At 44.8% G+C, this 144,179-nt stretch overlaps 1 protein-coding gene across 3 annotated transcripts; it reads right to left on the reverse strand.

Annotated features, from left to right (window-relative positions):
- Positions 1-9,018: 9,018 nt before the first annotated feature.
- On the reverse strand, positions 9,019-99,411 carry TMEM184B (transmembrane protein 184B). Of its 3 annotated transcripts, XR_014454358.1 has the most exons (12): positions 99,168-99,411; positions 96,991-97,144; positions 73,707-73,940; positions 59,804-59,969; positions 50,392-50,482; positions 45,759-45,834; positions 24,621-24,712; positions 22,153-22,322; positions 20,706-20,900; positions 14,150-14,173; positions 11,556-12,121; positions 9,019-11,522 (listed from the first exon to the last, which is right to left on the reverse strand). XR_014454358.1 is itself a non-coding variant. In XM_083156477.1 (11 exons), exons 2-11 carry the CDS (start codon positions 97,039-97,041, stop codon positions 11,883-11,885), a joined length of 1,338 nt encoding a protein of 445 aa, XP_083012603.1. In that variant the 5' UTR covers positions 97,042-97,144; positions 99,168-99,411; the 3' UTR covers positions 9,019-11,882. The 3 variants fall into 3 exon arrangements, 2 of the variants coding, with proteins under 2 accessions (XP_083012603.1, XP_083012604.1); XM_083156477.1 differs by having other exon boundaries at positions 9,019-12,121; XM_083156478.1 differs by lacking the exon at positions 14,150-14,173 and having other exon boundaries at positions 9,019-12,121; positions 99,168-99,410.
- Between the last annotated feature and the right edge of the window lie 44,768 nt (positions 99,412-144,179).

Genomic DNA, 144,179 nt, shown 5'->3' on the forward strand with positions numbered 1-144,179 from the left:
CCATCATAATACAATTGATGGGAAGATTGCAAGATTTTGAACCAATCAGCACCTGAACAAAGCTATGTATAAATTTCTTTTGTGCACTATTGATTTCTATATGCTGTTATGCGATGGGAGGGGGTTTCTTCACAAGCATGTACATACGCCAGATGTGCAGCCACGATGAACAGTTTGCTGGGTGCACGCATCCAAGACTGCGGGCGGCAGATAGTTGCGCCCATGGGAATGTCCAGCGTTTCATGGGTGTTCCCATGAAAACGCTGTGTGTTCCAATTGCAATCGGCCCGTGATGTCGGTGCCGGGCAGCTGACCCACTTCCTTTTGAATGTGAATGCATAGCTAAGGTGACCTGAGAGTCACTTTCGATATGCGTGCACTCACCACATCATTCAATGGTCAGTGAACCACATAAACCTGGATGTTTATGTTCAGGGGCGTAACTAGAACTTTATGGGCCCCATTGAAAGGGGCCCCCCACCATTGCGGCTACAATGCACCTTTGGAGGAGAGAAGAAAGCGTCAGGGGAGTGAGTGTCAAAGGTCCTGATGGATTAAAGTACAAATACATTAAAAACCCCTAGCATTTCTAATTCACTAAAAACCCTCTGGTGGGGCTCCGCTGCGGAGGGTAATGCCAGCTGTAACTGGCATTACCCATAGAAGACTATGGCTTCTCCCTGCAGTGCTGGGTGAGGGATCTGACATGGATCCCTTTTAACATGCCCTGCAGCCACAGGCGTCTCTGCCCATGTGCAGACGGAGTCCTGGGTCACAGACCCTAAAGTTCAGACAGCTTCAGAGATCACAAAGGGCAGCTCTTACCGGTAGAGCTGCCCTTTGCATTGTTCATCACAAAGGGGAAGAGAGAAGGGGAGAGATAAAAAGGGATGGCTAGAAAGTAAAAGAGATCAGGGAGAAAAAGAGAAGGGATATAGAGGAGACAGAGAGGCGGAGTGAGACAGGGAAAAGGGGGAGAGAGAGGGAGTGAGACAGGGAAAATGGGGAGGGAGGGAGTTTAGATAGAAGAGCTGAGACAAAACAAGGGAAGAAGAGCAGATAGGAGAGGGGAAGAGGAGGAAAGAAGAAGGGGGTGAGAGGAGGAAAATGGGGACAGGAGGAGTAGGGGGGAGAGGGGGGGGGCAGAAGAGGAGGGAGGAGTAAGAGGGAGAGAGGTGGGGGGGGCAGGAAGAGCAGACGGAGGGGTGCGCAATGATTTGAAACTTGGAAGAGTGACAAGTGCAGTGTCTTGCTTCCTGGCATCAGCTCCAGCAATCGCGGGGGTGTACTGTGCCCCGGCAGATCTCGTGCACCAGTTGCAGCGGTCGGGGTGATGAGTGTCTTGCCCAGTGCTTGCTCCAGCAATGGCGGTGGTGGCGGGTGTGGTGTTCTGTGCCCCGGCAGGTCTATTGTGTGCTGGCTGCTTGTCATCTATGCTAATAGCCACTGAAGGAGTGGTGGGAGGGCACGGTTGTACTTTGGCCCTGTACACATGCATCGATTTTTCCCGATTTTCAAATCGATTTTGCTTATCGAAGCAAAATCGAATCCTAAACAAAATCGAATGGTTTTTGTGTCACTTTCGATCTACATTCGATTCGATGCACGCTCCAGTTTTCACAAAATCGAACAGAAAAATCTACTGTGCAGCCAAGGAAATATCGAATTCGATCTAGTAAATCAAATGTGTATAATGTACCATGAATGTATATCAAATTTGATATCTAATGCAAAAGTACAGATCTAATGCCAAATCGAATGGAAAGATCTGTGTGTACAGGGCTTTATTGGGGCTGCAATTTCCTGGGTACTGCTCGTTGCAAACAGTCATTAATTATTTGCAGGTTATTAGTTTGATTTGCGCTGTACTAGTGTTTGTATGTACGTACTACAGTATAAATACATGATGTACTCATATGCGCACAAACACAGGTACAGAGCAAAATACACACTTTTAATAACTTTAATATTAATAAAAGTACACAAAATGATACACTTTATAAAGATCTGCACAAAATATTATTAAAAAAAATAAACTTCCATGCACCTCCCTGGAGCAATGCATACCTTCCATCAGCTGCATCAGTGACTCAATGAAGTCTGGGCATGCTCCCTGCAGAGAATTACTTCTGGGCTGCACAGACAGCAGCCCATAGAAGCACTGTAGCTCTGGCGATTTGCACAGAATAGCTTCCTGTTGGAAGTAATTGCTGTCATCACTCCATAAACTTGCAGCCCAAGATGGGGAGGAGTTTCCAGCTCTGTGTATGATGAGCATTAGCAGCTTCTAATAGTAATCTACTACATGCTGAACTCCTCCCCACAGGGTTGGGCTGTTACTGTGTCTGTCCTGCTGCTTCATGGAGCCTGGTAAGAGGAGGTTACCAGTGTGTCAGAGACACAGCCAGCACCAGAGTTTCGGAGGTGTGTGTGTGTGTGTGTGTGTGTGTGTGTGGGGGGGGGGGGGGGTTCTGGTGCTGTCTGTCTGTGTCTCTGGTGGTGTGATTTTAACTGGGGGGGCTGCAGCCCTATAGCAGGAGCCGCCACTGCCTGTAACCCTTGACGTCCTCGAAGAAAGATTTAACAGGTAAGACATAAATCTCGTTTTATTCTTTGGGAGACATCTGGGGTTGCAGGGCTAACAGTGGGATGTTCTAACAGCCACCTGCAGCCAGAACACTCTAGCCAAATGCCGAGTCCTTGGAGGCAAATGTATAAAACGCGTAGAAGCACAGAAAGGTATTAACGGACGACCAAATCACCGACATGCCCCTAACAGCCCAAGACGCACCCACAGACCTCGTGGAATGAGCCCGAACCCCTGCAGGAACCGGGAGGGAGGCGCTCAAGTAAGCCTGCTTGATGACAGATCTAAGCAAACGGCAATTGTCTGTTTAGTAGAAGGCCAACCTGTCTTTTAAAAACCGTTAAGGACAAAAAGAGTCTGACTTCTAAAGAGCCTTAGTGCGATGCACATAGATGCGCAAAACACGGACCACTTCTAGGGAAGACTGTTCAGGAGAGGCATCTGGTCGCTGAAAGGCCGGGACCACAATCTCATGGTTGACATGAAATTTAGATACCATGTTGGGGAGGTGTGAAGGAACGGTTTGAAGAACCGGTTCCAGTTAGGATGGAGGATTAGGAAAGGTGACTGACAGGACAGAGCAGACAGGTCAGACACCCTCTGGGCCGAAGCAATTGCCAACAGGAAAACTGTTTTTCAGATAAGCCAACAAAGATCCACTGACCTTAGCGGTTCAAACGGGGCACCTTGAAGAGCCCTGAGGACCAGTGAAAGATCATACGGAGCAACCAGGGGAACAAATGGAGGTTGGACACACAGAACACCCTGCATGAAAGTGTGGACATCCTGCAATGCCAACCTCCTGCGGAACAGGATGGATAGAGCCAAAACTTGTACTTTCAAAGAAGAAAAGCACAGTCCAGCCTACAAACCCTTCTGCAAGAATGACAGAATCCTGGCTAAATGGTAAGTTATGGGATTGAAACGGCAAGTGCGACACCAGGAAAAGTAAATTTGCCAGATGCGATGGTAAGCACCAGCTGAAGAAGGCTTGCGGGCCTTGAGTATAGTTGATATGACCCTTGAGTTAAAGCCTTTAGCTTTTAAACAAGGTCTCAACAGCCACCCTATCAAAGCTAGACACTGCAGGTATGTATGTATACACAGACCTTGAGTGAGCAGGTCTGGACATAGAGGTAGACGGATCGGAGGGGCCAATGACAGGGCCTGCAGATCTGACAACCAGATCCTTCTGGGCCATTGTGGGGCAACCAGGATCAATGTGCCTCCTTCAACTTGCGAAGTACTCTGAGGAGGAGCGAGATGGGGGAAAGGCATACATTAGAGCAAATGGCCATGGGGCTGACTGGGCATCTACCATGCAAGCCCCCAGGTCGCGAGACCTGAACCCTTATATAGTGACCTGGTGATTGTGGCGTGATGCCATCAAGTCCACCTCGGATCTGCCCCAACATCTGGTATACCTCCGAATGGACCCATTCGACGGCATCCAGAGTCTGGTGGCTTAGAAAGTCTGCTTAAAAATTAAGGACCTCCGGGATAAAGATTGCGGGGATCTTCCCTTCTGACCACTGAAAAATGCGGGAGGCCTCTGCCATTCTTGTTGAGAATCTCTCGTTGGAGAGGGAGTGAGTGGAACGGAGCATACTTTGCTATGTCAAAAGCTGATACCATCAAGCCCAAGACCCTCATGTAGGCATGAACTGACAGTCACCTGAGAGAGAGGAGATGCCGGACACGGGACTGAAGAGTCTTGCGGCGTAACTCTGGCAAGTAAATACGCTGATGAACAGTATCCAACTGGGCCCCCAGATGGATCATGGACTGAGCTGGAATCCTAAAGGACTTGGGACAATTTATGATCCAGCCATGAAGTTGTAGGACCTCCAGCACCTTGGATAAGTGGGCCTGGAGAACCTCTGGCAACTGTGCCAGGATCAGCAGGTCTTCCAGATACAGAAGTATCCGGATACCCGGATTGCAAAGTCTGCTGCCCATCACCGCCATGACCTTCGTAAACAATCAGGGTGCAGCGGACAGGACGAAAGGCAGCGCTTTAAACTAGAAATGACGGTCCTGCAGTGCTGAAACCATCAATTTTCTTGTTTAATGGAGATATGCGGGTATGCGTCCTGGATGTCCAGGGATGCCATGTAGTAAGGCCAGAACTATGGATCGCAAGGTTTCCATCCTGAACTTTGGGACTCTGACAAAATTTGTTGAGCGGTTTAAAATTGAGGATGGGGAGGAATGACCCGTTGGGCTTCCGGACCAAGAAGAGGCTGGTGTAAAACCTGTGCCTCGCTGAGATGCAGGTACCAGAGCTATGACCCCAGACAACAGTAGTTTTTGGATGGCTTGCTCCACAGCTCTGCACTTTTCCAAGTTCCTTGGAGAACTTGTGAAAAAGAACAAGCTTGATGGACGCCGCAGAAAGGTTATGGAGTAGCCTTGGGAGACCACATCCCGGACCCATGCGTCTGTCATGGATTCCAGCCAGACGTCTGAAAACTGCAGCAGACCTCCTCCCACCCTGGAATCCCCCAGGAGGAGCGCTGCCCCGTCATGCAGAGGGCTTATCTGCTGGGGCGTTTACCCTTGACCTTGGAGGACTTTGCAGGCTGGGTTCTTGTAAAATGTCCCCGTCCCCTACCCTGGAAGCAAAAGGACTGGAAAGCAGCATGGGGACGTGGAGTAGGGGTGGACGTCAAGAAAGCTGCCTTGAAAGCAGCCACAATTTTGTCCAGTTCTGACCCAAATAATAGAGAAACCTCATAGGGAAGTGCTTCTAGGGTTTTCTTAGAATCAGAGTCAGTCTTCCAGGAGCGGAGCCACAGAGACAGACATGTCGCCAGAGCCGAAGCAGATACACAGGAGGTAAGGGTAGCTGCATCAAGTGCAACCTCCCCCAAATAGAGTGCGGCCTGGTGCATGATGTCAATAGTAGGCCATCTGCTACCCCCCCTCTGAAAAAGTACCACCATGGCCTTAGCCACCTAATTGGAAGCCAGGGTAGGCCAAGCCACCGAGCCGGATGTGGTATAAATGAGCTTAAGGAAATTCTCCAACTTCCGAGTCATCAAGTGACGCCGTTGGAATAGGGAGAGTAGAGGATCGCACAATCTTGGTGACATGTGCATCCACCCCTGGGGGTAAAGGGTGGCAAACTGTTTAGGAAGTGTAAATTTCTTATTTGGTATCGCCCAGGTCTCCAATAGGGTATCCTCTAAGTTCTTAGACTTAGGGAATATAGCCAGGGTCCGTTTGGGACATTTAAAAGTTGGTCCCGATGACCTGGGCGGCTCAGCAGGGTCCTGTAAATTTAAGATCTCTTTAACTGCTGTTACCAAGGCCACTACATCAATGCGTGATGAGGTGTCTCCCATTGGGGTGTCGTTTTTGGCAACCAGTTGTCCCTCCTCTGACAAATCAGTATCCTGATGGAAGAGGGGCAGAAGGGAAGAGGCCCCCTTGACTGGAGCCTTGCGACTACCAAACTTACCCTGTAAGGATTTTTGGATGCCCTGGACGGAGGCAGACAAAGCACGCACCCAAGGAGTTCCACCACAGGGGGGGGTTGTTTTAAACTCTGTAACCTTGTAGGAGAGGTACAGGGGGCACCTCATGTGGTGCCGGTAAAATGGCGGCGATCAGTCCGTCTGCTTGCTAGTGCAGCCCAGCGCCCCCCCCCCCCCCGGGCTGCTACAGCCGATTGAGCGTTACCTTATGTCTCGGGGCCAGGCACGTCGTGCACCCATGTGTGGTGTGCAGCTGCCGGGCCTGGGTGATGGAGGAGAAGCAGCTCAGGAGTCTGATAGACCCCCAACGCTGCTGAAGATACACCGTCAGTGTAAAAAATAAGATGAAAAAATAAAGTTTAAAAAAGAAGTAAGGCTGCTTAAAGCAGCCCCTCTCGGTAGGGGTGTGGATCGTATTGTCGACCCGACTTAGGTCGACAGGCAACTAGGTCAACATTAGACAAGGTTGACAAATGGGTTTAGGTCAACATGGGTTTTTTCACTGTTTTTTACCTGAATGTCGACACAGTCAACATGGACACAGTTGGAAGTCAACCGCAGCCCCTTCGCATCACTTGCTTTGCTCGCAATGCTTCAGGCACGGTGCCTCGCTGCGCTCGGCACACTATTTCATTCTCCCACCACGCCCTAGTGGATGGTTGGGCATTAAATACTGCCTGTTGGCACATGTCGGCTCAAAAAACTGTGACAAAACCCATGTCAACCTCATGACCTGTCGACTTAACCCATGCCGATCTAATGCATTTGTCGACCTTTGACACCTGTCTAGCTTCATCCATGTCGACCTAGAACCCTGTCGACAATACGACCGTAATCCCCTCTGTGGTGCATGTTGGCCCTGCTAAAGTGGATATTTTGCACATCTCTCACAGATGTTAGCACTCAAAGATTAAAGGGCCACTGCAAAAGGAACAACTCGATGTGCGTGCGCACAAAGCAGCAGTGGTCCCTTTTTGCAGTTTTGGAGTTCACCCATTAACTACATTGTGTGCTGTGTTTTCAATGTTTAAATGTTTAATATCAGTTTGAAGTAAAGTTAACACAAATGCTGAACATCATTTTCCAGTTATATATAAGTGACGCACAAAAATGTAAATTTCCTTCCAAAGTTGCCGCACACAGCCTTCGTAAAATTAGAGGGAACATTGGTGGTATGGCTGTAGGTCTTAGGATCTACAATCAAATAAAAAGGTCTTGATTTTCTGACAGCCATATCTTTATAGTTTTACAAATGTTTTGAACATACTTTTAACCATAATATTAAACGTCCTGGTATCTTTATCTCTCCAGATCCATACCTGGAAATGTCTATGCACCAGAAAAAACAGCACCTTCATACAGTAGTTAAAACCAGCATGAGATATTGACCTCTTATAACCCTGCAGTTCCAATGCAATAGATGAGGTTGACTAGACACAGCTGCAGCTTGTTCCTCAGTCATCACAGAAATTCAGAGAAAGGAACTACACATAAAAAGTAAAACAATAATTCCCTTAAAAAGGGGCTTACCTTGTCCTTCCTGCCTCAATCCAGCATTTTTTTTATGTCGGATTGAGATTGACAGAAACACAACCAAAACCTTTTGGTTTTGCTGTGTTTCCGTCAAAAGCGAGTGAATAAGCGGCTATTCCATCAATTCACCTGGTTTTCAGAAAATTTCGACCTGCCGGAAAAAAAAACAGCCAGCACTGAATAGGTCAGAATCCCTTCCGATCAATTCATGTCGAAAACTGCAGTCTTTTTGGCAAGACGGCAGTTGCGATAGTGATTGATATTACCAGTGTTCGAAAAAAATGTCAGGCAAGTGCTGATTGGCTGCCTGTTTATCACTCTACATTTTATCACTTTTGAAGCTTAGTGCATCTGGCCAATTGTCTGGTCTAAGCAGTGTTAAGCTGTGTACACACGGGGGTGAAATATTGCTTAGCACCTTAACCTTTGCAGATCCCCCACAAACTATTTCTGTTATAGTGGTGGAGCATGATACGGGTATATATGACAACATGCTTTCATGTTATGCCCGTAAATAGGTATACTGTATGTAAGAGACTGCAAGAGGCATGCAGCCGCATGAAGTAGTCAATTTAGCCGCTAGACTAGCAGTTTTTTAAAAGGCAAAGCCTTAGCTGAAATATGTCCCCCAAATGGCAATGTGTTTGCATCCTTTAAAAATGTAAAGGTAGAGGTGTCAAAACTATTGTAAAAGGAATTGTGGAGGGGTTTGCCTATAGCAACTGATAAGCTTCTAGCTATACCACAGATTCTCAAAGTCGGTCCTCAGGACCCCACACAGGGCATGAGGTGCAGGTCTCCTCACAGAATCAAGTGAAAAAATAGCTCCACCTGTGGATCTTTTAAAATGTGTCAGTCAGTAATTAGTGCACCTGTTGGGTGACCTGGAAAACATGAACCGTGTGGGGTCTTGAGGACCACTGAGCTATACCCTCAGACCATACTTGCCTACCTGACCCTCTCCATGCGGGAGAAAATGCTCTGCTCCTGGACTTCCCTGGTAATGTAGGATTGCCAGCACCTGTGGTAAAACACCTTTACCTAGCTCCCCACAGGTGATGGCAATCATACATTACCAGGGAAGCACAGGAACAGAGCATTTTCTCCCGCATGGAGAGGGTCAGGTAGGCAAGTATGCCTCAGCATTTATTCTTGTCAAATCATGCTTAGTTATACAATGTCTAAGAGCCTCCGCTCTCGTACAAAAACTGAATTATCACCCAATTCTGTATCCAACTCATAGCACACACTCTGTAATAATTACAATATATTCCAACGGAGAACGTCACATCATTTTTGATTCACTATACCCAGACATTCAATACATTTTATAGCCAGTCATTGAACACACTTCTGATACTATACTGGAAGACAGCGGCTTTACAATATTTATATTTGAAAGACAAAATGACATTTGGGTAATTTCAGGTTTTCTTTTTATTTATAAATACTTGCACAAACGCCTATCCTTAAGCAGGCTATTGTATCCAGCCCCTTTGTTTATGAATAAGTAAAGAATTAAACAATGTGAATAATGTTTATATCAAATAATTTACCACCACACATCTATTTCATTAATATTTTCAACTTTTTTTTTTTTTTTTTTTTTAAAGGCAACACAAGAAAAAAAAGAGAAGAAAAAAAAAAATCTCCAACATCTGATATTGCACCTAACTGGGATCTTATATGAACCGCTCCATCCAAACAGTTCCCACAATGCATCTACTTTAAAACATGTTCTCAGGCGGTCAAGAAAATGTCTTACGATAAAAAAAAATGAAATAAAAACAACCCGTGTAGTGCCGCACTACAATGCACCTTCCCATTGCCACAATGCAGCAGGGAAGGCTCTGAGCCACTGTAATCACACGCAGCGCCTACACGTGTTTCGGAAGAATAGATGTCTGTAGTGTTTACATATGACAAAACTTAGGACTAATCACTGCAACATGGTAGAGAAAAAAAATGTATCTACAAATATTTATAAAAATATAACTACTTTATTTAATCCCAACTGCCAAAACAGACTCCGTGTTCCAGTCTGCTTTGATAGTGCAAGTTAAATAGCGGGGAATAAGCGAAAGGGCATAATGGGTAATTTATGTCTGTTCGCCATTTTTCAATAAATATAAATATTTTCTAACACAGAAAAGCAAATGGAAGATCTAGGAAGACAGCCTGACTGCAGTCTATATATTGGTTAAGATCTAGATACAGACCTCTTGGGTGACCTCCATTGATGGAATATTTGTTGACCTTGAAGTTTGACCGCCCTATGGAGTCCATATACTGTATAAAGGGCATGTAGACCTAGTTTTAAATTTCCCAAGTGCCAATGTATGTGCTATCTGTGCTTTGTTCATTCATTGGTTAATGACCAAAACCAACTCTTTAACAACAAATCACAGAACCAATCAAGAATGCGATATTCATACACACTTGTTAGGTAAGGTGTGGCTACTGTACGGACTATAGCACATGTGATCAATGGTCTATCTAGTGATGTGTACATTCTCTGCATTCTTCAGTGTTTTATGGTCCTATAAAGTGTCTGTTATGCTACATCCACCAAGCCTGTGTACAGATCCAAGTCCGTTCTGTGCTGCTTTATGTCTGTGGCCTGGATTTATCAGGAGAAATCAGACACATGTACAATTGCATCTGCTGTCACAAACACATTAACAACTGCATAGTATAACATGTGGTCCTATATAAAATATAGTCTACTCTATAATGGTCCCAGAATAGGATCATGAATAATCATACTAATTAAGATGGTCTCCTTACACCAGCCTTATTCGCCACTATAGAACAAAACAATGGCCCAATCTGTGATTAAGGTGCTTGATGATGTTAACATATAACCCTAGTAAGTGTCCTTTAAAATTGTCAAAGAGAATATTTAATCCTTTTCTGCTGAAAGAATGTATTTGGTTTCTTTAAAAGCTTTCTAGACTATCTGCATGAGTAATTTCCCCTCAGAGGAATTGAAGTTGTTTCTTAATGACCCATCTCCCTCTATGGTATTTTGCACTCATGTAATAACAGACATGAGGCCACCTCCTCCTGGATGCTGGAAGCAGAGGGCTGAAGGGGCATAAAATCAGAGTTTACTCATAACCTTTAGAAAAAGATTTCATAAAACCACCTGTTTTGCGTCTAGTTTTCTAGGTACTAGACACAGATAAGGAGGCAGCTTTAGGAGACTAAAGTGTGCTTTTCTATCCAAAGCACTGGTGATATGTATGGTATTAGCTAATAAAGGGTGGCAGACGGACCAGTTGGGACTGCTAGCTGTCAGTGTTCACGATACTGCAAGCAATAGCTAGATAGTTTTGAAAAACATAAGAGAGTTTGCAATAACCAGCATTACAGGAATGTACAGCTGTTCTAGTGTTGAGGTGTGCTGCTATGCAGCGTGGAAATATCTTGGTGACAACAGATACAGATCAACTGTTCATTAGCAGATGAGGAAATGCAGCACAAAGCTGCAACAATAAGACTGTTGAATAATTATACAAAGTATATAGGTTTGTTGCAGGTTATGATTTGCATAGGCCAATGGTAACACTGTACCTAATTCATACTGGAAATTGGCAATTAAGGGGCAGATGTATTAAGCCTGACAAAGTGGTAGGTGATAACGCACCCGCCAATCAGCTGTGTTTTAAAAATTAAAGTTAGGAGTTGATTGGCTGGTGTGTTATCAACTTTCACTTTATCGGCTTACTACATATGTCCCCTTTCATTCTCTCAACTACACACAGGTGGTCAAACAGAAACATGCCACCAGAAGAGCCTTGGTGCACCGGGTTGGCATCAGTATTCCTGGGACCAGAATCTGACAGGCAGCATGCCAACAGCAGCATCCCTGAGGTCAAAACCTGTCAGTTTTTGGAAAATATTTTAATTGTAACCCATTCCTCTCGCAGCACAGCTGTATCCACAGTGCTTACCGCCGAGATCTGTCAGCATTGTGACCATCAAGATGCCACTGTCAGCCGGGATATTACCTTCATCCTGTTGCGACACATCTAACGTTCAGTGTACGATTGTATTACATAGACTTCAAATAAAGTCCAGCAACATTATGCAAATTGGCAGCAAGAATAATCACGTTTGAAGAATTTGTTCAGAATGTACACAAATCTGATCTCAACCTGCAGCAAACCTACATGACCAATGCATGTATAGGACTCAAGAAATGATAAGCTACAGCTGTTGGGCTGTATCCTCCTGCAGAAGTCCGTCTGTCTGTCAGTCAGGCTGTCTCTTCTTCCAGATCAGAACTCATCGTCAGAACTCAGGAGCAGCGTCTTCTCTGTATCACGAGCACCTGACAGACTGTGTGAGCGGGAGATGATCTGTCCATTGCGCCAGCTATTGTTCTGCTCTAGGGTGGATTGCTGGGTGTACTGCTGATAGGCTGGGGAGAAGTTATGGATGGCATCTTGCACAATGTCATGAGGATTCATAGTCTCCTTTAGGCTACTTGAGATGCTCTTCATAGGTGCACAACGACCTGCAAAAGTACAAAAAATGAATTTTAGAAATGGATGTCCGCTCTCAGCTGCCTCTCTCACTGTTTTTATCAGTATTTTAAAATGTGGCACTTTGTCAGCACTTCTGTACCCACTGCTTCTCACTTTGTACACCCTCCCCAATTAAAGGCTCTGCATATACCTGCCACAGATAGGGGGATCATTTCCAGCCTTTATCGTTCCCTTTTTGCTATGGATTCTCCTCATTTTCCCACATATGGTGGTCCTGTTGACACCTTTCTGGTCAATGGTCTCATTTGGTCGTATTTCCCAGCCAATATGCGCTTATGTGCCCCAGCCTTCCAGGCACCTAAACCTGTTGCCAAACTGGTCCAGCACATTGCTAATACTGCTGGAAATTGAATAGCTAAAGCCTGGAAACAGCCTGACCCTCCTACTAACCCAGAATTGCTGAATAGGATATGGTTTATATCTAAAATGGAGTACAGTACCAACCTTCAGAACAAAGTGGTAAAGTTTCAGGCTGTTTGGTCTTCTCAATACATATCCCAAAATGGAACCCTTCCTGGTCTTCTATGAATTTGACCACTTTGTTTTCAAAATCTAAATTTCTTTGCTCCCTACTACCTTACGCTCTCCTCACGCATTTCACTAATTAAATTTTTACCTTTATCTCTTCTTTCCCTTTTGCCCCAGACCTATTCTCTACTAATTCTATGTCTATTTCCCTTCTGTATTCCTCCCTAGCCCTTTTCAATTTCTCTTTTTTTTCCCATTACCTCCACCCACCTTTATGTTTCCTTCCGTTCTAATCAAAGTATATTTGGTTTTTCATATTTCTGATATCAAGCCCTATTATATGTTGATAGGTTATTTTTACAGTTTTTTTTATGTATTATTTCTATTACTGTCGATCTTACAGTGATTTGTTGGACAAATAAAGGAAAAGGATTTGGTTACCTTTTTTTAACAATAATATTGAAATACAATAACTGGACTATTCCTCTTATGTTTGCAATGGCCCATATACAGATGGAGTGCCGCTCGCTCTTGCAGGGGATGGCGGAAGAGTCACCAGCCGCCGCAAGGGGACGTGCCCGTCACCTTACAACGGGGCTCTCCCCGGGTCCCCGCCGCCTTGCCGTCCCCCCCCCTTAACCCTGTCCATCTCCCTGAAGCGGAGACGGACAGGGTTCCTGCCCCCCCCCCCCTCCCGCGCCGACGGGAAACTGAGACGTGCGTGTAAGACACACGTGCATCTCAGTCAAATGGGGCGCCTCGGCGCTGGTGAAGCAATAGTGAGAGGCGCTCCATCTGTACTATTCCCAGTTATGGTCAAAGTGGTCAGTAAGCTCATCACTGAGAATTACGCCCCAGCATTGTTACAGACTTCATATGTGCCTCTATTCGTCAATAAGAAAAATCTGTGATCCTAGGGGACAGAGACACAGGACGATATTCAATCCCGGCTGCTATTTCCGCCGGCAGACAGAGCGGCCATTGCCTCTTCAATGCTGAAGTTTTCGACTGCATTGAAGGCAGATTCCGACAAAACAGACCTGACTGTAAAACAAGTCTGATCTGTTTTTTCCAGAAACGGCACTGTATTGTTGAATTCACGGTCTTTTTCTCAACAATCTGCAGCTGTTTTTACCAACACAGACACTTTCCGACCCTCAACAGACAGAACATTGAATTCTGGCTGTTGATTTACAGTCAAGCTGAGAGAAAATGGCCCGGGATTCTGACCGTTGGGAAGTTTCGACTTCCCAGATTGAATATCCCCCACAGTTGGAGCACTATACCACTAACTGAATTGCTGAGTCGGAGTCATGCAAGTACAGTCTTCGGGGATTTACTGTATTTAGTGAGGGAGAGGGTGTTATCACATCTACATGCATTTTAGTATTCTTTTATGCAATAGTTTTAATGTATAAGGATTAATGTAAGAAGATTAGCAATAAGAGGGAAAAAGGAAAAGTAGAATATAAAATTGCAGAGTCAAACAGCTTGACAAAGGTAATGCAGACAGACAGGGGTTTACCTACCATAGGGACCGTACGTTGTAACAGCTGCAGCATATAACCAGTGCAAAAGCAAGGGAAACAAAAGAGAGAAAGGACAGAAAGAAATACGCAGAGGTTATACAGTGACCTGTAAGTGCAAACATTCAGTGATACCAGCTCTCAAACATCATATGATGCTCATATGTTGATGAGTCATACATGCAAAAAGGCTAGGCTCAATCACAAGGAGCACATGTTTACCCCCACCCAAACAGTGCCCTCTGTGCGATGACTCAGCACTATCGCTGCTACAAAAACAACGTAAGGTGTCATATGCTCACAGGACACATTCTATAATATAAATACCTTCCATATTCTCACGTAGCCAGCCGTTTCCAGGCAGCTGACACAAATACTACTACACTAACATTTAAAAATGTATTTCATGTTTATAGGCAGAACAAACAAGTTTGTTTCTTTCTTCAAATTTTTAATGATTTTAAAACATTATTTATGTGTGTCTAATTGTATGTATATATATATACACACACATATATATATATATATATATATATATATATATATATATATATATATACACACACACACACACACACACACACACATATATATATATATATATATATATATATATATATATATATCACACACACACACATACATACACACACACACACACACACACATAATAGAAGATATTGCCTATTTTTACCCTTGTGAGCGATATTGTTTAAGATCGACTTTGCCCAATGTGTACGATACGAAGGACAAATGAACCCCCCCCCCCCCCATCATATTCATCGTCTGTACATGTAGCTCAGGTTGACATATCATCAGTGACTGCATGTATGGAGCATGGACCAGATTACAATGACCGATATGCACTTAAAGACTCACATTAAGTGGTGGACTTTTAACATTCCCTACAGTCCATAGAAGCCAGCCTATGTAGCCCACCCACAGTATTTAAGCTCTGTCCCCACTCCAACCAGGGCTAAGCCCCTCACCCAGGTGACAGCCAACAATTACTGAAAGAGCAAGCATCCACTTCTTACATCACAATGGGATAAGCCTGCCTAGGTGGCTATTACAACATTAGATTTAAATCTAAGGCCTCTTGTGGCTTGGGCCTCCCTAATCTCCAATTATACTACATGGCCTCTCAGTTTGTGCATGTGTCAGGCTGGGCCTATGACAGTGGGGATCCGACTTTGGTGGAGTTTCTTGATGATTTGCCTTCACTCTACTATTGGTAGGACATTGATAAAGACTAGCTCCTATGGTTCAATGTTTCCTACTCGGAATTGTTAAAGCTCTCTTCTTTCGACGTCGGGTTAATGACTGTCGGGACCCAGTCCGGCACCCCAACTCTATAGCCATCAAATAATAATGAAGTCATAGCCCTTTGGTTTTATCTTAGTGGCTTTGAATGCAGCTGCTGTGCAAAAATATGCTAAGATCTTTCTGGGGAATACTGGTGAACAAGTGTATAATGGTGTGGGGGGGGGGGGGGGGGGAGAAAGGATGTACCAGTAATATGTAATTATTTATATTTATTTATTCATGGTTTAACATACTTTTATTCATTTTACTCTTTATGTTTATGTTACACAGGTTGCCAGGTAACGCTGGTGAAGCCGGGACGCAGTCGAGTGACGTAGGGCGCTGTTTAGCAGAGGGGAAGCGAGTTGGCTTGGATGCAGTAAGCGGAGGGGAGACGTACGAGCGCTACAATAGCGTAAGGCGTCATCCAGATGCGACGCACACAAGGGACTCGTGGACACATGCTGGCCGCCGTGGTTACTCGCAGGTGATACCGGTAAGACCAGGTGATGCCTGATTAATGTGGGGGCGGGATTTTGTCTGCTTTATATGTTGGGTTGTTTTTCATATGCACTTGTATGTCCTTGATAACGGGGTAACACCTGAAACGCCGTTGGAGTAAAGGCTATTTTATATCACTGAAACCAGCCTGGAGAGTGCTGCCTTCTTCACATTTGTATATTGGAGCAATTTGGTTTGTTACCTGGGAAGGCACCACAGCAATACCCCTGGATATCTACACGAGTGCCAGGCCAACTACCCGTTATACATATATATATATATATAATTTATTACCAGTTGTTTATATAGTGCACACATATTCCACAGCACTTTAGGAGAGAATATTTTAACATTTACACTGGTTCCTGCCCCACATATTACCTACCACATGTACACACAGACATTCTAGGGTTAATTTGTTGTGATTCAATAAACCTACCAGTATATTTTTGGAATGTAGGAGGAAACCCACACAAGCACGGGGAGAATATACAAACTCCGCACAGTTAGGGCCATGGTGGGAATTTAACCCATGACCTTATACAGTAGCTGTGAGGAAGTAATGCTAACCATTACACTGGCCATGCTGATTTAAACTCGCATCACACATATGACTGGGCACATGCAATGTCTACATGGAGTCTCTCTTTCCCATGGTAGGTAAATCGCTATTCATTGTTTTAACCACATGGCCAAGGTGTATGAGACATGTGCAATGAACTTTCAGTGTTTATTTTTGTAGGAAGGCATACACATCCCTAATGCTGTGTACACACAGTGAGATTCTGTGTTCAATTGGTCCATCCCTGGTTCCTTTCCTGGGGCCCAGTGTACCAGCAGTGTCCTGAAATACTGATTAAGACGACAAAACACAAAGATTGCACATAGAATTAAAGCTCTGCAATACGCATTAAAGCAACAGAATGTAAAAATGGTCTGTTAGGTCCTAAATATCAGACACAGGAGGGAACCAAGTGGGCTATCACAGACTCTCAAAAAACCAGATCAAAACTGCTTATACTGTATGATAAGTCACCAAAAGGGGTAATACTAAACTGACTTACTAAAAATGACAAGTTATATGCGTGACAGCCACAAGGTGGCAGAAATCCACCAAAAAACACTAGCATAATAATAGAATACTAAAGAAGTACACTGAAAAAAGATAATTTATACAGCACACACCTCTTTTTAAAAACATATGCCAAACACTGGAGACTCAAATACTGCGCCACTACAGTGCCCAACACTGGAGATGCATAAATACTGCTCCACTACAATGCCCAACACTGGAGATGCATAAATACTGTGCCACTACAGTGCCCAACACTGGAGATGCATAAATACTGTGCCACTACAGTGCCCAACACTGGAGCCTCAAAATACTGTGCCACTACAGTGCCCAACACTGGAAATGCATAAATACTGCGCCACTACAGTGCCCAACACTGGAGATGCATAAATACTGCTCCACTACAGTGCCCAACACTGGAGATGCATAAATACTGCGCCACTACAGTGCCCAACACTGGAGATGCATAAATACTGTGCCACTACAGTGCCCAACACTGGAGATGCATAAATACTGTGCCACTACAGAGCCCAACACTGGAGATGCATAAATACTGTGCCACTACAGTGCCGAACACTGGAGATGCATAAATACTGTGCCACTACAGTGCCCAACACTGGAGATGCATAAATACTGTGCCACTACAGTGCCCAACACTGGAGATGCATAAATACTGCGCCACTACAGTGCCCAACACTGGAGCCTCAAATACTGCGCCACTACAGTCCCCAACACTGGAGATGCATGAATACTGTGCCACTAGAGTGCCCAACACTGGAGATGCATAAATACTGCGCCACTACAGTGCCCAACACTGGAAATGCATGAATACTGTGCTGCTAAGGAGTCTGGGAAATATGAATACCACATTGCCTTTAGACCACTGCATTAGTTTTCTGGTGTGCTAGAGACCCTCAAGTATCTTTGATCTCTCTCCCTTCACCATGTAGTATGTTTATATCCCACTGTATTTCACCCACAACTATTGCTTGCAATACCATCAAATCAATATACAGCTACAGTATACACTGCCCAAATTTTGCCAGAAGACTTGCTACATGGTTTTTTATTGGAAACCACTTTTCCAACAAGACCATAGGCCATATTTCTGCTCTGCTGGAGCGGCCAGCCAGTTGTATGTGCTGTTATTAGTGGAGACCCCTAAGCAATAGCCCTGAAGGGGTAGGCCATACAAGATCACAGAATAGATCTACAGGGAGCTGAACAGCATTAAAGTTAAAAAAAAATAAAGTCTGTCCATGATTGCACCACTCACTACTGAGTTCAAAACTGCCTCTGCAAACAATGTCCGCACAAGCACAGTTTGGGCTTCACACTTTGGGCGGTATTCAATGAGAATACCTGCGAGGTGCAGCGAATCCTTTTTAGGATTCGCTGCACATTCGCCACGTTCCGGAGCCGGCGGGCTCCGGTATTCAACGTGTCAGGGGCTCGCTGCCCCTGACAGGCGAATATGAGCTCCTGCGGCGATTGCCGCAGGGAGTCTGAGGACGGTGCCAGGCAGAGAGATGGTAGTCTCTCTGCCTAGCCCAGAACGTTTGTGGGGGTTAGGTGGGCTCCCCGGGTGCCAGGCAGCACAGGCTGCCCCCCGGGGGTGCCAGCAGGGGAGCGTATATTCAATACACACGATCATAACGATCGGGTGCAGTGAATATATGAATATGTAATGAGCGGCTCGGCTCCGGCGCCCCCTGCTGGCTGCTGTGTAAAAAAAAAAAAAAATATTTTTTTTTTTAAATTAAATATATATTCATGTGCTTACAGCACATGAATAAAAATAGCATGCCCCTCCTCAGAATAAAATTCCTGATTTTTTGACACCAAATGTAAAAAACAAAAACACTTTATTTTAAAAGTTCACATTCCACTTCACCATAAAAAGATAGCGATTGCTACTCGGTGAATCATGGCGAAAAAAACCTTCAAATGTATTCTCCATGTGGTCATTGAATAGGGTGATTCACCGTTTTAGTCAAAAATTCGCCAAACAGCACAGATTCGCCATAAAAACATGGCGAATCAGGCTAATTGAATACCGCCCTTGAGTAATGACAAAAGTCAGCAGTCTTCATGATCTGTCAGCCTGGATAGAGGCTCCTGTCTTGTCAACCAATCAGCTCCTGTCTTGTTACATGCTGGGTTTGAAATGAGCTGCTTGATTGACACTTGTTATCTCTCTTCAAGATTTGCTCAATCTTGCCCATAGTGGGAACACAAGAGGAAAACATGACAGAGAGCACCCTGCCTGTGAGAATGCAGCAGTCCAAATTCCTGTAAGACAGAACCAGCCGGGCCAGTCCAACTAACAGGAAGGTGGGTTGCTGAGGTCATGGAGTCCTGGAGAATGTGATGGTAGAGGTATGGAGAATAGGCATATGTAGTAACCAGGCAGCAGATGGAGCTTCCACATTGCACAGTACCACAGCGCAGATACAATACTTCCACCATCATGCTGCGGAGAGCTATGGTAATTGCCCTTATGAATCTGCCCCTTGACATTAACGTTGTTAGCTGTGCTGATCTGAGTATATCTGGTCCAGACCAATATCATAAACACTACTTAAACTGAGAAATTATAAGCAATTATAAAGAAAGTAAAGTACAAAATGACAGCACAACACATGTATGTGTAGGGATAGAACCACTTTAATAAAACACATCAAAAATAGTTTTTCATTTTAATAAAACTCATGGCTTCTAACATGTGGCAGTAGCATTCCTACACAAACCTTGCTTAGAACGAGCCTGTGAATTGTTTTTGCACACCTGTGTATTTTAAGTGTCCATAGCAACACGTACTATAGAAACATAGGGGTACATTTAGTAAAGCTTCCAAAAATGAAGAGGAGATGTTGCCCATAGCAACCAATCAGATCGGGTCTATCATTTTGTTGAATGCAATAGAGCAGGGGTTCTCAAACTATTTGTTCTGGGACCCCGTCAGACAATAAATATTATTATAGGACCCCAGCAAGTTACCACAGAATGGCCGCAGCATGTATGGTCAGTAAAGTGAAGTGACCGCTTTTGTGACAGGGAGGCAGTAGGTAAAGAGGGAATGGAAAAGGGGGAAGGGGGATAGAAGAGGGAAGCAGAGGGCGTTTACTTAATGAGTTATCCCCTGTCTCCCCTCAACAAACACATTAGTCTGATGGTCAGCAACAAGGAGTCGTCACCCCATGCTGAGGTGGTCGGGACCAACAGTTTGAGAACCGCTGCAATAGAGAAATGATTGACAGAATCTGATCGGCCACCTCTTTTCATATTTAAAAGCTTTTGTAAATGTACCCCATAGAATTTGACCTACAACCACTGGATCCTTTTATTTTCCCTTTAGGGGACCCTCATCCTATTTGATCCTCAGGACTTTCCCTAAGACCGCCATAACAAAAATGGTCTGCTGCCTTCTGCTTTGTGAACGGGCCCAGTTTAGGCGCATAGAAAGCTTCAACCACAAACGATGACGGGTCAGCAAAATGTTGGACTCTCATACCAATAATTGGCAAGTTCATTGTTTAGGCCAATCAATCTGCTCAGCGAGAGAGAACCCTGGAATATGAGATTTATATATTTCTGATACATTTACACGTAACTAGAGGACCAGCGGGTAAGGACCAGGTTAATACATGATTGATGTAAGAGAAAAGCGTCTGCACTCACCTTGGGCATCCAGCCTTTTGTCTAAGTACACTCTGTAAGTAAATGCATAACGTAGTGCTATGGCTGCAAAGAACATCTCCACACAAATAATAAAATTCTGGTATCCAGCAGCTACTGTGCCCTCACCCACAGTAACCTCAGCAGAATGGATTTTCGGAATGGCTCCGCACTTTTCCAGTATGGCCAACAGCATCCCTATATCACACATACACAGAACAAAGTCAATTAAAAGCATATTAGACGTGTAAGATAAAATAGCATATTAGGTGGCTCCCCAACTAATCAGCGACTACATCAATAATTACTAATTGTCAGCTAGGACTTTCAGATTTTGTGTAGTACGCATTACATCTAGGTATCCAAGAACACCACCAGCACCTTAGGTGTAGATCACACATATTGTACATACATCTAAAATCACACACACATTATATAAAATTGCCGAAAACATCGGCATAAAACCCACACAGTAGAGGGAGATAATTCATGGGCTGAATCGATATTTGTTGATATAACGGATAAACTTTCTATGGCTCAGCCGCACCACTAATGCGCTTAACGACCGATAGTCATGTGGTATGACCAAACCAAAACCGCTCGAGGCAACTGGTTAATGCTGAATTTAAAGGCTGTATTCTTACATATTGGTTCTGTACAACAAAATTAATGTCACTAATGTATTAGGAATAGGTACTTGGTAAGAATAAACGGATCATCATGTATGCAATAATGATAAAATAAGCAACATAAAATCTGACCTTATAATTACAATAATGTTATACCCATTTCACACTGCACAAAAAACCCTATTCCCCCCTGGGTTGTTGCTGGGTCGACGCTGGTCACTGTGCAGTGTGAAAGTGCATTTTGAAAAATCTTGGGTCCAGAAAACTGGCAATCCGTCCCAGGTTAAAAAGAGGGTTTTATCCGGGTCATACCCGGGTTGATGGGCAGTGTGAACGGGTAACCCGGGTCGAGAGACCAGGATCCTGTTCGCACTACAGGGAGGCAGCAGCTCCAAGTGCTGCCTCCTTCCCCTCCCGTCCAAAGAACTGCCCCAGGTGACTTCAGCGACCCAGCTTATTGCTGGGTCACTGCGGGAGCTTCACCTCGCAAATGCCGGGTTGCTCCCGGGGTAGACCAGTGTACAAATCATCCATCCATCCATTCATAGTGTTTGGAGTTAAACAGAGCATGGTTTGTACATTTCTGTTTTGTTCAGAACAGAAAACCTGTCCTCTGAAATGTACTTTCTAGGGAATAAAAATAGATCTCCCGCCCATCCCCGCAGACTCTGCAGTGGTGTACTGGGAGTGCTGACAGTGCTCTCACACAACCATCTGTCAGTCATTATGACCCTCTGTTTATTCAACTGTACAATATCATACCAATAACAACATAACACTATTCCTCTGGACACAGCACATATCAGGATGGATAGTCTCACCTTGCCAGAAGGAAAGAAAAATGACTGACTTCACCATGAAGAATTTGAGCACAGGGCTGTAAGGACTGAGCAGCTCTCGTGTGGCGAAGTAGAAGAGAAACAGCGCATAGAGAGCTAGGCTGACTGAGATGTTGTATATAATAGCCACATAGAGGTAACCACTGGCCACACTGCAATGACAAAAACAACAAAATGTGACCCTGAACAGGCACTGGCTGGAACATAGACAGGAAGAACTTGCATTGGATCAGTGGTTCTCAAACTCAAACCTGACAAATTCATGACACTCCCCTCTCCTATTTTCCCAAGAGGTCATGTTCTGAGGATTTCAGTCTATAGAAACAGATGGGGTAATTACAGAATATGGTCAAAAGGTCTACAAGCATTCAGTCGACGCCACTAGATCAACATGGCTGAAAGTCGACATTGGTCCTTAGGTCAACATGGGAAAGGTCGACATGTGACGACAGGCGGTATTTCATGCCCTACCATCCACTAGGGCATGGAGGGAGAATAAAATAGTGTGGCAAGCGTAGGGAGGCACCGAGGCTTGGCGAGCGCAGTGAGCCATACGAGGGGATGCAGCACTACGTTTCAGTGTCCATGACGACTGTCGGGACAAATTTTTTTAAAAACACCATGTCCAGCTTTTGACTGGCGACCTTCCCCATGTCGACCTAATGCTTGTGTCAACCTAATGCTTGTGTCAACCTAATGCTTGTGTCAACCTTCCGGCATGTCAACCTTCCGGCATGTCAACCTAGTTGCTGTCTATCCATTGATCCATACCTGATAATTACTAACTTACATGACCTGTGTATGAGTAAAAATCTCAACAAAACACAACATGCTTTGGTAACTCAAGAACTGCAGAGGATAACCACTGCTTTGGACAATGCAATTCAATTGGATGTGACTAGTTTAACACAAGACATTAGTCAGATTACTATGGACTAATATACATGAGAAGTTTTACAGAGCTATAGAGTGCACCATATCTCCCCAAATGCTAATTGGTGCAATGCCCGACAGTGGCATTACCTTACTCTACAGTGGCATGAAATGGCTGGCTTAAGCCCCATACACACTAGGCGACATGGTTCACAATATCGCCAAGTGTGTGAAAAAGACTCCCTCCCTTGTCCAAGTATGTGCAGATGAGGGAGGTCATCGTTAATGGCCATGCTGCAGAATTGGCCATCGCTCCCACTGCCACCTCAGAGCAGGCATCAGCAAGTGTTAATGCACTTGCAGAGGTCTGCCCTCCCGCTGGGTTCCTGCTGCTGCCGCCAATATTGGTGGCGGAGGGCATTTGTTAGTGTGCACAGGCCTCTAGACTAATGGTTTAACAAAATAAAAACGAATGGCTATTATATGGAAAAAGTAGTGTTTTTGTTTAAAATGTTTAATGTCAGTGGCATGTCCAGTGCTCAGCTCCTCGTGTGTATTTCTGAAAAATGCTTTTGTAGAACTACTCAGATTTAATTGTAAGTAATAAGTAGGACTAATGCTTAACATTAACTTACTATTTTTAATTTCTTACATTATTTTGTAGGTTTTAATATGTTTAGCTATGTAAATATATTCAGATTAAAAAGCAGTTAAAAATATATTTTTCTATTGAAAAATGTTATATAAAGCGCATCAAATCCTAAAAACATTGTACTGCTAATGTAATGCTGGGTACACACAAGGTGATATTTTACACAAATAAGAACGGACCATTCGTTTAGACAAATCAGACTGGATCGCAAAGCTAATTTTTTTCTCTAATGGACAGGACCATGTTGCATTGCAGGTGGGGCAGATGTAACATGTGCAGAGAGTAGTGTTCGATTTGGGTGAGCTGTGTTCAAACTGAAATCTAAATTGCATTGTAAGAATAAAGCAGCCAGTATTTACTCTGAACAGAAACAAAATAACTCACCCCACTCTAACTCTCTCTGCACATGTTACATCTGCCCCACCTGCAGTGCACGTGATAATGTCCATTAGAGAAAAAATTTGCATTGCGATCAGGTCTGAATTGGGCCCTACATTGCTAGAGATGCGCAGACCGCAGCTTGCTAGAGACATCCTTGGTCGTCTGTACATGGATATCATCAACAACTACTAATCTCCTGAATGTGGCCGCTGACTATATCTTTTTGCAAAATTGCAGTGTGTATGCACTATATTTGCTCGGGAGTTCCAGGGAAATTAGCAGTGACATGATCCGTTGCACACGTCTAGTGTTTACCCAGCATTAGAAAACATTACAACATGGTTGAACAAGGTTTCTAAAACATAGCACTGTTTCACAGTATTACTAGAATAAGCAAAATTCCATTTTTCCCCATTAAAGCTTTTTTTTCCAACCCTGCATCCACGTAATGTATATTTGAGAGTGTTTAATCATCGTGCGCACTGGATGCAGGTCACAACAAGCACCTGTACACAACTGTGGATGTCAGGTATTCACAACTTACTTGAAATCACCATCTCGGTACTTGCCAAAGGCTTGCAGTATTACTGTGATTGCTGCCATGAGAGGTTTCACCACACAAAACTGCAGGGTAGCCTGAGAGGGTCAAAACAGATAATGTTAAGTGACAGCTTCCCCTGTAAGGCAGATCTCAGTAGCATAGGTAAGAAAGGAACAGCAACATTTTGTACATCTTATTGATAGGGGAACACAACAGCAGAAAGGATCATACCTAATCTACTCTATAGACCCTAATCTACTCCGCTGATGCACTTCCGACTGACACACATACAGTTGTGAACATAAGTTTACATACCCTAGTATAATTGGATTCAGTATTAAATCCTGGTGGTCGGGATCCCGGCGTTCAGAATCCCGACGCTGGAATCCCAATCGCCGAAATCCCGACAAGGGGGGGACGTGGATCGCCCCCCCTTGCGGGCTCGCTGCGCTCGCCATGCAGCGGGCCCGGTGCCTCGCTACGCTCGGCACACTAATTTATTCTCTATTGTTGTGGACACCCCCGGAGGAAGAAAGTGTCGGGATTTCGGCGATCGGGATTCCAGCGTCGGGATTCTGAACGCCGGGATCCCGACCGCCGGGATTTACACTGCATCCCGTATAATTAATGATTTTCTGGCCATTTGTCAGAGAATATGAACAAACTTTTTTCTTTCACTAATGACAACAGAAACTACCCAAATGACCCTGATTTAGGGACATGAGTGGACAGCAGACAGAGGCAGGCACTGGTTTTATCAATAGATATGAAAGGAAAGGAATCTCTTATATATTTAGCCAGATCTGTCACTCAACCTCTGTGGAGAACATTCCTGTGTAGGACAGTTTCACTTTCATGTGTCTGACGTTCCACCCCCTTGACATCACCTCCCCCCGCCCAGCCAGGGCTACAGTACACGCCCACCATCAACCATTACTCCACAGCCACCATCCACCATTACTCCTGCACATCCGTACCCTCTGCCAGGACCCCCGCGACCCCCCTCCCGCGATTCGCGGGACCCCCCGCGACCCCCCCTCCCGTGATTTGCGGGACCCCCCCGCGATTTGCGGGACCCCCCCGCGAACCCCCCTCCCGCGATTCGCGGGCCCCCCCTGACCCCCCCTCCCGCGAATCGCGGGACCCCCGCGACCCCCCTCCCGCGAATTGCGGGACCCCCGCGACCCCCCCTCCCGCGATTTGCGGAACCCCCGTGACCCCCCCTCCCGCCATTTGCAGGACCCCGCACCCCCCCTCCCGCGATTCGCGGGACCCCCGCTTTCCACCCTCCCGCGATTCGCGGGACCCCCGCGACCCCCCTCCCGCGATTCGCGGGACCCCCGCGACCACCCCGGTATCCGGACTATTGTTAGACAGCACTTACATCGACAGCCATTACATCGACACCATTAGTTCGACACCTCAATAGGTCGACATACCATTAGGTCGACATGTCAATATGTCGACATGTCAATATGTCGACAGCTCATTAGGTCGACTGCTCATTAGGTCGACATGTTTTTAGGTCGACACTGCCATTAGGTCGACAGTGTCTATGTCGACAGTCAAAAGGTCGACATGGGTTTTTTCACTGTTTATTGAGCCGACATGTGCCGACAGGCGGTATTTCATGCCCTACTATCCACTAGGGCGTGGTGGGAGAATAAAATAGTGTACCGAGCGCAGCGAGGCACCGTGCCCGAAGCATAGCGAGCGGCTGCGGTACACTTCAAACTGTGTCCATGTCGACTGTGTCGACATTTCGGCCAAAAAACAGTGAAAAAACCCATGTCGACCTTTTGACTGTCGACATAGACTCTGTCGACCTAATGGCAGTGTCGACCTAAAAACATGTCGACCTAATGAGCTGTCGACCTAATGAGCTGTCGACACAATGACATGTCGACCTAATGGTATGTCGGCCTAAAACCATGTCGACCTATTGAGCTGTCGAACTAATGGTGTCGATGTAATGGCTGTCGATGTAAGTGCTGTCTAATATCCGTCCCAGACCCGACCACCCCCTCCCGCGATTCGCTGGACCTCCGCAACCACCCCCTCCCGCGAAACGCGGGACCCCCGCGACCCTCCCGCAAATAGGCGGGACCCCAGCGACCCCTCCCTCCCGCGAGCCCCCTCCCGCGATTCACAGGACCCCTGCATCCTCACCTCCCGCGATTCGCGGGACCCCTGCGACCCCCCCTCCCGACATTAAATGGGCCCCCCGCGACCCCCCCTCCCGCGATTCACGGCACCCCCCCCCTACTGTGATTTGCGACCCCCCTCCCGCAATTCGCGCCGCCCCCTCCCGCGATTCACGGAACCCCCCGTAGCGCCCCCCTCCCGCGATTTGCGGGCCCCCTCGGCACTTCTCGCGATTTGCGACCGCCCCCTAATTCACACATTCGGGGACCCCACCTCCCGCGATTCATGCCCCCCTCACGCAATTCACGGCACCCCCCACACCCCCCTTCCTGCGATTCGCAACCCCCCACGACCCCCCCTCCCGCGATTCACGAAACCCCCGTAGCGCCCCCCTCCCGCGATTTGCGGGCCCCCTCGGCACCTCTCGCGATTTGCGACAGCCCCGTAATTCACACATTCGGGGACCCCCCCTCCCGCGATTCATGCCCCCCTCACGCAATTCACGGCACCCCCCATACCCCCCTTCCTGCGATTCGGAACCCCCCACGACCCCCCCTCCCGCGATTCATGCCCCCTCCCGCGATTCACGGACCCCCGCACCACCCCCCCTGCGCCCACCCTCCCTTGATTCACGCCCCCCTCATGCAATTCACGGCAACCCCCCACACCCCCCCTCCTGCGATTCATGACCCCTCCCGTGATTCACGGACCCCCGCACCACCCCCCCTTGACTCACGGCACCCCACGCGCCCCTCCCGCAATTCACGGACCTCCGCAACCCCCCCTCCCGCAATTCACTAACCCCGACAACCCCCCTCCCGCAATTTGCGGACCCCCCTTCCCACGATTCAAGCCCCCCCGCACCCCCGCCCACGATTTGCGGACCCCCGCCCCCTCCCGCTAACCGCGGATCCCCACACACCACCCACCCTCCCGCAATTTGCAGACCCCCCAGACCCCCTTCCGGCAATTCCACCCCCCAGCGGACCACCGCGGCCCCCGCTCCCGCATTTCACGTACCCCCGTGACAATGGGGGATCCTGTACCACCACAAGCAGGTACCGCCCCTAGGTGGGAAATCCGGCCCTGGCTGCCGCACTGCAGGTTTCCCCACTGCCCTCTGCACCAGCGCCACAACTTTTATCAATGTCTTACCCACATACCACTATTATACAGCCTCCTGCTCTCATGCACGCTCACTCCCTCCCAGTGGGAGGAGACGCTCACCCACTGCCGGGAGCTGCATACTGTCCCCCACCCTCCTCCAGTTCTAGGGATGCCCATCGACCATCAATGATTTTCAAATAATCGATGGTTTATGGCCGATGTTGAATACTTTTGCCATCAATGTGGGAGGACACTGCCCTGCCTCCTGTTCTCCTGCCCCGTAACTTCCGCCAGTGGAGACCCGCTCACCCTGTGTTGCCCACATTCCCCTATCATGCTTTACCGCCCAGCCTCCTGCTCTCATGCACCCTAACTCCCACCCAGTTGGAGGAGACACTGACTCCTGTATTTCTGTGCTGCCACGCTGGACCCTCACCCACTGGCAGAAGCTGCACAGTGTCCACCACCCTCTTTAGTCCCCCGTATGCCCACACACCCCTATCACTACCCAGCTTCCTGCTCTCCTGAACCGTAACTTCCACCACTGGGTAATCGCTGACGCTGTGTTGCCCACATACCCCTATCATGCCTCATATCCCAGCCTCCTGCTCTCATGCACCCTAACTCCCACCCAGTAGGAGGAGACACTGACTCAGGGCCACCGTCCGGTACTCCTGTGCTGCCATGCTGGACCCTCACGCACTGCCAGAAGCTGCAATACAGGGCATCTTTCATACAATTCTAACCATATTTCTCACAATACAAATGTTCACAAATTAAGGGGCGTAGCCCCTTACGCCGGTGTGAAGAGCGCCCGTAGGGCGCGATGAATCACCTAGTTATAGTATACATGTAATCACCTCTACAGGCCGATACAGCATTCACAACATTTGCTACAAGCTTTTTTTTTTTGCAACTACCAAAGTAAAAACTAGAGACCATGGAAAGTCAGACGGGGCTGGGAAAGCGCAACCAGGGGCAGATTGGCCACAGACCTTACTGGGAAGACTATGCACCTGTGAGGCCACCAGTCAGCCAATGTTTTCGAAGATGTGGCCCCATCGTCCTCCTGTCTCACATATAACCAACCTCTATTCACAGAGCAGGGCACCTGACACTACAAACACAAATTTAGGTCGGGCACTTATCTATATCCATTGTGACATCTGTTACAGGGTGAGTGTGGGTGCTATCTAGGGGTGTAACCATTTCTAGGGTGTTTCTGGGCTCCACTGATGGAGGGGTGGGCATATTAGTGATATTCTGGGGATGATGGTAATGAGTTTTTTGTCTGGTTGATGGATGGTTTGGGGTCTATGTTGAGTCTCATTGGTGGGGGGGGGGGGGGGGATATTATGTGAAATGTGGAGTGTTGTGGATTCTCACAGCAGCATAAAAGGTCTTGGGTAAACTAGACTCCCAAAGGCTTCCACACAGGTGTAGTGATGTATTTATCTATTTTGGTACTGGCTATGCCTACATTTGATTTGGTTCTGCCCATGTGAGGTCACTTCTAGAAATTTTTCCAGGGCCACTTTTGGTCCCCAATCTGCAATGCCATTCGGAAGTCTTGCCTATTCTACGCAATGACATCAAAGTGAGATTTACGAATTTTAAATCTCTTTCGTTTTACATTTTAATATTAATTATTAGGTATATTTTTGTTAAAGCATGTGATATTATTTGATACTTTGTACTATTAGTTTAATTAGTCCATTATTGTGAATACTCTCCAGGACATTATTAGATGTGCGGTCAATATTTGGGGGTTTTTAACAAACCTTTCTTTATTCTTATTATTTTATTCACTTACCATATGGACATTTTGAGATTTACAGCTCATTATTGAGTAACAATTTTCACCATCCTTTTATCCTTGATTGGCATTTAAGAGCAGCTTTATATTTGTAAGGCTGCCTTATACCAAGTGTTCCTTCCGGTCCCCACCCTATAATTATTTATTTAGGTTAGTTTGGTTGGGAAAACCTCACATTACCCGAGCTGTAGATGGTTACTCCTTCTCACTCACTGTATCCTAGGGATGCTGGGGTAAGACGTTCCTCACCCAGTAATTCGTGTTACACATGCGAAGATGCAGTTGAAGCACAACAGCATTGGTGTGAGGAAAAGCTGCGGCTGTTATTGAGCCCTTTTTACGCAGATTCAGACCTCTGATCTAGTTACGCTCACTTCCAGGAGATTCATTTATGAGAATAATAGTCACATTTATAGCAAAAAAGAAAAGCTCAGCGTTTCTAGGTGACCATGGTCACAAAATAAAAGAATAAATCTATATTAGAGGATCTCTCTTTTTAAAGGGCCTACACACGGGGAGATTTGATGAGCAAACAGCAAGATCGGTCAGTCAGCACACAGTGTTCTGTCCTGGCCCTGACTGACAATTAACTAGATTTATCCAGCATGCAGGAAATTAATCGCCAGGCAATAGTGACGCGTGGGGCAACGCAACGCTATTGCTATGGCCCCTACACAAGGAGCTATGTAGGGGCATTTTCTAAGCGATCTAGTTAGATCACTTAGAAAATACCCTGAAATTGCCCCATGTGTAGGCCCCATTAGCATTGTTCCCTAGATTGTATCTCCTAGCTTTCTGCATTATGTAACAAATGTAAATGTACAGTCTGAAATTTTCAGTATCTTTACTGGATAACCCCGGGCGAATCCATTAGCTGTGGGAATTTAGTGCAGCTATTTGGATATAGCCCAATGTCCTTTTTATTTTTTTTGATAGAATTACATGTGAAATATATAATATGCTGTGAACTTTAGTGATGTAGAAATGTACTTAGCGGGACATAAAAGTCTACTCCATAATGTAATAAGAATAAGAGAAACGGAAAAGTGGTGGTAAACTAGGACAATGAAAAATATTGCTTCCCTCAATATAAACTCGATTTGGCTGAATAGCCAACTGTGGATACAGAATCAGACATTTAAAATAATCTGATATCACTATAGAACAACTATCTATACCAGGCATGTCCAAACTATGGCCCTCCAGCTGTTGTGAGACTACAAGTTCCATCATGCCTTGCCACAGTTTTGCTATTAGGGAATGCTAAAACTATGGCAAGGCATGCTGGAATGTGTAGTTTCACAACAGCTGGAGGGCCACAGTTTGGACATGCCTGATCTATACAGATGGAGCCTTTTTCAGCTAGCCTTCTCTGGATAGCCCTGGTGAGCCAAAGGCCTATTGTTCTCAGCTGCAATACAATACATAGAACAATACAGTAGGGGATTAGAATAGGATTAAGTCTGACAGCTCTGGCTCACTTAATCCTATTAATGGGGCCAGATGAAGATGGCGCTATCTATATATGTCTAGTGTTTGTGTGTCTCTGAAACACTGCCATCTGTTGGCAGTGAGTGAATCTACATCTTTCTCTCTCACACATGCATAATCACAAGGTAACAGACCAGCTTTCGAAGCATTTGCTTTGAGCGGGTTTACTAGTATTACATATCTTATAGAAGTACATTTCTATAAACTACATTTCCTGCTAAACAATGTTTTACTATAATATAGAACGAACACAATACTCTGTTTTACAATGTGACCAGACCAAACGAATGCATGGAAGATCTATTCCAACTTAATCAAGTCTGTTAAAACCAGTATTGCAATGATATATATAATATGCTTTACTGAACACGTTTAAATTCACATTTCATTACCGAACGTGTATTTTAAGTGATATTCCAGCCCTAAATTTTGACTCTAGACAGATTTGTGCGAGACAAGTTTGGGAAAGCCAGGGACGGAAAAGTGATGGCTGTCACACTGCGGCTGCTATTTGTTCTAGCATGAATAAATCTGCCATGGGTTGACAAGTCTGAGAGGTCTTGAAATCATTCCTATTAAATGCTGAATGCAGCTGGGAATTCTGAAAGATCGGTTTCCACCCCTATTCAGGATATTACGGATGGTTCAAACAGATCAGATGCTACATTAAATTAGTTTAGAATGTTAAATAAATCCCAGTAATAAAATTTAGCGACTACTTAAATTCCTTATATATGTTGCACAATAATGATGGTATAAAACCACCATTAATATTTGTTCAGCTTGGTAGTAACAGGCAAAGGTGGTGGTATGGCAGGAAGTATATGCTACTGTGCATCACTGGGTTAAATATGGGGCTTTTTCAGATGACATAAAAACCCTTGATCATCAGAAGTTTCATTTTCAAAAGAATATGATCTTATAATTGCTTCTCATTTCAAGTACCAGACCTGGCATAATGAAACTATGCACAAATGCCAGTCACCAATGGTTTGCCTTAGAGCCCCCACACATTTTATCCACCAACAGCCACAATTTCCATACTTCTACTAGGTAGCGTTCCCCCACATTCCTTATATTTTAATCTCATTTGGGTCGTGCGATCAGCGTAATTTCATTGTACAGAGTTTTTTTTGATTAGTCCGATCAATGTACAGTTACATAATTCTTTGGGGTTATAGGATAGGAGACATTTGTAGTAAATAGAGTGCATCCTGTGGAAGGAAATGCTACGTGTGAAGTACCCTAGGGATCTGTGCTTGGACCAGTGCTTTCTAATATATATTTATTGGCCACATTGCAAAGGCCTTTGAAGGGAAAGTATGGCTTTTTGCAGATGACGCAAAAGATATGAAACATGGTAGACACACCAGGAGCGGTAAAACAAAGGATTGATGATCTAGGTAGACTATAGGAATATTCAAGAATGTGGCAGTTAGTTTCATACCAAGAAATACAAACCCAAGCAGTTGGGTCTAAAAAAAAAAAAAAATAGCTAAATACAGGGCTATCCAAAAAGAATGAACCGATTTCATGACACATTCAGTTCAGTTCTCAAGCATGGTCATGAAAGAAGTCACTGACCATTTCAAAGAGGTGGAGGGTTCTAAGTTTAAATGGCTGGCATAGGGGCACTGTAGCTGCATCGTTTAACATTTAGTTCTAGGTTTACCCTAGGAATGTCAAGTCCTCATCAAAAGATGTTCTGCATTTCCGAAAACAAATTTGTTTGTCATGGTGCATCATGCTTTTCAAAGGTGATTCAGCATTAATCTACCCTCTCCTAAGAAAATTTAACGGTGGTTTCGCCAGTTTTAAGATAGTGAAGTGGTTCCCAAACTTTTTTCAATCACGGCACCCCTAAGTATCAGAACATTTTTCACGGCACCCCTAGCCCAAACGTTTCTAATTGAGAAGATAAGAATTAATATTAAAGTAAGTAAATTGTGTTTATATCTAATCCTTAGTGTCAGTTATGTGATGGGGGACAGAATTTACTTCTGTTTGTCCACAATTTGCCTAATACATTGGTCAAAAAAATCATTTTAATGGGTCATGGACCACCAATCCAGGGCACCCCTGTAAGTCCACCAAGGCACCCCAGGGTGCCACGGCACACAGTTTGGGAACCACTGAGATAGTGGGTGTCCGTGTAGAAAAGTACAGAATGACCGGAGGTTTAGGGACATGTTGAGAAAATCTGTGCCGTGTTTAAATGGAGCCTGTGGAAATCCACAAATAGAGCTAGCCGAAAGCTTGCAATCCCTCAATTCACTATTTATTCACATGCTAAGAAGACTGCTACATTAGAAACCATACAAACTGCACCTCGCTCAGGTGCTTAAACAACAAAACATGAAATAAAAGCACTCAAGTCAGTGGATCAGGATATGCTGATACACATCTGGAAGGAATTCTCTCATCGCCTTGATGTTGCCTGTGCTGCAGGTGGGGGCCACATTGAACCATTTGTAAGACAGGAAATAAAACGTGATTATGAGTAAAGATTTGTGACTTGGCTGGAGTTTTGTATTAAATTTCCTTAAAAGTACGGATTATTACCTGTTAGTACGATTTCCTCTACTCCTCCATGGCAGCCAACCTCTGGGTTCTCTCCCTTTAGGTAGATATCTGGAAAGGAATAAAAAAGACACCTCCCCTATATAAGGACTGCCCCTTCCTAGGCTCAGTGTCTTTTAAATTATACAGCTTAAACATAACATACACATATAAATCATTATTTTTTTTTTAAATTACTCGAGGGCGGGAATAATGCTGCCATGGAGGAGTAGAGGAAATCGTACTAACAGGTAATAATCCGTACTTTCCTCTACCTCCCCATGGCAGCCAACCTCTGGGTAATACCCTAGCAGTTACATCACTGGGCGGGTTTCAACTTAAAGTTACCATTTAATGCAATATGTCCAAATAAGCAAATAAACCGGACACCAAATGAAAGAAAAAAGGATACGAGGTTCTCTTCACCTCCTCTTCCTTGTCATAACTTTCTTCTTTTTTTTTTTTTTTTTTTTTATAGCGCCACTGCGCTAAGAATCTTCCTCCCAAACTTCGCATCACTTGATGACCCTACATCCACTCTGTAGTGTTTGGTGAAGGTGTGTGCTGACGCCCAACATGCTGCTCTGCACAGTTCTTCCATTGAGGCCGCGCCTCTTTCTGCCCATGACGCCGCTACTGCCCTTGTAGAGTGCGCCTTGATTCCTTCAGGTGGATCTATCTCTTTAATCCTGTATGCCTCTGCTATGCATGACTTGATCCACCTGGCTATAGTTGTCTTGGTGGCTCCCAAGCCCTTGTTTTTTCCTTCTGATATTACAAAAAGTCTCTTGGTCTTCCTCCATGATTCCACCCTCTTCAGGTAAATCAGTATAGCCCGTTTGACATCCAATTTATGCAACCTATCCTCCTTTTCATTTGCCGGATTGTCGCAAAAGGTGGGGAGCACTATTTCCTGATTCACGTGGAATCGCCACACTACCTTTGGCAAGAAGTTGGGGTTCGTCCTTAAGACCACTTTGTTGCTGAATACATTCAGGAACGGCTCTTCAGCCCAAAGAGCCTGCAGTTCTGACACTCGCCTCGCAGATGTTATTGCCACCAAGAATGCCACTTTCAGCGATAACATTCTGGTGGACACTTGCTCCAGTGGCTCAAATGGTTCCTCTGTCAGGACATTCAACACCATGTTCAAGTCCCATGGCGCCATAGGGCTGTGAAATGAAGGCCTTATTCTCTTTGAGGCCTGTAGGAACCTCTGGACATATTTGTTATCTGCCAGTCTGATGTCCATCATAGCTCCTAAAGCCGCCACTTGCACCTTTAGAGAGCTCACCGAAAGGTTTCTTTCTAATCCTCTCTGCAGAAAGTCCAGCACCGAAGTGACCAGCTTATGGTCTTTACCTTCCCTTCTGCAGAGCTCTGTATATGCCTTCCATATCCGGTAATACGTTTTAGACGTAGTTTGTTTCCTAGCCTTCAGCAGGGTATCCACGACCTTTCTGGAAAACCCCTTTGCTACCAAGTTTCTTGTCTCAGCAGCCACGCCGTCAGATTCCAGTGGTCGGGCTGCCTCTGTACGTGAGGTCCTTGTCGTATCAGGTTTTCTATGTCCGGTAGTTCCCAAGGAGCATCCACCGCCATCCTGACCACCTTGGCAAACCAGGCTCGCCTCGGCCAGTAGGGCAGGACTGCTATGACCGTCATCCGTTCCTGTTGGATTTTGTTCAACAGTCTCGGTATCACTGGAAATGGGGGAAAGACGTAAGCCAGGCCCGTTCCCCAACTGGCGGTTAGGGCGTCCGCCTGCCATGCCCCTTGTTCCCAGTGCCTTGATATAAATTTTTTGGCCTTTGCATTGTACTTGGTGGCCATTAGGTCCACCTGCGGAACTCCCCAGTGGCTTGTCAGTATGTCGAATAATTGTGGGGACAGTTCCCACTCTCCTGGTCTTATTGCCCACCTGCTTAGGGCGTCTGCTCGCTGGTTTTCCTTCCCTGCGATGAACACTGCCGATAGGCTTAGGACATGTCCTTCTGCCCACTGGAGTATGTTTGCCGTCTCCATCAGTTCTCGGCTCCTTGTACCGCCTTGGCGGTTCACGTATGCCACTACAGCTCTGTTGTCTGATCTGATTACAACTTCCTTTTGCCACAGTTGTACCTGAAATGCCCGGCATGCCATAAGCACTGCCCTCATCTCTCTTACATTTGAGTGTGCCCTTGACTCGGCTTGTCTCCATTGACCTTGTGCTGTTCTTTTGCCGCACACAGCTCCCCATCCCGACTGACTGGCGTCGGTGGTGACTACTATCTGTTCCCTTTTTGCGAATGATCTTCCTTGCCTCAACCTGTTTGTGTCCATCCACCACCTTAGGTCTTCTTTTGCTTGCTTTAACAAGGAGATCCTTTGCATGGGATTCTTCCCGTCGCCATCCCATTGGGCTAGGAAGCACCCTTGTAGGTTTCTTGTATGAAATCAGGCCCATTTGATAGTGTCTAGTGCTGCCGACATGAGGCCTAACACCTTTAGACAGTCTCCTGCACATACTAGCCTTTTTCTCAGAAGCTTGATTACTTCTGACCTTAATTTCTCCTGCCTTTCTGGTGTCAATCTGACCCTCATGGCTTCTGTATCTATCACCACGCCCAGATACTTTGCGGCTCTTGTTGGTTCCAAGTGGCTTTTTTCCTTGTTTATAAGCCACCCGTGGTGCCTCAGATACTTCATCACCTTTTCTGTATGATCTCTCGCCATTCCTTCTGTCTTTGCCATAATCAGTAGGTCGTCCAAATATGGCCAAATTGTCACCCCCTCTTTTCTCAAGTTTGCTATGAGCACGACCAGAACCTTTGTGAAGGTTCTTGGGGATGTGGATAGGCCGAACGGCAGAGCCGTAAATTGGTAAGTAATTCCTTTGATTTTGAACCTTAGGTATTTTTGGTGCTGTTGACATATGGGAATATGTAAGTAAGCGTCTTTTAAGTCTATTGTTGTCAGAAAAGACCCCTGTTTGATGTCCGGGAGGATAGATCTTATCGACTCCATTTTGAAGTTTTGTGTCTTGACATATGTATTGAGTCTTCTCAAATCTAGAATGGTCCTGAAGCCCCCTGTCGCCTTTTTTACTACGAAAAATCTGGAGTGCCAGCCTTGGCCTTCTTGATCTTTGGGCACTATAACAACTACACCTTGAGAGATCATAGTCTGCAAGCTGCTCATTAGCGCCTCCCTTTCCTTCGGGCACCTTGGCACAGGGGATTCCTCCATCCAGTTCCCGGGCGTCATAATGAATTCTATTTTGTACCCGGTGGAGACCACTTCTTGGACCCACCGGTCCTCTGTAGATCGGAGCCAGGCCTGTTTGTACTCTAACAGCCTGCCCCCGACCCTGTCCCTGGCGTCATTGAGATGACTGCCTGAACGAGAACCTTCCTTCTTTGTTCCTTTGCCCTCGAAAGGAACTCCGATTTCCAAACCACGGCCGCCTATAGCTCCTTCCTGGCCTGTAAGTTCTCGCCTCTCTGAATTCCGATTGCTGGAACCTCTGAGACTTATTGAAGGGTTTCTTTGCACCCCTGTCTTGTGGAAGCCACACTGATTTTCCACCTGACACCTTCGTGATGATGTCGTCAAGCTTCTTTCCAAATAAATACTCCCCCTGAAATGGTAGGGATACAAGCTTATTCTTTGATTGGGCATCGGCTGCCCATGGTTTCAGCCACAGAGCCCTTCTCACTACCGCTGCGTTGGCGTTGACTCTTGCTGCCAGCCTGACTGCATCTAGTGAGGCGTCGCATACAAATTCTATGGCTACCTGCATATTCTGTACAATCTTCAGCAGGTCCGCTCTTTTGATGCCGTCTATCATATCCGACTCTAGGTCCTGACACCACGACCTGAGCACTCTAGAAGTAATTGCGATCGCTGAAGACGCTTTGATCGCCGCTCCTGATGTTACGTGTTGCTTACGCAACCCCATCTCCATTTTACGCTCCATGGAGTCCTTGAATATATTGGCGTCCTCCAATGGAAGCGTCGTTTTCCTAGATGTACGTGCGACAGCCGCGTCTACTTTAGGCGGTTCCTCCCACGTCTTAACTTCCTGAGGCTCGAAAGGGTACATTTTATTAACCCTTAGTGGTACCGCCACCTTTTTATCCGGGTGTGCCCACTCGTCCTCTACTACCTCTTTGAGTGTCAAGGACAGCGGGAATGTCTTAGTCTTTTTCTTTTTGTCTCTGAAGAGCAGATCTTGTAACTTGCCTTCCTCTTGTGCTACGTCTATATTAAGAGACTTGTTCACCAGTGTAAGCAGGTTATCCAGCAAGTCCGGATTAAACTCTAATTCTGCTTTTTCCTGCATCACTTCTCCTTCCTCAACTTCCTCCTCTATCGCAGGAGCCGGGCCTTCTTCTGAGTCCTCTGAGTTAGCAGAGTCAACCTCCCTAGGCCTTTTAGCCGACATTTTTGCCAGATCCTCCTTTGTCACGAAGGTATCTGCCAATGCTGTTCTAAGTTTTGCAACCAACTCTGTCATTTGTGAAGGTGCCAGTATCTGAGAACCTTTGCAATTATCACAAATAGACCCTGCACATTTGTCAGGAAGTGTTTTGTCACAGAGTGTGCATTTAGCCAGATGCATTTTTTTATGCTTGGCCTTTCCTTCTGCCTTTTCCTTGCTTGCTTCGGACCTGCCGAAGTACACACATTATGAATGCCTGACTATAACAACAACATTCCAAATAAATAAATAAAATAAATAAATAAAATAAATAAATCAATAAATAGATAAACTAACTGCCTTTCCTGCTTACCCTGACTTTGCAGGCTGCTTTCTTTCATCCTCCATATTATAGAGATTGCCTGAAAGTATCTGCACAAGGATACAATTCATTAAGTACAAGTATGCAGGCATATACACAGCCCTGGCCAAGCCTAGGGTCTTACCTTCACTCAATAGCCTCCTGCAGCTGCCTTCTGGAGAAGCAGTGGCGATATACACACAGTCCCCGGGTTCTTTCTCCTAATGCCGGCGTTTGCAAGAAACAATGGCGCCGTCCTGCGCCTGTGTGACGCTTAAATGGCGCTTGTCTATGACGCGAATCGCGTCCAGCACCATACAGGGGTTATTCCCCCATCATGCCCCCGCGCCATGACGCGCCACGCTCAGCCGCGTCGCGCCTACTGACGCGAGGTGACGCGCCCTCTGACGACGCGCCCTCTCTGGTGACGCGCTCGGCGTCCCCCAGCGTGGTAGGCTTTGCTCCCATCAGCGCCACCTGTGACCATTCCCGCGTCATGTGACACGGCCGTCGCCTCTGATGACGCGGCCGGCACCTCCGATACACGGAGCCTGACTCACCGCCTACAGCCGCCCGGCCATCCGACATTCATGTCCATGCCTGACAGGAACCACCTCCTGCGGCTCCTGAACCCGGGGTAAGTGCCCTAACTGCACCTGGCAGCAGGACGCTTGTATTGCAGTCTCCCCACCACGTTAGATGGCGGGAGAAGTTGCTCCTTAATAAGTCTCAGCCTGGACCACAATTGCACTGGGCAGAGGAGAAGGCAGCAGCCAGCCTCAGGGTAAGCATCTCTCATCTACCTGGAAAGGAAAAAAAAAGACACTGAGCCTAGGAAGGGGCAGTCCTTATATAGGGGAGGTGTCTTTTTTATTCCTTTCCAGATATCTACCTAAAGGGAGAGAACCCAGAGGTTGGCTGCCATGGGGAGGTAGAGGAAATATTGCTTCATAAAAACAGTTATTCTTTTTGAATAGCCCTGTATGGTATTAATGGCACTATAATGGGAACGACTGAGGAGGAAAGGGATCTAAGTGTCAGTATTGCAGGGGGCTTAAAGGCTGTTAAGCAATGTAACAAAAGCAATGATGAAGTCAGATGCTTGGTTGAATCTGTAGCAGGGAAAAAAAGAAAACCGTAATAATGGCACTGAAAAGGTCATTGGAGCATCCTAATCTACAGTGCTATGTTCAGTTCTGGAGGCCATATCTCCAGAAAGATATAAATACATTAGAGAGTGTACACAACTAAAATAGCGCTTGGCCTACAGTACAAAAAACTTACAAAGACTAAAAATCCATAATATTAGATAAGATTTGTCTCATAGGCATGTTGAATTGATGTTTGAGATTGTGGGAATGGGATGGGTATGAAATCCTGGCGTTCAAAATCCCGACCGTCAAAATCCCGACAAGAGGGCGGTGGATCGCCCCCCCCCCCCCCCCCCCCTTGCGGGCTTGCTGCGCTCGGCACACTAATTTATTCTCCCTCTATGGGTGTCGTGGACACCCACGGAGGGAGAAAGTGTCGAGATTTTGAACGCCGGGATTCCGACCGCTGGGATTTCAACTGCATCCCGTGGGAATGTCCCCTAGGATATTGGAGCAGAGGTGACAGTTATGCAAGAGATGACTGGCTGAGATGCCTATGATGATGCCAAGATGGCGGTGGAATGCAAATGCTGAATACAGGAAATAATAGATAGAGGAGAGCGCATGCTGGGGCAGACTGTGTGCCTGTCCATAGTTATGCCCCAACTAGAAGCAAGATGGCTGTGTACTCCATGACGGTGGTGCGCACATGCTAACATTGGATAACGGTTATTGAAGCCACGACCAGAAGTCGCAATGTGATGGCACACATGCATTCCACCGGAGTGGAACTCACGCGGAGACTGTATTATGTTTAAACACGAAGACTCCCTCTAGGTAACTTATAAGAAGTTGGTGTATTATTGGGACATATGTGCTAGAGTTTCATCTATTTGTGGGTTGCGTAGTGAGTCTCCTTATACACTTTTTATACCACTTCCTGCCTTGAATGGAGGATAAGTGAAACAGCTGGTTCCCTGGGTACATAAGGGCTTCTATGCTGTGCTGTGATAGATCCGCTGTATCTGACTGCTCCGATGCTTGACCTCGACAGAGAGCACACAGGTGCCCGAAACGTTGACATGGAAACCTGGTGAGTGCACTTTTATCAGCTACTATACTGTATATTTGGACCCGCTTCTATTAATGGATTGGGAAGCTGAGAAAGCACCCCCGTGGCTGACAAATGTGGATTGTGAGTACCACCTCTATGGCAGGTATTCAATGCTGTTTGCGAGTGGTGACAGCGAGCAGGGCTTCCTGCTCGCTGTCACCACTCACCCTGACAGCATTCAACACAGCCTCCGCATCCGCCAATTCCCCCTCGCTCCGTTTTTTGAGCGAGGGGGAATTGGCGGATGCGGCTCCAGAAGCAGCGAGACCCGCGGCTAAAAACTGCGAGTTTTCTGCAGCAGCCGCGGGTCTCGCTGTTTTGGGGAATTCTCGCCGTCCTGTGACGGCGAGGATTTCCCCAGTACGTTGAATAGAGCGAGCGGCCGGCGCGGGGGTTAAACAGCGAGGATCGCTGGTTTTCAGCAATCCTCGCTGTTTAACCCCCTTGCCGGCCGCTCGCTGCGGCATTGAATACCCCACTTTCTATCTATACACACACATACATACACTGGCTACCAGTTGACAGCTTGGGTTCGGTAGGATTTACCTACAAATCAAAATCCCGACGGTCAAAATACCGACAGCAATTGACAGACGGTCAAAATACCTACATCTAAAATATAGACAGGTCAAAAATTTGACAAATTTTTCATATTTTTTGGGGTCTATATGTTGACATGAACCCCGTGCTTCGGACACGGTGCCTCGCTGTACTCGGCACACTATTATATTCCCCCTCCATGTCCATGTACAAGTCGGTTTCAATGAATAAAAAACTTTTCGGTATTTTGACCTTGTCGGTCAATGGTTGTCGGTATTTTGACTGTAGGTAAATTGACCACATCCTGACAGTTTGGGGCCACCCAGACAATATCATGTTTTATATGAAAACTGACTTATTTATCAAATGAGTCGCAAATTTAATAGAGCATATAGTGAAGACATTGGCAAGGTTAGAAATTATGATTTTGTCCTTCAAACTTTGTTTTCGTCAAAGAATGCTGCTTTTGCAGCAACTACAGCATTACAGACTTTTGGCATTCTAGCTGTTAATTTGTTAAATAATCTGAAGAAATTTCACCCCACGCTTCCTGAAGCACCTCCCACAAGTTAGATTGGCTTGATGAGCACTTCTAGTGACTGCGCTGGCCACTCCATTACAGACAGAATACCAGCGGCCTGCTTCTTCCATAAATAGTTCTTGCATAATTTGAAGGTGTACTTTGAGTCACTGTCCTGTTGGAGGAGGAAATTGGCTCCAAATCAAGCGCTGTCCACAGGGTACGGCATTGCAAAATGGAGTGATAGCCTTCCTTATTCAAAATCCCTTTTACCTTGTAAAAATCTCCCATTTTATCAGCACCAAAGTAGCCCCAGACCATCACATTACCTCCATCATGCTTCACAGATGGCGTCAGACACTCTTCCCGCATCTTTTCACTTGTTCTGCATTTCACAAATGTTCTTCTGTGTGATCCAAAAACATCTGTCCATAACACTCTATTTCAAGTCTTCCTCTGTCCAATGTCTGTGTTTTTACACATCTTAATCTTTTCCTTTTATAGGCCAGTCTCAGATATGGCTTTTTTTTTTTGCAATTCTGTCTAGAAGGCCAGCATCACAGAGTTGCCTCTTCACTGTAGACATTGACACTATGGTTTTACGGGTACCATTTAATGAAGCTGCCAGCTGAGGACCTGTGTGAAGACTATTTCTCAAACTAAAGACTCTAATGTACCATTACTGTTCAGCACCGAGGCCTCCCACTTCTTTCTACTCTGGTTACAGCCTGTTTGTGCTGTTCTTTGAAGGGAGTAGTACACACTGGTAGAATATGTTCAGTTTCTTGGCAATTTCTCGCATGGAATAGCCTTCATTTTTAAGAACAACAGAATGTCGAGTTTCACATGAAAAAGTTCATTTTTCTGGCCATTTTAAGAGTATAATCGAACCCACAAATGTGATGCTTCAGATACTCAACTAGTGCAAAAGGAAGGCCATTTTTATAGCTTCTCTAATGAGCAAACCCATTTTCAGCTGTGCCAACATAATTACATAAGTGATTTCAAGGGTTTTCTAATAATCCATTAGTCTAACGCAAATAGCAAACACAATGTACCATTAGAACACCGGAGTGATGGTTGCTGGAAATGGGCCACTATACACTTATGTAACTATTCCTTTAAAAACAGATGCTTGTTTATGTGGTAAATGATTATACCAGCTGCAATGTATAGAGTATTTCTGATTAATTTAATGTTATCATGCAGAGCCTCACACAGGATCGCATCTTCATAGGGGCCAATAATATTGAGCCTCCGAGCCTTTGAGCCTTTATTGAGTATTCTTCTACTTAAACCTATTGCAGACCCTAAAGAGATCCATCCGAAAGTTTAAGACACCCAAATTTGCATGCTATACATTTGATTTTACATGAGAGCATAGCAAAAGGCAGTACAGGTACCACACTTATTAAACCTTGGTGCTCCTGGACGTTAATACTACTTTTTTGACGCTACAGCACTTGCTATTTTAATTCAATTCTACATCTTGAAAAAACCCTGATGAAGTCTCCCTGAGACGAAATGTATTGGGTTCTTTTACATATCAATGCTCAATTTCCTTATGTACAAGGGTGAAAGTTAAAGCTGGAAATGTACTGTATGAAATACTGCATTAACAACATCATATGAAACAGACTTTTAATAAATATTGCTTTTATGTGAACGTTTAATTCAGACACTAGCATTTTATACTAAGGCTTTATAGGTCAACCTACAGACCTCTATATAAGGTGCCAACCTACAATTCTTCTGTATACCATCTTTTTTCCTCCAAACAGGGAACTCTGTAGGTAAGGCAGCCTCATAATACAGGTTGAGTATCCCGTATCCAAAATGCTCGGGACCAGGAGAATTTTGGATAACGGATTATTCCGTATTTCGGAATATTTTAATATTTCAATGATGTATTTTGAAGTATCTTGCATTTATGCTGTATAAACACATAATATACACACAAATATATTTTATTACCACATAAAATACACACAAATATATTTTAATTGTTCAAAAAACAAGGTTTCAAAACGTGAAACAAAATGTGTGTACTATCTCAGCACTGAATTTGAATGCCAAGCAATCATTGTCTTGCACACATATAGTGCCAGCTACATATCATGTCCCCAGTGATGCTGTTACAAATGTCCCCAGTGAGTTTTTAGCAAAAAAAAATTTTTTTTTCACTTTCTGGAATGTCCGTATTTCGGAATAATTCGGATAACGGATATTCGGATACGGGATACTCGACCTGTACTATAATTGAAGCGAGAGACAGAGATATAGATATATATCAGTTTTGTTTGTTTTTCGTGTTTGCTGCATGCTTTTTGTTCTGTCAGTCGTCCTGATGAAGTGGCGCAGACCCCGCAACTGTTGACAATTCTGATTGTCACCTGTATGCTTTGTTTATACAAAAGGTTTTTTCACGAATGCCGCAGAGAGCCTGAGGACGGCAGCAGGCAGGGAGATGGAAGCCTCCCTGCCTGCCCCAGAACGTTTGTGGGGGGGGGGGGGGGCGGGGGGGAGTTGGGCTCCCCGGGTGCCAGGCAGCACAGGCTGCCCCCCGGGGGTGCCAGCAGGGGACCGGGTATATTCACTACACCCGATCATGCATATGTAATGATCGGGTGAAGTGAATATATGAATATCTAATGAGCGGCTCGGCTCCGGCCCCCTGCTGGCTGGTCTGTGTAAAAAAAATATATATATATATATATTTTTTAAAATTAAATATATATTCATGTGCTTACAGCACATGAATAAAAATAGCATGCCCCTCCTCAGAATAAAATTCCTGATTTTTGGACACCAAATGTAAAAAACAAAACACTTTATTTAAAAAGTTCACATTCCACTTCACCATAAAAAGATAGCGATTGCTACTCTGTGAATCATGGTGAAAAAAACCTTGAGATGTATTCGCCATCTGGTCATTGAATAGGGTGATTCACTGTTTTAGTAAAAAATTCGCCTTACAGCACAAATTCGCCATAAACACCTGGCGAATCAGCCTCATTGAATACCGCCCATTTAATCTCCAGGGGAGCACACCGGTGCATCATTTGTTCATCCAGAGTGCTGGACAGCTGCACGCTATCTATATAGATATATTGATATAGATAGATATGTCTATATTTTAGTCTTTCTGGGTCAGTTTTGTGAGAAGGGAAGAGAAAGGATCACGATAGAAACTTTTAAATATAAAAAAATATATTTTTTGTTTTATTTTGTTATTTAATAAAGGCCCAGGAGGGAAACATACCTCAAATGGAGGGTAGAACACAAGGATGTAAAATGAGCTAGGCTGTGGCATATGTGTGGCCCTCATTGAGAAAGACATGGAAATGTGAGTTCTACTGAATATGGCATGTTGCACATAGCAACCAATCAGGAGCATCCACCTATTTGGCACCTTCTAGAATATAAATCGGATTGATTTCCCATAGCAACATCCCATCTTTATAAATAAACCCCTGATTCTATAGGACTTCCATATCCAGTGTGAGCATGGAAATCATGTACAAGTGTCAACAAGACAATGTGCATCCTGAGTTTGTTAGTAGTTGGGCAGTTCATTTTTCCAATTAGAATAAAAAAAAAGGTATAAAACTATAGTATTATTTGTATCCCTGTAAATGGATTCTCTCACTAACCCATAACTTTCTCCACAGCAGTGCAGGGAACCAAATCCACTCCCAAGCCAGCTGGACCTCTGACCTAGCTTACTCATAACTCAAAATCCCTTTTATTGATTGGATCATAAATTCTATTTTCCCACCAGCGTAAGCAAAAAATCAGTCATATGTGCAGCACCAGCATTATTCTCTGAACCTGCATATTACAGAACTATTACTTGCATTATACTGGCAGAGTCAAAATAAAGGAATGAACACCCAGTCCACATTAAAGTAATAAAAAAAAAAGTGGTAAAATAAGCCTTATTTAAAAACAAACAAAAAAAACTTGTTACTAAGAGAAGCTTCTGGTAGACTTACCTGTTTACAAAAACGCAGGAAGCCTATAGAATAAGTCTTTCCCCATAGGCAGCATGTGCCATATATACAACTGGACCTACAAGAGGAGGAGAAAATAAAGTGAGGCTATGAAATAGATACCATGAGCACTTATACTATTGAGATGACTGTTTTGGGCAAAAGTCAAACAGGATCCAGAAAGGATTAGTATAGTACAGTGATGTCTAACCTTGACACTCCAGCTGCTGTTGAACTACATATCCCAGCATGCCGTGTATCAGTTTTAACATGGCCAAATAGTAAAACGGATGCAGGGCATGCTGGGATGTGTAGTTCAAAAACAGCTGGAGTGTCAAGGTTAGCCATCACTGGTATTGTAGATAGTGGTTTCAAGATAGGAGACTGAATAAAGCGGCCTACATAAGGGGAGATTTGCTAAGCATTCTTGGCGGTGCTAGATCGCTCAGAACCCTCAGCACACAGACATCCGTCAGGGCCAGCTTGCTGGATATTAATCACGGGCGATAGTGACGCACGGAGTTGCACATGGCTATTGCTATGGCCCTACACATGGAACGATGTAGGGGCATTTTCTAAGCAATCTAGTTAGATCACTTACAAAAGTCTATATGGGAACTCTTCTATTTTCCACTTGACGTCAAGAACTCATCAGTAAAGTGGAATATAGAAGAGTTCACATACAGACTTTTGTGAGCGCATCTTTTCATTCTGTATAACCCTGTTGTTGTAGGTCTTTTTAGCGTGTGGTGACATGCCATACATTGTGGAAAGTGCAGCTCATAGTGTGCACAAAAAATAGACCTTACCTTCTATTTGTAGTTTGATTGCTTAGACAATGCCCTGAAAATCGCTTAGACAATGCCCTGAAAATCGTCCTGTGTGTAGGCCCATAAGGAGAGAGACCCTCTCAATAGGTTACCAATATCTATTGGATATGGTAGTATCCTTTTAATTTGGCTCAAGACATTACATGGTGCACCCCAGAGTTATGTAATATACTGTACATAAGGTTAAACACACAGAGAAGTAAAGAAACTCAGGTGGGGCGCACTCTTATCCACAGAGACGGATTGTAAGTTCAGGTAAACTGATAAAACCATCATAAGTTACCTCATTGTTTTGGTCCTGCATCTCTGACATAGATTTCAACTATACGGCCAGTTTTTATTCTCGGTCATGTACACAAGGTCAGGAAATCATTGTTATTGCCGCAACTATTTAATGATTTATTAACTCATTCTTTCAATACATAGCAAAGGGAGGAATCTGGTGGACATATTTGACACAACCATACACATACGTTTAAACCAGCATCATTATATGATTATTATCTCCTGTATGTATAAATGACATATCATTAAATCATTTACTAACCCAAATTTATTGGTAACTGTACAAAGGAAATATGACTCACAATTTAAAGGTGACTACAGCAAGGGCATTTAAGATGGCTCTGCAACATTATTCAGCAATGTTATAGACCCTTATAGGCCTTTAACCACCTTCGGTGGTATGGCCTGGAAATTCTCAGGCTGAGCTGCAGGAGTAGTCTCTCCTGAGAAATTTCCAAGCATGCCACTGTAAAGAAAGATTTGCTGAGTCCCATGCAGAATTTAATGGCGTAGCGCTTTCGATTGTTAAGCTTCAACTGAGCCTGGAGACAGGGGTCCACTAAAACCACTATACGAACCACACGGAAACTCGTAGGCGACGGACGCTCGGTGTGTGTTGAAGCTGACTTTCCCCTCCATTGAACCCGCATGGAGAAGGCATGCTGTGACATACAGTCGCATTAGAAAAAAATAGGTCTCATTACTTTTTATACAAACCCTGTATGCATACAGCCATTGTGGGTGCCCAGGCTACCACCTACTTGCTTTCCATCTTACCAATGTTATTAACCCCTTCACGACATTGCCTTTTAAGGTAATTTTTTTTTTTTTTTTCCTCCTTGTGTTCAAATAAGCGTAACTTTTTTAATTTTCCGGCTATATAGACACATGAGGGCTTTTTTTTTGCGGGACAAGTTGTACTTTCTAATGGTACCATTTACTATACCGTATAATATTCTGGGGAATCAGGAAATAATTCAATGTGGGGTAAAAAAAAAAAAAAACGCAATTCCACAATTTTGCGCTGGTTACGTTTTTTTTGGAGTTCATAGTTCGTTTAAAATGATGGGTTATCTTTATTCTATGGGTCGTTACGATTCCGGTGATACCAAACTTATATAGTTTTCGTTACATTTTACCACTAAAAAAAAAAATAGAAAATGTTACGGTTTTTCGAATTTGCGTCGCGTCGCCATGTTCTGCGGCTTATAACTTTTTTATTTTTCCACCTACGGACCTGGGTGAGGGCTCATTTTTTGCGGGCTGAAGTGTACTTTTTAATTAATACCATTATGGGATATGGGCGACTTTCTGATCTCTTTTAGCTATTTTTTTTTGGGTAGGCGATGCGACCAAAAAGCGTAGTTTTGGCGTTGGGGATTATTTTCCGTTTACGCCTTTAACCGTGCGGGATAACTAATGTTATATTTTAATAGATCGGACTTTTAGGAACGCGGCGATACCAAATATGTTTATTTTTTTTATTATTTATTTATTTTTATTTGGGAAATGGGGAAAGGGGGGTGATTTGAACTTTTAATATTTTATTATTTTTTTTTTATTTTTAAACTTTATTTTTTTTTTTTTTTACTTTTACTACAAGGCCCCCTAGTGTACTTGACCACTAGGGGGCGCGATCGCCTGTACTAGGTTCAGCCATAGAGCTCTATGGCTGAACGTAGTGATTTTTTTCACTTCCTATTACATCCTGCCTGAGGCAGGATGTAATAGGTATGAATACACGGACAGCACAGGGGTCTACATTAGACCCCTGGCTACCATGGCAACCGATCGGCACCCTCCGATCGCGCTGCGGGGGGCCCCGATCGGCGCCGGAGGGGGGCGCCCCCCCTCCGATCAGCTATTTAAGCACTGCGGGCGCTTTGCCCGCGGTGCTTAAAGGGTTAAACGGCCGCGATCGGCGAACTCGCCGCTCGTGGCCGTGAGAGCAGGGACATGGCTGTAATATACAGCCATTACCTGCTCTCTTTCAAGCCAGCTCACTCCGTGAGCTGGCTTGATTCACCCCCAACCGACATATGACGTATATATACGTCATATGTCGTGAAGGGGTTAAAGAGTGCTGGACACCTGGCTTTAGAGGCTTAGGAGTTTATGTACTAAGCCCCAGAAAGATAAAGTGGCCAGAGATAAAGTACCAGCCAACCAACTTCAAACTGCCATGTTATAGGCCGTGTTTGAAAATGACAGGTAGGAGCCGATTGGCTGGCACTATCATGGGCCACTTTCTCTCTCTCCAAGGCTTAGTACATAGACCCCATTGTTATTAGCAATGAAGAATCCTTCAGATACAAGTAGAGGATCAGGACTGCAGCATGTAAACTGTACGGGTAGGATAGGGACAGGATTCATACATGTGAGAGCGGTCACAATAGGAGCTATACACATTCTCATGCTTTCTGTTTAGTTGTGTATGTTTACATAGAACTGCTTCTATTACTTTAGCATTGGATGGGTAATCATTCATTTGTAATGAAACCCCAGCCATTTATTAGTGATTTCATTCAAGACAATTGCATTATTCTGTACTGCACATGTCCTATCTTTATACCCACATAGACTTTAATACAGTTCTATTAAATGGTACTGAGAATTTATACAACCAACATGGAAAGCATTGGTCAGGAGATGGATCTATGAAAACAGAAGTGAGCCAGTGGAGAAGATGCCCATGGCAACCAATTAGTTGCCACCTATAACTTTATTGAATGCACTTGATAAATGTTACCGGATTGGATGCTATAGGCAAATGCTCCACTCTTTTCCTCGCTTCACACATCTCCCCCATGTGCTTAATTGGCTCTATGTTTGATATCTGCTCAATCACTATATAAGGGGAACAATTTGTAAACATGGAGAGGAAAGAGTTTAATACAAGCCATTTGATACAAGCTGAGGGGCACTTTGCAGGCGCCCCTCACAAATTAGATCTCAGCAGCATCTTTATTTGTGGGCGATAGAGTGTGCATACACAGAAAGCCACCTGACTTTCCGGTTTCTCCTAGGACAGGGCTGGTTCAAAAGTCTTCTTTTACAAATGGATGCGGCCGTAAAGACTGACTAGAGAGAAGACCCCCATTTATATGGGAGCATACAATGTAAATGGACTGCATGCAACACTGAATCAGGTGTGGCAGGTAGGTGGTTCATGCGTGTTTTTGTGGAGCTTGCCCTTAAATATTGGTAAAATGTGAACATATAATAAAAGATAAAAGGGGATGCAGTTGAAATCCCGGCATTCAAAATCCCGACCGCCGAAATCCCGACACTTTCTCCCTTCGTGGGTGTCCATGAGTGTCCACCCATAGAGGGAGAATAAATTAGCGTGCCGAGCATAGCGAGGCACCGAGCCCGCAAGAGGAGGCGATCCACGTCCCCCCCTTGTCGAGATTTCGGCGGCCGGGATTCCGGCGTCAGGATTTTGAATGCCGGGATTTTGTATATATTCCAATAAAAGCATTACAAACAGGTTTCCATGTACAATGTATGCAAGTACTCACTCAATGGATTTCCCTCGGATCTCACTCATGATATTGCTTTCTCCTCCAAGATATTCATAGCAAAGGCTTAGGAAGTTGTAGATAACAAAAGCTGTAAACAACAAGCTGTGTTACGTGTCTGTCCAAACCTACATAGGGGGGTAACTATGAATGGCACAGAAACAGTAGCTTTTTTTTTACAAATAAATTAACACATACTGTATCCCTCCATTACAGTTTTCAATGAAATATGAATATGTACTAAACAATTTCAGTAAAGATTCCACAGATGTGTGCAGCAATACACTTTCAGTAGGACTGACAGCCACATAAAAATCATAAAAAAAGCCCAGTGTCTCCTTTTCATCAGCGACCAGAGATGGTCGCTGATGAAAAGGAACCTCTGCTGGGGGAGCCGCAGAGGTAATTAGCTGGTCGCAGGAGCAAGCTCCTGCGACCAGCGATTGGAAAGGGGCTGAAAACAGGAGCACGCACCCGGCGATTTATCGCCGGGGCACACTCCCAATCACTGGCAATATGGTCGCCAGTGACCATATTTCCAGCGATTTCAGCCCCCATCGCCCCAGTGTGTACACAGCATAAGATTATGGAACCAAACAAGCAATATACATAGATTTGTTTTTCTATGTATTCAACAGATTTAGGGCGGTATTCAATCCCGGCCGCTCTTGTTCAATGCTGCTGTTACAGACAGCATTGAAGGCAGTTTCTGTCAAATAGATAGGACTTTAAAACAAGTCACGTCCATTTTTGACAATTGGTGGACTTTCTGACACAATGCAATATATTATATATATTTATACACAAGGAAATTGGTTTCTGAATGGACTGTACAATTGGCAAAAACAATCCACATTACCAAAAGGCCTTATTCTACAACAAACCTCCAAGGACTAGGACAAGGAATTTAAGGCAAATCCCAAGATTCAATAGTTTTCCCTCTGGCCTGTATCAGAGTGGAGATAAGTTGCTGAAACCTGGAGCAGACTTGGCTCATTCCATTCCCATTATTACAGTCTGAATACTGAAGTTACATATTAATAGCTCCCACCAACCGCAAAGGTTAACTGCAGTTAGTAAGTCTGTTCAAAAAGACTGAAGGCAAAATGAAGTGCAATTCAGTTCCCTACTCACCAGCCCATGCTAGCCTCTCCACTTATGGATAAGACACAAAGTCAGGTCCTACACACCCAGATCAGAATCTCCCCTTTTGAAAACATTCTTAACATTTACCAAAGAGAAAACAATAGCTAATTCCACCATTTTATGGTGCTTACAATAAACCGTTGGAAAAGTAATTAACATAATTAAGTAATTAACATAATCTGGTGTATCCAATTCTCCACAGCAAGTCTGGTATTCACAGTGCTGTAATATTTCATCTAGTGCTATGTAATTAGTAAATTACCCTGTACACAAGTAAATGGCCATATAGAGACTTTTCCATTTAAAAACAAAAAAGAAAAAAAAAAAAACAGACCAACAACCTCATGAGAATAGTGATACAGTATTTGCATATTAAGTTAGGGCAGACACTGTATTCATCTGTACACAGTGGGCAGACACACACACACATGCAAACAAGTATATACACAAGCTATGATGCACTTTCTGAGCCAGCTCACAGCATGTGATTTGTACAGACGCCGATATCAGTACAAGCTACCTTCACATATACCAAAGCCTTTTGGGGGGGGGGGGGGGGGGGGGGCTACGGGGGGGATGAAGCCATAAGCAATTTAAAAAGTTACAAATACATATACTAAGATATTAGGTATTGCCTATAGATTGTAAGCTTGTGAGCAGGGCCCTACTACCTCTATATCGATCTGTTACTACCCAGTTTATTTTATCACGGTTTCTATTTGTAAAGCGCAGTGAAATATGCGGTGCTATATAAGAAACTGTAAATAAATATTGTGACTGAAAGGACTTCTACATTAGTGTGCACACCTTATTATTTATTATTAACTGTCGCCTGCCGGACTTACAAGGACCCCTGTTGGATGGGGGAAAGGAGAATGTGGACTATGAACCTCCCTGGTAGATAAATATCAATATGAACAAAAGAACTGGGAGTGAAGTTCTTTTGTTCATATTGATAGATATATATCCCACACACTCACAGTCCAGGTACTAAGGATATCTGTATGCATGATAACATGTGGCTTATTCCCTCAGTCACTTTGATATACTGTGCAACGCGTGATGAAGCAGGGACATCCCCAATGTCTGCACATTGAGTCCGTCAGGGGGACTGTGTTTTGGAAAACTGCTTTAATACAATGAACTTATTGTATTTTTAGGCTTCTAGAGAAAGAAGAGAAAAGACTCTCTCTTTGTTGGGGCACTCTTGAATTGTTAAGATTTAAACAGTAATGATAATATCACATATGTAGGTATTGAGTGAACCACACAGACCACTTGCCAATGTAAAGCCCAGAAATGGAAAAAATATCCGGCTGAAAATGCTAGATAACAAAGTATTTAGGAGAACGGAGCTGCGGTACTCCGAGTCCTATTTGTGAGAATATTGCTAATATTAAAATATAGCTTTTAATGAGAACTCTTAAAATATACTAGACAAACATGTAGACAAGACAGGGACATGTATACATATAAACAAAAGTTTGTGCAGCAGGGTATTGCAGTGCAGCACAGTCAGATACCGCTATTGGTAACAATACACACTGTATACATATAAACAAAAGTTTGTGCAGCAGGGTATTGCAGTGCAGCACAGTCAGATACCGCTATTGGTAACAATACACACTGTATACATATAAACAAAAGTTTGTGCAGCAGGGTATTGCAGTGCAGCACAGTCAGATACCGCTATTGGTAACAATACACACTGTATACATATAAACAAAAGTTTGTGCAGCAGGGTATTGCAGTGCAGCACAGTCAGATACCGCTATTGGTAACAATACACACTTTAGCTCCTGTGTTGTGACTTTCTACATACGTGGTTAAGTTATTGCAACAAAATTGCTGTATGCAGTAGAGTCTGGATGGGTGGAAATGCACCCGTCACATTTGCACACAGGAAATGTTCCTTTACCTGAGTGATCGGTTACTGCCACAGATGGCCAATTCTGACACGCTGCAAAATTCAGGTATCAATATTTAGAACATACAACACATAACTGCCGCCAAGGGCCAATTTGTACACATTGCAGTATTCAGGTCTCAGTGTTTGGAACATTCGATAGTTATCATTAAGGTATCAGAACTTCTTTACACATTGTGGTCCTATTGCTGCCACGGCGGGCATAAAAATTCGCTAAAAATACGCTAAAAATACAATCTTCAATCCAGCAGAGCAGTCAGAATATGTAGCAATACGTGCATGCAGTACAGACTATTAACATTCAGACTTCACTGCCGCTGGTATACACTTCTAAACACCGGTAATGATAGTTAATACTATTGGTGTCGGCGGCTAGTATGTCGACAGGTTAGGCTGTGCTATTCAAGGCGACTTTCTGATTTGGTACATGCAGCAGGCCTATAAATATTCAATCAAGATAGGTGATTATATGCACGCTATTAACATTCAGACTTCACTGCCGCTGAGATACACTTCTAAACACCGGTAATGACAGTTAATACTGTTAATGTCAGCGGCTAGTATGTCGACAGGTTAGGCTGTGCTATTCAAGGCGACTTTCAGATTTGGTACATGCAACAAACCTATAGATATTCAATCAAGATGGGTAATTATATGCACGGACATCGTATTTCGCTCTACAGATGAGTGACGTTAAGTGTAGCAGGTACTCCCGCGGTGTAATTGGATGGGTATCGGGAATACGGGAATGGGGGACGGGGAAAGGTAAGGGGAAGGAGGAAAAGAGGAAAGAGAGGGGGAGGGAATGGGGAGGAAAAAAGAAAAGGAGGATGTAAATTAGGGGTCAGGGGTCTGACCGTAACCACACGTGTGTTGGTGATCCCACCGACTTTATATACCCATAGCAATGGCGGGATTGTCTGGTTAGAGGCTGGAAAGTCTCCTTTCTCTAGTAACCCATTTACTCTCCAGGGCGCACCTCCACCCGAAAAATTGTGAAAAATAGGGAGACTTACTATCCCCTCTAATCATTCTCGATTGTGGACCTTTCTCATTTCTTTCCATCAAAATTGAAATAAATTGTTATCTCTTGTGCACCGGTCACCACCCCTTCCCCTTTTCCCCTGAAGTATGTATTTTTAGGCTTGTCATCTATTTTTTCGCTACATTGGAACGTGAGAGAATAGCCACTAGATGGCGCATTTCCTTGTTTATTTTTTATCACAGCAGGAAGGTACTAGTGTTGTTAATATTATTGCAAAATATATAGCTAGCTACACTCTCATGTATACATTGTATAAAATACAAAAATATGTAATAAACTATAGGCGAGGTGTGGGGTCAGCCAAGAAACTAGTTTTGCTTATGCATTTAAGGGGAAAAAATATCTATAATTTTGACATTTAAATAGCAATATTCAAATGGGAGTTGACAGTAAGGTGACTTTAATTCAGCAACAATTTAAACCATTCTTACAGGCCATCCCCTGTCCTTCCTAAAGCCAAAATCCAATCTCCTCAAATTGCAGCACATGACAACCCTTGGTGACAACAATAACGTGTTGGGAAACTCATTTAGAAACCTGGATGAGGAGGGAAAGGGATTAGAAGGCTCTCCGTTATTAAACAAATCATTTATCAGACAAAACTGGACACAAAGGGCAGGGACAGAACACTAGAGAGCAAACACAGCAGCTAATAAGAGCTTTAAATGAACCAAAGTGTGATTCTGTCTGGTATAGGAGAGTAAAGGGGCTACACACTAGGACAGGCATTCCCAACCACGGTCCTCAAGGCACACCAACAGTGCAGGTTTTCTAGATATCCAGGCTTGAGCACAGGTGACTTAATTAGTAAGTGAGGGATTCTGATTAAACCATCTGTGCTGAAGCCTGGATATCACTAAAACCTGCCCTGTTGGTGTGCCTTGAGGACTGTGGTTGGGAATGCCTGTCCTAGTGTGTAGCCCCTTTACTCTCCTATACTAGATTTATCCACAATGCTGGATATTAATTGCCAGGCGACAGACGCACAGGGCCATGCATTGCTATGCCCTTACAAACGGAGCGATGTAGGGGCATTTTCTAAGCGATCCAGCAAGATTACTTAGAATATGGCCCTAAATCACTATGTGTGTAGGCCCCATAACAATAGTGAGAAAAGGGGAGGACAACATTGTGCTCTGTAAAGCGCTGCGGAATCTGTGTGCGCTATATAAGAAACTGTTAATAAATAAATAAATAAAACTAAAGGCTGGTCAGAATAGCCCTATACGTATAAAGTAACAGCTGTAAGAACATAAAGGTGCGTACACACGTACAGATTTTTCTGTCTGATCAATATGGTGGGAACAAAAACCTGGAAATGTGTGGGAGCAAATGACAATCAAAAAATTGTTCCCAAATGCTTGAAAACAGACAGTGATCAGTCAGACAAATTGTTTAAATCATTCTGATATAACAAATGTATCAAAGCATATATTTTTTCTGTTTTCCTGCATTTGGGTGGACATTTTTGAAGGTCATAGGCTCCCATACATTTCCAGGTTTTTGTTCCCACCAGATAGATAAGTCAGAAAAATCTGTACGTATGTACGCACCTTAACGCTGGCTACACACTGGACGATAGATTTTGCTGGTACTATCTAAAGCAGGCATGTCCAACGTTGGCCCTTTAGATGTTGTGAAACTACACATCCCAGCATGCTTTGCCACAGTTTTACTATTAGAGAATGCTAAAACTATTGCAAAGCATGCTGGAATGTGTAGTTTCACAACATCTGGAGGGCCAACGTTGGACATGCCTGATCTAAAGGATGACATATCACTTGCAAAGGACATCTTTTACAGACATATCACGATGCCCTTGCAGCACAGCCGATGTTTGCTATATATGAGTATCTGGCTGTGTGTATACGCGACCCGTCACCCACCTGTACACTTACTACAGAGACCACTCAATTTGAATGCCTGCCCAGTTGGGATGTCTGCACAGACATACTGAGGGGTAGATTTATTAAGCTCGGTGAAGTGATAAAGTGTCTGGTTTTTATCACTGGCCAATCAGCTCCTACCTGTCATTTTTCAAACCAAGCCTGTAACTTCACAGGTAGGAGCTGATTGGCCGGTGATAAAAACCAGACACTTTTATCACTTCAACGAGATGAATAAATCTGCCCCTGAGTGGCTTATCAGTAAGTGTGTATGAGTACTAAAATCACCTGGCAAATATTGCACGCTGCAGGCAGGTTGGGTAAGTATTTACTAAGCCTTGGAGAAGGCAACCAGTATAGATAGGAGAGTATTGCTAAGTACACAATAGACATTTCTGGTTGGAACAACAAAAGTCTAAATATCATCTAGTGCGGACACACTATGGGGGTTATTCAGTGTGGAATCCTGGGCAACTGGACAGGCAGAATTCAATGTTCAGCCTTCCGAGTGGCGAAAAGGGGCATGTCGGTGAAAATGGCAGTGGATTGTCAAGAAACGGCCGTGAATTCTGACAATCCAAGGCTGTTTCCGAAAAACAGATCCGACTGGGTTTAAAGTCTAATCTATTTTGTCAAAATCCGCCTTCAATGCGGTTGGAAACGGCAGTGTTAAATAGCACCTGGGAATGAATACAGCCCAAAGTTGCTGATGATGCACGCCGCCATGAGTCACCAGCAACATGCCTGCTGCATTCCCCCCAATCACCTTGCTGTTACGGCCAGCATTGGCAAGTGTGTAAGCTCCCCATCGCTCTGGGGATGTATCGTTTAGTGTGTACCTAGCATAAAGATACATTGTGGACATCAGACTATCAGCAATCCGTGAGGAAGGAATGGTCTACAAAGACAATCTGTGCACAAATGCATCTGCTGCAGTACCCCCATGGGAAGTGGCTGCCTGTATGTTGCTAGGAGACTGTACAGCAAAGTGTCCTTTCCAGTCGCTGACACCTAACACCTTTCAGACCTGTCATGACCACTTACAGAGAACACTGTCAAGCATCTAAAAATAAGTAACTTACAAAAGCCTCAGGGAAAAAATAAATAAAAAAAAAACAACAGTATTCAGACCTTATATATGGAAATACACTTAAAAAGTAGATCTACTACCGGAACCAGAAAGAACAATCTGTGAGTAGCTAGATTGTGGCAAAAATCAGAGTATGTTTTGCCACTGGGAGGTCTATAGATAGTGGTAAGCAGCACAAAATGCAGGGTAACCCTCTTAATAAATAGAATGAGCAGTAGGGATGCCAATCCCGGGGCATTTTTTCAATCCCGGGATTCGGGATTGAAAAATGCTCAATCCCGGGATTCCCGGGATTGGCTTCCCTAATAATAAAAAACACCCTGTCCGCCCGAGCGCTGGGTGGGTGGCAGGGACCGCTGGGTGGGAGGGCGGGTGGGTGGCAGGGACCGCTGGGTGGGAGGGAGGGTGGGTGGCAGGGACCGCTGGGTGGGAGGGCGGGTGGATGGCAGGGAGCGCTGGGTAAGAGGGCGGGTGTGTGGCAGGGACCGCTAGGTGGGCGGGTGGGTGGCAGGGACAGGGACCGCTGCCGCTGGGTCCCCGTGAGCGCTGAGTGGGTGAGCGGGCGGGTGTCCGGCCGTGAGTGCTGCCGGCCGTCAGCGCTGGGTGGGTGGGCGGGCAGGTGGCCGGGAGCGCTGGGCGGGCGGGCAGCCGTGGACGTGCGGCTGTGCCCTGCGCAGCGTGACCTCGTCACGCTGCGCACTGCGGGGTATGGGAGAAGCCGGGCAGCGTCTGAGTGCTCAGACGCTGCCCGGCATTAAACTGCGCATGCGCAGTTTAATCCCGAAATCCCGGGATTGGAAATTCCAATCCCGGGATTGAAATCCCGGCGTTTTGGGGGCCAAATCCCGGGATCCCGCCGATCCCGATCCCGGGATTGGCCACCCTAATGAGCAGTGACCAAGCCTGCTAGGTTATATAAACTTTATAGAAAGACTCCTTAATAAACCACACACTGACGATTGTTACACTGGCAAACTGGAATGCTGTATATTAGTTTTCGCACCCCTAATTTTGGCTAAGGTAAAATAAAAAAGCAGAGAAACAATGGGCCTTATTCTAGTTCACTTTTTCTGACAAAATCCTTCTTAGATGGACATAACCATGTGCACTGCAGGTGGGGCAGATGTTACTTGTGCAGAGAGAATTAGATTTGGGTGGGGTTTTACTTCAAAGTGAGATCTATGTTGCAGTGTAAAAATAAAGCAGCCAGTATTTACCCTGCACAGAAACAAAATAACTCCCCCAAACCTAATTCTCTCTGCACATTTTACATCTGCCACCTGCAGTGCACATGGTTTTGTCCATCTAAGAAGGATTTTGTCAGAAAGAGTGAACTAGAATAAGGCCCAATGTCTCTAGTTGGCAAGCTCTTTGACAAGCTATGCATTTAACACAATAGCACATAGGAGCAACAATGTTTTACTTGGCAAGGAGAGAAAGGGTCAGTAATAAACCTGTCACATGGCCTTCAATACCCTGGGTTATTACAAGTGAACACAGAGCCATGCAGGAAACTGTGCGGCGTGAAAGCAACCAGTTGCAATAAGCCAGGTCATATGGAATTTCAACTCCGGTAGCGAGCAGGATTGAATATGGGTTCAACCCAGCTCCAGGGACAGTGTGAAGGCGTAAGCAGAGTTGCAGTCAGCCAACTTGAGACCAATTGACGGCAACCCAGCAATAAACCGAAAGGGATATTTAACCATACAATAAAATGGCAGCCATATGCACAGTGCTGGCTCTGACCACCCATCCCCAATTCCAGGGCCACCCAACCATTCCCCCCCTCCCCATAACAAACAACCTGAATGCTAGAAGGGAGGAGAAATCCATTCTAAGGCTGTTACCTTGGAGTACACAGGAGCCAGAAGAGAGCAGGCAGTAGCTTTAAGATCAGCAGAGATCCCCCAGAGCCTGCAGCCTTGCAATACCCTCCGTAGAACCCAGGATTATACACAAATATGTAATTATAAGAATGTACTGTTTTGGGAAATAAATTTGACACATAATGCAAAATTATGAGCTTTTGGGCCACCTCACCTGACTACAGATATGTCCACATACACATTCCGCCTAATTAGCCGTACAATTTGATCTGCAACTGCCACTCCTCATGAAATTTTCTTAAAATATTCTACATTACACAAATTGTTTTGCGTTGGAATCCATCCAATCGGTACTCGTGGTGGGGCGTCTTAGCCATACTAGGCATTTCATAGATCAGATCATAAATGAAGCACAATGAGAAAGGTGTATGGAGGCACCACTCTGGGTGTGAGATGTAGGGGCGGGTGTTTAATATGTGCTGACAAACTTACCCTCATAGCAATCCCGGACTGTATCAAAGTACACATAGTACTGGTCATTGGTGAAGAAGAGGAGGCTAAGCCAAGAGTCAAAGGCGAATATTGGGACAATGAAGAGAATTCGCACAATGTGCCGCTGCTCATTAGGGCAGTTGTAGGAGCGTAGGTGCATGTAGATCTATGGAAATAAAATGCAGAGACAAATGAATGCTTATGCTACGTGAAGCAATCTCACAGTCATGATCTGATCTAGCTAACATGCGACCACAGTGGCTAGAACACGCACACTCGGTCCATTGAGAGACAGGATCAGTGTCCCATATGGTCACACAGAACAGGTTTATTCCTGCTGCACTGAAGTCTGGGAACGTCCACGTGCAAAAGCAGATTATGATACTTTAACTCCATTAAGCGACATGGATGGTAATGATCAGATTAGCAGCAGACTCCACATTATTACAATGAGACTACTCAATACCAACTACAATAACCAGCACGTGGTAAGCTATAGCCATCACAAGAAAACAATTATCTAAAAATAGGAGTGTATGTTCTGTTGCCACATTAATTCATACAATCGTATAAAGAAGGTTTTCATATATACACAAATATTAGTCTCATGGAAAATACAGTTATTAAATACAGTAGCTGCAGATCCGGAAACATTGTTGGTTATGGCTGCAATTTCCTATTCCGGAGGAGCATTGTCAGTATGTTCCACAAATAAAATTTTCCTCTTTGAAAGCTAATTTCTTATGGCAAATATTTACCACAATGCATCTTCTCATCTTCTGCAAGATACAAACAGTCTGCTCTCATTACGAGCAGTAAATCTTATTTGTTAATAAAGAGATCAAGTGACTCTGATCACATGGATTTTAATTAGAATCGTCCAAGCCTTGAAAAGACCGGAAAATACAAATTGTCTCCATCACAGATCAGCCACAAACAAAAATCAAACTGCTTATGTGGGGTGAAACGGTCTGACCGTAACTAAAACCTGTATCCTAAACACATTTTCCCCTAAAATATTTTAATTCTGATCATGGTTGGCAAAATGTACATTAATTCCCATTAAAAGTTTCATTATTTTCTTTATTTACATACAAAATTTAATTGAAACATTTATCAAACGGTGAAGAATGGAAGAGAAGACTTAGGGCAGGTTTCAATGGCGCTATTTCCCTTTCCCTCTATTCAATGCTGTCGGAAACAGGAGCATTTAAGGCTGATTTCGACGAAACAGATCAGACTTTAAAACGAGTCGGATCTGTTTTGTCGGAAACGGCGATGGATTGTCAAATTCATGTCCGTTTCTCGATAATCTGTAGCCATTTTTGCAGACACGCCCACTTTCCGACACCACTCGACAGTTGGAACACCACTCGACAGTTGGAACATTGAATTCCACCTATTAAGTTGCAGTTGTCCTAAAATGGCCCAGGATTCCTACTGTCTGGATGTTCTGACAGTTGGAATCCCACATTAAATATCCCCCTTATTGGTAAACTGCAAAAAAAAAAAAAAAACACACGCAAAAAAAATTAAAATATAAAAAATAAAGTAAAAACACGGAGAAACTAACCAGCCACAAGAACAGCAAAAAAATACTGTAGTCTACATTAGTGCTTCTCATATTTAGTCATCGGGACACAAACGGTGCATACTGTATTTTCCAGGTCACCTCACAGAATCACAAGTGAAGTAATTAAATCCTCCTGTGGATCTTATAAAATATATCAGTAATGAATACACCTGTGCTCCAAGCAAGGAGATACAGAAAATATTCACTACGATAGCCCTTTACACCAAAAAACCTGGGTCTGACTTGGGTGATTGGCCATGTCACAGCAACATGAAGCCCTATTCACACTGCAGGCTGGATCTAGGTTATTGCTGGCATCTTTCTGTGCCAGTACTTTGAGACAAAGGGATTGCTGATTAGGGCCGTTCTGCGGTATGAACACCTACGACCAGGATCGGATGAAAATACGAACGGAGATAATAGCAAATTTACTAAGCTGCCATATTCTCCCAATTCTTATTTTCCAATGGCAAAGTCATTTGTATTTGGCTGCCGAATTTGAACCCCTATAATGTTAGGGACCTGTCCGATGCGGTCACCTTGATCAGTGGTGAGCAGGCTCATACTATTGGCCAATACTATGCCAAGAACCTCATATATTACATATATACTAAGTCTCAGTTAGGTAGCCCCCCTCCTCCTGAATATAATGTGTACACATACACACCTGGAGGCCTGAGACTCCTTCAATCTGGATTAGCATCCCTCCCACCTGTCCTGATGTTTTTAAAGTAGGGACCTAGCATTTCAAGACTGTACAATGGTATAGCCAAACTACAGGTAAGATCCTTATTATATAGCAAGTCAGATGTGGGGTGAGCTTTTGGGGTTGGGGCACCCTGGATTGCTCTCTGGACCATTTTGGGGCACCACCATTTAACATTACAATCACTCTTTCTTTGTTTTTGTTTTTTATATATGTAACACGTTCACATAATCTTCTAAGTACTCAGTGTAACAGTAAATGCAAATAAAGTAAAAAACAAATGGATGACACAGGTATGTAGTGGTATGACAATGGTCTAGTAAAATGAATACTGCAAAACACACATGATTGATAGGTGCTTCTTATCTTTGGTAAAAAGTATTGCTAGCGTTAAGCGGCAGGGAGGTGTTTATTATGGTGTGCCTGAGCACACACAACTCAATGTGCACACACCTATGGCTACCTTCTTCCATCGCTCATTGGTCCAGGGCTGATGCGCACGTTCATTGTAGACACTTTCAGCATCGAACAGGGGACATTAAGCTGTTGTAATGCTCTGGTTCGCAGGACTTTCTATCATAGCTAGCATTATTTGTTTTACTTACTCTTTTGTGGGATCAAACTGGATAGGCTGGCTGCTCCCCCTATTGATGAACCTTGGGCTTCCGCGACCCTGCTGCTGGTTCATCGGTTGTCCTCCCTTTGACAACTTTCGTAGATAATAACTGCATATCAGGAACACCCCACAAGACCTGCCATTTTGGAGATGTTCTCACCCAGTCATACAGCCCTCATAATTTTACCCTGGTCAAAGTACCTCAGATACTTACCCTAAACTATTTGTCCTGCTTTCAACATACAGTATTAACTGCCTAATATATCCCATCTCTTGACAAGTGCCATTGTAATGAGAAGTTTATTCACTTCCTGTCTTTATGGTTAATCACAATTTGGACTTTACCCAGGGATGATCAGAGAAACCCTTTTTGCAATTCACTATGTGCTTTTACTGTCTGGCTTTTGCTTCCATTAGAGGAAGAAGTGTAATTGTATTCTGTGTGACAAACCGAACAGAGCTAAACCAATATGAACAGCCTATCCACAGTACCGGAAGTGCTTCTTCTCGCCGGGCATCTGATTCTATTACCTTCCGGCACTTTACTCATTTTAAATGCAGCCTATTTCCATTGGCTCCTTTAGCATGTATATCATTAAAACCTAAAATTTCAGCAAATAATAAATGATAAATAAATAAGATATAACCATAGTGCCAATTGGTAAGAACTGGGGCCATATAGAACTTAATGGAAAGAATACATATAGAGATGATCTTCCCATAAATAAATTCAAAGTCCATTAATCACTTCATAGACCAGGGCTAGGATTCAAAGAGGAAAGGATTCTTTATAAGCCAAAGTTACAGCACAATACTTTCACAATGGCTGACATTAATGGCTTCTATAGCCAGAATGAATTGAATTAATATGTTGTAACTTGGGTTACACGTTTTCTTTTTACATATTTGGATTCAACATCACGGGACAGGATTTACACCTGAACCTATGGGAAGTGGTTGATTTCTTTTATAATTTATCAATTACATTTAATGTCTTTTATCCACTTCCCCTAAACTATATAGCTTATCATTAGGATACCAGCAGAAAACATTTGCAGCTGTTTTTTATTTTAAACTTCTTTATATAATATAGTAATTTACTTAGCTGCCCATTGGCTACAGAGGGTAAAAAAGGGATTAAACACTGCTTAATGGGGCTAGGCTTATTACTGTAGCTGGGAATGCAAATGGGTGATTGGTGGATGGGATGGTGTTGAGTCAGAAGACCAACAGTAACATCCCGGTGGAGAAAATCCGGAGAGGAGTCCGATAAAAACACTTACCTTCTCCCCGCCCCCCTTAACCAATACGGTTAGTGCCTATCCCTCCTACACCGCACCATATCCCTTCCCCTCGTTCTGAGGGCCTAAAGCCCCTCACAGACTAAACCTAACCTCCCCACCCCTACACCCTAACCCGCGCAGTCATACTTATGATCCGGATCCCAGCACTCTGGATCCCGGCGATGACATCTTCAGCATTGTCAGTATTCTGTTGCCGGATTCTGTTTGCTGCAAGTTTAGTTTTTGCTGCAATTTAAAGCAGTTTTCATTCAAAAGTTTGCCAACTGGAAACACATGGTCAACACCATCTCCCAGTCCCTGGTATCAGGTTTGGCAGTGTTCCCCCTTACAAAAATCTGCACTCTCGCTGGCTGTCTGTGGCAACCTTACAGTCTATAGGGGATCTATGTACTAAGCTTTAAAGAGATATAATGTGCCAGCCAACCAGCTCATATCTAATTTTTTCAAACACAGCCTGCAACATGGCATTAAAGGAGGCGACTGGTTGGAACTTCATCCGTGTCCACTTTATTCCTCTCCAAGGATTAGTACATAGACGCCAAAGTAACTTATCTGTAAATGCGACTTGTGTTAAACTCCCGGGATCATCGATGTGGTTGACACATTTAAACAATTTATGGCAACTCAGGGGATCAGTACCTGCTCCATATATCCTTCACAGCATTCTACCAGTGTGTTCCAGCAGACCTGATTCAGTAGGTGCTTCACAGCTTTCCAATACAGTGTAATACAGCAAACTTGTTCCATTATTTCATCAAAAGTTTTTATCCCTGCTGCCTGACCCTTTAGAGTACCAGCATTCAGTTCCAGTGTTTCCTGGAGTCCATTTAATTTCTTCTCCAACACTCTGTTCCAGAGTAACAGGCGTTTGCCCCTAGATATCCTACATATGGCTACAGCCACAGGTCATCCTGCAACAGTTCTCAATATATCTGTTCTAATCATTCTGCAGCTTTAGTCTCCAGCTAATACCAGTGGCCTGCATGATGAATGGTATCCGGTCCACTGATCGACGATGTCTAGGTAGACAGTGTTATGGTCGACCACACTAAGGCAGTCAAACTCATCTAGTTAGACACCTAAAGATAATCGGCCACATCTAGACTGACAGTAACGGCAGTTTGACGCCAGTGTTAAGCTGGCCATACATCCGAAAGATCGATCTTAAGATCGATTGCGCTCATGATTGTGTACAATTTCCCTTGAAATCCCCGGCAGTCCTTGGTGGTTTTTGGACACACAATCTACACACAATCCATCATACAATCAGTCATACAATCCATCTGATGCATGATTGTGTACACAAGATGTGCACACAATCTGCATACAATCGATCATACAATCAGTCATACAATCCATCTGCTGATTGATTGTATGATTGTGTACATAAGATGTACACACAATCTGCATACAATCCATCTTACAATCAATTGAGATTGTATAATTGGGTACAATATCTTTCTGATGTATGGCCACCTTTAGAGCGACAGGAGCACAGTCACATGGTCTCATGCTTTTCACGTTTTTTTTGGTGACGAATGTCACAGGTCAACTTGGTTCATACTTTACTATCAAAGTGGACGTAGAATGAGATTATAATACTGTGTATAACACAGCACATATACAATGTCCACGGGGACCCCTGTGACATTGGGCACCCAAAACATTGTGAAAAACTCACCGTCGACCACGCTCCTGTCACTCTAACGCTAGTGTCTAACTGCCATTACTGTCGATCTAGGCGCGGTTGACTATCTTTAAGTGACTAACTAGACAGGTTCAACTAAGGCTGGTCGACCATAACATGGTCCATCTGCTATACGGGTTGGGATAATTTGGTCTACAGCATCATGGTCAACATGGGAAAAGGTCGACATGGGTCTACGTCGACAGGTCATTAGTTCGACAAGGTCTAGGTCGACAGTGAAAATGTCGACATTGGGTTTTTCACTGTTTGTTGACCTGAATGTCAACACAGTCGACATGGACACAGTTTAAAGTGCAATGCATCCCCTCGCATCGCTTGCGGTGCGTCGGGCATGGTGCCTCGCTACACTTGGCATACTATTTTATTCTCTCACCGTGCCCTAGTGGATGGTAAGGCATGAAATACCACCTGCCGGCACATGTTGGATAAAAAAAACAGTGAAAAACCCCATGTCGACCTTTTGACTGTCGACCTAGACAATGTCGACCTAGACCCCTGTCAACCTAGACCCCTGTCAACCTAGACCCCTGTCAACCTAGACCCCTGTCAACCTAGACCCCTGTCAACCTAGACCCCTGTCAACCTAGACCCCTGTCAACCTAGACCCCTGTCAACCTAGACCCATGTCAACCTAATGACTGTCTATCATAATGCTGCAGACTAAATGACCGCATCCCTGCTATACCATAACCATGATTAATAGCAATATTAGGCCATCCAGCGTCAAACACATACAGCTAGCTCAAGGGGCCCCAAGCCAAAATGTCAAACCCCTAGGGCCTTGACAGACATCACTAACAGGAGAGCCAACACCCAAGCTAGTACCTAGATTACAAAATGCAATACGTACGTATATTTTATAGTGCTAATTATGTGGAGGTTTCCTCTATTTTGCATCTACAGTACTACCAGGAATACCATTCTCTATGTGTAGCTATATGAAGCCTGCAAAAAGGGTTAACCAGCATCCTCTCCTGCACACCCTGTCTCCTGTTGCTGGGTGCCGATTATGTTGCTAAGGAGGCAGCAGTGTTATATGATCTATGATGCACCTGTCTAAAGAACAGGTGGATGGAGCAGCATTCACAGTGCTGGAAAATACAGACCGTATATATGCACGCACTGAATTATGTGGCATAAACTATTGATTAAGCACCGTCTTTATAAATACAACTAAGACCACACTTTTACTGCACCAGTCACTTATATATCCTATTGAACAGACACTCCATAAATATATTATTTAGATGCACTGTACTCCAAGGAGATCAACATCTATTGTTCTAATAAAAACTAACCGGTTGTAAAAACAGATGTCTAAACGATTGATACACAGCAGAGTAAAATGTCCCATGACGGCATAGGACATGGCTGGCCAAACCAGTCCTCGAGATCTACCAACGGTCCACATTTTCCAAATCACCTAGCTGGTGCACACACAGCTGTAGGCATTTTCAAACATGCTGCAGTAATTCCTACTATAGATCCACAGGTTGCCTGAAAAACATGAACTGTTGGTAGATCTTGAGGACAGGTTTGGCCACCCCTGGCATAGGAGGTAGATATAGGACCTGAAATATCTGAAGCTGTGAAGTGAACCTATGGCCACTAACTGATTTAAAAGTATTATTTTCACTGTGTTTAAAGTGCATTTTAACATCACAAATGTTCCATATAAACAAGATTCAGTAAAGCCATTGGGGCACAGTTGTATTATTATAGTCTGTCCACGTTATAATATGAGAACAGAGAAGAGACATGTGGTGGTGCATTAATCACTATAAACAAAAGCACATGGACTCCTCCTATCGCTTCCAGTTTGCAATGCCAGGTCAGATCCTCCTGTCATGCACAGGGTAACCTGGGTTTAATCCTTCTTAAATCCTGGGTCAAATTGCTGGGTTTGTGGCCCAGGTTATTAGGTTTGGTGCTTTCACACTGTACCTCAACCCGGCAATAACCCGGGTTTTCAGTGCAATCTGAAAGGGGTATTAAAGAGTCCGGTTTTACTCTCCACACCCCCACCAGCTCTGTATTGGCTTCAGTAAAGTATGTGTACATATTCTAGTGCTGCAGTGATCAAGGACCAGCTCCACCATTCTATCAAAGATAAATAAATGCCCATAATAGTGCCTTTTTACAGGCAATAGTCACTTTTTGTCGATTTTCGGTTGAATTTACATTCAACCTATTCAATTAAAGTGCTGATTTTTAGACTGTCCAAAAATACATGGATTTTCTGCTGATGCAGTTTTTACTTATTACAGAAGGGAATCTGCATTGGCGGAAAAGCTTTCCGAAAAAAAAAAAAAAAAATGAATAGGGAATGCCACCAATAGTCTGTATTCAAAACCTCTGAATACTGTAATGCACGCATGTGTATGACAATACTTGTTATGTGTTTGCACAATGGTTTTTGGGGTGTACCAAAATATCCACTCCAAAGCTGGGGGTGAATCAGCATGGGCGTCAACGGCCAACAATTGTTTGCTGCAATTTTGGCAATGCATGCAGTTTTCGCCGATGCTGGATTTTTTTCGCCCTGGCAAAAAATAAATAAATCAGCACTAGCATTAAATTGGGCAAATCAAATCCGCCCCCAAAATTAAAGAAATAAATGGACGAAAACTGCAGATTTTCCGTCTGGCGAAAATTTCATCCGGGATTGTATACGGGCCTCAGTCAGTAACAAGAGGGGTGATGTGCCTTTGCAATGGTGTGGAAACGCTGGCAACAGCACAACAATGCGTACTGGACTCGCACAATAAAATCAGCAAATTTGCATGTACTTGCTCCCGGCACAAGCAGAATTGCGGCTACTTTAGTTGATCCCACATTAGAGTCCCCAGTGCTGTGATTTATCGGCATGCTTGGCAGATAATTAGTGTTTCCTGAAGATGTGACAAGACAGAAGCAGCAGGGTGAATTCTGTAGTGTGTAGGGATATACTGTAGAGATGTGCGGATTCGGTTTTACCCACATTTACTCAGATCTTAAAGCAGGATCTTATTGGCTATCCTGTGACAGCTGATAGTCAATCATAAAAATTTGAACTTCCGCTAATTTTGGCTATAAGACCCAAGAAATCCCGAACCACTCTTCTCTAATAAACGGTCTGCCCAGATTCAGCCAAAAACAGCATAAAGTTGACTATCCAATGTCACTCAGTAAAAATGGACAATTATCCAAAACATACTGCGGAAGCAACCCAGAAGTTTTTTTAAAGCTCAGGAGTGGAATGTGGAAAGTTTTTTAACCCCTTCCTGACAGAGCCAGTTTTTGCGTTCCTGACAGAGCCCTTTTTTTCAAATCTGACAGGTATCACTTAAGTGGGGATAACTTTTTTTTGCTTTTACTTATCCCAGTGATTTTGAGATTGTTTTCTCGTGACACATTGTACTTCAAGTTAGTGGTAAATTTTCGTCGATACAGTCTGTGTTTTTTTGAGAAAAATACCAAAATGTCGGAAAAAAATGGAAAATTTAGCAATTTGCAAAATGTTAAATTTTCTGCTTGTGAGACAAATAATCATACCACTCAAAATAGTTAATAACTAACATAGACCATGGGTGAAATGTAATAGGATGAGAGATTCAGAAAGTGAGAGATTTGGTAAGAAATCTCCAGTTTTTTTAAAGTGGCAATCATTGACACAGCAAAATCACACTGGTTTTGCTGTGTCAATGATTGCCACTTTAAAAAAACTGGAGATTTCTTACCAAATCTCTCACTTTCTGAATCTCTCATCCTATTACATTTCACCCCATATGTCTACTTTATGTTTCCATCATTATTTCAACTTCCTTTTAATTTTTTTGGACACTAGGAGGCTTACAATATGAATAGCAAATTTTCAAATTTTCAAGAAAATTTCAAACACTGATTTTTTTAGGGACCAGTTCAGTTCTGATGTGACTTTGAGGGACTTGTATGTGAGACACCCCCATAAATGATGCCATTTCAAAAACTGCACCCCTCACAGTATTCAAAACAGCATTTTGGAAGTTTGTTAACCCTTTAGGTGTTTCACAGGAATTAAAACAAAGTGTAGGTGAAATTTCAAAATTTCATTTTTTTTGCAGATTTGCAATTTTAATACATTTTTCTAAGGAACACAGTACATTTTACTAGAGAAATGTGACTAAAAATTGATTCCCCCAATTCTTTTGTTTTCATAAATATCCTATATGTGGCCCTAGTGTGCACGTTGACCAAACCACAGGCTTCATAATAGGAGCACCTACTTGATTTTGGAGCCTCCTTTTTATGAGATTATTTTTTAGGCACCATGTAGGTTTCTAGGCACCATAAGATGCTAAAACTTAGGAACCTCCCCCACAAGTGACCCCATTTTGCAAACTACACCCTTCAGGGAATTCATCTAGGGGTATAGTGTACATTTCAAACCCCCAGGGGTTTCACCAATTTTGATACAACTGGGCTGTGAAAATGAAAAAATTTAATTTTTCATTTTCACAGCTCAGTTGTATCAAAATTGGTGAAACCCCTGGGGGTTTGAAATGTACACTATACCCCTAGATGAATTCCCTAAAGGGTGTAGTTTGCAAAATGGGGTCACTTGTGGGGGGGTTCCACTGTATGGGTGCTTCAGGGGTCATTCAACCAGAATCTGTGCTGCAAAATCCAAAAATCACTCCTTCCCTTCTGAGTCCTGCCATGCACCCAAATGGTATTTTTTGGTCACATGTGAGGCATTGCCGTACTCTGGAGAAATTGGGGCACAGATTTTGGGGTGCTTTGTCTCCTTCATTCCTTGTGAAAATGAAAAATTTGGAGCCAGAACTGCATTTTTGTGTAAAAAATTTAATTTTTCATTTTCACAGCTCAGTTGTATCAAAATTGGTGAAACCCCTGGGGGTTTGAAATGTACACTATACCCCTTGTTGAATTCCCTGAAGGGTGTAGTTTGCAAAATGGGGTCACTTGTGGGGGGGGTTCCACTGTATGGGTGCTTCAGGGGTCATTCAACCAGAATCTGTGCTGCAAAATCCAAATATCACTCCTTCCCTTCTGAGTCCTGCCATGCACCCAACTGATATTTTTTGGTCACATGTGAGGCATTGCCATACTCGGGAGAAATTGGGGCACAGATTTTGGGGTGCTTTGTCTCCTTCATTCCTTGTGAAAATGAAAAATTTTGAGCCAGAACTGCATTTTTGTGTAAAAAAATGTAATTTTTTACACAAAAATGCATTTCTGGCTCAAAATTTTTCATTTTCACAAGGAATGAAGGAGACAAAGCACCCCAAAATCTGTGCCCCAATTTCTCCCGAGTACGGCAATGCCTCACATGTGACCAAAAAATACCATTTGGGTGCATGGCAGGACTCAGAAGGGAAGGAGTGATATTTGGTGGTGGAATGAATGGTGGGTGCTATGTCGCATTAGCAAGACCCCCGAAGCACCAATACAGTGGAACCCCCCCCCATGTGACCCCATTTTGCTCACCAGCTTTGGGAGGGGGGCTGGCGCTGCGGCTGGTGGGGGGGTGGGAGGGGTGCTGGCACTGCGGCAGCCGGGTGGGTGGGAGGGGGGGGCTGCCGGGTGGGAGGGGGGGGGGGGGGGCTGGCGATCGGTGCTGTACTTAACAGCATCGATCACCACCGATCACTGTGTTACCGAGCGGCTTAGCCGCCGGTAACACAGAAAACGCTGTGATTGGCTGTTCACATTTGAACAGCCAATAACAGCGATCGCTGATTGGGAATCAGGGACAGCAGACATCTCCAAACTGTCACCGCGTCTATAGACGCGGTGACAGTTAAAACCATGACGTATATATACGTCTCCGGTCGGGAAGTACCTCCCGACCATGACGTATATATACGTCATATGTCGGGAATATCTTTCTATCTATCTGTCATATATATATATATATATATATACACATACATACATACATACATACATACATACATACATATATATATATATATATATATAAAATTCAGTGTGTCTTTTTTTTTTTTTTACTTTTACAGCAGCTCATGCTGCTGCTGCTGAGCCTGGCGGGGGGGGGGCGGGAGGGGGGAGCGCTGCGTGCGCTCAGCGCTTCCCCTAGTGAGGACCTGCCGGGCTGCCGGGCGAGTGGGTGGGGGGGCTCCTGCTCATCGGTGGTGATCGGTGCTGTATTTAACAGCACCGATCACCACCGTTTTCTGTGTTACCGAGCGGCTTAGCCGCCGGTAACACAGGAAACGCTGTGAATGGCTGTTCAGATTTGAACAGCCAATCACAGCGATCGCCGACCGGGGGGGGCATCCCTGCCCCCCCTGGGCGGCGAGGGGGGATGTCTGCTGTCAGGGACAGCAGACATCTCCAAACTGTCACCGCGTCTATAGACGCGGTGACAGTTAGAACTCATGACGTACATTTACGCCATGTGTCGGGAAGTCCTTCCCGACCATGACGTAAATGTACGTCAAATGTCGGGAAGGGGTTAAAGCATCAGTCGATCACCTGAGCATGTATTTCACTTACTGAGGAGGATGAAAGTCAGCATTTGGTAAACTCATGGGCCCCAAAGTTCAGGCAGTCATTGCTTGCACAGGATTCTCAACAAGTTTTTTTTTTTTCATATAGAAATTTACATTTTATTTATGATTAATTTAATGTGTCTAATTACATTGGAGTCCCTGATAATATGGGGGTTTTGTATAAAAATGGTTGTAATTTCTAAACATTTCATAAATTTTTTTGTTAAACCCCTTGAATTAAACCTGAAAGTAGCCAAAATTATGAAAATGTAAATATACACAGAGCAAGTGAGTGCTGGGTGCCACCTGTGTACGATGCTTAGTTATATATCACAAAAAGTGATAATCACTTTGTAAAAAAAAAAAAAAAAAAAAAAAAAAGGTAGAATTATGTATAAAAAGTAGGTTTCGGTGACTATATTTGCTATATACCATAGGAGGACAAGAGACATTAAATATATAAAAAATATATTTTATACAATTAATACGTAAACAGGGGAAGGGGATGGTTACATAATCGTAGTGAAAACAAGAATATGCAGGTTCATATAAAAATAGCGAAAGAAAAATAAAAAGCATAAAAAAATGAAGGTGGGTGGTGATTTTAGGCAGCGAGTTTCGTCATGTAGACTTCATCAAGGGGTATTCAATCTCCCACCGCTATTCCCAATGGGGGAAATAGAGGCAGGGCCCTATTCAATGCTATTTTCCCCGACAGCATTGAACAGGTATCGTGGCAAAACGTTCCCGACTTCGCAAGCAGTCAGGCACGTTCTTCCGAGAATGGCTGGAATTGTCGAGCTCCTGGCCGCAGCTCGACGATTTCCGACAGCATCTCATGGGCACACCCCCTTTTCGGCGCTCGTCAAGCGGAACATCGAATCCCGCCTGCCGAGCGGACATCGAGCCGGCTGAAAACGGGACCGGGTCATGGCTGCCGGGCCAGCCCGACAGTCGTGACACCGGATTGAAAATCACCCTATGACTCCTTGAACATAGTACAACAATATATAAATTCTGCATATCAGATTATAATATAAGCATAATTATTTATATAATTATTTTAGAAATATGTATCAGGTAAATTCTTACTATATAGCATGGCGGACCTTTGTGTATGTGTGGTAGTGGTGTACATATTGCTAGTGATCAGCTGCGAGTGACACAGTCAGCCATCATGTATGACTCCATAAAATGTGCAGTGTGTGACCAGTAGTGTAAGCGATAAAAAAAAAAGTTCATTTAACAACTGCCTCGAACAGGAGAGTCTGTACTCATGGATGTTAAAAGCAAGCGGAAATAAAAATACTCTAATTATATCAGGGGCTAAAATACCATATTTGCATAGTATTTTGGAGATGTAACGCAAATGTTCTAATCTCATGGTGGATAGTTAATAATTCAGAGCGCACTTGTAAAAGCACAGACAAAAATAAGCTTATCTGCACAACACCTGCCGAACAAGCCTGAATGTAATGAGGGAGGGGGCGGTAAGTTACCTGGTGACAAGTGATGAGTAGTGCAGTCCAAACAAAGAACCCCGAAATGGCCTGAGCGGTGGTCGTCATGAGGAACATGGGCTGCTCGATGGTGAAAGGTTGCTCTTCCAGCATCCTGGAGGAATTTGGACTTCCAGATGTTACTGTAGCAGGAATGCTAACTGCTGGCAACCCTGTGACCATACCTGTACCCTCTTGAGAGGGGTCACCTGCACTGGGTATCATCATTGTGTCCTGGAAGAAGGGGAAAAAAAAACAGACATTAGTAACCACAATAGATGGATACATTCAACTAGCTACATACTCCAATATGAGAACGCATAGCTCCCACTGCCTGGCATGAGCTGGCAGGTCCAGGGCAGTTCTGCTAAACTTGGGTGCTTTTTTTTTTTTGCCGAAAATGTGACCTAGTTCAAACACAATGAGACTACAATTCATGAGAAGACTATGAAGATAATTTGATATATGACACTTGTATATTGTATGTTAAAGTGTATAAAGAACAAAACTTGCATTGGAAAATGGCTGCTAAATTGTAGTGCTTTGTATAAAGATTCATATACAATATATTGTACACATACACACACACACACACAAGTGTTATATGAAATAAGCATCCTCCTTGTGCGTCCTAGTTACATTGTGCTGCGACTTCTAAGATAACATTGCAAATATAACAACCTTCAAAAACCTATGTAAGAATTGCATAAAGTGACAAAATAGTCCACAAATAAACAAAATAAAAAAATAGTGGTTCCTCCCGTGAATCCAATGCACCAAAGTAACAAAAAAAATGTATAGAGTCAGGAAATGAAACCTGAATTTTAATGATCTTCACCGTTATTAAATTGTATTTTTTAGAATTGCTTTCAGTTTGGAGCCAAAGACTTGGGGCATACTTTAACAGCCATGATTCTCGCAAATTTCCAGCTCAAAGGGCACATTTCTCACCAGCTTGAGGAAACGGCTGGGGAAAACAAAACTATAGTTTACAGTAGGTCAAGCTATAAAATTGCTACACTCAAAATCCCCTCATTGGTTATTCAATGCGTCTGTTTTTGGATGGCTTTTCTGCCGAGACAGGTTAGACTTTGTTTAAAGTCGATCTACATCTGCAGAAAATAGTTGAAAATGGACACATTTTTGACTAACACACATGGATCGGCAGGTAATTCGCTGACTGTTAACTGTAAATTTGACAGAAAATCATTGAGAAATTCATATTTTCTGTCTGTAGGAAAAGTATGCACTGAATCTGCTTTCATCTTTCTATTCTTTTCATTTGCATTTTTCTCAACCAATTATGTTTTTGGAAACACAAATAGAAACCACCATTGCTTACAGCAATCACTACTGAACAATATTTGGCCAAGCATTATTACAACTTTAACAGGGTAAGCATAATGTAACTAATACATACGTATACATTTCTGATTATCATAGCGTACACGAGAATTCTCTTTTATTAGCATATTAAAACACTATTGCAGCCCCCAAAATGGTTCCTGCAAGAGAGTGTACTTTAGAATTGCCACAACAAACTTAATCTATATACACTTACAATAATGCCTGCAGGCATGACATGATCTGTAATGGTTAGTTGGCTAGGACATATTTATATCATGCACTTAACAAAATGAAAGATGTATAAAATTACAAATTGTTACCTTAGCACTCCCACATAACCAATATTTAAGAGCAACAAAAGCGGTTCACATTTTCATAGGATTGCTTGAGGGATGGCTAATTTTGTCCCATTTAAGAAAAATCTGGTGGAATTTTTTTTTTATATAATAAATAAAAAGTTTTTTTTTAAAGTGTCAGGTAAAAAAAACTGCCTACCCAGGCCAAAACGGGAGCACCAGAAAAGGTTAATGTGTGGGATTGGACATTGGCATTGGGAGACCTGGGTCTGTCCACTGAATCTGTTAATAAACTTATGCTACCCATACACTTATGTGGTCTGATTCGATGAGACATCGAAGTGCAAAGTCCATCGAATCAGATTTCATCTTGTGGTGCAAAAAAGTACCACCTTTCAGCACCCGATGTTGCATGGCATCTAGAGATGGCACATCGGGTGCTGGAAGAGGGCAGCGGAGTAGCATAGCGCTAGAATTACTGTAGTAAGGTGGCAGGGGTCAGCGGTGGCAGCAGAATTGTTTAAAACACTGGGAAGTCCTCTGATTGTCTGAGAGAGCTCAGCATTTTTGTATTTATTAGTTTTGTAAGATACAGTGGCTGCCTGGGAATCCTTCAGTCCTGGATTTGTCTTTTATCATTGTATGACTTGCGGTCACAGGATTTTTCACACTCACTTGATATAAATGCAGAAGATCCACACAAATCTCTTTCAAGAGAGACCCAGACAAACTTATGATGCCTGTTTTCAGTATGACTAAGTCTGACAACATTTTTTCATAAATCATTTAAAATTGATTCTCAATGATTTTAACGTATACACAGCGGTACCCAAGTGCCAGCCTGGTACAATCAATACATTAACCAATCATTTACATAGAAGTCATCGGACTCATAGTTCTATGGTGACACCATTGTAAAGACTGATTAATAAAAAAACAGTGAACTGTAACCCTGTCTGACATTATGCAGTGTGCAAACAATGATGTTCTGCAGGATAAATTCTCTCACCGCCAATGTGAACTCAATGACTACATTTCTAGTAAAGACAAGTAAATGTGTACAAAACTATTGATTGAAAGAACAATTAATTTCTATTCAGTAAAATACTGGAGGCACAATTTCAATTCCAATGTCCTGCTAAGAGCTATGCTATGCTTACTATGCACACCACGCAGATATACACCTCTAGCACTTACAAATAAACAAATACAGCTGGCATCATTTAATGAAGATCACACTCGCCCCACATGCTCCCCCAGGAGACTCCGAATCACCTGCGATTATCGGTGATTCACCTTAGGAAAGGCTGCGAGATGCCACTTCCGAAAGCCAGCCAGCTTTCACTTAGTGCAAATAGAAGTAGGCAGCTGCCACACCTGCTTGCCCCCCGACGCCACCCCCACCAATACAAAAAAAATATGCTGCTAGTGCGATACCCCCGATCCGCTGGTGCTCCAAACCTCTCCTACAGCTTGGGATTGGATTTAATACATGGATTTTTATAGGATTATGGACAATATTTTATAAAACACAAAAACACAAAGATTTAGTGACAAGCTGATTTCTCTGGAATCAGTTTAAAGGCGGTATTCAATCAGTTACGGTATATTCCACAGGGGGAAAGATCGGTAATTGCCTATTCAATGCTGCTGTTTCCAGCAGTATTTAAGGCGGTCAGTTTCATCTTTTTTATATATATATTTTTTTTTTTTAAAGACAAAATGGTTTGATCAGAAACGGCCATGGATTGTTGAACATGCGGCTGTTTTCCAGCAATCCTCGAACGTTTTTCCGACACCCGACAGTGGTAACATTGAATTCCGACCGTCGAGTTAGTGTTGGAAGCTGGCGAAAACGTCCAGGATTCCTACTGTAGGGACATTCCGGCAGTCAGAATCCTGGAATGAATATCCTCTAATTCTTATAAAACTTTCCTTCCACAGTCTTGAGTCCTCCCCTGGTCTAATTACATAATTATCCATGCAAACAGTATGTACTGTATTAGTTTTGATCTGGAGTTTGACCTCTAGACCTTTCTTCTGCAAGTTTCTATACTCCCTTTTTACCCTAGCCTTTCAATCAACCCTCAGTTTCACTCTCCTTTTTCTTTCCCCCTCTTAATAAAGAAATAAAAAAAATAAAACATTGACAGAGTATTTATATTTGTCTCTTGACATACCGTATATACTAGAGTATAAGTCGACCCGAATATAAGCCGAGGCACCAAATTTTACAACAAAAAACTGGGAAAACTTATTGACTCAAGTGGGACCCTCACTCAAGTATAAGCCGAGGAGGGCTTTTTCAGCATAAAAAATGTTCTGAAAAAGTAGGCTTCGTATAACCATCATGACAGCCCTGCTTTTGGTGCCTCCTTGATGGTTAAGGTACGTCACTACCTTGAGTTTGTCTAAAAAGACTCTTAACTCTTAGAGACTCTTAGGAGGTGGCTGCCTCTTAACTGATCTTTGAAGTGACATATCGCACTCCAAAACAGCCATTGCTTCTCTCCCATTGGAGGCCATGCCGCTCTCCTCTTGAGACCACTTTCCTTGGGTAACTGCACCTGCTACGTGTGCCCCCCATCCATACATGCTCGGTCCCTTGGTAAGAACTAAAAACTTGTGTAATTCTAAGGATGTCACTCTTATATCCAGATATTGAGCCCACAAGCAATGGATTTTCTTGTTTTTGCACCTAGACTTACTCTTGTCAGTTTGTTCTTGGACATGTATGTATGTATGTATGTATGTATGTATGTATGTATGTAAGTAGACCCCACTACAGAGGCTTCATCTTCCACTGTGCCCAGGTAACTATGCCGATTGCTGAGGTCATAATTCCTAACAGCTGCAGGCCGTCCTCTATTAATATAGCTTGTCTCCTCATCATGCATTCTGCTAAGTCCTGTATCCTTAGACACCTTTTCTTGGACAAGGATATCTGGAACCGCACAGTGTCTATTTCCACTCCTAGAAATTGAATAATTTGGGTAGGAGGCATACGGCTCTTTTCGTTTATTATCCCTCCATGACCCTTCAGGTAATCAAGGGTAATACTTAAAGCGTCTTCCACATCTAATGCAGTCTCTCCTGCTATAAGGATATAATCCAAGTATGACAAGATCCCTTTTTCGCGGAGTCGGGCTATAAGAGTAATCAGTATCTTCGAAAAGACTCGCTTTGGAGATGTTAGACCGAACGGCAGGCATCTGAACTGGAAAGGTTTGCCAAACAGAAAAAATCTCAGAAACTTTCTGTGGCTTTGGTGTATTGGGATGTAGTAGGAGTCTTTTAAATCTAGCGAGACCAAGACTCTTTTTCTTGACTCCTGCTAGAATGGAGCTCAAAGTTTCCATGTTGAACTTTCTTTATCAGCAATACATTCAATCTTCTCAGATTGAGAATAGATCTGAATCCTCCTGTGCTCTTTACCACTAAAACCCCTTCTTGTGCTATAATGTTGGTACAAGTTCTATCGCTTTTGCTTCTGATAATTGTCCATCAGTGCCTCTTAAGTTGTGGCTTAATGACTTTGTTTGTTCTTTCTCTTTCTCTTATCACAGACAACACTCTCTTGTCCTCTATTTATTCTTCCCAGACCCTTCCGAAGGTCAATAATCTTGCTCCTATCTGGGAAAACAAGAGATAGTCACTGTCTTGTATACCCTCTTGTTGACGGATGAAAGGAGCTGCATGAGGTACCACCTCCCCTCCTATAATATGGGCGCCCTGATCTGTAACTCCTTGATTCCTTAAACTGTTGCTTAGGAGTATAAGGTACTGAGAGTGTATTATTTCTGTCTTGAGATAACCAAACAGACTTTCCTCCAGTTTTCTTGTGGATCATAGCATCCAGCTTGTGTCAAACAAAAAAGCACCTTCAAAAGGCAAAGAAGCAAGACTGTTCTTAGAATGTTAGTCAGTGCTCCAGTTTTTAAGCCATAAAGCCCTACTGGCCATGATACCTGTAGCCATAGATTTGGCGGAAAAAGACACGAAGTCTAAAGAGATTTCGCATTATAGCTGACTGCCTTCTGAATGATTTACAAGTTTCGTAAAAAGGTACTGTCTCGAAATCTCCTCAATATTCTTATACATTTCAGTACCCCATAATCTGAGAGCTCTTGCCACAGAAGCTACCGCCACACCAGCCTTCAGAGACGTTGCTGAAGAAATATGCACCTTCTTTAAAGAATTCTCTATTCTTCAATCAATAGAGTCCTTGAAGGAGGCTCCATCCTCTAAAGCAGGCATGTCCAAACTATGGCCCTCCAGCTGTTGTGAAACTACAAGTCCCATCATGCCTTGCCACAGTTTTGCTACTAGGGAATGCTAAACCTATGGCAAGGCATGCTGGTATGTGCAGTTTCACAACAGTTGGAGGGCCACAGTTTGGACAGGCCTGCTCTAAAGGAATCGTAGTTTTAGAGGTGAGTTTGGCCACTGCTGCCTCCACCTTACGCACTGAAAACCACAAAAGAAACTGTTAATCTTTAAATGGATACATACGTTCCCGTCTGGGAACTCAACCCAATCTCTTTTTCATAGTAAGCTACTCCTTAGAGATCAGATCCTTTATCATGTTGTGTACCGTAAAAAATCTTCCTCTTTTGGAATGATCTTCAAACAGCAAATATTGACCAATTTTTGCTGTTTGCTGTTCAACGATTAATTCCTTTTTAGTAACAAAGGATTTTTTTATCCGAGCCAGAAGTTCTTTTAACATATCTGGTTGGGTTGCCGCCACAGGCAGAACATTACTTTCCACAGATCACATAGATTTCTGAGGTTCTGTCACTTTATCTTCATCTTCACAATGTTTCTTCTTTGTGGGTCTCTTTTTTGTGGTGAAGAAGGCACACTAAGGGCATTCTCTGGTTTATGGGAGGAAGGCTCCATATTGCATCTGCGCGGCTATCTGTTTCAACTGAAATAGAAAACCCAGAGCAGCTCTGTATCTTTAGCCTCCCCCCCCCCCCACGACCGGAAGTTGCGACCCCGGAAGTGCAGTGGCCATCTTGACTCCATGAGCCGCTGTCCGCTATTCCTCTCTGCCACGGCTCTGAACGAGCTTCTGCGCTGCAACCATGCGCTGTCCTCTACCAGAGTACTCTGAGGCAGATAAATGGAGGCAAAGCCGACGAAATAAGGGAAGAGCAACAAATGCTATACAAAAGCTTACTTGATAGTGTCAGGTGGAAAGTTATTAAAAGGTCAACCTGCACCTCATTATCCTCAAGCCATGGTAAAAGAGGTAAGCCCCAATCCAAATAAAAGCTACCCTACCATGCCTAAACTTTTAGGAGACAAAAAAAACAAACACATCGGATTAGGGGAGGGGCGAAGTTATGTACCATAGATGGGCAGTCCTTAGGAAAGAAAATCATCCTGTCTAAACCTAGTAATGGCTGCCATGGGGATCGTAGAAGATATAACTTTAATTATATATACTATAAAAGTATATTGGTTTGCATATGTTTTGCTAGTTACACATTAATCACCAGCGCACCCGCGCAATGCATCTTTGGGACCGGGAATGCCGCTGGATAGGAATCCACTGGCCGCTGTGGACACTGGGGTACCAGGTGAGTATGTTATAAAAAAAAAATATAAAAAATATAAAAAGGATATTCCAAAATGCCGAATAAACCCTAATCCGAAATGCTTGTGGTCCTGAGCATTTGAGATAAGGGACACTCTACCTGTATATAGTATACAATGTGAAATAATAACAGATAAATTATGAAAACAGACATTTTATTCTGAGGTTAGATGTTGCCCAACAGCTGCTCTTTATTTGGCCTGATCGTATTTTCTCACCAGCCATTTCAGGCTCTTCATTCTACACTGGTTAATTATAGCCAAGAATCAAAACACATTCTTGTGACCAACCTATTCATAAAACCAGACTACTGTAATCCAGTAATGCAAGGCTCAGGAATCCTCACGCTAGGTTACTAGGCTCCATGTTACTGGTATAAAGGAGTTGCTGCACCTCGTGCTTCCCAGTGAATTCTAGATTGTTCAACCTCGCCAAGTCTTCATAATTCTGCCAACATTACTATGGATCTTCCAAGTAATTCTTCACAAGCATAAATACCAGAACACACCCTGCAGTGACACATTAGCTGTGATGTTTCCTGCTCATCTATGCACCGATACATTTCCTTTCACTACACAACACCCTTAACCTCTTGTCTCAGCTTGTGTTGCCTGTAGGGCTTGACAACAGATCAGTCAAATACAGTACATTGCATATTTGGCAGATAATGTTGCCAAACTGATTTGTCTTGAATACATTTGCTTAGTTAGTAGACTGTATGCAAATTAAAACATACAAGTGGTTTCCTTGTTACAACACCTATGACACAACATATCCGTCTTCTGCAAGATTCGAAAATGTCCACATGCACACGCATAGAGGTTAATCCTAATGCACTTCCATGTGTGTCGCCTCATACTGACTGCCATCTCCACTTGTGACCAGCCTAATGACCACTTGAAATAGGTTTCATTGAACCATGTGAGGAACTTGGCTATAGGACAGCACATGAGCACTGTGATTGAATGCTGCATACGTTATGGACACAAGAGAAGAAAAAGACTTGCTGTATTTTAATTTTCTTCTTTTACATACATACAATCACATATGAATAGTTTTATTTTTATCGATCACACACACACAATCTATATATCGATAATTACACACACTTAAGAATATAGTTTGCTTAATTACTGTAGACATTATAAAAGGAATACATTTCCCAACATTCTGGTTGGCGTTACAAATACCAGAATAACCACAAATGTCATGAGAACAGTGTAAGGGAAACCCTAACCTTATCTGCTTGTCCTTGGTTTTAAAAGATCTAGATCAGTGGCTCTCAACCCCAAGCCTCAGGACCCCCACACAGTGCACGGTTTCCAGGTCACCAGCAGCTGCCCTCTGTATCACCAACTGTCACATTTTGAAAACGCACAGGCGACCTGGAAAACATGAACTGTGTGGGGGTCCTGAGGACCAAGCTGGAGAACCACTGCTCTAGATGGTTATGGTATAAAGCACAGGTTCTCAAAGTTAGTCCTATGGACCACACACACACAGCACATGTGTTTTAGGTCTCCTCACAGAATCAAGTGAAATAATTAGCTCCATCTGTGGATCTTTTAGAATGTGTCAGGCAGTAATGAGTGCACCTGTCAGGTGACCTGGAAAATATGAACTGTGTGGGGTCCCGAGGATAGAGTTTGAGAACCACTGGTATAAAGGATCAACAGTCATTAGCTTGGAATATAGTTAGTGTACCAGGTGTCCACTCTGCACACATGGATGGTAAAGGACTTTTTCATGTGTCGACCATTGGCACTCCGATCTTTAGTTCTGTTGACAACATGGTATCAACCTATTGACTGTATCAATTCTAGATAAGGGCAATGTATGTTTTTACAATAATAGCAAAGTTAAAACAATTATCACATGATTTTAGATCATGGTTATAGGGGGGGGGGGAATATATGCTTAAGGGAAGTGTGGCTAACCCATTACGGAATGACAGCTTTCTGAGAGGTTATTATTGGCATTATTGGCCCTTACACAATTACACACCCTTACACAATTAAAACATGTTTGTTAAGAGGTTGCCAAAACACTAAAACATTTTTTAGAGGTGTATGTGGAAATGTCCTCTATGTATGAGGAGTGGGCGACCGCGATCACTCAAGGGTCCAATTAGAGGGAATCAAATGTAAATCAGTAAGTCCGGTCCAAGATAAACCCCTGACGCGTTTCGCTGCTTGGAAAGGTGCAGCTTTATCAAAGGGAATCATTTGATTCCCTCTAATTGGACCCTTGAGTGATCGCGGTCGCCCACTCCTCATACATAGAGGACATTTCCACATACACCTCTATTACTATTGGCTACCAGCTCACCACTCTGTTGGCCCATACCACTAGCAGGAATCGAGGTTAGACATCCTTGTTCTCCAACATTGAACACTTGGTCTCACAGACCCCGCCAACCTTAAGGACACCTGCTCAATATTTCCCAGAGATCGTAACCTCTAGCGACGCAAGACACCCGTGGCTTTATTAACATCCAGCCTACAACATCAATGGGTCCCACTTAAGTGGTCGTACAGTCGCATTCATCTGAGGACATCTCTACCAATAACTACACTCGGGATTGGACATTCCAAAATTACAAGTGGTAACTATCAGCCCAGTGGGCACCCGCACTTTATTTACCAGCTATACCCCTTATTTCATCATTATATATCATCCACTGGTCATATACATTTCAGCCTCCGGTCCAGATTTTTTCTTAAATCACCATTTTTATACATTTTTCATTTATTACTGTGTCATGTATGTCATGTTTTTAAATTGTTATTAAATATTATATGATCTTTCATCAAAACAGCGCCACTTTCTTTCTTTTCTTTTTTTAACTTGAAAGTCAGGAGCTGATTGGCCGGTGATAAAGTACCAGGCACTTTATCACTTCTCCTCTGTTATCACTGCTTCATACATCTACTCCTCAGTGAGAACATCTCATCTAGCACCAACCAGTGGAAAACAGAACACGGACTGACCTTTGGTTTAATGGTGTGTTCACACAGTAAGATTCAGACTAATGACCAATTTTAACTACCCGATTTTGGCTAACTGCACTTAAGATTTACACCATCTTGCTATTTGGCCCTAGGCCAAATACATTCTAGAAGGACATAGTCAAGATAGACATGCCTGCCCAGTCCATTTAGCCATGCAATACCGATGCCGCACACTGGGATCGCATGCAGCTGAACACTGCAATTTTGACTAACTTTCTATGCAATTTTGACTATATACTCAAAATTGCATAGCAAGTTAGTCAAAATAGGTAGACAGACAACATTGTACCGTGTGTACACAGCTTAACAGTTCTAGATTGTTTGTTAATAAAACAATAGTACTGTAACAAAAATAAAATTCGTTAGGTCAGGGGTTCCCAACCTGGGGTACTCCAGACCGCACACAGCCAGCAGCCAGGCACAGATGGAGCCGATTCCTGACCACACACTACTCCTCCGCTACTCCTAAATATAAGGACACGTATACTGCTCAATTCCACTTCACTCGTAAGTCCTGTGGATATTTCAAATTGAGAGGAGGGGTACTCATAAAGGAAAAGGCTAAGCAACAGGTACAGGAGAGGAGACAGGTTGGGAAGCACTGCATTAGGTTATAAACACTGCTGTTAAATGGAAAGGTGCAATAACAGCCAATAATTTTCAGGGAGGGAAGTTCTAAAAAAGCGATTCCCAAATGGTGTGCCTTGGCCTCAAGTTGGTGGTCCAGGACCAAATCAAGTTATTTATGGTGACTGATTGGAAACCACTAATGCTGGTTTTACCTTTCAAAGCATGTGAACGAAGATTAGAAGAAGGCGTATGGGGATTGTCTCCAGCCTGTGCCCCTTTACCCTGGTGGGACAGAGTCCATTCAAGCACTGTGACCTGCTTCCATAGAGTACACAGCATGAACAGCGGTTTTGCTCTCTGAGAGAGCACTTACCCTCACGCGGTCCAGCCATGCTGTCCTGGAAGGTACGGCGTCCAGCGGTGCTGCGCTGGGCCCTTCTTCCATCCATTCTGCCTGTGTACGCCCTGCAAGGTTACAGGAGGTAATGGACGCCGGCGGGGGTGATTGAGCGGTAGCGCTGTAGTTGCGCTGACTCCATCGCCACTCAGTAAAAAATAAAAAATGTAAATAAAAGTAAAAAGCTTACTAGCAATCCCAGTAGAGAAAAACTGGTGCACCTGCTTCCTGCAGGCACCAACAAAAAAACTGACTGTCCTAGCATGGAAGTGGGGTTATAGGGGAGAGTTGGTGCCCGGCCCTCTGGATCCACCTACAACCCTGATGTTATCCCTGTGGGACCCAGGGGTATCACCAGCAGATGAGCGAAGGGGTGGATGGCTTTCCATAGGGTTCTGCTATGGAAAGTCATCCACCCCATGGGGAAAATGGCTTAAAGTGGCAAAAATCACTCAGTGTATATGGACCTTTAGCCAGCTGTGTATGGACAAAACATTACCACCAATCCCACAGGTCCGGAGACCTTTCAGATAAGGACAATGGTACATTCAGCTGCTTAATGTATGTGGCAATTGCTGACCCATGCTAATGAAGACCTGTTTGACCCAGCCATTTAACATAAGTGTAAAAGAACCTGGAACTTTCCAATTTGGCCATGCTGCCGCTGATGTACAGCCATATTTATTTGATTTCCTATTACTTAGTAATAATCAAAACCTACACTTTAATATCATCTGGCATTTGACCCTTTCAGGTCCTGTGTGTCCTGGTAAGGATTACACATAATGTGGCTGAGCTCTTTCTTGCAGCACTACCTCCCCTATTTAGAACACACACACACACACACAGAGAACTGGGCCAGCTCTTAGCCCTCTGAATGAAACTCAGCATGAAGAGATTAAGCAGCAAAGGCCTGGCCTGTGTCAGGCTTCATCAGGTTTTGCAAGAGAATATGGGTCAAAACAACCAAATACAAAACAAAAAGGATTAGAGCAGAAACACAAAAGGATCAAGGAGTCGCTGGCTGCATAGAAATATTATTGTTGACATTTACTTGCTTAATAAAACCAATCTGAGCACACAGATATATAATAAACAGAATTATTACATCAAATATTCTATACAGAAACACAGAATGTGAAGGGAATTATCCGCACCTCTGCATCATCTGCATGTCCTTTTATTTGTGGAAGGATGACCAGATATTTTCTAAGCTTTATTAAAAAAGCAATATGTTTGCCCCATAAATTCCAGAATTATATTACACAATTCATCCTACTGAGACACTATTCCATGTCTTGTTACATCTCCTGCCAGCAGGTAGAATGCCAGCCTTTCCCCCACCCCAGACTACCGTTCCTCTGTCCACATCCAGGCATTCCATTGCTCTTTTGGATCAAAAATGTTCCTAGCACTAGAGGTGTAATCTTACCAGTGTCCTTTGCAGTGACTGTAAAGGCCCCCATACACTAGCCGATTTTGGTCAGATTTCAGCCAGATCAGTCGGATCTGGCCGAAATCGGACCAAAATCGGCTAGTTTTGATGTCCCCTCAGATCCGATGCGCGGTGCCGTGCGCATCGGATCTGCGTCGGGTGGTCGGACCTGCTGCACGTCCGACCACCCGACTTGGGACCTAGTGGGGCGGCGCGGCGGTAGAGGGAGCAGGGGGGGCTGGGGACGCTGCGGGGGACACAGGCGGCATAGAGCCGGGCAGGGGGAGCCGGCCGGGAGCTGTCAGTAATGAATAAAAAAAAAAGCCCATACAATGAATGGGCGGCCTGTGATTGGCTGAGCGCTCTCTCAGCCAGTCAGCAATTGGCTGAGAGAGCGCTCAGCCAATCACAGGCTGCCCATTCATTGTATAGGCTTTTTTTTTGCGCACTGACAGCTCCCGGCTCTATGCCGCCTGTGTCCCCCGCAGCGTCCCCAGCCCCCCCCAGCAGCCCTGCTCTGTAGCCCCCCCCCCTGCTCCCGGGTTTTTTACATGTGATAAATCGAGACGATTTATCACATGTAAAAAATGGCACATCAAGTGCTAATCTAATCAAGCTTCCCCGGGGAGCAGCCGGGGAAGCTCAGGGGGAAGTCGGGGGCGACTTGTCCTAAGGACAAGTCGCCCTAGTGTATGGGGGCCTTAAGTGTATCTCCATATCAGCTGATATATTGTTGATTTTTAAGCATGTCAAGCCAGTCCTCGGTGCAATGTGAAAGCTCCATAGTCAAAATACCGGGTCAAAAAACACAGTAATTTCAACCGTGTTAAAAGAAGGATCCTACACGGTTCAAAGCCAATCCATTTTGCAGTGTGAAAGCCTCAGACCCGATATTTTGAACACATGACTGTGCTACAGAAGGGGATAGGCTGTCTCCCTGCCTGATGACACAATCCTCAATCAGGAAACAAGAGAAATTGCATTGGAAGTAGTGGAGAAGCATTGCTGGCATATTTCTACACTACAGAGCATACAGTTATGGCAACATGGACTGATGAGGAGGGGAGGGAGGAGCTTAGAATAAAAGGGGAGGCAGACATTGCCAGGCAAATCACTGGCACTGCAAACGATTCTAATTCAGGTCAGTTTACCATGATCACTGAGGTAGGTGCATATGGTCAATAAAGCAAACTGATGGTCAGAGCCTCATTTGGCTTTGTAATTTCAGTTCAATAATTGTTGTGTGTGTATTGGGGGGCTAGTTGTTCTGGCTGTCTGATAACAGTTTGGACAGATTTAAATTTTAAGCATCTCTACCTGAGGTATTCCATAGAGGAACAACTTCCCACAGGCAGAGAAAGCTTCAAATGAACGCTGCTCAGAAAGTATTCCATTATTAGAATACTATTTGTACAGAATAGAATCATAAAACAGTAAGAACATATCATTTTGTATACAATGTAAATTGAACGATACTACCCATTAACAGACAAGTGTTTGCTTTCTTTAAGAAATGTACAAGTCCACTCTGTTCTTGTGTACAAGTCCAGTTCTGTTCTTGGTGTTTATCATCATGGCATACATAGATGCTGCCACCATCTGCACTCACACTGCTGCTGGACCTGAGCAGAGCCATTGATAGAGGGGGTATGCCAGGCACAGCACAGACCACACAAACTGCATCACAATGCTCCTTTACTGTCAGCAGAGGGGTTGGCCAGCAACCGTGTTAGTCTGCCATGCACAATGTGAGGCCCCACCCCTAAACCCCCCCTCTTCCATACATTGCCACAAGTATAGTGGCCCATACATCTGAGCAGCGGTTCCCTATGCTGTCCAACTGGAAAACATGACAAAAATACTGACCCTTATTTGTTGTGCACGGGAGATATCCAAAATGTTGTATTCCCCTGGCCCAATCAACGGCAAAATGTGGAAGTGCCCTGATACTTCCTGATTATTTGGGTTCCACCATGGCCCTAGCTGTGTGGAGTTTGTATATTCTCCCTGTGCTTGTGTGGGTTTACTCTGGTTTCCTCCCACAATGCAAAAATAAATATACTGGCAAGCTAATTGGCTCCCAACAAAATTAACCCTAGAATGTGTGTGTGTATATGTGTGTGTGCACATGTGGTAGGGAATATAATTGTAAGCTGCATTGGGGCAGAGAAGGATGTGACTGTTCAAATATTCTCTGAAAAGCGCTGCGGAATATGTACGTGCTATACAAATAACTTCATTAATAAATAAATGTGACACTAGAAGGGTGTACAGGTGTTTTATACCATTATCTTATACAATGTTGTTTGCCCATAGTGTATAGGACCACCAAACAACATTTCCAGATTTGAACCATAAACTTTATGTGTAAAGCTAATGTTACAGAAAACTCGATCATGCCTTCTATGTATGCAGAACAGCAGCACTCAAATTGAACACAATGGGGAGGCTTAATTACTAAATTCCATGGAGCGCAGTTAGATCAGCCGCTATTTGAAACCTTCATTCAGAGAGCGGCCACTTGTAGAGAAGGCAAAAAAGAATGAATCGTGAATCAGGAGATTTAAGTAATCTGAAATCTGCACAGCAGCATCCATTAGCCTGAGCTAATACACTATCGCCCCCATACACTAAGGCGATATACATGCAATTTGGGCATGATGGTAGACTGAGGTGCTGCCACTGAGCAGGGAGGGAGGTGCAGGAGGGGAGGCGGCTGGACTCGGAGGAGACCTTGCGGCGAAGATGCCTCGCGCAGCCAGCTGCAGAGGCCTTATGACCTGCTACGGATTTCACTGGCTGCAGGTGCGACGCAATGCGCATTGCATCACACCTCTTGTCATGTACATGCAATCTGAGCACTGTACATGCGATTTATCACCTGAAAATCGCATGTAAAATTGCCTAAAATGCATGTATATCGCCCTAGTGTATGGGGGCCTTAAGCCATACACACTGTAGTGACAAGGATTCGTTCCAATATCCCCATTAGCCCAGATCACCCGTAAACAATGGACCAATGTTAATGAAGGATGGAGCGATCACTATTTTGTCCTTTATTAACATACATTACTAGGTTTGATGTGCAGAACAAACCTAGGGTCACTGCAAGCACTTATCGCATATATACACCCTCAGCGATATGCTGATTCCAACTGCCACCATATCGCCCAGTGTGTATCTGTTTTTAAGCTAGAGTTTACAAATAATGACAACCTAATAGTAAGTGGGATTGTAACTCCATACACTGAAATCAACACTGTAATATATGTAGCATACTGAAGTCACACTCAAAGAAAATGCATGCAGTACTGTATGTTCCCATTGGAATAAACATGTGATCCCAGGGATTTGTCCACCTCTAGTTGCAGCTGTGTAGTAATCGCCAAAGAACACAGAATGATTCCGAAGCACCCCAGCAACACTGTAAAGGTCTAGGGGTTCTCTGCTACATCAAACAATTTGTTGCCAATTTAAAAAAAAAAAATCTATATTTACTTTATGCCATTTAAAACAGCTGCGCCATTTCTATGACTACATGTTCGAACAATGTATTTCTACATGTCAAATTATATTGGCTTTCAAAAGGTGTAGAACAAAAGCAGCAAAATGGCATAAAACCCATGGATGAAAGATATACAAACACAGAGCCTTAACTAAACAAAGAATCTCTTTCTAGTTCGGTCACAGCTGATTGCTCACTGCTTACACACACAGAAGTGTAACTTATCCAGACCTGTTGCATATTCCCTCCAAGGGAGCCAGGTAATAAAAGTTACAGGGAAGCAATTAGCTGAGAGGTGAGCTACAGCTCAGGAAACTCACACATGCAAGGGCTCCAGTTACAATCCGCTCCAGGCTGGCATTATACAGTGAACATGGCAACTTTTTACATTTTAACTTTCTGAAGACTCATAAAATTGTTGAAAGTTATGCAAATTCAATATTTCTTTTTTTTTTTTAAACTGACCTTTTTTGTCTAATTATTTATATAAATATTTAACTTGGCCAAAGTCTATTCTGCAAAGTATGATCTCAAATACACATACTATCGCTATGACATTCACCAGTAGCCAATAAGAATCCAGCATTGAAGCTGCAGCTATCAATCATAGCCAATATGAATTTGGCTGATTCTTATGCTGGATACATACTAACCGTTATATTGGGTGATCGATTGATTGATCAGCCAGTGTGTACAAGCAATATGTCAGAACAGTGCTCTTCACAGACATATCGTGTCGGCTGTGTGTATGAGCGATCCACCGAGCTTCTGCACCAGAAGCTGGCAGTGATCGACAGCTCAACTTAGTGCTTAGTGACGTCCGTTGCAAGGGATAGGATAGTGTATATGGAGAACGCATAAATATTAAATATGCTCGCATAGACATTGCTATGGGAACATGGCCGATTCTAGATATTTTATGCCATGCTCTGGTGTCGACGTGCCAGGCTTCCTTCAGGCAGATATCGTCATCATCAGGGCTGGATTAAGGGCCTATGTGGAGTTTGTATATTCTCCCCATGCTTGTGTGGGTTTCTTCTGGATACTCCAGTTTCCTCCCACAATCCAAAAATATACTGGTAGGCTAATTGGCTCCCAACAAATTAACACTATAGAATGAATGAGTGTGTGTACATGTGGTAGGATATACAGTGGAGGTATAGATTGTAAGCTCCACTGGGGCAGGGACTGATGTGAATGTTCAAATATTCTCTGTAAAGCAAAGGAATATGTGTGTGCTATGTAAAAAAACTGTAAAATAAAATCAGATACAGCACCTGACTTGTAAAACAAAGAATAGATGGATGTGCCCTCCAATGGTGAAAGAAAGAGGGTTTCAGGGTGCGGTTAGAAATTTATGAACCACTGTAGTCAAAAGAAATTTAATACATAGGGTCTAAAATATAACATAAAAGTTGCCCCTTTAGGCATATAAAAACAAATACACTTCACATATGCATATCCATATCCATAGTATGTCAATATGGAAATCACTTTGGTGGATTGGTGACAAGAATTTAATCTGTCGGTGTTAGGGGCCCAACGCTTTTCGTCAAAACATGACTTCCTCAGGGGCGAAAACCGATTCGTTTGACTGTGAATCATGATACATTACTGTGAGTACAATATCTTTGAACATTGGTACATTTGAAAACACAAAAATTGAAGAAAGCATATAGAACGTGAGTACGAACAGGTGAGAGGAGGAGAACGAAGAGAGGCAATACATTATTTGTCATCACTGAAATTTATACAAAGCACCCACATCCAATTAAGTGAGCATTTGACTAAGTCGATGAAGCAATTAAAGGCATTTATAAAAAAAGATTGGTACTTGTTTCCTAGCACGGCCACAATCTTGTGGATCGTGTACCTTTAAGTTAAGGTACACGATCCACACGATGGACCCGATTTCCTTTGAAATCAGGTCCATTTTGCCGGCAAAGGTACAAAATCGGGGGCATCGCGTCGGTCGGGACCATTAACATTGGTCCCGACGCGATGCCCCCGATTTCCCCATAGGCTTCAATGTTAAAATATTTTTTAACATTGAAATCGTGAGGATCGCGTCGGTCTTGTGCCATTATAATGGCACAAGATGAGATGGACTTGATTAAGTCCATCTCACCTTTAAAAAAATGTGAAAAATGTGAAATGGGCCAATATGACCCATTTAACATTATAGATGTCCCCGTCGTCACCCCACAATAGACGCCAACCCGAAGCGTGGCGAGCGCAGCGAGCCCGCGAGGGGCGGCGGTGCGCGTCCTCCGACCTTTTCATTCCCCTACTATCCACGTCGGCGTGGAGTTGAGAATAGAATAGTGTGGCGAGCGCAGCGAGCCACCGAGCCCGAAGCGTGGCGAGCCCCGCGAGGGGACGCGTATAACTTCACAGGTACACGCGTCCCCTCGCGGGGCTCGCCACGCTTCGGGCTCGGTGGCTCGCTGCGCTCGCCACACTATTCTATTCTCAACTCCACGCCGACGTGGATAGTAGGGGAATGAAAATGTCGGAGGACGCGCACCGCCGCCCCTCGTGGGCTCGCTGCGCTCGCCACGCTTCGGGTTGGCGTCTATCGTGGGGTGGGGTTTACGTCGTTAAATTTGGGGGTCTAGGGAATATTTTACATTGAATCCAATGTAAAAGGGACCCGATTTACATTTCATTCAATCAAAAAATCGGGTCGAAAATCGGGTCGGTCGCATCGCGTGCGACCAAATCGCATGCGATGCGATCGACCCGATTTTTCCGACACGACCACCCCGATGTAAATCGGGGTGGCCGTGCTAGGAAACAAGTACCAAAAGATTTATAAAAAGACATTTATAAACAAAGGGGAAGCATAACTAGATTCTAGATTTATTTATTTTTTGCGGGGGAGATTTTTTAAAAACCATGATGTAATATTAGCCCACAGCGGATGATTTATTCGGTACGGATTCTATACCGTTACCTAATATATATATATATATATATATATATATATATATATATATATATATATATATATATATATATATATATATATATATATATATATATATCCATCCCATTTGTTTTACTTACAGCTATTTATCTCAGATTATTCAAATATCCCATCTACTTTTATAATATTTATTGAAAAACATCACCTTCCTTATAGGACTTTAAATAAGGTGATAATACAGGATGGCATGTGGCGTGTGCCGTGGAATGCGCTCCTGACCCCCGATGCTGAGTTGCCCCATCTGCAGTCAGCTGCAGCAAATTTAGACCCCTGCTGTGGGTGTCGAATCCCGGCACCACAGCGTAGACCAGCGGCATCACCATCCACAAAGCTGCAATACTGGCAAGTCATTTATTACAAACTAGACTGAGTGAATTACCAGTCTCATGCACAAAATATATAATTACAAACAAAGTAACAATTGCTTTTAGTATTAAAAATATATATTTTTTAATACATTGTTGCATTCCACATTGTACTGTTTAGTATATTTTATGAAGTCAGTATGTAGGATGACCGTTCTTGTTATTAATTAACTGGTGGCCACCCAGTATTTTTTTTATAAAAAAAATACATTTTAAATATATTACAATAAAACTAAACAACTAACATTTATGTTGGTGCATGTGCTTTCATCCGTGGTGCAAATATTTTAAAGAAAAAGTTCAGTGCTTCCACTGCTTCTTTCTTTACAGATTTGCGATTTAACAATGCTAAAAATGTTCCAGGGCATTCTGGGTTATGTAGTTCAACAACAGCTGGAGGGCCAAAGGTTCCCCATCCCTGCATTAGCGGTACTATTTAAATAATACCTGAGCCAATATGACACTTTCACGTATAGCCGTTGCATCACACGTGTCATACATCAGGGTAAGCGCTAGTCCCTGCCATAACGCACGGGGATAGCACAAATTCCCCTGATCAACAGTTACTAAATCTACCCCACAGTACCTTACAGGGGAAATAGTCAAACACAGAGGGGTAAATGTATGAGGCTTAGAGAAGTGGTATCCATGCCCATAAAGAACGTTGTGTGCAGGTGATAACGCTCCAGCCAATCAGCTCCATCCTGTCAATTTACATATTGGAAAAAGAGTTGGGAGGAGCGCGCGTCTAACTGGCAGCTGGTACTGGGGTTGTCAGCCCCAATACAAAGTAAGTGAGAAAAGGCAGGTGTACCAGCGCCGGCTGTTAATAGTGAATAAGTAAACTCAATATAAAAAATATAACATCAACTTAATCCAAAATGACATATAAAAATGACACATGGAATTCCATTGTTACAGGCATATTATATGAAAATCAGGTTATAGAGCATATTACCACTGAAGGTGCTTTGAGAGATATTTGGGATATGTCTCCTTGGGATGTAAAGCGACACATGATTGACCAGGTAGCCAACAGTTTTCAGACAGACAGGAGAGCAACTTGGATTTCTAAACAAGGCTGTCAGAAACTCAGAAAACTGTGGAACAAAAGACCCATCGTGACCCACAACAACCATCAATCTAGGGGAAGATTATCCAGAAATAAGGAGACCATACGAAAGAAAAAAAAGAAAGGGGGAGTATTATTTTTTATTCTTTATCTATTTATACACTTCAGGTGTCCAAGAAAGGAGAGCGCCTATATGCTGAGTATTAACTCCAATTTATCACAGCCAACAGTTTTCAGATGGGTTGTCAGTGGAGATGTGGTAGACGGTATTGTCCACGTTCCCAATAGAAGATGTTTGTTTGATGGTAAACCTGGATAAACAAGCCGTTCTTAGGTCGCCTCGGATCAGCCTCCGGATACACTTGTATTAAGGAGATGGGTTTATATTCCCAATAAAGGGGTGTTTTCCTTTTGGATCAGTGCAGTATGTCCATAGAAATGTCCACCAGTTATCTTGGTAATACCTCAAAATGAACCTCTCAAATGGCTCAACGTGTTTCCCTGAGGTAAAATCCCCCAGCTTCTTCACGATTTTGGATTAAATTGATGTTATATTTTTTATATTGAGTTTACTTATTCACTATTAACAGCCGGCGCTGGTACACCTGCCTTTTCTCACAATTTACATATTGGAGCTGATTGGCTGGAGCATTATCACCTGCACCTAACGTTCTTTATGGGGATAGATATCACTTCTCCAAGCTTCATACATTTACCCTAAAGTAACTGTTTTCAGATGCTAGAGATTTCTCCCTAAATGCCGCCATCCACTAGTGTTACATGGCTACTTTTTATGTGATTCCGACGCATTGCTGCATGGATCACATGAAAAGTGACACATCACGTGTCATTTCCATGCCATTGTGATGTGAGGCGCGTTCCTGTGCGCCTCGCATCCCAGTTGCAGATCCTACGGGCTGTCATGAATATTTGTTGCAGCCCGTAGCCCTAGGTAATATCGCAATACGATACATTATATGCAAAATGGCCGCATACAATGTATACTGAATTTGCCTTTATCTGCTAGCAAAGTCACCTAAGTACCTGGACAGTTTGTTTAACTTGGAGTCCCAATGGAATTTGTCAAAATAGGTGTGAAAATTGCCAAGCAAACCTATGTATTAACACCTTGAGTGCCATTGTTGCTGTAAGAGATCCTCAAAATATCCATTAAAAATGCCAACGCCGCTTACAGCGACTGTTTTTTTTGGGGGGTGCAATATTTAACTAAACGTCAATTAATCGACTTGTTTGTATTCGCATTTATTTATACTTAAAGAATAGTCGCTGTGAGTGATGCTGGCATTTCTAGCAGATATTTTGAGGATTGCGCACAGCAACGTTGGCACTCAATGATTTAAGGTTTTTTACTTTATAACAGATGACATTCTATATAAGATTTAATAGTACTCATGGGGGCAGATGTATTAAGCCTTAACAAGAGATAAATGTAAAGGTGATAAGGAGAGATAAACATCCAGCCAATCACCTGCTAACTGCCATGTTACAGGCTGTGTTTATAAAAAAGTCAGTAAGGAGCTGATTGGCTGGACGTTTATCACCCTTGCATTTATCTCTGGTTAAGGCTTAATACATCTGCCCCAGAGTTTCTTGATCGATTTTCATTTATATCCCTTATTTTCTAGAATACTGCGTCTGCCACTGCAGGGGCTGCAGCCGACTGCTTGAGGGGCCACATGTGTCCCCAGAGGAACCTGTAGCCTTTAACTGTTCCAGACAGTTAGGATTACTGGTCAATTTCATAAGCATTGAACACTGTGTGAACTGGAAGACATATGGTAAATGAGAGCAGCCTTTCAAATTACTATAGCAACGGAAAACAAGATATTCAAGAGAAACAAGGACACCATTACAGAATACAGCACAGCTGTGGGATTTGACAGAACTAGAAGCTACAACCATCCGAATATCACGTACACAAATAAATAAAACCACTGCATCAGCAGAAAGACATATTGAGTTTTTTCCAGTCTAAATCCAGAAGCCAATAAATTCATGTAACTTTTGTATGCCACAAATTTAGACCATAACAGTTGGTGTTAAATGCAGAATACACACATTCTCAACGGAATGCATGAGTACACATTCTGTAACCATGATCACTGCTCGACAAATACCCCAATATTCCAGTATGCCATGTTTAGTGGACCCAATAAGGTCAGATATTATTTCAACTGTATAGCAATGCAAAACTATCCTAGGGTCATAACCAACTGATCAAGGGACACTTACTACTAGCCTAGCCAAGCTGTAAGAAAATCCATTTCACACAATCTAACATTTTGGGTTAAATTTAATAGGATGAGAGATTCAGAAAGTGAGGGATTTGGTGAGAAATCTCCAGGTTTTTTTAAAGCGGCAATCACTTACACTTCAAAATCAAACTGATTTAGCAGTGTAAATGATTGCCGCTTTACAAAAACTGGAGATTTCTTACCAAAACTCTCACTTTCGGAATCGCTCATCCTATTAAAAAATGCTGCTAATTTATTAACCAATTAGCAAGTGAAAAGCGTGGTTTAGGCATGAAGGTCATTAAGGATGGATTAATATTGTTAGTTTAAGTTTCCTCACAACAGAAATTGCAAAAGGATACACAATTATTAATGATGTACTGGTAAATTGTCATTATGAAGCAGCAATCTTCTGTGAATACATTGTTGTTAGGTACCTGTGACTCTGGCTGCTCAGCTAGTTGCCACAAAGTAAGCAAGAAGAACATGAGGAAAATCGGTCAAGAACAGGAAACAAGTCTCCAGCACATCAGGACCCCATGAGTGCAAGTTGACGGTATGGCCCTTACTTCTGACAGGCACTCACTGCTCCTAAACAGATAAGTAAACATAAAAAGATATTAAAGGGAAAGAAGTATGAAGCAAAAATACAGTTAACATCAAACAGACTAAAGAAGATTACTTAAGGTGCCCAAACACGGATCGATGTTCAGTGTACTTTTTATACTAGATTGCATTGCATCTAGTACAAAAGCAGGCAATGTGCTACAGCAGCGTGTTTTTTGTAATAGATACGATGCGATCTAGTATAAAAACATAAGCCGTGTACACACGGGGGCGATAGGGGCTGAAATCGCTGGAAATATGGTCGCAGGCGACCATATTGCCAGTGATGGGAGTGTGCCCCAGCGATAAATCGCCGGGTGCGCGCTCCCGTTTTTAGCCCCGTTCTAATTGCTGGTCGCAGGAGCTTGCTCCTGCGACCAGCTGATTACCTCTGCGGCACCGCCCGGCAGAGGTTCCTTCTCATCAGTGACATCTCTGGTCGCTGGTGAAAAGGAGACACTGAGCAATATATTGCTCAGCTATATATGGCTGAGCAATATATCTCCCCGTGTGTAGGTGCGGCTTTAGTGCCGCACATACTTTATGTGCTGTGCACGGGAGCGCGCATTGCATCCGAAAAAAAGGCCATTGGGGCAGCTTTAGGCTCAGACGTATCCAGCTTCAAAAAAGTAATAAAACGGAGAGTGATAAACAACCAGCTCTTAACTGTCATTTTTTCCATCTGTAACATGACAGTTAGGAGCTGGTTGGCTGATAGCTTAGAATCTTTAGGTTGTAAAAAATTGTTTTTGACTGACGGAAGGAAATCTCTAATTAGAGCTTTTGTATATATATTTTTTAAATAGCACTTTTATTCTAATTACTAAATAATTATCTAAATCAGACACGGGTGACCGTGCTTGTTTTTATATAGAATAATGCAGTGGTTCCCAAACTGTGTGCTGTGGCAATCTGATGTGCCATGGGAAACTTGCATGGGTGCTTGGATTGGTGGTCTACGACCAATTAAATTTGATAACCAAAGCCAGAGATGTTGACTGCCAAACTTGTCCCTCACCATATGGTTGAATCTGGGTGACACATGAACACAGTTTAGTTAATTTACTTTTTTTTTTTTTTAAGTCTCCATAAAAAATGGTAAAGAAAACTTTGGCGCAGGCATGCCCTGGAAAATTGATTAGATGCATTGTGAGTCAGAAAAGTTTAGGAACTACTTGAATAATGTAATTTCCTACATGTCTATTATGTATAAAGCAGTAAAAGTATACAAAAATAATGCATTATTTACAGTTTATGATTTTTCAAGATTTTAGGATTAAGCCCCCTGATGCAGTCAATTGTCTACATACATAGAAAAAATTTCCCAATGCATTAGGAATACAAATCCACCAGGTCCATCAAGAAGTGATTATTCAGGTCAGTTGGCAAAGGTCCATACTTTGCATGGTTAGGATTTCAACCAGATTTTCTAAGTGGAGGTCTTTTAGCAGCAGAGCAGGTAACCCTATGCCTGGCATCTCTGGGCTGCAGCTATAGGCTATGGCAGGAGTGGTGGGGTAACTGCAGGGGACCCCACTAACCTGGGATCAATGATTATCGTAAGAAAAAGAGATCTCAGGGTGTGATTACTTATAGAATGACTTGTTGTATATGCAGGACATATAAGCATAGGATAACACCGGTGATCAGCCATCATTCAGGGACAGCTATGGTGCAATGTGCATGTGGCAGGTCCCCCGCTATGTCAGCACTGGGGTGTCTGAAGGAGAAGTAATGGCTCCGGCACAGGTAAAAGTTGGCTACCTCACCGCACCAAGCACCAGGATAACTCTGACCATGTCAGCAGATCCCCGGCCATTGCCAAAGCAGCCGCCTCACATCCCTGCGCAACAGGCGGACCTCATCTTATCCCTGAGGACTGCTCCAGGCCCCCAGGGGCCCCCAAATAAGAGCGCGAAGAGGCCATGCAGCCAATCAGATGAGCCTACACCTGAGCCCCCCTCCGGCCGCACTCTGTTTATAGGCTGCAAGGCGGACTCATCCTCACCCGTTCCGGTAACGGCACCGGGCATCCCGGGGCGGCGCTGGATGGGTCAGACACCGGGCACGGATCCCGGGGCTGGAGACGGCCGGGAACGATACAGAAGGCGGCAGCAGCTGTGTGATGTGGAACCCCGTCCGGATCCGCTACTCCGCGCATGCGCCGCAGCCTAGCATCCTCCGCTCCTGCCCGTCTCTGCCTGGCTCTGTTCACATGGCGACATCAGAGGGTGAGAGAGAGAAGTGTGGACGTCACCGGAACCCGGCTATCCCCGCCCAGCGCTATCATGTGGGCGTGGTTGTGTCGTGACGTCAAGTCCTAGTTAAAGGGCTGTAACGTTACTGGTTATGGATGGGATTGGAATGTAAACACAGATGTGGAGGAGGAGGATGGGTCACACACGCTGCACTTTAGGGCTCGGTGCTGTGCGCGGGTGGTGGTGCTGGACAGTTCCCAATACATTCTGGTGACTAGAGTGTGTAACTGTATAATGCTGATGAGTAAATCTGCCAGAACACAATTGCTACATTGTTTAGGAAATGGCTGTTTCCATTTTGTAGTTTTGTTGTTTACTACAATATATAAACGAAAATCATCAACTTTTACTGTAACAACTAACAAGCATTTTAGATAGAAAACTAACACACAATAAATGTCTACTTTTTGGAATTATGGTGGAGTTTGGTAGAGTTACTGATTGGATGACACGTTGCGTTTGTTGCAGATGCTGGATGCATATCCATTGCCAACATGGCTGTTCTGGCTATAGTGACCTTCTGCCGGATTGGCCTGAATTACCATCCGGAAGCATGTCTGACCACAGAGCATCTTTGCTTGCCACCTCACCACTCCATCTCCTCTGTGGCCGTTCCTTGTATGCATGATGATGTTGCACAATGCATACACCCACATTCTCCTACTACCTGGCATTGCTAGGTGGTAGGAGCTGCACACAAGCATTGGCACTGCTTCTAGGATCCTATATTGGCTTGCTGCTGCTGGGGTGTCTGACTTGGAGATAACTCTGAGGGTGTCACAAATCACGCTTGCTACTGGTTTACCATCACCCACCTGTTACTCCTGCTTATTCCATCTCAGCGTTGACTTGCATCTGCCATCACCAGCAGAGGTCACCTCTGGCCACTAGCTAGCTACCACCTGGCTCCCAGGCCAATTACCTGCTATTACATTACCTCAGTGATTAAACACCATCAGTATCCTGACCGTCGTCAGCTACTGTTGGCACCCAGGCCAACCACCAGTTACTGTGCTAAGTCAAAAACTATATAATCTTCGTCCTGGCTGTTGACTTCTACTAAGGTCTCCCAGGCCATCGACATCTAACGGCTCCCAGGCCTTCAACATCTCCTAATGGCTCCCAGGCAGTCAACAATGACTTCTGGCTTCCAGGCTGTCGACACTCATCACGGCTCCCAGGCCGTCGAATCTCTACTACCACCTCCCAGGCTGGTGATACTTACCTCTAATTCCCAGGCTGTCAGCAACCATCTTCGGCTTCCAGGCCGTCGACCATTGACACCTTCTGTTCCTAGACTGACCTTCACAGTATTATTGTCTTTCTCAATACCTCCAGTTTCCAAGCTCCAGTATCCTATTTACCAGCCAACTCAGTACCAGAGGACCAGGGCAGGGGGCCACAACCTGCTTGTCATGCGCAGTTAAGTCCAAAGTTCCTTGCGGGACTCCCTGGTGAATACCACCGGCGAGTTAGACTCCGTGCCCCTGTTCCTCTCCGCCAACCCTCTGGCCGGCTGTTCCATGGTATCCCAGTGTATGTCCTCATCATACATCAAACAGCCCTGTTTCCAGCGCCCTCCAATGGTCCACCAAGGTCACAGCCAAGAACACAGCAAACCTTGGTGCTGACAGTTTGTTCAAGGCTGATAGACTCGGCTCACGACCCAAGTGTGGGACCAGCAGCACTGCAAGACATCACCGTTCTAATGGAGAACCAAGAAGCCACTTAGCAGCAAGGGATAAAGTATCTCCAGGAGGTATACACTCAGTTGAATACTATAGAGCAGTCGTTGACACCTCCTGCGTTTACTGTCCAAACTTTTTCTGCCTCTCCTGTTACTGCAGGCTTTCCCAACCACGGTCCTCAAGGCACACCAACAGTGCAGGTTTTAGTGATATCCAGGCTTCAGCACAGATGGTTTAATCAGAATCACAAAAGAAGGTACTAATTAAGTCACCTGTGTTAAAGCCTGGATATCACTAAAACCTGTACTTTTGGTGTGCCTTGAGGACCGTGGTTGGGAATGCCTGTGTTACTGCTTCTGGCTCTCATCTCCAGCTCCCAGTACCAAGCAAATATGACGGCAGTTCCAAGACCTGCAGAGGATTCATCAACCAATGCCAAGTACAGTTTGCCTGTTGCATCATAACTTTCCCACAACCAGGGGCTGGCTGGCAACTTCTAGCCTGGGGGGCAAATACAGAGCACCGGCCCATAACTAAAGGCCAAAATGGAGGTTCTTAGTAAAAAAAATTGTATGTATCTATACACACACACACGTGTGTGTGTGTGTGTGTGTGTATGTATGTGTGTATGTATATATATATATATATATATATATATATATATATATATATATATAAATAATTGCGATACTGCAGTATGCACAATAATCTAACAAGATACTGGGACGGCGGCACTCGGACACAGCAGGCTACTTTACTGACGTTTCAAAGCCAACGGACTCTTTTATAAAGGTGGATATGTGCATATATGCACCTTGATAAAAGAGGCTCTCTGCTTTGAAATGGTGGTAAACCAGCCTGCTGTGTCCGTCTTGTGTTTGAGTGCCGCCGTCCCAGTATCACATGCAATGATTCAAAATTCACATTATTTCACACAGAATAAGCCAAATTCACATGGACGGAGCCAAAATTCACATTATGCCACACAGAATAAGCCTTAATTCACACGGAATGAGCCAAAATTCACATTATGCCATATGGATTGCACCAAAACTCACATTATGCTGAGCAGTAGAAGCCAAAATTAACATTATGTCACATGGAGTGGGCCACAATGCAGAGACAGTGTCGGCTGGGACACAGGCGCAGTGTTGGCAGGGAGAGTCGCAGGTACAGAGCTGCCAGGGAGAGACGCAGGGACAGTGACGGCGGGGTGACACAGGGTGCTAGGGCGGGATAGAGAGAAGCAGGGTGCTAGGGAGGGATAAAGAGACATAGGGTACTAGGGAGTGCAGAGACAGATGTAGAGAGGGATGGGAGGGATGATAGACACAGGACGCTAGGGAGGGCAGAGATTTTACAGGGTGCTAGGGAGGGCAGAGGGTTCTTCCTCATCTTTGTGGCCACTGCTACGCCAGTTACGTTAGCCGATACGGAAGGATTACCTTCAGTAAAGTTGTGGCGAGCTAAGCAAGCCACCGAGCCTGAGTGGCGAGCGAAGGATAATGCTTAGCAGCACCATTGTCCCCTTGCGGGCTGGCTTCAATAGACACCCTTCGGGCTCGGTGGCTCACTTCGCTCGCCACAACTTTACTAAATGTAATACATGGTGGCGCGGACACAGGAGGGTGGCGTGGACACAGTACTTAAGTTCCGTACCAGGGCACTAGGGAGACCTAGGGTGCTAGGAAGGGCAGAAATATGCAGGTTGCGGTAGAATCTGGGGAAAGGAGGAACTATTGTATTAGGACAAGGAGTAATGTGTATTAGAGGAGAGCCTAGGTGGGAGATGGGTACAGCAGGAATAGGCTGGCACAGGACATAAAGAGAGTGAGGGGTCTGTCACTGCTGGACCAGGGCAGGTATGCTACGATGCTGACACATCCCTACTAACAGCAGAGAAGGTGGAAGGGGAGGAAAGTACAAAAGAGGGGGCGGAGCCATGTGTTTACCTTTGTCTTGCAGGGGCTGGGGTGGCTGTCATAGATGTTGCCACCGCTCAGCACTCTCCCGGGTCTCCCCCAGCCGACTGACGCTGCAGTCGTCGTCGCCGCCGCGGCCGCCGCAGCGAATCCCTCCGGCAGCCATTTCAAATATGGCTCCAGTTTGTGAGCCAATTCGAGCTCGCATCCCGGCAGCCAATCACCGCGGCTGCCGGAACACAAGTTATGATTGGCTGGCGGCCGCTGCAGCATACCAAATAGGCGCTTCCAAATAGCCGGAGGAAGCCTGCGCTGCACAGTCAGTGCTGCGCTGCGCTCTGTATAGTAGTGAGCGCAGGGGGAGGATGGAGGTAACTGCAGTGACTTGAATCAAGTCGATGTGGCAGCGGCCCAAGACACTAGGTAACAGGGTGGCCTGGGGGGCACATGGCACCCTGCCCCCCGGCCCAGCCCGCCCCTGCCCACAACCAAACTAAAGATCGCTTACATCATATCTTTACTTACTGGATCTGCCCTAAGCTGGGTGTCAACCCTGTTGGAGAAGTCCGATCTTCTGCTGGCAGACTAAGATAATAAAGTTAATTCAGACTTTCCACCGTATATTTGACGAGCCAGGTCACTCAGCTTCCGCCTCAACCAATATCTTACGCGTCAAGCAAGGGTCCCGGTCCATGGGTCAATATGTGGTCCATTTCCAGACCCTGGAACCCAAATTACGGTACTTGTGTAGTTTCATGGCGCCGCCGCGCGCACACTCTGTTTGAAACTTGGCAGCCTGCCAGACTCTGGGCACGTGCCGCTCTAGCTGTTCTCAGAGCTACGTTACCAGCGTAGCGTGTGCGCGTGCCGCTCTAGCTGTTCTCAGCGCAGCGCTACGTTATCAGCGTAGCGTAGCATCTAATTCCATCTAAACTCAGCACACCGCTATCAAAGGGGGTGTCCGAAATGCAGACGCTACAATTTTGACGCTTTAGCGTCTGAATCCATATGCACTGTGCAAAACACTCTTAAACCTGTCCACAGTGGCACTAGTCGACACAACAGCTGTCGACCTTGTAAATTCCACTATCCACGCCAACCCGAAGCGTGGCGAGCACGGCGTGGAGTTGATTTTATAAAGTGTGGCGAGCGCAGCGAGCCACCGTGCCCGAAGCGTGGCGAGCCCCGCGAGGGGACGCGGATACCTTCACAGGCATCCGCGTCCCCTCGCGGGCTTCACAGGTGTCCGTGGCCCCTCGCCACGCTTCGGGCTCGGTGGCTCGCTGCACTCGCCACACTTTATAAGATCAACTCCACCCCGACGTGGATAGTGGGGACATGATAAGGTCGTAGGACGCGTACCGCTGCCCCTCGCGGGGCTCGCCACGCTTCGGGTTGGCGTGGATAGTGGAATTTACATGGTCGACAGTGCCACTGTGGACAGGTTTTAATAGTGTACCCCTAGACCCAACTAAATTTAGATGCTTTAGCGTCTAAATTTAGATGTACCCCTAGTCCCAACTAAATTCAGAGGCTTTAGCGTCTAAGTCCAGAAACCCCGGCTTTTTAGCGGCTAGCAGGTAGTCGGGTTTCAGACGCTTTAGCGCCTAAGTCCAGAAACCCCGGCTTGTTAGCGGCTAGCAGGTAGTCCGGTTTTCAGACGCTAAAGCGTCTAAGTTTTAGCGTCTGCATGGGGAACACGACCCCTTCGTAGCGGCTAGCCGGCAGTCGGGTTTCAGACGCTTTATCGTCTGAATCCTGACTCCCCCTTCTTAGCTGCTTGCAGATAGTCTGGGTTTCAGACGCTTTTGCGTCTAAATTTAGCGTCTGCATGGGGGACTCCCCCTTTGATAGCGGTGTGCCGGGGGGGGGGGTGCCCGGGGTGTCCACTTTTACATGCCCGCGTTGTCAGTGGTGCGCAGGGCTGCCTATTTCACTGTGGAACTACAAGTACCACAGTGACCTGTCAGCGCCTGGGCAGCGCGCTGCTGCTGCTGCCCGGGCACTACACTGATAACGTAAGCTGACAATACGTAGCTTACAGCTAGAGCGGCACGCGCACAGTCAGACAGAGCTAGAGCGGCACGCGCACAGTTAAACAGAGCCTCTGGCAGGCTGCCAAGTTTCAGAGACAGAGTGTGCGTGCGGCGGCGGCGCCGTGAAACTACACAAGTACCCAAATTACTGTGGAACAATGAAGCATTAACAGCAGCATTCTGGTTGGGAGTATTGGAAAGAATCAAGGATGAGTTAGCATTTTGTGATCTTCCGGATCAGTTCGAAGATCTAATTTCCCTGTGTGTCAAGATTGACTTATGCCTCCGTGAGAGAGGTCTTGAGAAGCAAAAGAAAATTGTCTCCAGAGTGAATCTCAAGCCTCGTTCTATGTCTCCTCCCGGTGAACAACCTATGCAGATAGGTAGATCACGTTTGACACTTGAAGAACGTTATCGAAGACAGCACAATAAGTTATGTCTATATTGTGCTGCTAGTAATTTCATCAATTCCTGTCCCGAGCATTTCGGAAACACTAAACCCTAACCTGTAAAGGAGGAGTTAGGTTAGGACAACTTGCGAAGTCTCCTCCCTCTATTGATCTCATCCTTCCAGTGTCCCTTGTGACCCAAGCTGGACTCCAGCATGTAGCTGCCTTGGCAGACTCAGGTTCAACTGGGAACTTTAGTTCCAAAGACCTCGTCACCAAAATAAAAATTCCCTTGGTCCCTATGTCTCCTCACTTGTATCTCACAGCGGTGGATGGAAGCAAGATTCCAGGCAGCGAAGTTCACTTCTGTATGCCCTGGCTTCAGCAACATAACCCACAAATCAACTGGTCAACTCTACGGATAAAGCAGTGGAATACTCTTAGATGTTCCGAGTCCAAAACAAAAGTCTGGGTTACCCAAAGCCTTTAAAGAATTTTGTGATGTGTTTAGTGAACAAGCTGCTGATACTCTACCACCACACCATGAGTGGGATTAACCCATCGACTTGTTACCAGGGAAGGCCCCACCTAAAGGTCGAAAGTATCCTTTATCCATCCCTGTGACTCTTCCAATGTCAGCCTATATCCAAAAAAACTTCTAAAAGGGTTTCTTCAGCTTTCAACCTCCCCTGCTGGTGCAGGATTCTTTTTTGTAAAGTAGAAAGACAGCGGTCTCAGACCACTTATTGATTATCAAGGTCTGAACAACATTACGGTTAAAAACAGTTATCCTCTCCCGTTGATCACGGAACTTTTTGACAGCGACAAGGGTGCCAATATATTCTCAAAGCTAGATCTTCGTGGGAGCATATGACCTCATTGGAATTCGCAAAGGTGATTCATGGAAAACTGTGTTAAATACAAGAGATGGCCACTATGAATATTTAGTGATGCCCTTTGGCCTCTGTAGTGCCCCTGCAGTCTTCCAGCAATTCGTTAACGAGATCTTCCAAGAGTTATTATATAAATTCCTTGTCGTATATTTAGACAAAATCCTGATTTACTCCAAAGATATTGAATCTCATCGCTCCCAAGTGAAAGAGGTTCTCTCCCGGCTCAGACAAAATGGCAAGCTCTCTAAGTGCATGTTTGAAGTTTCTTCAGTTCCCTTCCTGGGGTGCATCATTTCCGGATCAGAACTACGAAAGGATCCTGAGAAATTGGAAGCAATTACTGGGTGGTCGCAACCCACCACTCTAAAGGCAGTCCAGCCTTTCATTGGCTTCACAAATTACTTAAAATTAATTAAAATTTGAAAGGTCAGCCAAGGTTTTTCCACACTGAAGAAATATTGTGGGTCCAGCGCTAGTAAAGTCTGATGACAATGATTGTTTATAGTATAAATACTAGCTGTATATTTGATTTGTACTCTAATCAGTGCCACTGTTTCTTTCCACACTGATTGCTCCCATCACAGCTCTCACGCGGAAAGGGGCCATTCCGGCAGTGTGGACAGACAAAGTTGTGTCTGCATTCCAGCTCCTCAAGCAGTCTTTTATTTCAGCTTCCATTCTCCTACAACCAGACATCAATCAGCCATTCTTCCTGGAGGTAGATGCCTCAAATGTAGGTGTAGGAGCAGTGCTAACTCAGCTCTCTAGTGTTAGTAAACAACACCACTGTTGGTTCTTCTCCCATAAGTTTCTTCCTGCAGAATCAAAGACATTACTCTATTGGAGACCAAGAGCTGCTGGCCATAAAATTGGCACTTGATGAATGGAGGTATCTTTTAGAGGGTGCCAAGTTTCCTGTGACGATCTACACTGATCACTAAAACCTGCTGTATTTTCAGTTTGCCCAGTGCCTGAGTCCTTGCCAGGCTCGAAGGTCCCTGTTCTTCTCAAGATTTTCTTTCAAGATTATGTATTGACCAGGTTCCCAGAATGTGAAATCCGATGCTTTCTCCCGATCTATGTAGGAGGATCAGTTACCTCAAGAAAGTTATCCTGTTATTAGTCCAACAGCATTCTCTGCCACACAAGTGTCTCCAGTGCCTCCTCATGGCAAGTCCTTTGTGCCCCCTGAGCTTTGCCAAAGATTGTTGTCACATACTATATATATAGTAGGAGGGAAGGCGGCACTAACTCGGATTTATAGGCTGTTGAATTAAGAGCAGGCGACTGGCACCAAATGCTTTCAACATTTCAGTTTTATTTTCAAAACTTTCGTCAGGACACAAAGTAAGTACAACATACAAAGTATTTATAGAGAATCAAAGACCACCCACTGTGAGCAGGCCGCCTGCCTCAAAGAAGGGGATGACTTCACCTAGTGGAGACGCGCTGTTTACAGACCAACCCTTGATCAAAAAAGAGGGGGGTTTGGCCATAATACAGTAAATAATTTACAATGTGAAAAGACATGTAGAAATTCCCCAAATGACATAAAAGACAAATAAGGTTCTGTACAAAAGGATGCAAGGGTGTAAGATACATTGTAATACCACTTTCACATCGCCGACACGTTTTAAAAACCGGTATTTAAAACGGTAATTAAAACGGGTCAGAGCCTTAACAGTGACCCAGATTACCGTTTTAAATACCGGTTTATACCCCTTTCACATCGCATTTTTAAAACGGTAAATTGCCGTTTTTTTTCCCTTTTTTTTTTTTTTTGAAGCTTGGTTCATGCAGACAACTTTTCTGACAACTGTGATGACTATAAATGCATGAAATCAGCTGGTCATGTTATACAGAATGCAGAGGTCTCAGTGACTCCCGGGCAGCAGCATCGGATGGAGCACACTCAGAGCAACCTCTGTAGCACATCTGGGTGGCCAGCCAGAGCACTGCACGACCGCTGCACACAGTCCCCGGGGCTCTGTCACACAGACAATCCCACAGTCTACAACAGCAGCGCGATCAGAAACAATGTAACACGACATGAGAAGTCACTGTATGGACAATCACCCAGCAGACTGGAGACAGGGATGCTGCGCGGTGTGTTTCTAGGTGACAGCAGCCACACTGCCACCCCTGTGGGGGCCACACCACACTAGAGCACGCCATGTGACAGCCCTACTGAAAATCAGATCTGGTGAATGCACAACACTTCGACAGGACTGGGGATGTGCACCCGGGAGGCGGGGCTCGGCGACCCCCATGCACCAAGAGTATACGGAGGGCATAGGACTGACGTCACTCACGGTCATCCCCGGTTATAAGGCGGCCGGATTCATTTCAGGGGCTTCCATGTTAATCCCCGGCAGCCACGGGCAGCTAACACTTCCAGGTACATGGGGGACGGGTTTTTTTTTTTTTCCCTTTTTAAAACGTTTAAGCCTGTACACATTCACATTGCAGAAAAAACGGCAAGGAACCGTGTAGGACTCTGCTTTTTACACGGTTCGAAATGCCAGTTAACTTGAAACGGTAAATTGGCTGTGGTGCATTCACAGTGCAGGCTTAAACGTTTTAAAAAGGGAAAAAAACGGCAATATACCGTTTTAAAAGTGCGATGTGAAAGGGGTATTATTTCCAATATTTATGTTATGGGTAAAAAGGCAACATAATTGCAAACATGGAATTACATAGGTATTTGTCCAAACAACATGACATGCCTCAAGTTTAGCTAGAGTAAAAGCTGCTGTTGCGGATCGCAAACTGCCGGCTCCTTGTCTCATGTTTGCAATTATGTTGCCTTTTTCCCCCATAACATAAATGACTTGAGGTGTGGTTTCCAGTAGTGACACGGAGAGATGGCTTTCGATCCATCCAGCCCCAGGAGCTGCCTGCACCTGAAGTCAGACTTATATGTTTGGCCGTCTGGGATCTGCTGTGTAAACTGCTGGAGATTATTGCTGAACCTACAGTTTTAAACACCTGTGTATGTGAGATTTTATTACTAGTAAAGTTTGTTTTGTAAATTTACTCAGTGTGCGCTTCTCCTGTAAGAGCTGCACTACACTATAAAAAGACTGGGCAATCAAACTAATCCTTTTGGGACTTTGCACATTTGGACTATTTGTATGTATGTATGTATATATATATATGTGTGTGTGTGTGTGTGTGTGTGTGTGTGTGTGTGTGTGTACGTATGTATGTATGTATGTATATATGTGTGTGTTAAGTGTAACTATATATATTTTGGAGACTAAAACTGCTTAAAAATGGCTGCCATGTCCAATTGAAATAAAAAAGAATTAGGGGGAAAAGAGTACTAATTGTAAACTAAACGTAGGTAGACTGCACAGTGCTTCTCATATACTTTTTGCCATCGGGGATGTGCGGATGTTAGTACAGCTCTGTTTGGTGTCACCCCACCAAAGGGTGGTGACCCCTGGGTGCGGGCCACATCGCCCTAGTGACACCCCTGTATGGAACCAATTGTACTGGTTATCAAACTTGAACTGAAGGTGCAAGGGACTAGAGGCCTCATTCAGATCTCATGCACAGGCGGGTATCTGCGCATGTGCAGGCGTATGGTAAGTGCACCCACGGCGACCATGGCGGTGTGGGGGGGGGGGCGGAGATGGGTGGGGGGCGCCGGGCTGCCCCATCACCATATGGAAACACCCAGCGTTCCATGGGCGTTCCCATGAGAAAGCTGGGCGTTCTCATGGTAATGAGGCAGTGACGCGGGTGTGGGGGGCGGGTAGCTGACATCACCGGATGTCAGCTGCCCGCCCATATCCACGCCAACGTGCACGCAAATGTAAGTAACTGAAAAGGCTCTTATATATGCGTGCACGCTAAACATCGAAAGATGTGGGCGGTTACCCTAGGCATGCAAAAAATCCAGTTGCAGCTGTTCGGGCGAAGCCGCACTTTGAGGGGGCGGCGGGGGGGAGGGGGAGCGGTCGTTCGCCGGACGGGGTTTGGTGGACTCACAAGGCTGCGATTTCGCAGCCTTGCGAATCAACCAGAATAACCCCCTAGGTAAAAACTGTAACCAGATGGGACCCCAGAACTCCAGACCGAACTGCTCCATTCAGGGCCAGGTCTAGGGTGTCCGGCGCCCTCCTGCAAACCATAAAATGTACTCCCCTTTAACATTGCCATTGCAACAAGCTGCAGCCAGATTGTGAGAGCGTATGCAACATGCGATCCTGTGGAGGATCTCGGGTGCATGTACGTGTATGCATACACCATCTCAGTGCTGTGTCTGCAAAATGTTGCAGGCACTAAAGGTGCCCATACACGCTGCGAGAATTGCAAACGTTATGGGCTAGATCGCATTGCGCGGCATGCATGCAATGTGTGCGCGATGCGATCTGAAAGCAGTACAAAAAGTATGTGCAGTAAGAGGGGGCAGGTCGCAGGAGGAGGACAGTGTGTGCGCGGTGCAGGGAACTGCTCAGCTTCTCCATACTGCCTCCTGCTGTCAGACAGGCACTGCGGGCGGTTTGCAGGCTGTGTGCACTCCTGGTGCAGGAAGCAGCTGTTTATACTGCTGCCCGCCCACTGTCAGACAGGCGCTGCGAGCGGCGTGCAGGAGGCAGTGACAGTGAGGGCTGAGGTAGCTTTAGCAGAGCAGGGAGGGAGACAGCGCCTTTTCAGCATGGCGCCTCCCTGCTTTGCAGGAGCTGCTGAGTGGGTAGCGCCGGCCCTGGCTCCATTCCTAAAACTGGCATTGCAGTGCTTGTATTATCACATCTTTGGGATCCTGTCCAGGTGGTATCCCGTCCGGGGGTGCCTTTTGACAGATGTCACCTGGAGAGAGGAATTACAGCTTCCCTGTACGGTCCTGACAGTTCTGGTTTTTACTACATCCCCTGACCATACAGAAAGGCTGAAATCTCTCCTTGCTCGTCTCTCTGGTGACACCCAACAGACACTACAAATGGCACAGTTTAATGACTGGAGCCTGTCTGGTTCGGTGTTCCGAGGACCAGTTCTGGTTTTTACCCTTTGCCAGGTGCAGGATATTGGATTGGAACTGGTCGAGAGCCAGCAGTGCAATAGGTTGTTAATCTATAATTAAGTTGCCCATACACTAGTGCAATTCCTCAGTGTTTTGGTCACTTTTCAGCTGATTCTTGTGAGAAATCAGATTAAAAGTGTCAAAATCACATGCTTGACATTAGATCTGATGTGATGTGTGGTCCCGTGAGCATTGAATCAGAGCCTGATCGCACGTGCTGCACTGTAGACATATCGCATTGCTAAGCCTCTGGCAGGCTTGGCTGGGTTTGCATACAATACATCATCCAGATGGGTCCCAGGCAGTTCAAGGGGAAACAAGGGCGACTACTCCCTTCAGAGAAGTTGCCCTAGTGTATGGGCACCTTTAGAGTCACTAGGAAATTCAAGAATCTAAAGGAACTCCCTGAATTAGCACACAGCTAGGATGTGGACAACATTGCACTGACAGATTCTGTGTGCAGGGATCTTCCCTTTGTACTCTTGGGAGAGTAGGAATTGGCTGCAGGTGTCAGCAAGGTGGTCTCCTGTTGGTTGTTGAGCAGTTATCCGATTCAGTGTGTCATGGCTGTGCTCAATTCGAGATGGAGGGAAACTCAAAAGGTACACACAGATAAATTGGGGTGCACCTTGATCAGCAGAAGGCAATCAGGAATTTGCAAACACATAACAGAATAACTCTCAGGTGCATATCCAGCCTGGAGAGAGTTTCATCAATTATCAGTCCAATTGTCAGTGCTGGAATCATTTTTGTTCCTGGCTGTGACCTTTATGGACCAGTGGGGGAGCTAGAAACAGGAACTTTGGTAATGTAATATATCCGGAGTGCATACGATGATGTGAGAGATGGTGAAACACAAAGGGCACAGCTGTGACAGGAAATGACTAATACCAGGTACATGGGTGTGAGGCATAACCCACCAGTGGTCTTCACCGGCTAACCCCGAGCTTTGGGCTTAGATGCACCCGGTGGGGAGACCAGATAGGGGTCTGGTCTCCTGAACCCAACTGCTAACCCTAGCATGCTGGGGTACTGATGCTGAGAATCTTATCCTGGGTACACACCAAAACGATTTGGATTGGATGCAAATCGCATGCAAATTGTATGCAAACCAGGCAATCCGATTTGAATACGATCCAATCCCATCTGTACTCAGATGAATGGATCTTTTACAGATCCTACCTGCAGCAGGTAGGATCAGATTTGGATCCAATTCAGATCTAACCAAATGATTTTGACCCAATCTGCATCCAATCTGCATCCAATTGGTTTGAATTGGATTCAGATTGATGGGATTGTGCCCAAATCATTTTGGTGTTTACCCAGCATTAGTCGTCTGGAAACCGATGGTGATACAATCAATCTGGGAACTGATGGTGAGATTCCTTGGCCAGGGAGCCAGGGGCAGTAATAAGTGGTCTGAGAATGTCATTAGAATGTACATTCAATGGATGGGGATCAAAGAGTTGACAGTGTTTAGGTCACAAGCCAGTAGAGCTTTTTTACAATATTTAACACTACTTATTTTTTTTAATATTATGCTTTCTCAGCACTACCCTTTTTAACCTCTAGCTCCTGCTTCTTTCTTATTAACACACTTTTATAGCTTAGTTTTTCACTTGAGTGCTGCCCTAGGGTGACTGGCTTATGCTGGCTTTTTTGGGGTTCCGCGCCCCAGATTCAAACTTAGTATTAGAGACCCACCAGAAATGAGGTCACCGTGAAGCTGGTTGGAGGGCAAATATACCAAGAACCTCTATTATTGATTGATTTGATTAATAATATGGAGAGTGCATCTGCACCATGGCCCTTATTCTAGTTCACTCTTAGAGGTAAATTCCTTCTCAGATGGACAAACCCATGTGCACTGCAGGGGGGCAGATGTAACAGGTGCAGATAGAATTAGATTTGGGTGAGTTATTTTGTTTCTGTGCTGGAAAAATACTGGCTGCTTTATTTCTACACTGCAATATAGATCTCACTTTGAAGAAAAACCCCACCCAAATCTAACTCTCTGCACATATTATATCTGCCCCACCTGCAGTGCACATGGTTTTGTCCATTTGAGAAGGAATTTGCCTCTAAGAATGAACTAGAATAAAGCCCCATGTGTTTTTCTTTACACAGGTTTTGTGCCTGATAAAAATCACGTGAAATGTAGCCTTGAAATCTGCCAGTCACAGAACCTGTGTAATTCATAAATAATATTCCTGATTAAAGGGGTATTATAGCAACCATATCCTGAACCCAGTCTTTGAAGAAAAATTACCAAAGTAATGGATGTGCGCTGTTGTAGAATGAATGGTCAAGAAGCTACCAAAATGGGATATTCACTCCCAAAATAATACAATGGGGAAAAAATAGAAAATAGTAGCACTTAACACCAAATTCCCCATTGGTATTTAGCACTACTGTTTTCTTGCTTTTTTTTATCCTTTAATGAAACCATCACTTTGCTATGGTTATGCTATAACTATTGTTTAAAGGTAGAAGCAGGGGAAGGCCAACTGAGTTCTTATTTGTGTCATAGAGACTGTGATTAGTGGACCGGTGGTCCTTATCACTGGCGTAAATAGGGCTCCGCAGCCCAAGCGGTGGCAGGGGGAAGCAGGCTCCATAGGGGTGCAGGGTCCTGGCTCTGTAATCTGCGGGAGCCGGAGGACTGATACAGGGGGAGGCAAGGTGGAACCTGGGCAGCACGAAGCACCCAGGGGCTGTGGGTGCAGTGGCGGAGTGGCCAGGCCGCCGTGTTCGGGAAGCACTGAGCGATCGAACACTGCAGACAGCAGCGGCAGAATTTGAAGATACAAAAGATAGGCCGGCCGCTGATTGGCTGAGAGTGCTCTCTCTCTCTCTCTCAGCCAATCAGCGGCCAATCTTTTGAATTTTCAAATTCTGCCCCCGCTGTCCGCAGTGTCCGTTCACTCAGCGCTTCCTGGACACTGCGGACTGCCCGCTCTGCCACTGCACCCTCAGCCCCCAGGCGCTTCACGCGGCCCAGACCCCACGCTGTCCAAGTACCACCTGCCTTCCCCTGTATCCGTCCTGGACTGCCGAAAGGGGGCGCCATGGTGTCATAACAGTCCCACAGCTCTGTCTTGTCCCTGGCACTAACATTTATCAAAATTCATTAAAACACTGAAAAAAATAAAATAAGCAAAACTCTGCTACAAAGGTAAAGTTGTGGAAGACTGTTTTATGTCACAGGTCATACACCATGGCAAGACTGATCATAACAACAAGACACAAGGTTATTATACTGCATCAGCATAGTCTCTCCCAGGCAAAGATTTTGTAAAATGGACTGGTCTTTTTAAAGAAGCACAAAGAAATGGGCAACATTGAGGACCATAGAAACAGTAGACAGACAGGGAAACTTCATGCTTGCTTTGGTTAGAAATCAGAAGATGCCCAGCAGTGCCATCAGCTCTGAACTGGCAGAAACCAGTAGGACTCAGGAACTCATCTAATTCTCAAAGAAGTCTGGACAAAGTGGTCTTCATTGAAGAATTGCATATAGGAGTTGCTGTTGTTTTTATATCTGAGAGCTGACTGAAAAGAGTACTGCAGACTTTAATGTTTAAATATAATTTCCAAAATGTGTCAGAGCAGTCTACCCATAGATGTCTGAATTACTGATAGTGATCCTTTGTTTGCAGCCATAAGTATCAAATAGCAGATAAGTGTCCTCCCAGTGCCTTTCTATGTGATCAGAAAAATGCAAGCGCAGAGATTTATTGAAAAATTGTGTTCAACTTGTGCACCAAGGATGAGATATACAGATGGGGCAGGTCTCATCATTGCAGGGGATGGCGATGGCGACGCCAGCCGCCATCCCCCGCCACCCGCCATCTGTACAGCGAAAGGGGACGCGCGCGCACGAGATGCGCGCGCGTCCCCTTCCGACGGCGATTCCCCCGGGTCACCGCCGGCTTGTCGGCTGTCACGCGGGGTCCCCACCGCCTCACCGCACCCCCCCCCCCCCCAACCCTGTCCGTCTCCCTGAAGCGGAGACGGACAGGGTTCCCGTCGCCCTGCCGACGGAAACTGAGACGTGCATGATGGTCAGATGGCGAGCCGGGCTGCTGGGGGATCGCCAGTGGTGACGTTCTGGCGATTCACCAGCAAAGAAGAGCCCGGCCCCATCTGTACCAGATGAAATTACTATTAGAGTTTATTTCTCCACAGGTTTCACAGACAGTTCTTAGCAGCATGTCAGCAGTTCACAAGCAGGGTACAGGACATACTGGACAACAGGTCACAGCGGGTCTTTTACAAACAAAGTTTGAATTGTTTCAAGTAAGTTCTAGAGCCCCCAACACTAACCACTTTCAGGTCTACCATCTGGCCAGCTCTTCCAGCATCAGGAGCCCTGTCTCGTGTCTCTGAAAGTAGTTTAATACCAATTGAGCAGTGTCCGCAATCAGGCTTGCTTTAGACTTAATCACACCTAATACCTGTTCTGGATTCAATGCAGCCATACCAAATTTCCTTGAGAGAACATCAGTATTAAGATGGAGCTTCCCAGGGCAATGTTGCACTTCAAATTTGTATGGTTGAAGGGCCAAACACTAGCAGTTCACACGGGCAAATTCACCTATTTGTGTGCATGGAGTCAGAACTCGGAGGGTCATTCTGATCATAGGCGAATCTAGGGGGTGGTCCGGGGGTGCACAGGACCACCCATTAGCCCATTTTGTAGCTGAGGAATGGGGCTTTCCAACGAGCCCAGCCCCGTGTCTTTAGCCCCCTGGGAACCGGAGATACTGCCAGGCAAAGCTGGAACGTTTTCCCTATAGGATAACATGGGACCCGCTAATTCCGACCTCCACCCAGTTCAATGGCTGCCAGTTTTCCCTTCGGCATCACTGAAGCTCGAGGTTGATCTCAGTCTAACACAAATCGCTGGGCCTTCAATCTAATACCAGGCTGGATCCATATGGGCAGATTTCTCTGGAACCAAACAGCCCAGTTTCACGGGACCAAAATCATTCAAAGCCAACTCAAAAGTTCTTCATGAGATACTGGTCTCATGTAAATGGGTCAGTTGGTTCCGAAGATATAGCTGGTTGGTTAAAGGGGGGTAGGGAGAGGGGAGTGGTTGTCTCTCCCTTCACACCAGAAAATGCATCTGATCCTGGGACCATATTCCCTGGTAAATCCCTGCATTTTCTGTTGTGAAAGGGGTATTATTTCAAACAGCCGTGACCTGCAGTGCTCTGAATACAGCCAGGCAGCCTCCTGCTCTCTGCCCAGCTGTCAATGACTGTCACCCCTGCAGCTTCCGCTCCAGTTCTTCTCCCTGCTTTCACCTCAGCCTGCCCCCCCCTTTAATCATGTGGTGCCAGCGCCCGGCGTGCTCCCCCGACATCATGCACAACAACAGCACAATATTTCAAATATCCACTCGGCTAGAGGGGACACCAGGAGGGGAGTGGGGCTGTGCTGCGCTCTGCTCCTCTCCCCATAGAAGCAGCTGCACCGCTTATGTGGCAAATATGTAATGGGCATTACGGTTTGTTATATATTATGTAATGGGCATCATGATGTGTGGCACAATGTGTAATGGGCATTATGGTGTGTGGCCTTATGTGTAATTGGCATTACGGCGTGTGGCTTTATGTGTAATGGGTATTTTGGAGTTTGCTAAAATGTGTAATGGGCATTACTGTGTATGGTATAAAGTGTAATACCACACCCCTTGTTGTGATGCCACGCCTCCTTCCCATGAGGCCACACCCCCTTTTTGCCGCGCGGCTACGCCGCGCAACGGTACCCCTGCTGTTGTGTCTAAATCTGGGACCACCCATTACCATAATTCTAGATTCGCCTATGATTCTGATTGACTCGATAAGCTGCAAAGCTGACAGCTTACCGAGTCCCTGTGACGCTGCCCCGCTGAATAACCACCGCTGTATCCCCTCGCAACCATGTGAGGGAATGTGTTAGGAAGACACATTCCCTCGCATGTGCCCGCAGCAGGAGAAATCATTTGAAGGTTGCCAACCATTGAATGATTTCTCCTGCCTCCACAAATATAAGTCAGTTGAGACTGAGTTATATTTGCGGCCACCAGGACAAAGACAGGGCCTGCCCGCATACCCATGGGAATGCCCTTGAATAGAAAGGCGTTCCCATGGCCAGCACCCCCACTGTCCCCGTCCCTCCCTCTCCTCGCCGCCTCTATTCCCAGTCAGGGTTTGCACTTGTTCAAACTCCGACCATCGGGGCAGGGGCAAAATTTGGTTCACAGTGAATGAACCAGAATCAACCTATCTCTCCCTAGCAGATAGTACCTTAACCCTTAATATTGTTACAATCTGACCTGTCGCTGGATCATGCAACCAGTGCATACTGTCACTGATCGGATCCAGCTGAGATACTTGGGTGAGAGCAGACTTGGAGATGGGAGCCTTGGATATCGATGGTTTGATAGTATTTTTTTTCATGAACGGACCAGACTTGCTGAAGATGAAGTAATGCAATAAAGACTAACTGCTGGAGAATTGCAGGGAAGACAAAATGGAACACAGGATAACCAGACAGGCTGCATTAAACTTGCTGGAGATGGTTAAATCAGGGTTTCCTACTTTTAAAGTCTTCTCTCCGGGAGAACCCCGGAGAGGACACTGTCAGCAGTACTTTGGGGGGCAGGGCTTGATGTAGACATGATAAAGCCCCGCCCCCTAGCAAGCAAATCCCGTAATCCTTGGGTCTTTGAGGAGGGGGTGGGGCTAAAATTTGTGATTTGCATCTTTACCCCCACCCTCTCCCCCCAAAAAGCCGCGAATCACAGTCATTTATCACTGCGGCCAAGAAGATTCGGAAGGTGCCGCAGATACCACTCCGGGAGGGTAGGCAACTCTGGTTTAAATGCAGGGTAGACAAATTGGACCATAGAATAAACAGATGGACTGGACCAAACTTGCTGAAGGTAAGGAAATGCAGAGAAGACAAACTGGACTGGAGAGGAACCAGAGAGACTGGGATGGAGTTGATTAAAGGAAATAAGATATACCAGACCAGGGATGACTAACCTTGACACTCCAGCTGTTGTTGAACTACACATCCCAGCATGTCCTGTATCAGTTTTAACATGGCCAAATAGCAAAACTGTAGCAGGGCATGCTGAGATGTGCAGTTCAACATCATCTGGAGTGCCAAAGTTAGCCATCACTGTACTAGACAAACCTTAACTGGATAGACTGTAAAATGGAACACCTGCAGAGTTTCCTCCTATGGCGGATTTCAGGTACAGCATGCAGCTCAGGCTGTGATAGATGATAAACTGTCACAAAAAATCATGACTCTCCCATGGAAATTGGGACAGTCGGAAGGTGCAAGTTAGTATGCAGAAGAGTACTCTCCGATAATGAACCCACAGCATTTGTATTAAATAATACTGTCTGTTTTCAGCGTTTGGGAACAATTTTTTGATTGTCATTTGCTCCCATACATTTCCAGGTTTTTGTTCCCACCAGATAGATCGGGCAGATAAGTCTGTATGTGTGTATGCGCCTTAACGCTGACAACGAGGTGAAAGCTGCCAATCGGTCCTGGTGTCGACAACAACCACCAGTTCTCTTCTCTGATGGGTTCGCCTGACTCATCAAGCATGGCGCACATGTGTGGAAAGGGATGGGGACTACATTGAAAAGTGAATAGTGCATTACACAGAGCAGTGTTTTTCAACCTTTTCCAACTCTCGGAACACCAACAAGACTTTAACCCCTTCCCGACATTTGACGTACATTTACGTCATGGTCGGGATGTACTTCCCGACACATGGCATAAATGTACGTCATGAGTTCAAACTGTCACCGCGTCTATAGACGCGGTGACAGAGGGACGATGTCTGCTGTCCCTGACAGCAGACATCTTCCCTCATTGCCCAGGGGGGGCAGCGATGCCCCCACCCATCGGCGATCGCTGTGATTGGCTGTTCAATGTGAACAGCCAATTACAGCTTTTTCTGTGTACCGGCGAATAACGTTCGCCGGTGACACAGGGATCGGTGGTGATTGGTGCTGTTAAGTACAGCACCAATCACCACCGGGTGTAAGGGTGTCACTGGTGGTCACCCCACCTCACCCCACCTGCCCCCAAAGGCTGTGATTGGTTCGTCGGACCGACGGACCAATCACAGCCATTTCACCTCAAATGAAATAACGGAGACAGCCCTGCAGCCGCCATTCCGGTCAGGAACAGCGTGCAGAGCGGTCTCCGTGCCCATCCGTGCCCTATACTGACCTGATCAGCGTTGGTGGCATCCGTGCTGCCAGCTCCTGCTGTGACTTCCTGGTGCCTGTGCTGCTGGTGCTGCTGCTGCTGCTGCAGCAGCGTCATTGTGTCAGAGATTTATAATTGTGTGATATAATTTTGTATCTGCTGCCCCCCTTTTGTGCTGATCAGTGTAAACTAACTGATCAGCATTTTTTTTTGGGGTGCAGGTTTTTATATATACCCTGTCAGGTTGCACCCACAGCTGTGTGCCTGCTGCCCCTCACTGCTAATCAGTGGTGCATCACTGATCAGCAGTTTTTTTTTTTGAGGGTGCTGTGGGGGGTTTTTTTAAAAAAAAATTTTACACCCACGGTGATTTTGTGGGTGTCCTGTGGCCGCAGAGCGCTGATCAGTGACGTACATCACTGATCAGCATTTTTGATCTAATTTTTTTTTTTTTTTTATCAAATTCCTGTTGTCTTTGACTCATCAGAAGATTTTTAAAAAAATTTTTTTTGGAGGGTGCTGTGGAGTCTTTTTTTACACCCACGGTGCTTTTGTGGGTGTCCTGTGCCCGCTGAGCGCTGATCAGTGACGGACGTTACTGACCAACATCTGTGCTCAATTTTTGGCGCAGGAGCTTTTTTTTTTTTCTTTTAACTTACACGTGTTAAAGCACTACATACACACTACATACCCCCGTGTTGAAATAAAGTTTGTACCCCCCCCCCTACACTATACACGCCTACACAAAAATAATAAAAATGTCCCAATCATCGCAAAGACTGTTTTCAGCGGAGGAGGCATATGCCCTTATTGCCTCTGACACTGACACAGCCAGTAATGCAAGCGATGAATTTGCATTCGCCTTAAGCTCCTCTTCCTCCTCTAGTGATGAGGGACCCCCTCAAAGACGCCCCCGTAGAGCAGCTGAGACCCCCCCCCCAATGATTGATCTCGTATGGACCCCACCACCAGACAATTTTGAGCCCCAGGTTCCTGAGTTTTTGGCCAACCCAGGAATCCAATTTGATACTACAGGCCTCAAAGAAATTGACTTTTTCAAAGTCTTTTTCTCTGATGATTTTATAAATTTAATGGTGGACCAAAGTAATTTATATGCCCAGCAGTTTATTGCCCAAAACCCCACGTCATCATTTGCTAGGTGGACCCCTGTAGATGCAGTAGAGATGATGACGTTTTGGGGTCTGGTGTTACATATGGGCATAGTTAAAAAGCCAGAAATTAGGCAATATTGGAGTACAGATGTTCTGTACAGCACCCCACTTCATCGTATGGCCATGACCCGGACTCGTTTTGAGACGATCCTTAAATTTTTGCATTACAACGATAATGCACAGTGCCCACCCAGAGATGATCCCACCTTTGACCGGCTATTCAAAGTCAGGCCGGTCATTGATCATTTCAGCGCCAAATTTGCTGAGATGTACATCCCCCAAAAATTCATTTGTGTAGACGAGTCACTTATACATTTTAAAGGAAGGGTTAAATTCCGCCAGTACCTTCCCAATAAGAGGGCAAGGTATGGCAAAAAAATGTATAAGCTGTGCGAAAGTACCTCAGGGTACACCCACAGGTTTAGGGTATATGAAGGGAAGGACACAAGAATTAAACCGCCAGAATGCCCCCCTCCCTCGTAGGTGTTAGTGGAAAGATTGTCTGGGATTTAGTGCACTCCTTCCTGGATAAGGGTTATCACCTCTTTGTGGATAACTTTTACACCAGCATCCCCCTGTTTAAGGCCCTTGGTTCAAGAGGTACAGCAGCTTGCGGTACTGTGAGCAAGAACCAAAGAGGCCTCCCAAAAACGCACGTTGCCCAATTACTGAGAAAGGGTGAAAGCAGGGGAATATGCAGGGCCGGTGCTAGGGGGTTCGGCGCCCTCCTGCAAACTAAAAAATTGCGCCCACCCAAACTTTACAAAGGGAGGGGTTTGGCCACACAATAATGCTCCCACTCCAAATTACACCACACAGTAGCACAATCTTATTCACCTAACACAGCACCAGTGCCGTAACTAGCAATTTTGGTGCCATGTGTGAAAAAATAGGGACAGTGCGCGCCGAAGGCACGCGCAAAATTGTAGAAGCGTGGCTTCATGGGGAATCGGCGTGGTCACATAAAAGTACCAATAACACCATAATCCCCATAACACATTATGCTTCAAACCTCAAAGCCCATAACACATTATAGTAACCACACACACAGTAATGCACATTATTTGTAATACCACACATCATGATGTCCCTTGCACAATATGCAGAACACCAGAATGCCCATTACACATTATGCCACACACTGTAATTCCCCTTACATAATATGCCATGCACTATAATGCCCATATGACATTGACACACATTATGCTACACATAATGCCCGAGTACTCCTGCATATGCCCACATTTGTAGCGTTGCTTATTCTTAACACCCACACCAGTTGCGAAAAGTAGTTGCTCTGCTTACAAGTAGTGCCCACAGCAGTTGCCGACAGTAGTAGCGCTGCGTAACCATATACCCACTCCAGATGCTGACAGTAGTACCTCTGCTTATACATAACACCCACACCAGTTGCCAAAAGTAGTTGCTCTGCTTATACACATGCCCACACCAGTTGCCTGAAAGTAGTACCTCTGCTTATACGTAGTGCCCACACCAGTTGCCGACAGTAGTAGCACTGTGTTACCATATGCCCACACCAGTTGCTGACATTAGTAGTGCTGCCTGTACACATGCCTACACCAGTTGCCAACATTAGTACCGCTGCCTCTTCACGTGCCTACACCAGTTGCCGACATTAGTAGTGCTGCCTCTACACGTGCCTACACCAGTTGCCGACATTAGTACCGCTGCCTCTACACGTGCCCACACCAGTTGCCGACAGTAGTAGCACTGTGTAACCATTTGCCCACACCAGTTGCTGACATTAGTAGTGCTGCCTGTACACATGCCTACACCAGTTGCCGACATTAGTACCGCTGCCTCTACACGTGCCTACACCAGTTGCTGACTTTAGTAGCGCTGCCTGTACACATGCCTACACCAGTTGCCGACATTAGTAGCGCTGCCTCTACACGTGCCCACACCAGTTGCTGACATTAGTAGTGCTGCCTCTACACGTGCCCACACCTGTTGCCGACAGTAGTACTGCTGCCTACACACTTGCCCATACGAGTTGCCGACATTAGTAGCGCTGCATATAGACGTGCCCACACCAGTTGCCGACATTAGTAGTGCTGCCTATACACGTGCCCACACCAGCTGCCGACATTAGTAGCGTTGCCTATATGCGTGCCCACACCAGTTGCCGACATTAGCAGTGCTGCCTATATACGTGCCCACACCAGTTGCCGACATTAGTAGCGCTGCCTACATATGTGCCCACAACAGTTGCCGACATTAGTAGTGCTGCCTCTACATGTGCCCACACCTGTTGCCGACAGTAGTACCGCTGCCTACACACTTGCCCATACGAGTTGCCGACATTAGTAGCGCTGCATATAGACGTGCCCACACCAGTTGCCGACATTAGTAGTGCTGCCTATACACGTGCCCACACCAGTTGCCGACGTTAGTAGTGCTGCCTATACACATGCCCACATCAGCTGCCGACATTAGTAGCGTTGCCTATATGCGTGCCCACACCAGTTGCCGACATTAGCAGTGCTGCCTATATACGTGCCCACACCAGTTGCCGACATTAGTAGCGCTGCCTACATATGTGCCCACAACAGTTGCCGACATTAGTAGTGCTGCCTACAAACGTGCCCACATCAGTTGCCGACATTAGTACACTTACACTTTACAATGGTGGCAGCTCATCCTCTCCTGTTTCCTGGTGTCTTCAGTCAGCCAGCCTTGCTCCCTTGTAGCTCTGCCCCTTCTGGTCCGTGTAGCCACGCCCCCTCTGTCCGTGTAGCTCCGCCCCCGTTCGGACCCTGCCAATGACTATCTGATAATGAGCCAGGAGGGATCTCTGTGCCTCCGGCGCTCTTGCCTGCGATGAAGTGTGACAGGCACAGCAGCAGCAGCCGGCAGGAATGGAGGACAGCAGAGGACGCAGAGCAGGGACAGTGGCGCCTCTCCTGCACGGCGCCTACCTGCTTTGCATCCTCTGCTGAGTGGGTAGCGCCGGCCCTGGGAATATGCACTGAAAATATGTTGTTGGTCAAATATAAGGACAAGAGGGATGTCCTTATACTGACGACAATTCACGGAGACAGTACCACCTCCGTCCCTATACGAGGTACCAGTACCCACACCTCAAAACCTAATTGTATCCTGGATTACAATAGGTACATGGGCGGAGTGGATCTTTCAGATCAGGTACTGAAGCCGTACAGTGCCCTGCGGAAAACAAAAATATGGTATAAGAAGCTGGCCGTGTATATCATCCAGATGGCACTGTATAACGCTTACGTGCTATTCCGTTCTACCAGCCAGAGGGGGACATTTATGCACTTTCAAGAGGAAGTCATAAAGGGCCTAATATTTGGGAACCAGCAGGCAGAGGGCCCCAGTACTTCTAGTACTGGCCCCCGTATTGTATTAGGGCAGCATATTCCTAACGAAATCCCCTCCACTGGAAAAAAGGGCAGGACAAAAAAAAGGTGCAAATTTTGCTATAAAAAGGAAATACGAAAGCAAACTATTTTCCACTGTGAAACCTGCCCTGACAAACCCGGCCTATGTATGAAGGAGTGCTTTAAAATATACCACACATCTATGGATTATTAGGTTCATCATTTCACCGTGCTTCGGGGGTCTTGCTAATGCAACATAGCACCCACCATTCATTCCACCAGAATGTGTGCTGCAAAATCCAAATATCACTCCTTCCCTTCTGAGTCCTGCCATGCACCCAAATGGTATTTTTGGTCACATATGAGGCATTGCCGTACTCGGGAGAAATTGGGGCACAGATTTTGGGGTGCTTTGTCTCCTTCATTCCTTGTGAAAATGAAAAATTTTGAGCCAGAACTGCATTTTTGTGTAAAAAAATGTAATTTTTCATTTTCACAGCCCAGTTGTACCAAAATTGGTGAAACCCCTGGGGGTTTGAAATGTACACTATACCCCTAGATGAATTCCCTGAGGGGTGTAGTTTGCAAAATGGGGTCACTTGTGGGGGGGTTCCACTGTATTGGTGCTTCGGGGGCAGGGCCGGTGCTAGGGTGTCCATGCAAACCATACATTTTGCGCCCTTTCACATTGCCATTGCAACAAGCTGCAGCCCGATTGTGGGAGCGTATGCAACATGCGATCCTATGGAGGATCTCGGGTGCATGTACATGTATGCATACACCATTTCAGTGCTGTGTCTGCAAAATGTTGCAGGCACTAAAGGTGCCCATACACGCTGCGAGAATCACATACGTTATGGGCTAGATCGCATCGCACGGCATGCAATGTGTGTGCGATGCGATCCGAAAGCAGTACAAAAAGTATGTTCAGCACATACTTTTTGTACTGTGCGATGCCCGCAGGAGTGCACATCGCATCGCACGCTGCTATTGCAGCGTGTATGGCCACCCCTCTCGTAACTGAGGGGGAAAGTAGGGGAGAGATGGAAGAAGAGGGGATGAGATAGAGGGGCCTGAGTGTTGAGGACTGGCAGTGGCACTGGCACAGCACACTGAGAAGAGGGAAGGAAGGGGAGGCGGCGCTGCTGCCTGTTCGTCATTTGATTGACAGCTGACAGGCACAGGGAGCAATGGGTAGGGGGCGGATCCAGACATGACATGTCATCCAGGCATTCACAGACAGCGCTACATGCCTCAGCGCAAGTGACTGTGTCCAAACTGCCACCCGCTGTCAGACAGGCACTGCAGGCGGCGTGCAGGCTGTGTGCACTCGCGGTGCAGGGAGCAGCTCTTTATACTGCCGCCTGCCCGCTGTCAGACAGGCGCTGCGGGCAGCATGCAGGAGGCAGTGACAGTGAGGGTTGAGGCAGCTTTAGCAGAGCAGGGAGGGAGGGAGCGCCTTTTCAGCATGGCGCCTCCCTGCTTTGCAGGAGCTGCTGAGTGGGTAGCGCCGGCCCTGTTCGGGGGTCTTGCTAATGCGACATAGCACCCACCATTCATTCCACCAGAATGCGTGCTGCAAAATCCAAATATCACTCCTTCCCTTCTGAGTCCTGCCATGCACCCAAATGGTATTTTTTGGTCACATATGAGGCATTGCCGTACTCGGGAGAAATTGGGGCACAGATTTTGGGGTGCTTTGTCTCCTTCATTCCTTGTGAAAATGAAAAATTTTGAGCCAGAACTGCATTTTTGTGTAAAAAATGTAATTTTTCATTTTCACAGCCCAGTTGTACCACAATTGGTGAAACCCCTGGGGGTTTGAAATGTACACTATACCCCTAGATGAATTCCCTGAGGGGTGTAGTTTGCAAAATGGGGTCACTTGTGGGGGGGTTCCACTGTATTGGTGCTTCGGGGGTCTTGCTAATGCGACATAGCACCCACCATTCATTCCACCAGAATCTGTGCTGCAAAATCCAAATATCACTCCTTCCCTTCTGATTCCTGCCATGCACCCAAATGGTATTTTTTGGTCACATATGAGGCATTGCCGTACTCGGCAGAAATTGGGGCACAGATTTTGGGGTGCTTTGTCTCCTTCATTCCTTGTGAAAATGAAAAATTGTGAGCCAGAACTGCATTTTTGTGTAAAAAAATGTAATTTTTCATTTTCACAGCCCAGTTGTACCAAAATTGGTGAAACCCCTGGGGGTTTGAAATGTACACTATACCCCTAGATGAATTCCCTGAGGGGTGTAGTTTGCAAAATGGGGTCACTTGTGGGGGGGTTCCTAACTTTTAGCATCTTATGGTGCCTAGAAACCTACATGGTGCCTAAAAAATAATCTCATAAAAAGGAGGCTCCAAAATCAAGTAGGTGCTCCTTCTATTATGAAGCCTGTGGTTTGGTCAACGTGCACACTAGGGCCACATATAGGATATTTATGAAAACAAAAGAATTGGGGGAATCAATTTTTAGTCACATTTCTCTAGTAAAATCTACTGTGTTCCTTAGAAAAATGTATTAAAATTGCAAATCTGCAAAAAAAATGAAATTTTGAAATTTCACCTACACTTTGTTTTAATTCCTGTGAAACACCTAAAGGGTTAACAAACTTCCAAAATGCTGTTTTGAATACTGTGAGGGGTGCAGTTTTTGAAATGGCATCATTTATGGGGGTGTCTCACATACAAGTCCCTCATAGTCATATCAGAACTGAACTGGTCCCTAAAAAAATCAGTGTTTGAAATTTTCTTGAAAATTTGAGAATTTGCTATTCATATTTTAAGCCTCCTAGTGTCCAAAAAAATTAAAAGGAGGTTGAAATAATGATGGAAACATAAAGTATACATATGGTCTATGTTAGTTATTAACTATTTTGAGTGGTATGATTATTTGTCTTACAAGCAGAAAATTTAACATTTTGCAAATTGCAAAATTTTCAATTTTTTTACGACATTTTGGTATTTTTCACAAAAAAACACAGACTGTATCGACCAAAATTTACCACTAACTTGAAGTACAATGTGTCACGAGAAAACAATCTCAAAATAACTGGGATAAGTAAAAGCAAAAAAAAGTTATCCCCACTTAAGTGATACATGTCAGATTTGAAAAAAAGGGCTCTGTCAGGAAGGCAAAAACAGGCTGTGTCGGTAAGGGGTTAAAATTGCCAAGGCACACCATCAGGTGAAAAACACACACACACAGTGGTCCCACAGTAATTGAACAAACACTGTGACTCCCACAGACAAATACAGTATTGCTGTCACATAACCAGCAGAAAGAGAAGAGATGATGAGAAAGTAGGGATATAGATAAAGAGCAAGTAGAAGCGAGAGACCACATTATAAACAACAATATGTGGATAACAAAAAGGTATCTATTCAAAAGGCTAGTACCGGAACAAGTATGTTTTAACTGCCCATGGTTTTATACAGATGAACCTCTCATTCATTCCTAGCACCTGCCAGAATGTCCCTGCTGGTGAGCGCTGGCTAAGTGGAACTCCATCAGACTGGAACGCACGCGCGTCCCAGTCACTCAGTGGCTGGGCGGCAGAAACCCTGCCCGTCTCTGCTTCAGGGAGTTGGGCAGGGTTAGGGGAGGGTTCGGGGAGGTGGTGTGGACTGGCAATGGCGATCAGGGAGGCGGCAGACGGCAGTGGGGAGCTCCTTCGGAACAGGCTGTGCGAGCGTCTTGTGCGCACGCCCCCCTCCGACGGTTGGCAGGGCCTGCCACTTCTATCATCAGCCCTTGCAAAGCTGATGCTGGCTCCATCTGTATTATATGCATAAAATAGTTATATAAAAAGAACAATGTCTCCAAGGGGAGAAGTCACTCTTAAAATGGGGGCCTTAAAACACACTGGGAATGTGGCCTCCTATATTTATATTATATGTTACAATGTAACATAATTTAATTAAAGGAGGCCATAATTAATGAACAAATGTGCAATATATGTAACAGTTACAAACATTGCACATTTGTTCATTAATACTAATCTTGCAGGCAGATGGCCCTCCATGAAAATTAATTAAGAAAATGTTTTTTTTTTACAGAGGCCCACTTATCCCGCATCTTTCTCCTGCCGCGCATACCCGGTGCACACAGACTGTATGGAGTGTGGACAAGGAGCAGCGGTGTGTGGAGGAGAGGAGGTGGACCTGGGGGAGCAGCGGTGGTGCACGGGTGGGCTGGCAGGCACTCCAGGTGGGAAAGCGACATGGTGTGCGTTACCTATGAGTTACCACAGGTCACGCGCCTTCCTGCAGAAGCAACCAGCGGCTGTGCAAGGCAAATACCCAGCTGGCGGCAGCGACTGATATCCAAACAGAGCAGCAGTGGCTGAAACTGATAGCAGCAGGAGCCGCACACGGATGCAGCCAGCTATGGTAAAACAGCCACGGCAAACCGGTTGAATATCGCTGACATAGAAGATAAACTGAGTAATCATGTACAAAAAAAAGTTTTGTAATCTGTTCACAAATTAAAAATTTATAGCCATGGTGGCATTACTTTTCAATCCAGCCTCGTATTATATACCCAGACTATTATGGAAAAAAATGATAATTCCTTCACCTTTTCCTTTTTTTTTTGAACTGACACAAAGTGGAATACCAAATGGTATACAATTAGTATTATAATTAAATTGACATTTCTGCACATACGAGTAAAGTATATCATTACTCATTAACATATTAATATCTGACACAAATCCATAACACCAAGTGCAGCACTCATCATTTCAACTGCTACTGTCTACAAAGGAGGGCTGGACACTTCTAGTTAGAGCAGCACCACATTTATAGTGACCCTTATTTATAGTGAGTGCAGTGTCACCCCTCTATTTAGCAAGTCCGCACAATTTCTAATGGCAGCCCTGTCTGTACATACCCTATGCCTCTCCCCCTACCCCTTCATGGCAGCAGCCCACCCCCAGCCTGACCATATCCTCCCTGCTAGTGCTTAACCCCTGCACTCTGCCATTTAACTCTGACACCCTCTCCCTTGCAGAATATCCCTAACCTTATCCAGTGCCAGATTAAGGTCTAAATGGGCCTGGAGCTGAAAATGATCAAGGGCCTATTATGCACAATAATAGGGGTAGTGGCCAGCACATTATAATGTGGGGGGCATGACCAGTGTTCTGGTTGGGTGGTCTACTCATGGGTTTGTCTGTATTTGTGTAAATACTGTCAACTAATTATATATGCCTGGAAAAGGCAGGGGGCTGGCATAGGAAAAATGCAAAGGGTTTAGTATAGGGTGGAAAATGGCAAAAAGGTTGCCATATGCAAGGACCTGGCACAGAAAAGAGGGAAAATAGAAGCTGTACATATACTTATAGTGGCGCACTCAGGGGGGGGGTTCTGAGTTCCCATAACCCCCCCCCCCCCAGGAGTCTAAGGGCCCTAGGCTGAAAGCTGAGGGTGTCCTATTTAAATGGGTGCAATCATTTAAAAAATCGGCCCTTGGGAAACGGAGATATCTGACTTCAAAGCAGTGGTCCCCATCCAAGCCTGTTAATTTCTCTTCCCAGTCAGATATTTCAGGTTCTGTCTGACTTAGAGTTTTTCTGAGGGTATATTCCAAAAGCTGGGACTCTCCCCCTTTGATGGACACTAGTAGCTTGTCTTTACTTTTCCAAGAACCAGAGATATCAGCCTTCCAGCAGCTGGTTACTGCTCCAGCTCCACACACCTGGTATGCAGGGCCGGCAACAGAAATCTTGGGGCCCGGTACACTGATATCACTGGGGCCCCCCCAAAGACACACCCAGATTTGAATAACATTGAATGTGTTTTTATTATTAGAAAAAAATGATAATTAATATTCACTATGCAATATAATAGGGCAGGGCAGATGGGAGGGTGCAGCATTGGTTTGTCCTATGGTTAGCTGTGTTGTGTGATGTCACTGGTAGACAGGTGACCAGACTGAGGTGGGGTTACTGGATTGGGGTCCATGTACATTTTTTTCCAGGAAGCCAGGTGGGCAGGCAGCACCTTTATAAACTATTGCGAGGGCAGCAGCCATGCTTACATCCCCTGAGCCCCTCAGAGCCTTGGGGCCCGGTACGAGTGTCCCCTTTGACCCCTCCTGTCGCCTGCCCTGCTGGTATGTAGTTTTATATACTCGCTGGCAGATTACTCTGCCTCCTGAACTCTGATCCCCTAGTCCCCAGTACCATTTGGTAGGTGGGATTCTCTAGTTTTTAATTCCATTAAAGTCTAAGAAATCTATTTCTGGGAACTGGAGATATCTGCAGTCAAGCAAGCTGTCCTCCCACCAGAAAATTATGAATAATAAGCCCACTCCACTATACACCCCTCCTCTGCGTATTAAACATCCTCTACCACCCTGGAAGTTATGTATCAGGGCCCCTTCATTCAGCCCAATGCCCCCTTCTCCCACCTCATCTCCCACCATCTGTGAAGTGAAGGGGTAATTAGTGGAAATTACTGATCCAGGCCCTACATGCTGAGCGGTTGATATAATACCCCCTACCACCCGCGGGACATCAAAGCTTCCGCTCATAGCACCCCCCACCCCTACCGCTAGAGGATCGGTAGGGTCCCCAATACATTGCTATGCCCAGGGGTCTACACTGCTGTTGATGCCCCTGTATGTATGTGTATATATATATATATATATATATATATATATATATGTATGTATATATTATTATTATTATTTATATACATTTGGTCTATCTATAATACTTTAACTGACCCGGCATATACTGCGTCACTTAAGTGTCCATCTCCGTGCTTTGCTCCGCCCCTCTGGAAACCACCTTCTAAAGATCCTGCGTTTGCCCCTGACTTACCTTCCATCGGCAGCTGCAGACTTTGGGCTGCAGTGCCGACCATGTGAGAGCATCGGAAGATATATATGCACACTCCCTCCAGCCAAAGAGTGCAATGGCATATATATATATATATATATATATATATATATATATATATATATATATATTACAAATTCCAACACTCACAGGATGCAGGGAGATACATTGCCGGGTGCCCTTCAAAGGTGCACCCACAGAACGCCAATGTCCTAAGATGCTCGCGGGGTGATGCAGCACTCCAGTCATAAAAAAAAATACTGAAAGCCAAGACTTGGTAGACAATATTTCAGCATCTTTTATGTGGTCACGTCAAGTTTACCACACCATATACCCCTTATACAAAACATGCAACACAGTAGTAACCCCCTTATACTGTACTTGCCTCTTACACATTATGCCACATGGAATGAGACAAAATTCACACTATGGCACATGGATTGAGTCAAAATTCACATTAAGCCACACAGATTAAGGCAAAATTCACATTTTGCCACATGGATTGAGCCAAAATACACACTATACCAAATGGATTGAGCAAAAATTCACAATATGCTTCATAAAAATTTACACCATAATGTCCATTACGTGTTAAGCCACACACCATATCGTCCATTACGTGTTAAACCACACACCATAACGTCCATTACGTATTATGCCAAACACCATAATGACTATGAAAAATGATGCTACATAAGTGCTGGTTACCTACATGCTCATGTAAGGTAGGACTGGGTGTGTGGACCCGGTGCCGTGATTTCACAGTTCTGCTGGCCTCCTGCAGGCTAAGGCTTCACCAATAACAGCCACGTTTGTGGGGCTGAATTAGGTCCAACCCCAGACGGTGCCGCCTGGTCTTGAGTGGGACATGGTGGCCCGCAAGAAGTGGGACACACGGCAAGGTGGGGTGAGATGGCGCACACACCCAGCCTACCAATGCGTGGGAAAAGTAACCCCACGGGTGCAATAATGCACTAAGGTGGTAAATACACAACAAACCCCTGACTACTTCGCGCAGGGAAGGAATGACCCCTAGAGGGCAAACCAGACCCCCAGTGCGTGCTGCTGCAACAATGCAGAGATGGTACAGTACAATTTCAATAAAAGTAAAGCTGCAGGCAGAATATCTGACTTATCTGGGATGATGGTATTACAGCAGAAGGAACTCAGGAGACTGCAGCACAGGAACAGGCAGGAAGGAGCACTGATTGGGACCAGGAACACAGACCCTGTAGCACAAGCAAGGCTGGGCACAGGACGCTGGATACAAGGGCTGGGACCAGGCACACTCTGGAGCAGGAACCAAGACAAACAGAACTGCACTGGGAACTATAACCGGCAGCGTCTGCATGCTGAGAACCTTACTATATAGCCTTGCATGCAGCCACACTCAAGAAGCAGGGTATGCATGAAACCCAGGGAGCTGGATCAGCAAAACCCGGAGTACTGATCCAGGGGAAAACATACAAACTGCAAATAGAATACATTAACTGCACATTTACACCAATCTCCTAGAGGAAGATCGTAACAGCTCATTGCCAGGGGTTCCATGTTCATTGCCATGTGGGTTTACATGCTTATTGCCAAGGGGAAATACATGCTCATTGCCCCTTGGCAATGAACATGTAATCCCATGTAGCCGCCGCTGGGCAGAAGTGACAGCCATTGACAGCCAGGGAGAGATCAGGTGGAATACCCCTTTCACACCAGAAAATGCAGGGACTTACCCGCGCTGGCCCCTTTCACACCAGCTTAGTCCCTGCATTTACTGGTGTGAGGGGGAAAGAAAACCACCCCCTCCCCCCTTTAATCAATTGGCTATATCTTCGGATCCAACTGATCAATTTACATGAGACCAGTATCATATTAAAGAACTTTTGAGTGGGCTTCGAATGATTTTGGTCCTGTGAAACCATTTGGCTCCAGAGAAATCTGCCCTCAAACAACATGAATAGCCAGAAATTACATTTCAGAAATGAAAATTCGGTTTACCCGCAATATCTCTGGAACCAAATAACCGATATGGACCAGCCTGGTATCAGATTGAAGGCCCATCGATTTGGGTTCAACTGAGATGAACCTTGAGCCGGAGGGGGAACTGGCAGCCGTTGGAACTGGGTGGGGGTCGGAATTAGCGGGTCCCATGTTATCCTATGGGGAAACATTCCAGCTTTGCCCTGCAGTATCTTCGATTCCCTGGGGGCTAGTGACGGGGGGCCGGTCTCGTTGGATAGCCCTGGCCCTCAACTAAAAAATTGACCTATTTGGAGAGTGGGCCTGGAGCTACAGCTCCATCAGGCCCATTTTTAATCCAGCCCTGGTAATAGGCATCACGGTGTGTGGAGTAATGGGCATTGCAGTGTGTCAAAACGTGGAAATGGCATCATGGTGTGTGGCAAGACGTTTAATGGGCATTGCAGTGTGTGGCAAAATGTGTAATTGGCATCGCAGTGTGTGGAAAAATGTGTAATGGGCATCGGTGTGTGGCATAACATGTAATGTGCATTGCAGTTTGTTGCATAATTTGTAATAGGCATTACTGTGAGTGGCATAATGTGTAAGTGGCATTACAGTGTGCAAAATCAAGAATAGAATTGGAGCAAAGGTTAAAAAATATAAGGTGTGTCAAGGGGCAGGACTGGAGGCAGGTCAATGGGTGGGATGTGGGTGGATCAAGGGGCGGGCCACTGTCCGGTAATCTCTCAACAAAAAGGTGGTAACCCTATATGTTGACCATTTTTAGGTGTCGACCTAGTGACTGTCAACCTAGGCATTGTTGACCATAACCCTTGAAATGATGTAAAGTGTTCGCACTTAAAAAAGTCTTCTTTAGTAAATATTCTTTTATAATTAATAAAAAAAAAAAAACTAAATGGAAGAGTCGCTGTAACAGCTGTTTGGTATTACTATAGAGGTGTCAAGGTTATGTTTTACCAAGCAAAGTAAAATTCATAATGAATACATCCCAACTTTTTGGATGAGGAAAATGGGGCAGCTGCGCGTGGCCAAAATTAGGAGTGTGGCTTCACGACAAGGGGGCATGGCCTGCAAATTACATCATCCCCGCACAGCCACGTCTGTTTTCGCCACTGTGGAGGCCTGACCAGCGGTGCTGTAAGCTGCTGGCCAGCCCCCAGCCTCTCTGCTGCGAGAATAAATTCACCAGATGAAAGAGAGGGCCTCCCAACTGCCCCAACCCCCCCGCCGCTGGACAATGTCGGCGCCGGGTGGGATGCAGGAACATCCCCAAAAACCAGTTGGGAGGTATGGTTAATGTATAAAGCCTTCAAAGATGCTTATAGCACCCAATAAGCTTCTATCATTTTATAGAATGTACTTGACAAATGATATCTAAACTCTAATGAGTAGGTATAGTCAACTTTTCCATCTGTTCGCTTAAGGCACAGGTTCTCAAAGTCGGTCCTCGGGACCCCACACAGTGCATGTTTTGCAGATCTCCTCACAGAATCAAGTGACATAATTAGTTCCACCTGTGGATCTTTTAAAATGTGTCAGTCAGTAATGAGTGCACCTGGCTTAAGAATATAGTGTTGATTATTGATAGCTCCAACGTTGATGCGATAAGTCAGGCATTGATGGAGAACCATGGGTGGATTTTGTTTTGCACATGAGCAGTCAGCTAATGCTATTACACCAACTAAACTAATGATAATCAATGGCAACCGTAATCTGCTGTCACCGATGTGACTATTTACAGTGTTGTAGAGAGCTGGCTGGTACCTCAATAATTTTTTTGGGGGATGTGCCAGTTATCATAGGAGGTTTGGCCAAGCCCAGGCTTGCCTACCCTCCCGGAATTGCCGGGAGGCTCCCAAAAATCGTGTCCCCCTCCTGACCCCCTGGGAAGGTGGGAAATCCTCCCGCATTGGCCAGGCAGCCCTAGCACCCCCTTCCATGCTGCATAGAATTACCGGTTTTCACAGGTCCACGGCGGGGCTAAAATGCCATGAATTGCGTTGTTTGACTGCTATGTGGGTGAGACTTGATGAACCCTGCCCTGCCCCGCCACCCTGGCTTCTCCCGGAGAGGAGAAAACAAAAGTTGGCAAGTATGGCAAAGCCCCCTTAGGAAAAAAATTCGAAAAAAGTATATATGGCTCACCACAATGAAAAAGTCAGCATTGGGGGAGGAGCGATCAGTGTTATAGATTCCACCCTTTTGCAATTGGGCAGCAGACCCAGACGCCTTTAATACCACTTTTATACTAGAATCCCGGGTCGAACCCTGTATTTTGACCACAGGAATTTTCCAGGTCAGACCCTGCTTCAGACACCATTTACACTGCACTTCAACCACGTTATTCCCAGGTCAGTGCTCTTTAATACTTAAAAGGGTCAGCCCTGCTTTCAAAGTACTTCAAAATGGCCTTTTCGGGCTGTTTAAGATGAGGTCACAGGTCACAGCAGCAAAATATTAGTTATCATCTGTTCTTCAGTGATCCACTCGCTAACACTAACTAGTCCCTATACATGCACCGAGAGACTCCTAGGTCTCAGAAACTAGAGGATATAAAGTGATTGCATGGTAATAAGAAAAACATATAGAGAGAGAGAGAGAGAGAGAGATTGTCAAAGATACACCTTCTTAAAGATACATAGGGCCTGATTCAGGTGGGGGTCTGTGAATGCGCATGCGTGGATCTGCGCATGTACAGACTCCCTGTGCGAATGCCTTTGGTAAGTATCACACTCTCCAAGGCGTTCGCATGGGCAAAGGAGGGCGGGGGAGGCAGCAGGGGAACACCCAGCCTCCCCATGAACTGACATTCCCATGGGATGCAGGTGATGTCACATGACGTCAGCGTCTGCCCCCAATTCAGTCATCAGCAGCCATCTGACAGGTAAGTATTGACTTACTTTTCTGACTGAAAGCTGCAGAAAGTTGACGCTTGGTCTTTCCGATATATCTTTTTCCACATTTACAGTATATAGATCAGGTGTGTAGTGAGACGTCATGCAGCTTTTAATAACCCATGATTTTTTATGTCCCAAAATCTGTGCCATAATCTTCATCTACATATTGGCACGTTTTGCACTTATTGCATGGGAAAACACCTTCGCTGTTTGTAACCAATTTATTTTAACAGTTGACTTAAGGTGATGACAGATTTCAGAATGGCAGCTCACCTAAACACTAATTGAGGCTTGGGAGGAAGAAAGGTTTGTAGCAGGGGGTGGACAGTTAGTACATCCCAATGTTTAGTTAACATTTCTCTTATATTAGAAAGTAGTAATGTAAGAGACATTTTAACTAAACATTGGGATGTACGTGGACCCCCTTCTACAATGTGGCTTTGTCAAGTATATTGCTGGCAGCAGAGGATGATGTGGGGTATACTGTATATGTGCTGCGCTGCATGGCCATAACCAACTGCCACCACCAACTGCCGCCCGCATGCCACATTGCAATCCTCAGTGCACAGCAATATCACTGGCATTTCCTGAGCAGCAGCTGATGTGGACACAGGAGAAAAGGCCTCTCAGGTGAGATCAATTTGCAGGTTATTAATCGCTGCCAGTGATTCTCCGAGTGAATTATCAGTGAGTGGAGCTCAGCGCACAATTACATCTGTGCTTTTTCTTTCTCTTTTCTCCCCCATTTTTTTTTTTTTTTTTATTTGATCACCTTCTGCCTCCGGTTACAATGAGCCGCCGAGAGTTATCCCAGCTGATTGGAAATGAAGGTCAGTAAATGTTTAGTAAATTAAATCTTAGACCAATGTCTCTTCTCTAGCAGTTGTCCTTTGTAGTGGGAGGGATTATAGCAGTGGTGGCTGGCCAGTGTCCCTGTGTTACTGGCTGGCACCTCCCATGCTGTCAGTTACAGATCAGGAACCGCTAAGCATTGGGGCCTGCATCCATACACTCATACTGTTACAGCTCTGTTTTTCAGTTGTATAGTAATATAATATATAAATCATGTTACTGCTGGAAGTCTTATTGTACACCAGCAATATCTGATCTTTACATGTCACATATGGCTATTTGTTATATCTACAATATATGAAATATCATTTTAGATGGACCCAGCCAGAACACCAAAGAGACATGGCTGAGGTCAGGACGCCGCAGACCATCCCGTGGGAGTCAGTCCGCAAGAAGATCTGGACCAACATCAGGAAGAGGAAGAACTGGACGAAGAGGAAGAGACCATCAGGCAGTTGCAGAGAGAGTAGATCACCTCCTGCTGGACAGCATCATGCGGCTCGTCCTGTCCCATCTCCCCACCTACAGCAGGCGCACCATTGCAGACGGAGAGGAACCAGAGTACTGCTCCATCTGTATCTCTGACATTGGGGTAGGTACAGAAATGGCTGTATCGTACTGTCATCACACCTTCCATGTCCCCTGTCTGACAGAATGGCTGCAGGTAAACAACATCTGCCCTCTGTGCCGCGTGAGACTCTTGAACCCGGATCATTTCTCCCACCTTTACTGATGGCTCCCCAGCAAAGCAGAACAACCAAACATAAGATCATGGTCTAAAGCGGTAAGTTCCTGTTTCAAAGTTCAAAAGTTTTTACACTTTTACGGTGTTTTTTCAATTTACAGTTTTTGTATTTTTCTAATTATTAATAAGACTTGTCACTGATCCCTCCAGTTCCAACAATTGTTGTTACACGTTTACAGTGTTTTTCTCTATTTAAAGTTTCTGTTTTGAAACTGGAGGGAATTGACGTGAACAAGCTGGGGATTAGGGCTACTGGCGACACCCCAAAAACAAAAACGACATTGAGCAGCCACCTCATGGGTGTGTTGGAAGAGCTGCTAAGCTGCTAATTATTTTTGAAATGGACAATTAAATCCAACTCATTGATTACTTAATACTTGAACATTTAACATTTAAACCATCGCCTGTACTTCAGCTAGTAAACCTGACCCTTTTCATCGCCAATAAGTCTCCAAGTCATTATTTAAAATTTGTTTATTATTTATTTATTACCAGATTCTTATATAGCGCATACATATTCCGCAGCGCTTTACAGAGAATATTTGAATATTCACATCAGTCCCTGCCTCAGTGGAGCTTGCAATCTATATTCCCTACCACATGTATATGCACACACGGATATTGTAGGGTTAATTTTTAGCCTAAAAGAAAAAAAGGGGTATAATTGAGCACTTGGGTGGGCTCAAATATGAAACAGGCGCCTAGTGGGGTGTTGTGTCGAGCTGCTCCCACATAGGTGGCGCTTGTACTTTTAAAACCAGCTCTGGATTCTAAAGGTTGCACTCCAGTACTACTAAGTTACATAGGCCTTATTCTAGTTCACTCTCTCTGACAAAATCCTTCTTAGATGGACAAAACCATGTGCACTGCAGGGGGGCAGATGTAACATGTGCAGAGAGAATTAGATTTGGGTGAGTTATTTTGTTTCTGTGCAGGGTAAATACTGGCTGCTTTATTTTTACACTGCAATATAGAGATCATTTTGAAGTAAAACCCCACCCAAATCTAATTCTCTCTGTACAAGTTACATCTGCCCCACCTGCAGTGCACATGGTTTTGTCCATCTAAGAAGGATTTTGTCAGAAAGAGTGAACTAGAATAAGGCCCATAGTTACATAGTAGGTGAGGCTGAATAAAGACTTGCATCCATCTAGTTCAACCTATGTTTATAATAGTTTATCCCTTGTTGTATAGTATGTTCTGATATTCTAAAGACAGATTATGTTACTTATTCGTATCCATGGATGTTATTAACCAATAAATGTTTATTCAACCTTATTTTAAACGTATTTATAGTGTCAGACATCACCACTTCTCCAGCCAGAGTTCCAAAGTTTGACTTAAAGAAATTCTTTCTTCTAGATCAGTGATATTCAACCTTTTTTAGGTCGCGGCACACCAGACAAGACTTCAAAATTGCCAAGGCACACCAACATTTTTTAATCAGATATTCCAAAAATATTGCGCACTTGTAAGTAGGGTTACCACCTTTTTGTTGAGAGATTCCCAGACATTGGCCCACCCCCTGACCCGCCCCAGTCCCGCCTTATGTTGATTTTTTTAAACCTTTGCTTCAATTTCATTCTTGATTTTGCATACCATAATGCCAGTTACATGTTATATCACACACATTAATGGCCATTACAAGTTATGCCACACATCGTGATGCCAATTAGAAGCTAAGCCATATACCGCAATGGCCATTACACATTATGCCAGGACTCAACAAATTTCTTGCAAACGAGGGATAATATGGACAGTGCGCGACGAAGGCGCGCGCCAAATTTTTCAACATAATACCAACACACCGCACACCCATTGTATAGTATACCACATGCCATAATGGCCATTACATGTTATGCCACACACCGTAATGCCCATTGCACATTTTAGTGAACTTTGTAATTCCGATTACACATAAGGCCACACATGATGCCCATGACATACTATGTAACACTCCGCAATGCCCATGACATACTATACAACACTCCGCAATGCCCATGACATACTATATAACACTCCGCAATGCCCATGACATACTATATAACACTCCGCAATGCCCATGACATACTATATAACACTCCGCAATGCCCATGACATACTATATAACACTCCGCAATGCCCATGACATACTATATAACACTCCGCAATGCCCATGACATACTATATAACACTCCGCAATGCCCATGACATACTATATAACACTCCGCAATGCCCATGACATACTATATAACACACAGCAATGCCAATGACATACTATATAACACTCCGCAATGCCCATGACATACTATATAACACTCCGCAATGCCCATGACATACTATATAACACTCCGCAATGCCCATGACATACTATATAACACTCCGCAATGCCCATGACATACTATATAACACACCGCAATGCCCATGACATACTATATAACACACTGCAATGCCCATGACATACTATATAACACACCATACACATTTGACACATAAGTGCCACTTACCTACATGCTCAATGCCAGGGGCTTCATGCTCGATGCCAAGGTGGACTGAATTTGCTCGTTGCCAAGGGGGACAGAACTGTGCAGTGGCCCACTCCTGGCTCCCGCCCGCTATTTGCAATTCAATGCACTGCCAGTAGTTTGCGGCAGGGAGGGAGGGTGGGAGCAGTAGGGTGGGAGGGTATCTGCAGTGGGGTGGGAGGGTGGCTGGGAGGGTGGCTGCAGTGGGGTGGGAGGGTGGCTGGGAGGGTATCTGCAGTGGGGTGGGAGGGTGGCTGGGAGGGTATCTGCAGTGGGGTGGGAGGGTGGCTGGGAGGGTATCTGCAGTGGAGTGGGAGGGTGGCTGGGTGAGTGCAGGGAGGGTGGGAGAGTGGGTGGGAGTATACCATACTTAGCCAGCCGATGGTTAGCCGGCCCGCTCACCTCACCCCCCCACCTCCTCCCAGTGTGCGTCCGTGTGCAAACCCCCCTCCTGCCTGTGCTGACACGCCGACGACCCCTCCCCCCTGTCAGTGTGCGTCCATGTGCGCACCGCCCGCCCGCTCACGGCTCCCCCGCTATGTACGGGAGAGAGACGTGCTGTGCTGCTATGTAATATTCATATCTCCCGCTGCTGGACCACTAGCCAATGAGCGCTCGCGGTCCAGCAGCCACCAGTTGATTGGCAAGCGGTCCAGCGGGATATATGATTATTGCAAAGCAGCACAGCACGTCTCTCGAGTCCCGGACAGTGCACAGCGGGGGAGCCGTGAGCGGGCGGGCGGTGCGCACATGGACGCACACTGACAGGGGGGCGGGCGGGGAAGCATTCCCGGACAGCCACTCAGCGCCGCGCGACCACACACAACCCACAACGTCCAGCATGATGACAAGCCGCCTGCCCGTCCCCCCTGTCAAAGTGAAACTCCGCTGGTGTGTCGCCGTGACCCGAGGCATGGCGGCACACCTGTCAGCTGGCCGCGGCACACTAGTGTGCCGCGGCACACCGGTTGAAAATGTCTGTTCTAGATGAACAAAATCTTTTTTCTTCTAATCTAAACTCGTGCCCTCGCGTCCTAGATTCCTTTCTAGCAGAAAAAAGGGTGTTTGACAGTTCTATATATTGGACCCTAATATATTTATACATGTTGAGCATATCCCCCCTTAAACGTCTCTTCTCTAGTGTAAATAGTCCCAAATTGCTTAATCTTTCCTCATAGTTTAAATCCTCCGTTCCCCTAATAAGCTTTGTTGCTCTTCTTTGGATTTTATAAGTATACAACCTTTAATATTTTAGTACTCAATATATACATTACAGTACACTTATTGTATTTATAAGTATTATTATTGCCAACTGCAGAGCCAGATTAAGGTCTAAATGGGCCTGGAGCTGAATGATCAAGGGCCTATTATGTGCAATAATAGGGGTTGTGGCCAGCACCTAATAATGTGGGTGACGTAACCAATGTTCTGTTTGGGTGGTCTGCTCATGGGTGTGTCTGTATTTGTGTAAATTCTTTCAACTAATTATATATGCCTGGAAAAGGCAGGGGGCTGGCATAAGAAAAATGCAGGGAGATATATTGGCGGGTGCACTCCAAAGGTGCACCCACAGGACGTCAATGTCCTAAGATACTTGCGGGGTGAGGCGGCACTGCAGTCATAAAAAAAATACTGAAAGCCGAAACTTAATAGACAACATTTCAGCACCTTTTATGTGGTCACCTAAGTTTACCACACCATATACCCCTTATACAAATCATGCAACACAATAGTAACCCCCTTATACTGTACTTGCCTCTATTACATTAGGCAACATGGAATGAGCCAAAATTGACACAGAGTGAGCCAAAATTCACACTATGGCACACAGATTGAGTCACAATTCACATTCTGCCACACAGATTAAGGCAAAATTCACATTGTGCCACATGGATTGAGCCAAAATACACACTACACCAGGCATAACCAAACAGTGGCCCACCAGCAACGAATTATGCCAAACACCATAATGCCTATTAAAATTTATGTTACATAAGTGTTGCTCACCTACATGTTCATTGCCAGGGGTTCCATGTTCATTTCCAGGGATTCCATGCTCATTGCCAGGGTTCCATGCTCGTTGCCATGTGGAACAGAAGAAAAAAGGATATGCAAGTATCCAAAGAAGGCACTTAGTGTGAGTGGTTTGGCTAAGGAGCAGCAGTCTAAAAAAAGGGGTAGTCAGCCCCAATACAATATGCAAGAAGAAAAAGGGGGTGGTCGACTGCGCTAGGAGGGTTTATAAAAAAAACATTTTTTGAGCATATAATCTTAAAAAAAGAATGGTCAGGTGTATAGTGAAAAAAGGGAGTTACAATTTATTAAAATAGACACAGTTGTACATATAAAAACAACAAATGACAAATGACTAAAAGTAATTAGATAGTCACCCTTTGATTTGCGACTGTCCAGTCCGCTGAATTACTGTATATGTGGGATAAAGAACTTGGATTTGTAATCCACTCAAGCAATTTTGACGAAGGATGGTTTTACATCGAATGATGGTGTCCCAATATAGACAATGATTTTCCAAGTGATGGACTGCAGGGGAACAGTGGGAAGGAAGATACCTCCGAATTTGTGGGGGGCCAATCCACTTTATCAGAGGGAAATTCAGACGGTGATGGTAGCTTTCTCAGTATTGGAAAATAATTTGTTACTCACGGGGAGCACTGAGTGCCTTCCTTGATAATACCGGGCTGTTGTTAGGGGGTAGCGTACCTCCAAAAGGATTGTATTCGCCTCGGATCGGTGGAAGGTCCAGGTGTTAATTCCTGTTGATGGAAGTATAGCTGAGAAAGGTAGTGGTAGGTGGTCACCTTGAAAAAGCTGCTGTGGGCAGCGAAACGCGTAGGTGCAAACAGATGACCCCAGTCACCCTACAGATCTGCTACTACCAACATCGAATCCCATTTACACTTACTACCTGCAGCCGGAAGAAAAAATTATTCCATCTTCCAGTGGGACTACTACCTTTCTCAGCTATACTTCCATCAACAGGAATTAACACCTGGACCTTCCACCGATCCGAGGCGAATACAATCCTTTTGGAAGTACGCTACCCCCTAACAACAGCCCGGTATTATCAAGGAAGGCACTCAGTGCTCCCCGTGAGTAACAAATTATGGTACTTATGTAGTATCTGGGCTGCCGATTTCTAAATCGGGTCGGATCGGGAGATCGCATCGCATCGCATGCGACCATGCGATTCGATGCGATGCGATGCGATGCGATGACCCGATTTTTCCATAGGAATCAATGTTAAAATGGACTGAGTCCATTTTAACATGGAATTCAATGGGAAAAATGGGTCCTTTTCATACCCCTACTATCCAAGTGGGCATGGAGTTGGATATAAACCTGTGGCGAGCGTAGCGAGCCACCGAGCCCGAAGCGTGGCGAGCGAAGCGAGCCCCGCGAGGGGACGAATACCGTCCCCTCGCGGGGCTCGCTTCGCTCGCCACGCTTCGGGCTCGGTGGCTCGCTACGCTCGCCACAGGTTTATATCCAACTCCATGCCCACTTGGATAGTAGGGGTATGAAAAGGACCCATTTTTCCATAGGAATCATTTTAACATTGATTCCTATGGAAAAATCGGGTCATCGCATCCGATATCGGATGCGATGCGATGCGATGCGATGCGATATCGCATCGCATCTGATTGTATGCCTTAACTTAAGGCATACAATCAAAAAATCGGCAGCCCAGATACTACATAAGTACCCAAATTATTTTCCAATACTGAGAAAGCTACCATCACCGTCTGAATTTCCCTCAGATAAAGTGGATTGGCCCCCCACAAATTCTGAGGTATCTTCCTTCCCACTGTTCCCCTGCAGTCCATCACTTGGAAAATCATTGTCTATATTGGGACACCATCATTCGATGTAAAACCATCCTTCGTCAAAATTGCTTGAGTGGATTACAAATCCAAGTTCTTTATCCCACATATAATTCAGCGGACTGGACAGTCGCAAATCAAAGGGTGACTATCTAATTACTTTTAGTCATTTGTCATTTGTTGTTTTTATATGTACAACTGTGTCTATTTTAATAAATTGTAACTCCCTTTTTTCACTATACACCTGACCATTCTTTTTTTAAGATTATATGCTCAAAAAAAAAAAATTGGTTTACCTGCAATATCTCTAGAACCAATGAACCCATATGGACCAGGTATCAGATTGAAGGCCCAGCGATTTGAGTTTGACT

This window comes from Crinia signifera, chromosome 8 (assembly GCF_055691185.1).
Source record: "Crinia signifera chromosome 8, ASM5569118v1, whole genome shotgun sequence".
NCBI classification, from domain to species: Eukaryota; Metazoa; Chordata; class Amphibia; order Anura; family Myobatrachidae; genus Crinia; species Crinia signifera.

Excerpts from the sequence above, each read along its gene's own strand:
- TMEM184B (XM_083156477.1), bottom strand. The coding sequence starts at position 97,041 with ATGTTCTTCTTGCTTACTTTGTGGCAACTAGCTGAGCAGCCAGAGTCA. Across the intron at positions 50,483-59,803 it reads AGTCCGGGATTGCTATGAGG|CTTTTGTTATCTACAACTTC; the intron begins GTAAGTTTGTCA and ends TGTTGTTTACAG. Across the intron at positions 45,835-50,391 it reads ATCCGAGGGAAATCCATTGA|GTCCAGTTGTATATATGGCA; the intron begins GTGAGTACTTGC and ends CTCCTCTTGTAG.